This window comes from Sarcophilus harrisii, chromosome 3 (genome assembly GCF_902635505.1).
Source record: "Sarcophilus harrisii chromosome 3, mSarHar1.11, whole genome shotgun sequence".
Lineage (NCBI taxonomy): Eukaryota > Metazoa > Chordata > Mammalia > Dasyuromorphia > Dasyuridae > Sarcophilus > Sarcophilus harrisii.
Window position 1 is genome coordinate 544,023,077 of NC_045428.1, and position 109,750 is coordinate 544,132,826.

Below are 109,750 nucleotides of genomic sequence, written 5' to 3' on the forward strand. Positions count from 1 at the left end.
GATGTCCGCTGCTGAATTCCTTCACTTCCTTCAGGTGTTGCCTCCTCCTTGAAGTCCTCCCTGACCTCCACTCCAGCAGCTGAAAGGATCAAAGATCTCAGTCAAATGGCTCAAGCCACAGAAGAAGATGGCCAGCCGTTCTGTTATGGAGAGGCCATTATGGAAAGGTAGAAGAAATAACATGCCAGCCACCCAGTTTCCTGGTCACACGGTCTATCTCGGGTCCCTCAACTGTAAAATGGGGGTCATGTTTGTGCCTCCTCCCAAGCCTGTTGTGAGGATCAATAAGGCAATATCTGTAAAACACTTGAACTATAAATGCTAACTGTCATTAGGTTATATATATTCTCCTTTACCCCCAAAAAATCAGGTCCTACCAAGAAGCTATTTAATAAAGTTTGTTGAATGAAAATTTGAAGAACACAAGACGGACAGTTCTCTAGATTGTTAGTAGTAAAAGGGACCTTTGGAATTGGCTGGGACAGTAGAGCAAGTAGGACAAGAAAGGAAGTTTTGCGCTGTCCCTGTCCCCATCCCCAAATCTTCATCTCCAGCTAATGCCTAAGCATCCCTCATTGTGTTTGAAAATGTAGAAGGTTACTTCCCCATTTCTGGAAAATACTTTTCTCTTTTTACAATTTCAGGGAGTTGCTGGCTCTTACCCTGAATTCTCCAGAGGAAGAAAAAGGCCCCAGAGAAGGAAATGCCCTCTGCCAAGGTTGCCTCGTAAGCCAGTGGCAGAGGATTTCTGCTTTCTAAGGGCAACCAGGATCCCCTGGAGGCTGGAGGCAGGGAAGGGGCTTATGGGAAATACAGTTTTGAAGAGTAGAGAGCCAGAGGCAGAAGGGACGAATTGGAAGAGAGGAACAAAAGAGAAAATGAATATGGATAGAGCACTGGACCTGAATTCAAATCCAGCCTCAGACACTTACTAGTGGTGACACTGGGTAAGTCACTTGACCCCAATTGTTTCCAAAAAAATTAAAATGAGAAAATGAATGATCCAAACATTACCAAGTCTTTTCAGTTCCCATCACATCACACTCATCCCTTCTTGAGGAGAATGGTCACATGGCCACTGCCCTAGTCCACGCTTTCATCACCTTTTAATCAAGATCCTCAATTGCACCCAATTTCCAGCTGGCTAGTCTACTAGACTAGTCCATCCTCCACACAGCCACCAAACTGACATTCCTGAAATCTGGGTTCATTCCTCTATCCCTCTCTGAAGAACAGCCTCAGACATTGTCCCACCTACATTTAAGAAATGACTCTCTGCAAGACACCTTTTTAAATTTAATCTTTTTCATCAACATTTTTCTACTTTCTCAAATCTAGACAATAAACTAAACAATAAAGCAAGTTCTATTTGAACTTTGCTACTTTCAGAGATATAAATGCTCATATGGAAAATTTAACTATCAGCTGTCTGCACATCCCTGCCTGTAGAATACGATATAATCTCCCCTGTTTGATACTTAAAATTGGCTCCAGTTTATCTGTCAAGACTAACCACACATTATTCCCCTTTCACCAACTCTACTAGTTCCAGTCAAACTGGTCTGCTTGCTGCTCCCCAACATTCCAATCTCTTGCCCCTGGGCCTTTGGCCAGTGCCATGCCTGGAATGCACACTCTCCTGGCCCTTGAAACCCCTGCCTTCTCTCCCGATTCCCCCCAGTTGTGAGGGCTCTCCCTCTCCTCAGACAAGTTACTTTCTATAGGCTTTGTAAATGCTTTGTATTTACTGCTCTATGTCCTTTCACCCCTTTTACCACAGAATACTAACTATACTTGAGTTCAGAGATTGGTTTTTGGGGGAACGAGAGTTCTTTGTATTCCTGGTGCCTACACAATGTCTGGCTCCAAGTAGTAGATGCCTAAAAAATGCTTGTTGAATTTTATTGAATTGAGGGAAGATAACAACTAAGAGAAAAAAAGATCAGATGGCCTGGAATTAAAGGGCCAAATTCCATGAATGGCAGCATAAAGTTACACAGGCGCAACAGTTTCTAAGAAGTTTTACCATCATCCTCATGTTGCTGCTAGACATAGGGCCTGGAGTTGGGAAAGCCCGAGTTCAAATGTAGTCTAGTTGTGTGACCCCAGGCAACTTAACCTCTGGTTCCCTCAGTTTCCTCTTCTGTAAAATGGGGCTAAAAGGTAGCATAGATTATGTCCCAGGACTGTTATGAGGATTGGTAAAATAATATTTATAAAACACAGTAAAAGATCTGTAAAAGTGGTAATTATAGTTAATAAATGGTTGTGGGAATCAGGTATCAAATTTGGATCCTGAATCCTGCCTCAGACATTTACTAGCTGTGGAGCCTGGGCAACTCACTGAAATCCTCTCTGTACCTCAATTTCCCCATCTGTTAAGTGGATATAATAAAAGTACCTACTTCCCAGAGTTTCTGTGAGGATCAAATGAGTTATTATGTAAAATGCTTTGTAAATCATAAAAGGATGTGTAAATGCCAGCCCCCATCAGTTTCAATTTGGATGTGAGAGGCAAAAGACCAAGTCGGTAGGTCCAGTCTAGTTCTGCCATGGCTGAACAGTGAAACCTTGGGGCAAATGCCTTCTCCCTTACCCTAGGCCTCAGAAGGACAAAGAACCAAGAAAACAATAAATAATGACTACATAATGGAAATGAAAATAATGGCCAAAAAAGAAACCACTATGAGGATCCTGCCTCTAACAGTTGTGGCTTATTTGCAGGACCTTGGACAGTCAGTTTTGCCTCCCTGAGCCGCAATTTCTCTAGGTGTAAATTGAGGTTGGACTCAATAGCTGTTAAGATACCTTTCCAGCTCTGAATCTATGATTCTGTGAGCACCAAGTAGTTATAATCCTCAAATGTGACCCCAGAAAAGAAAAAAAATTGCATCTCCTTCCTTCCTTTGTAGAAATGGAGGACCCCTGGATGTGGAACACTACATACTGTCAGACTTGATTGATGATACGTTGATTGGTTTTTCTGAATTGCTTTTTCATTCTTTTAGGGGGATATATTTGGAAATGAAGGTGATTTAAAAATAAAAGATTCCATATTAAGATTTTTAAAAGAAAAATATCTCCCAGAAAGGGAAAATGGTAATTAACTACATTTTAAAAGCAAACAAACAATAAAGTGGGGAGAGTATGGAGAGTTGGCTATGAGATGGAGGAGGGCAGGGGTGAGGAGCTCCCTGTATCAGCATCCAAAGATTACAATAATAAGAGCAGCACGCATTTCTATAGTACCTACTATATACCAGGCATTGTGCTGAGAATTCTACAAACATTATCTCATTTGATCCTCACAACAACCCATCCTGTAAGAGAGGCTATTCAGTCTATCGGCTCTCTGAAGGTTAAGGTTGTGTTCATACCAAACTAATTGCCTATTTCAAATACTCATTCACCTGTTGGCCCTGAACACAAGAGATGTTGAGGTTTTGTGTATAATATTTTCAGACTTAAGACTCTCAAAATGGTAGCTCTGGCACTTAGGAGATAGCACATTAGCACTACTGGGCACTTGGAGGAGTGAAAAAATTAAACTTGTTCTCCCTTCCATGAAATATTCAGTCATTTTCCATGTCATCTTCTACCGCTATTTTCTCAATTTTCTCTCAAGCATACTTGAAGATGAAGTGATGGACCTGTATTTTACAGAAGGCTCATTAGCATTCATGTTTGCACAAAAAAACCCAAGGTAGGGATTGTGGAGAACTCAAGGAGGCTGAGACAGATTAAAGAAAAACTCTTCATTGGGAAGGCAAATGGGTGTCATAGAATTATAAAGCATGGTGTAATGGAAAGAACACTGGACTTAATGAGTTAGGAGTTCTAGGTTTAAGCCACCATTTTCTTGTTGGGTGACACTGGACAAGTCACTCTATAAATCTGAGTCATAATTTCACACTATGGTGGGAAGGAAGGAAAGAAGGAAGGAAGGGAGGGAGGGAGGGAGGGAGGGAAACAGACAGGGAGGGAAGAAGAGAGGAAAGGAGAGAGGAGGAGACAAGAAGGGAGGGAGGGAAGGAGAGAAAAAAGGGAGGGAGGGAAGGAGGGAAAAAAGGGAAGGAGGGAGGGAGGGAGGGAAGAATGGGAGGAAGAGAGGGAGGGAGGGAGGGAAGAATGGGAGGAAGCAAGGAAGGGAGGGAGGGAAGAATGAAAGGGAGGGAGGAAGGGAGGGAGGGAAGAATGAAAGGGAGGGAGGGAGGGAAGAATGAAAGGGAGGGAAAGAAGAATGAGAGGGAAGGAAGAAGAAAGGGAGGGAGGAAAGAGAGATGGAGGGGCTGTTTCAGGGCTATTGTAAAGATCAAATGAAATAACACAAAGTTATTGTCATGCTTAAACACGATCAAAATTGCAACAGGTTGATTAGAGACAAAAGTAAAAATATTTCCTACTATCATATCAGACAAATGGGTCTTCCAACCTTTATTTGAAGATCTTCAGTGATGGATAATTCATTACTGGACATCTCCATGTTGTGCTCTTCCCCCTTGAGCCTACACCAGGGTAAAGCAAGGAGAGGACTGGTTGAAAGCTCACCAGTAACAATGCTAAGGAGCTTAGAAATGATATAATCAATTAACTCTCTCTCTATCTATATATATGTATGTATATATATATATATATATATATATATGTATATGTCCCCCTTCTTTCCTTATCCCTCTCCTCCTTTTCTCTCCCTCCCTCTTTCCTCCATTTCCTTCTTCCTCTCCACCTTTCTCTTCTTTTCCCTTTCCCCCTTCCCCTCTCTCCTCTTCCTTCCCTCCTTCCTTCCTCCTCCCTCTCTCTCTCTTTCAACTGAGGTCCAAAAAAAAAAAAAAAATAGCACTTCCTCAAGATCACACAGCCCAATGCTTAACACAGTGTCTGGCACAGAGCAGGTATTTAATAAATGCCCACTGGCAAGTTCGAGGCAAAAGACAAAATTTTTATCCTTTACCTGTGATTGATCCTCTCCTAGACCCAAAAAAGCATATGTTTAAAAAAAAAAAAAAAAAGTGCCAGGTTGAAAGAAAAGATTTATGGTCTCAAACCCACACTGCTCCCAAGACCAAATTGCAGGGAAGCAAAAAGGTAAATAAAAGTCTTCCTCTGATGCTCCAAGTTAAAGGTGCCCATAGTTCAACTGTGAACATTTAAGCAGGAATGCTGAGAGCTGGGGACACCAGGCAATGTTTCACGTGACAATGCTGCCATCCAGTGACAGGCAGCGCTAAGGCAGCCAGACTTCCCCCAGAACAGTCACAGATGCACAGAAGTACCCACTCACTGTCCCAGGTGTGTCAGTGCTGGAAAGGCCCTGAAACTGAGAACGTGGACAGACATCAGAACGCAGAATGCAGAGCCAAGAGAAGCCCTTGAGAGTGGGCAGGGGCTTTATTCATGGTCTGTTATTCAAACAGTATTTGTTACAGCTTTGAAAGACTTAGAAACGCTTCAGAACTCGTGATGAAATATAGGGACACTTCCAGATGAAGAGCTCATAGACTCAGAGGAGGGAGAGGAAGAGGAGGAGAGAGAGGCAGGCAGGCAGAGAGACCATGTGGGGATTTGTTTTACTTGAATATACATATTTGTAAAGGGTTTTATGTTTTTCATGTTTTCTCAGTGTGGGATGGAGAGGTGAGAATTTAAAATGAAAATAAATTTAAGTCCTTGAAGGCAAGAACTATCTTTTTGTTTATATTTGGAGTTTTTGTTTTGTTTTTGGTTTTTTGCTGAGGCAATTGGGGTTAAGTGACTCACCCAGGGTCAAACAGCTAGGAAGTGTTAAGTGTCTGAGGGCAGATTTGAACTCTGGTCCTCCTGACTTCAGGGCTGGTGCTCTATTCACTGAGCCACCTAGCTGCCCCCTTTTTGCTTATATTTGTATATATATGTATGTGTGTGTGCTTGGCACACAGTAAGTGCATTACAAATATTTTTGTAATTCTTAAAAAAGATCACTTAAGCGCCATTGATTGATTAAGCACACATTGAGTAATATGCCAGGCATTGTGCTAGAGGTTCAAAATATAAAATAGCCCATGCTCAAGCAGCTTACAGTCTATGGAACAAGGAAAAAAAGTACCTTGAAAAAAAATAGTCAAATGTGTTGCTTTATTTTGCTTGATTACACTTATTTGTTAATATGGAGGGGTTTCTACTAGAGAGGAATTGATGGAAAGGGTAGTAAATGGGGGGGGGGGGGAGAAAGATGAAAAGAAAGAATATCAACACTTTAAAACTTATACAAGAAGAAAACAGTAAAGTTCATAAGGGGATATACAAAGAGGGCACATTGCTACTGTTGTGGTTAGTTTTAAAAACACTTTTAAAAAACTGAAACATGTTCAGCTTCTATATACATGGTTCTTTTTGGTGAATATTGAACTGTTCATTTTTGCTGTTATTTGCTAAATTCATAAGAGAAAACTTAGCTTAAAGAAAGGTAAGGCAAAGTAATTTCTGGGGAGAGGCTGCCAATAATTAGGAAGGTGAAACCAGCCTTCCTGGAGGACATAGCACTTGAGCTGAGCTTTGGAGGAAGCTAGGAAATTGTAAGGAATGGAGAGGACATAACACATAGCAGGCAGAAATTGTTGCAATGTCACACACAAGAGACAGCAGCAAGTAGGTCAATTTGGCTACAATACAGAGTAAGTAAAAGGGAAGATCAATCTGGATAGACAAGAGTGGAGCTAAATGGCAAAAGGTTTTAAAAGCCAGTGGAATAGCTATACTAGAAGCAAGAGTCATAGGACCTTCTTGAGCAAGGGAGTAATATAATCAGAAGTGGGATTTTTGCCCTTTAGTAAATTTTTAGTCATTTATAACTCTAACTCCATTTGGGGTTTTCTTGGCAGAGACGCTGGAGGGGTTTTCCTTTTCCTTCTCCAGCTCATTTTACATTAGAGGAAACTGGGGCAAACGGGGGGAAGTGACTTACCCAAGGTCACATAGCTAGGAAATGGCTGAGGTCATATTTGAATTGAGGATGAGTCCAGTGCAGTGCTCCAATCTGTATAGATTGGAAAATAGACTGGAAAAAGACCAATTAGGAGACTACTGAAATAGCTCCAGGCCAGAAGTGATAAGGACTGGTAGCTTTGTAGGTAAATGATTGAGAATCATTTAGGATTAGGTAGGATGATAGCTTTGTAAGTAAATGGAAAGAGACCACTCTAAGATATATTGCAAAGGTAGGAATAAGACGATAACCAATAGTATGTCAATGATTAGAGGCAAGAGTGGAGGGTGACTCCATGGTTTAACCTAAGGAATTAGAATAGGGGTACTCTTCTTTCCCTAAAATAAGAAAATTAGAATTGGGAGGGATAGGGAATGAGTTATTTTGAACCCTGAGCTGGAGATGTCTATAGGATATATCAGTTGAAATGTTCAATAAGTGATTGATGATGTAGACCTGGAGTTAAGAAAAGAGACTGGGCTTGGATAGAGATCTGATCTTCCACTATAGTCTCTCTTAGGTAGCTTTTAAGAATTTAATCTCTCTGAAAATGACTTCTTAGACCTACAGAACTTAGAACCCAAGCCCCACCCCCAAGTTCTAGTCCCCATTCACCAGTTGCTAAATGAACATTTTCAAACTGAATATCCCATCAATATTTCAGATTGAGCCTGCCCATAACAGAACCCATCATATTTCTCCAAAATCAATCCCAATTGTGAACTTCCATATTTCTATCAAAGGCACCTCCATCATTCCATCACCTCAGGAACATCATCTATTCTTTCTCATCCCACATATTCAGTGAAATGCCATCTGACTAGAAATGACAGTTGAATCCTTGGGAGCTGAAAAGATAACCGGGACAGTGGATAACTTAGGACCAAGTTCTGGTGTATATGAAATGCATCAAGGATGGGACAAGGATAATGATACACCTAAGGAGATTGAGGAATGGTAGACAGATAACAAGACAGCAGTCATGAACTTTAAAAAAAGAGAAAGAGAGAGAGAAAGAGAGAGAGAGAGAGAGAGAGAGAAAGAAAATGTCCAGGAGAAAGTGATCAACAGTGACTTTTAAGAGGTAGTCAAACATGACCATCACTGGTAACTTTGGAGTGAGCATTCAATTTCCAATGAATGGGGAAATGAGATGCTAGGTTGCAAAGGGTGGAAAAATGTAACTTTCAAAAAAAGGAAATAGAATGTCAACTAGACTGAGTGTTTTCCAACAGGGAGGCCATAGTATTGTTCCAAGGGGATCTGCAAATCCATATGCACACCAAATATTGTCATTTCAGTCTTTATTTAGCTCCAACAAAATATGCAGCATGATTCAATATAAGAAATAAACATACCTTCCGTAGAGTTTCACACACATATTATCACTGTCTTTCAAATGTATGTAAATGTTGTGATTAAAAATACAAACTTATTTTAAAGTGTTTCAGAATTTGTTGTAGCTTTTTGTCATATTTTCTCAATCAAATGATTAACAAGATCATTTCTGTCACTTAAGGGGGCTGTGAAATTTTTTTATGTTAGGTATACCTGGTACTTACAAAGAATTTTCTATAGTCTGGATGCTATATGCAAGGTATAAATTAGCTTAAGAGTTCTGAGGAGGGAGATGGCCCACCCAATTGGGGGAACATCAAAGGAGGCTTGGAGCAGTGTAGTAGGAGTTCTGACCTGGAAGCCAAAGAATCCAAGAGAGGGTCCCAGCAGTCATATAGTCCTTAGACATAACCGGGCTTCCCATGATCACATGTACGCCAAGTGGCTGGGCAGACTCTACCTGGATTTCCAAGGAAGAACCCTGTGCCTCCTGAGGCAGCCCATCCCATTTTGAGATTGCTCTCATCATTGGGAAGGCTCTTCCAGACACCAAGCTTCAACATGCCTCTTTGCCATTTCCATGCATTGCTCTTGGTTCTGACCTTCAGTTTTGACAGTTAACTAGCCATATGTGTGTAGAGCAGCAGGACCTAGGATCTCAGCTATAAATTGATTTTTCTCCTCCTTTTCATGACTATGAAGCCCCTCAAAAGAACTATCTCTTCTTGCTGCTTTTTTCTTGCCACCCTCTTTCTTCTCAAGCCATTAGAATAAGGCTTCTGATCCTACCACTGGACAAAAATTGGACAAAAAAGATTGCCAACAATCCTTTAGTCATTAAATCCAATGTTTTTTTTTTTCCCTCAACACTCAATTTCCTTGATCTCCCTAGTATTTAACCCAGATGAGCACTTCTGTCCCCTTCCTAGACATAATCTCTTCCTTCAGCTCCCCGATGCTGCTCTCTTGCTTCTCATCCGTGAAGATAGGAGCTCCTTTTCAGGAAGTAAGATATATTTTCCAGAGGTAGATTCATCATCCATCTCTCACTCCCTAAACATAAGTATCCCAAGGTTTTTTCCTGAAGAGTTAAGTACCACTTTCTTCTCTTATCACTCAATGCCCTCTACACCTCAGTGATCTCATCAGGTCCCATGAGTTTAATTATCATCTTTATACAAATGACTGCCAAATCAATATATCTAGCCTCATTTATCTCCTGAGCTCCAGACTCACTGGAACTACCTGATGGTTCTGAATGAGGCTCCACTTGAATGTCTCATGGGCGCCTCTACTTCAACATATTCAAAATATTATCATCAGCCCAGGTCTAAAATTTACTGTTTCTGTTGAGAGAACCATTACCCATTGAAATCACCAAGATTCAGAATCCTAGATTGTGCCTCCCCCTCATCCCCTACATTCAACCCGTTGCTAAATTGTCAATTCTGTCTCCACAACTCTCATATGCATTTCCTTCTGTCCACTCACATGATTATCTTAGGTCAAACCTCCATCACCTCTCACCTTAACTACTGTTAATAGTCTAACAATCCATTCTCCATCTCCAGTCCATTCTTCACAAAACTGTCAACATAATCTTAAAATCAAGATCTAACTAGATTGCTACACTTTCCCAGCTCAAAAGCTTTCAGTATCTCCCTGTTAATTAGAATAAACAAATCCTTCAATCTAAAGTTCAAGGGTCTTCCACAATCTGTCTCCAGCCAACCTTTTTAGCTTTATCTCATGTTACTTTCAATCCTTTTAAATTGGATTACTATATTACTATATTACTACAGATGTTCCCTCAATCTTAGCATAAGATTTCCCACCTCCAAGCATTTGTACAAGTCATTCCCCTATGGCAAGAATCAACTGGCAAATATTTATTAAGCACTATGTGCTGGAAATATAAATATAAGGAATAAAACAAACTCTATTCACAAGTAATTTGCATTGAATAAATTCAACTCAAAAAATATTAAGCACCTACTATGTGCCAGGCACTGTGCTCAAGGTCCTGGAAGATGCTCTCTATCTTAGGTTCTCTGAATTTTTAACCTTTTTCAACAGAACATGGAGACAGAATCGTAAATCTACACATATCACTAAGGACCTGAATCAGATGCTCTGAGAAGCAAGAGACGACATGACCAACTCCACAGAGAATAAGATCAAGGAGAAGGTGCCAGCTGCTCTGAGAATCCTTTCCTGATCCCTGCTGTGAATGGCTCTCTCTCTTATTCATTGGCACATATGTCATTTCCCTTCCGGGGATCTTAAGTCCCTTTTAAGTACAAGGACTATATTCTTCAGCAGCTTTGGAGCAGCTAAGTGCCATGATGGATGCAGCTTATTACTTGGAATTAGGAAGACCTGATTTTGATCCAACCTCAGACACTTACTAGTTGTGACTTTATACAAGTCACAATCTCTGTTTGCCTCACTTGCTTCATCTGTGAAATGGATATTAATAACAATAACCACCTCCCAGAGTTGTTGTGAGGATAATAAGACGTGTTTACAAACTTTAAAGCACCATACAAATGCTAGCTACTGTTGCTCTACAACTGCTATTATTATGTTTGGATTCACAGCACCTAACAATGTCTTACATTTTGTGTTTAATAAATATCTATTGAACTGATCTTCAAGAAATTTACCTCATCACTGAGTATAAAAGAAAACCCAAGCCCTGAGAAACTTAGTGGACTCATCAGATCACAGAGGTCACAAAAGCTGATCACTGACCACATCAGGATTCAAAGCCTGGTTCCCTGAGTTCAGATCAGGTAATCTTTCCACCACACTGCTATTTCTCCTCCAATTTTTACCTCTTCATCAGTACCCACCAGAATACTCTAAATCCAGAAAACGCTAATTACTTGATAAGTAAGTAGTAGGGTAAGAATTTCTTTGATAAAAGATGACTTTAAACTCCAGGAAGGAACAGGATGGGATCTGCCAAACCAAGAAGCAGTGGGAAGAAACTTCATCAGAACTTCCACACCCTCGGATGCCCATCAGTTGGGAAATGGCTGAACAAGCTGTGGTACATGAAGGTAATGGAATATTACTGTTCTATTAAAAAACGATGAACAAGCCAATTATTGAAAAGCCTGGAAAGATTTACATGCGCCGATGCTGAACGAAACAAGCAGAACCAGGAATACATTATATACAGTAACACCAAAAATATGGGATGATCAACTACAAAAGGCTTGGTTCTTCTCAGCAGTTTCAGTGATCTAAAGCAATCCCAATAAATTTTGGATAGGAAATGCCATCTGCATTCAAAAAAGGAACTAAGGAGACTTAATGTAAATCAACACATTCTATGTTCACTTCTTTTTTCTGTTGGCTTTTTTTTTTTTTTTGGTCTTCCATGGTTTTTCTCTTTTGCTCTGATTTTTCTCACCCAACATATTCATAAAGCAATGTGTATTAAAAATAAGTAAACTTACTACAAAAAAATGAAATTAAAAACTTCCACACCCTCATAAAAGTAGGCAATTTAACCAGAACCCTTGAGTCCTGGACAAGGCAAAACCCTTGAGTGCTGGACAAGGCGGCTTCACATGACAGGGCATTCTTATGAGTCATTCTCTCACAAGAGAAGTGAAACAGACCTTCTGATTACAGCTAACCTAAATTTGGTAAAAGCACAATTTCTAGGCTTTAGTTTCCTCAATTTTAGAATATTTCAGGATCTCACTAGCTCCAAATCCTCACTTGTACAAGGCATCCTCCTGTAAGATCACAACAATAGTAGTAATAAGTGGAAAGACTATGAGGCTAAAGCCAAATCCAAGAGGATCAATCCAGTATGTTACTGCAACTTCAGTCTGTGCTGCCCCCCTTTGCTATCCAAGAAGCAGAGCAAGAGGAGGTTGTGATGTCTTAAAGCCAGGGGAGAGTGGAGTCAGAGGACTGAATTTAAAACCTAACTGCCTCTGTATGACCATGGACACATCACCTATAACATAGTAATAGTTTGCAAGGATCAAACAAGATAATATATGTAAACCACTTTGTGAATATTGGAAAACCAAGTAAAGAGCAATCATTAATATTCAAGCTTAACACTTGAAACACAATACAAAGCCCCTAATTTTACTCAAAATTACTAAGATCTAAAAATTAAAGAATTTGCTTGGGATCAAAACAACAGCTTATTGTGTCTGAGGTGGGATTTGAAGCCCAATACGTTAGTTCATTGTTGATATTTATGCTTCTCTCACCAAACAACGATACCATGTCTATGTGGGTGGAGTGGTTGTTGTAAAAAGGAAATGAAAGCTGAGAATAAAGGTAGAACTGGAGAATTTTATCTAATATCTAGCTTAAACCTTACTGAAGGGATATCATCAACAAGTGGCCAGAACTACTTCTGGACGCTAACCTCAAGCCTAGCCTAGATATAGGTAATTATTTCTTCTCTTTTTCTTTTCCCAAGATGCCCCTTTTCATTCTCCTGAGATCCCCCTATCCTATGTCTGTCAATGATACAATTGGGCTCTGCTTAGATTCATAATGGCTAATTACATGGCTGTACTCTGGTCTATTCCATAAATTCTAAGACTGTAAATGAAAACTGTAAAAAAGTTAAAAACTGTATTGACAGCCAAAAATCTTACACCTACCACATCCTCCTCATTGACAATGCTCATTACTGTCAAAAAAAAAAAAAAATTTGTTTCTCTGCTCAAATTCTGAACAAATTGAAATAATGAGAAGTTATCATCCAACTATCCACAGCATCACTTACTGGCAATTTGTTCCTTTGAAACTGTGATTTAATTTAAAAGGAAGACACACATAATATAATCTGTCCAAAGTACCTTAATTTAAAAAAATAATAAATATATTAATTATTGGCCAAACTCCCTGGCAGGTAGCAGGATTATCCTATGCCTATTTCACAGATAAATACACATGAGGATTCAAGACAATTCAATGCTCAGTCCCTCCAGCTGCTCCCCTCTCCTTGAGCACATGAAGCTCTTTATTCTTATTCATGGGTTGTCCAGTCTCCTCCAGACTCTTTGACATCTTAAACCCTTTCACGGCTTCTGTTCCTTCTCTAAGATTCAAACCAAGAAGAGTTTTCTTAGAACAACTTAGGTTCCAGCAAGCCTTCGCTGCCTTCACTGGCCTTGATCTTCCTCTTTCTCTCACCTCAGAGGAATGCCAGACAATCTCTGTTTTACTAGGTCCTGACAAAGTCTCAGCCCCTTCCAGAACTGACTTCCTACTTACTCTCCAACCCCTGCTTCTCTCCTCTGGCTCCAAGCTGAAATCAAACCTCTATTATGCAGGTGACGCAGCCCTTTTAGACCTTACCCAAGTCTCTGTTCTCCAGACAAAGGAAAGCATTTCAAATATCTGGTTCCCAAAGATACTATTATTTGGCTTCAGAGAATTTTGCAATGGACTTGCAGTCATCTCCTTTACAAAAATTGGGGGGCTCCCTGGTTCTGATCATTCTCACTCACTCATACACCTATTTCTGGCAGTCCTGTTCAGTTTACCTAAAGCACATTCACTAGGCAGTGGGTCCTAATTCCCCAACATTTCTCAGGACACTCATCAGGTACAATTACCACTAGATGATCCCATATTTGCCAGTAGCTAGTGGTTTACCCTAGGAAAAGTCACTTCCCCTATTTGAGATCCCTTTCCTCTTCTATAAAATAAGTGGGGTAGATTAAATGATCTTTTAGGTCTCTTCTAGCTCTAATATTATCTCATGTTCTTAAAAGCCTTCTAGTCAGCACTGTTTTAAAAGATACCTAAGTAGCCCAAGTCTAAAAAGCCAGCTATCTGTCTCCACCTGTGTAATCAAAGAGAATCATAGTCCCACAGAACTAGAAAGAACCTTCAAGGCTAATCTCAACACATAAATCCCCCATGTAATATCTCAGGCAACTGGTCACCTCCACAGTCTCTTATCTCCTTTAAACATCAAATTTGATTAGAACTGTCCCTTTCTGTGAAGGACACAACATCCTTTCCTGAAACTGTCTGTTTCTGTAGAAGAATGATATGTTCATCAAGATGATGTCAGAGTCAATAACAATATCTTGGGTACCAGAGAAACCAGGTTGAAGAGGTAGTTATGAAAAAGAGATTTATAATAAAAAATAACAGAGGCTAATTGCTAACTGTGCTCATTTTTTTCTCATTGCTTTCTTTTCTCACAGGTACATCTTGAAAAGGATGAAGGTTCAAGGCCAAATGACTGTCATGATGGGCCCAGAGAAATCAGGCAATCTGCCACCTGTGAATGAAAGAAGCTGATACAAAATGAAACAGAAATCAAAATGTCAGGCAGGATTACTCCAATATTAAGGGCACCTTCTGGTCTTGGCTGTGTTTAGGTGAAAACTTTTAGGTCTGAACAGATACAGATTCTATCTGACAAGCACAAAAACTTATTTCACAGAAGAGTAACATACAAGGGAATCATCCCTGGGTTCCAAGAAGGAGGGTTGGGTGCAGAGCCTCCAGAACATTAGTCTAAGGTATTTGAAAAGAAACAAGGAATCGCAAGGTTCATGGTATCTTAGAAAAAGGGAAAATGGTGAGCAGACACCCCGTCTTCTTCCAACTTGTGAAATTAGAAAACCAGGTCTTGGAGTAAAGACATTTATTGATACCCATTTGATATAGTTCAGTGAAAGAATCTATAAATATAAAAGCATTTTTTCTTTTGGATATCACCATGGTCCATGTAAATACTCAACAATCAGAATCGTCTGCAGAAAGCACTCCAAGTCTCACTGTTAGGCTTACAGAACTTAATATACAGATTTAATATAACAGTGGCACTTATGTACTCAAGTGGTCCAGTGGCTTTTAAACATATAACTATTGGGCATCTGGAGGAAAACAATATGCAAATTTCAATCAACTGAAAAGATTTCAACCACCATCAAGAAAACGATCAAGAATTAATATCGTGGATAAAGAAAAGTACCACATTTGACACTTGGTGTCAGAATACTGGAGACAAAGAATGTAAACCAAACACAGGCTTGGGACCACGTGCTCTCTCTCTCCCATTCCCAAACAGACCGCAGTGAATCCAGCATGGTACAAGCTGTTGATGCCTTCTGGATCAGTCTGGCAAACAGCAGCAACTGGAAATAGAAACATCTATAATCTGAGAAAAAAAATATACATACATACATATATTTTTTTTGCTCCTATCAAGGTAGCTAGAATAAGGTTAAGGAAGGGTGAGCTAAATGTTTCCATGACATGATGAACACTTCTTTCTCAGAAGAGTGAAATATGAAATCAAGTTAAAAATATTCTCGTTACATTAAATCCTGATTGTGAAAGTGAAAATTGTGGTCATCTGTCATCTTCAGGAGAGAGAAACAAGCCATTTTGGTACCCAAAACTCAAGTGCGAAATTTCTCTATAGTCTCAAAGCTTTTTCCTCAATACTTTAAAGATGGGTAGCTATAGTTGAGCCCTGCATTCCAGTTGACAAGGGTTGGAATTTTCTTGCATTTCTTCAAGAAAGAATAGTGAAAATGTCTTTTGATGCAATCACACTGTATGTCTTCTGAGTTAGAGAGCAAGTGCATTAGTGGGTTGGTTTTCAGTGTGTGGTGTCCACCATTGGAATTGGAGAGGCAGTGTTAGCACTCAAGCAAGGCAGGGTATTTTAGACTAATCAAATGACAACTTAAGGTAAAGCTTGGGATAAGTCAATCTTCTCCATTATACTCAAATGGCAATCACTGAAACTCTCCATTGAGAGGAGTTTAACTTGCTTTTGTCTCCAAGTCTGATATACTCAAACTACTAAAGGAGGACTTAAAAGAGAAAACACACACACTCAAAAAAACTTGGAGTTTTCAATGCCTCAAATGGTTTTTTTTTTCATTTTCTGTTTTTTGCTTTTTTGTTTTTGTTTTTTAAGAAACACAGTAGCTTCAGTTGTGCAACACCAGTTGAAAGGGTTTTTATCCAAATCAGAAAATAAACCCCTCTATCCACTGGAACTGGTACCAGATTTCCACGAACCCCAGCTATTGCTGGTCCTGTCGCATACGGCATCTGACTCAAGTTTGGAGAAAGGGCCAGGGAAGAGCTCCTTAAGCACTTCCCGCTAGACAGCACTTCTTGGTGCGCCATTGTGAGTCACTGCTTTCATGGCACAGGGGTTGGCTTGATGGCTGCAGGCTCTGTGAGAGGTCACACCCACCTCAAAAACTTCATGAATTGCTTTGCGGAAACAGTGGAAGTTGTAGTCTATTAAACCTGAAAGAAGAAAAGAGAAGATTCCTCCTAAATGCCAATTGTGAAAGTGCTTGCTAAAACTTCAATCCGGAAGAGGAAAGGGTTGGAAAAAAGCAAGATGAATAAAAGCACACAAATCCAAAAGAAAAATTCTCAAAGGTTCTTTTATCTACTATTTCAAAAATGGGGGTTGGGGGAGGAGTGGTCCACTATTTTTAAAATAGAGTAAGGTAAAGCATACCAGACTCACAAAAGACAGTCACCCTTCTCATCACATGGGCCCTCAACTAGCTGTCACTCCCTCAGGCAAATCATAGGCTCAATAAAACAGGGATTCTGCTGTTTTACAATTTTAGAAAAGTGAGCTATTCTTAACAAACACTGAACACCAGAAAATCCTTTTCTATACTTGATAGCACATGGATGCTAAGCCTAGAAAAAAAAGACTACAGCAATCTAAATAGAAAGACGAAAAAAAGATCAAAAAAAACCCCACAGTGAATGCTGGGTAATTATATAAAGAACCTTGGAGAAAAGCTGAGAAAATGCACCTCCTTCCCTTTCTTTGCAGAGCTAGAGAACTATGGGTAGTTCAAATCTAGCCTCAGATACTTAATAGCTATAATTTTAAAAAATTCTTTGTATTTAAAAAAAAAAAAAAAAAAAAAAAAAAAAAAAAAGGGTATCCAGAAAAATTTTTTTTAATTCAACACAAATTGTCTTTGAAGAGCTTAACTTTTTTAGAAAGGTCATGAACAAGCCAAGGCAACACAAAAGTCCAAGCTAAATGTGACGGCCTAATGGCATGATTACATACTATAAACATGCACAGCTATACATACTAATCATCTTTTAGTCTAGCAGTTTCAGAATTAAATCATGTTGTGAAGGTTTTCCTCACAGTCAACCAAGAGACCCAATAACAAGCTAGATTCTACATTATACTTCAATCATTCACAAAAGTAACTTAAGTACAAGAATTATAAAAGAACATTAACTTTAACTCTAGTTAGATGACACTTGGGTTGATTTAATTCTGGGAAAGTAATTGCTATCATTATTATTATTTAATTATTTGATCCAGGCAAAATATCAGTGTGGCAATTAATTGTACTTGACATAAGAAGAGCAGTCAGACTAAAATTAAAAAGTTGGTCACCAGACTGGCTGAAATAAAATGGATTTTTGTGGACATAGCAATTCTCTAAGTCCCAAGTCATAGTGATCATGGGACTCAGATGCAGAAGTTGAGAAAGCTTAGCCCATGACAGCTGCCTTCAAGTATCTAAAGGGCTATCTACCATATGGAAGAGGGATCAGACTCTTTGGATCCATAGGGCAGAACAAGAGAAAATACTTTGAAGCTGCAAAGAGGAAAACTATGCTAGGAATATGGAGAAACTCTGTAAACCAAAGTCGACCAGATTAACTCAAGAGACAGCAGGTTCCCCAGGGCTAGATCTTCAAGCAAAGGCAGGATGACCCTTGCTTTATAGAGGAGATTTTTTGTTCAATTGCAGAGTGGGTTAGAAGTTTCTGTTGTCCCAATTCTGATTCTATGAAATCACTTCTTTTCTCTGAAGCCTTCTATAAAATGGGAATAACAAGATTTGCACTTATCTCCCTCCTAAGATCTCAAGAGGAAAAACCCAATTCTCTAAATTTTAATATGCTATGGAAAGTTATCTCACATGATCCCATTATATCCTTAAAGCCATATTGAGAACCTCTACTACTTTACAATAAATTCCCTCAATACCATTCCTCCCATTTTCATCACTAGTGTGGCAGATGTAATGGCAGTCAACAGAATACCTACTCTGTTTTTCAAATTCCATATCACAACTTTACTTCTAAATTCATATTTCCAAATGAACAGAAGTGTGGACAGAACCATGAAAGGAACAAAAAAAGATACTAATTGTAAAGTTTTTAACAATTTACAGTATGTAATATGTAAGTACTGGTATGTAATAAGTAAGTACTATGTAAAAGTTAGTAATTATTATTATTACTATTATTGCTGGTGGCTCTTATGAACCACTTTTTTCATTTAAAAATACATTCTTTGTTATCAGGTATGGCTGAAAAGAATCATGAGTAGTTGTATGGATGATTTAAAATTATGTTATGAAGAAAAATAACAGGAACAAATATGAAACAGTATAGGAAACCAATAGCCTCAGAACAGGATGGGAGAAGACAGAAAATCCAAAAAGAGTTCTATGCATTCCCATGCCTTACATGGTTATCTATCTATCCCCCATGCCTAGAATGTACTCTCATCCCACCTCACATCTACCTCTAACAAGGACTGTGTAGCCTTCTAAACAATGCTCAAATAATACCTTCTCCAAGAAGCCTCTTAAGCTGCTAGTGCCTTCCCCAAAAAATTTACTTTTGTGTCTGTTTTGTATCGATTATTTATATACATGCAATCAAATGTAAGCTCCTTGAAGCAGGGACTATTTCACTTTCATCCTTGTATCCCTGGCACCTAATAGCGCCTGATACATAGTAGGTATTTAACAAATGTTTGTTATGATTCATAGTTTAACCACAAGCTCAGTATTTTTTAACAGTCATAGCCAAAAAAAGCTAAGGCCACAGCAACAAGGATAATATCCAACTATATTATATATGCTGGTCATAAATAGATCATAGCCAGACTATTGTGCTCAGTTCTGAGTATGCTATTTTTTAATTGGGTTTTATTTTTTATTGATACCTTTTGGTTTCCCATCACATTCATTTCTCAGTGTCTCCTTCCCCGACCACCAATCCATCTAGACAACCTTTGTAAAGTTAATTCAGTAAAACTAACCAACCCATCAACTCTGCCTTATAGTATACACACAATTCTACATTCATAGTTCCCCACTTCTGCAATGAATGGAGAAGGGATGAGTACCTTACCTTATTTTAGGAGGGATATTAACAAATGGGAACCTATCCAGGGGAAAATGACCAGGACGATAAGGGGACCAGAAATCATGGAACACATAGAATTGAGAACTAAGTAGCATTTGAGCTACTCGGGGTGGGGGGAGGAAGAAAGAAAAAAGACTTGGGGAGCAAAGGAACCACGACTAACATCTTCAAATATATGAAGAATCATCATATAAAAGTGAATAGAACTGGCACCAACAAAGACATTGCAGCAGAAGTGATTCTGCCTCAGTCAGGATGACTTTTCCAACAATTAGAGGTATTCAATAATACAACAGATCTGTTTGTTCAATTGTCAAGAAGTGAGTTCACTCACTGTTACAAGCAAGGCAGAAACTAGATAACTATCAGATATGGCATAGAGGAAAATACAATAAGGGTCTGGATCATCCTCTAAGGCTTCATTCAATTCTGAGATCATGATATTTTTAAAATGCAATTATTAGTAACTCTCTGAAGAGAAGAGGCAACTTCCATTTTTTTACATTTGGCCGATGATCTACTCTTAGGATGCTAAGCACTTAATGCAGGTTTTTTAACAGTCCTGACATTTGGCACCTTATTTGAATCACTTCACATCCTTTCTAATCAGTTTATATGCTTAACTAATACAGACTCATTTTAGCAAATAATTTGATTAAAATAATGTTTAAAGTAAATTTAAGTTGGAGAGGGAAGAAATTTGATGAAATCCAAAGTTAATCACTCCCAGCCTTTCCAATGACATCCTCCCCCAATATATATCATTCTACCCTCACTTCTATCCCTACTCCAGTTTCCCCCTTCCATTTCAGAAACTATAATCAGTCACTGCTCCTGAAAATAATGTATTAACTTACTCACTTATGGTTCCCTTCACCATTTCTATAACTTTCCAAACCAAAGTAACCCTCTGTAATCACTATTCTCAGTTATGTGTTGCGTCCTCCATTAAAATATAACTCTTCCTTGGGGGAACAGACCATCTTCCTTTCTGTATCTGTATCCATAGTGTTTTGCAGAATGCTTTTTAATAAATGATTTTTTGATTCATTTGTTTATTCATTAGGGATTACTCATTTTTCATAATAAATCCATAACATTCCATTATTATTTTCTATGATAGTCAAAGGAAAATAAAGTAAAACAAAGAACTTTACATAAATATAGCTTTTAAAAGGCCCCATTACCTTTACGTTCAAAGCTTTCTTCCCTAAGAATGCAGACCAGTGCCAAAAATTTTGTCACTTCCTTTAAATAAAGGACAGTTGTATTATTTAGTTTGATAATTGCCATAGATTCTTTATCATATGCACTTCCACTGCCATCTTCCTTTAACCTATTTAAAAGAAAGAACTTTTTGTCACATGTTCCCAATCAGATTTCCCAATACCCAACCTTTACCTATACAGCACATAGTTAAACTGCAAATCATCACCATTATTCTACACAGAAATATATAGTATGACAAGCATTTCATCCCAATACCTTCAATGGCTTTCAATAATAATGAATATTAAATGAAAAACATTTGAGTTTGCCAGAGCATGCCAAATTTCTCGGAACTGGTTAAGTAAAGAAAGTCATTTAATGTGCTTTGGTTTTAGTAGACAATGATAGAAAAGGTTTTAATCTAGCATGAGGTTCATAAAGGCATGATCACAAAAGATTCTATATAACTCATCATTTCTAGGCTACACATTAGTTTCTAGCGGATGGCAGCAATGTTTGTGGTCCCTGAAACATTTCACCAAATAGATTTATTCTCCTATCTGCCTTAAATCGATTTCTAAACGTTTGACTCAAATGGTTACCCTCCCTCTCTTTCCCATCTCTTTCAAGTCTAGTGGAAACTAAAACCCTAAAAAACATACTACCCTGGAGAAAATTTCTATGTTCAAGGTTAAGTCCTTCTTAACATTTTCTTTTCCTCACACAGTCTTTAGAGCATCCCAAACGAAATGAAGAATATTGATTAAATGTTTTTTTTAAAAAGCCTCCTTTAAAATATGTCATTTAAAATTATTCTATTGTAGGTGATACACACATACTCTGCAACTCATTACAAAAACTCAGTGGCTGAGGAAATATGTAAGACTTGGAGATCCCTAACTTTTCACTAAAAAATGCCATTAATAACTCTCAAACTATGCCCAGTGATAGCTATTTGTTTGTCGTTGAGTTAGTTTTCAGTCATGGCCGACTCTTCATGATGCCATTTGGGGTGTTCTTGGCAAAGATACTAACGTGATTTGCCATTCCTCCTCTCCCTCGTTTTATAGATGAGAGACTGAGGTGAACAGAGTGAAGTGACTTGTCCAGGGTCACAAGCCAGTGTTTGTGGCTGAATTTGAATTCAAGTCTTCCTGACTCTAGGTTTATCACTCTATCCACTGTACCATCTAACTGCCTCATATCCAACTACCAATAGGGGAAAAAAGAAAAGGAAACTGATTTATCTTGAAATATAGAGTAGAAAATTCTCTTCCAGAGAGAGGGAAATTAACAAGAATCTATTTTATCTTCTCAGTGTTGTGTTCTCTTCTAATTTCTATGTATGAAATTAAAAAAAAGGAATTGAATATTATACAATATGATTTTTTTCAACAGGCTCAGAAAGAAGGCATTTAGAGAAGTGATCACATCAGATGAAGGATCCATAGACAGAGGTCTTGAAAAGTTACAAAAGTTTCTGATCCCAACCTTGCTGTAATGCTGAAGTCATTTACCAAATAAAATAAAGTTCTATTTGAGAACAGTTGAAGTTTAATGAGAATTGTGCTAATTTTTACTCGAGTGTTTCTTTAAAAAGCTTATTAGTAAACATCAACTTTTAAATATGATATTCATCATTTATATTTAGCCACCTTAATACAGAGTGATTTTTTTAAAAGAAAGAAACACACGCTTATTTCTCAATTTCAATCTCAAGCAAAAGCTTTACTAATTAGACTGTGTGACCAACCTGAGACACCATTTTGTGACAGTATATCCTAAATTCAGTAAAGAGAAATCACCTCTTAGGGCTAAAACTACAAACCCAAGTAACAAAGTGAGAATAAAATATTATAAGGGGGAAAGCATAAGGCTCTAGCCAGAATATTCCAGATACTCACATGCAAAACTGGCAATTTTAGTTACCTCAAATTTACTCTCCTACTACAATTTATTTGTATTGTTTTCAGGGGCAGGTAGGGGGCGCCATAGTGCAAAGAGCATCAGGTCTAAAGTCAGGAAGACATCTTCCAGAATTCTAATCTGTCTTCGAACACTAGTTGTGTGACCCTGGGAAAGACACTTAATTCTGTCGGCCTCAGTTTCTTCATCTATAAAATGAGCTAAAGGAGGAATAATAAGCCATTACACTGTCTTCGCCAAGAAAACCTCATAAGTGGTTACAAAGAGTCAGACATGATTAAAACAATTGAACAACATCAATTTATTTCAATTTGTGTTTAAATGCTGATGGAAAGTAAAGATAAAATGGGAATAAAGAGAGCCCTAATAGGTATTTATAGGCTCTTATGAGCAAAAATGTAGTACAGATACTTCAAGTGCTTTTGAAATACAGGATTTAGGGAACTTTGAATCCTATTGTGGTTTATAACCATTATTTCATCAATAGAAATACAATGTCCTCAAATAGATTTCAGCTATCACTTTCACAATAACCTGTCCTAGTCTCTGGAGGAAAAAATATCAAAGTATTAAAACCTAAACATATTTTAGCACTTCCCCAATACAAAAGCCTCTCAATATTTTCCTTTCTAAATTACTAAATATAAAATTATACAGCAAAATTTATATAGCATTTACCAAAGGAACAGGCTTAATTTCACCTATTTTATGCCACAATTTTATTATGTACCCCTATTTCTTTATTCTTAGCATACTTCATATCTTCAGGACCACCAGGTCAGCATTTGCAGGTTCTTTCACTATATTTCAAACCCCAAAACATTCTAAGGATAAATTACTTTGGGAAACACTGATAAGTAGTAGAGGACTAAGTAAAGGGGAGAAAAAAAATTAAAGAAGTAGTATCCAAATCCGTTTCATAAAGATGCTAAAAATTTCTGAAAAGTACACAACAGCCTAAGCAGGGATTAAAAAAAACTATCTCGCTTGTCAAAATCAAATGTCTCATTTATTATACTGGGTTTTGGGAGTTGTTGGGGTTTTTTGCCTTAATTAAAACAAAAATGTTGGTTATTTATTAAAATTAAGCACGAATGACCAACAAGAAGAAAAAATCAAGAGCCAAACATACATAAAGAGCAAATTAATTTAATGATCCTGTGGCCCTGTTGGTTTTATTTTTTTTCTCTGAAAGAAAACATTCTCGTGATGTCATATAAACTTTGCTGCCTAAGTTCAAAGCCAGGAGTCTTAGGCAGCATCCCCTCCCATTTTTTTCATCAATCCCACAGGGCCTGAAAGATCTATCCTGACTATTCTTCAGACTACTTCTACTTCCACTATGATTCTTCTCACCTCAATCCCCTATGCAAACACTCCCAGTTTCCCCTACCCTGCTATCTCTCAAATAAGGACCTAAGTTTCCTTTAAGTTTACTACTAGTAAATATGGGAAACATAAATAAAACAAAGTGACAAATTAAAAAAAAGAAAAGCTACAAATCTAAGTTTTTTTTACTAGAATGTGCCTGTAATTCACTGAAATCTCAAAATATCTCCTCAGCTTTCCCAAATTCACAGCATCACAAAAACTGAACAGGAAGGGATTGAAGAGGTCATTCAGTCCAACCTCTACCTGAGTCCCCTAACATATAATGATAAGAATAATAATATTCAGATAATGCTTTAAAGTTTACAAATCACTTTACAAAGATTATCTCCTTTAGTCCTCCTGGCAATCCTGAGAGCTAGGTACTATTATCCTAAATATATAGGTGAGGAAACTAAGCCAAGAGAGATTAAGTGATTTGCCCAAATGCCAGGCAGGATTCAAACTCAGGTCTTCTTAATTTCAAGTCCCATTGTGCCACCTGACTGTCTTCAATGATGGGAAACCAAAATATCTCCCAAAGTAATTTCCCTAAGAGGCAGGTAGGTGTCACAGGGGATGGCACTAGACTTGTTAGCCTAGGAAAGCCCCTCACTTACACAAGTCTATCATCAACCTCTCTAAAACAAGAAGATTGAACTCTACAGCCTAGCTTTAAGAGTATAACAATATGTTCCAGAATCCTTAGATTCTTCTAATGTTTGGGCACTTTACAACAAACTGAAACAGTTTTCCCCCTTCTGCACAGGAGAACCCCTCAGAATCTGAAACCAGCTAGCTCCAGCTCCACTTACCCAACTGTTGTATAGTCCAGACTAAATGTCTCCAGCTCCTTTCTTAGCTAACACTTTCCCTTTTTCCAGCTCATCTGTTGGTTTAGGGCACCAGAATTGTACAAAGAGGGAAGAGCTTTTCTGAGTACTGAACTTCTTATGCCAGTTTAGGTCTCACCTTGCCAGAAATCATCTTCATTGGATTGGCCTAATACATCACCCTGATGGGCTGTGACACTAGACCAAATTGTTTGGCTCCAAGTCAGGAGAGATTTCAGCTTGTCCTGTTGCTACATCTAATGGGGCATTTTGGTCCCTTCTAGAACTGGTTCCTAGTGTTCTTGCCACATATAAGACCCCTTTGGCACAATACTTCTGCTTTGTAGCTGACCTCAGCCTACTGGATCCTTTCCAGTCCCTGCCTAAGATGAAAGAAAGTACTTCTCACACCAGGCTTTCCAAGATACTAGTCTCCTGGATTTCAGGCCATTTTAAAATGGTCATTCCCCCTTTATTCATATGGGATATTTTCAACTCTTTAGCCTCTAGAATTTTTACTATCATTTCCATACATTCCTCTCAGACCTGATTCAGTTTGCCCAATGCATATTCACTAGTCACTTAGACCTACTACTTCTAATAGCTCATTCGAATACAACTTTTTAAAAATCTATCTCCATTCCCAAACAAGGAATTAAACTTTTCTAAATTTCTAGCAATTCAAATTTTAATCAGAAAAGATTTTATAAATGCAGAAATAGTAGTAGAAACATCCCAGCCCACTCTTCATAATAAGACAACTGATAAAATGGCTATTTCCTCTTGTTTCCACACATTTTTTTTTTACTTAAGCTAGAACAAAAATCTTATTCACTAACAAAAAAAAAAAAATTAAGGAATACATACAATTAGACAGATACATACACACACATCCCAGTTCTCATATTAAGAAGATGAAATAAAAACAAAAAAGAAACTGAGCAAAGTGACAGGGAAGACAAACAGCAGACAAGAGGAAGGGAATTAGGACCTAAGAATTAGGACAAAACAAATTAGGCAAAAAATGACTCCCTAGAAAGAGTTTAAAACAATCAAAACTTCTCTATGAGACTGTCACTGAATCTCCAAAAGAAGCAAAACATAATCTCCAGGCTGCATAAGATGGGTCAAACCAAACTGTAGAAAAGATTAGAGAGAGAGATCAAGGTAAGCTCAAGAACATCTGCAAAAAGGACACATGTGTGCAAAAAGGCAAATGGGGGTGGGGGTGGAGGAAGTAGAGGCAAGACAAGCCAAAGGATCAAGGAACCCATAAAGAGGGAAAGCCAGATCGGCTGACATAAGAGATGAACATGAGGAAAGACAAGGGACTAGAATAGCAAAGATGACAAAAGAGGGAACAAAGGTGGGAAAGGAAGTTTATCCAATTCTTGGGCTAGCATGATAGGGCCCAAGAAAAGACAAAGAACATGGCAGTATGAGAAGAGGCAAGCACTGTGCTTGGAGTAAGCAGAAGTGGGAGCTGCTCACATCTGCCACTCTCCTAGTTGCAGGGGGGAGAGGGCCTATAAACAAGTCCCAGAAGCTAAGCCTGAGTTTCCACATCTGTAAAATGAAGGTCAGTGCTTGTAAAAAGTACTGAAGTACTTTCCTTCATGGGTCTAACATGGAAAGCCAATGAGACAAGGGGGCTTGAAATGCTAAAGAATTACTACTTCTTGCTATTATGTAACCAATAAACTTTTCTTATGTTCCTTAATCTTAAACTCCAACAAAACAGAAGTTATTGTTCTCTAGGAAATCTATCAGCCCTCCAAAAGTTTGGAAGTCATCCTTTTGGCTATTCTGCAAACCTGTTGATCTGTTTTTACTTTCTAACTAAACTCTCACTTTAAAAATACACTCCCCAAAATCAGACAAGCTATGAAGAAGTTTGTTTTTTCAGCCTTAGGAGTGAATCTTTTCTTGCTAGACATAAAAGCTCTGACATCCAAAATTATCATGTTGCTTTTTAAAGATCAGTACCTCCTTTCTCCCCAGTGCCTGAAGTTTACATTAGGAATTACCACACAATATGTTACTCTAAACTTTTTTAGTAATGTCAGACCAGCATCGTTTAGATTCTAGTGGAAATAAAGACTACAAATAACACTCTCTTCCCGCCCCTTATCTAACAAACACATACCTACATTAAAAAAAAAAAAAAATGAATTTATCACCAATTCTAAATGGAACAAGGACTACCTAGAAAGAGTTTAAAACATTAATCAAAATTCCCAAGGCTCTTCTCTATGAGACTCATAAAATCTCCAAAAGAAAAGAAACATAACCTCTAGGTTGCATAATATGGGCCAAACCACATTTGCCTCATGGACTAGGTAGAAATTAAGAAATTAAAAGCCCAGGCTTAACTCAAGAAAGGTTTTAACCTCCCATTTCAGAGGAAGAGAGCTTCAGAAATAGGTTACTTACCCATATATACAAGACACATCAATTACAACATCAATCATGTCACAGCACAGTTCATATGACTGCATATCCACAGGGGAGCTGTCTGTTGCAATGTATATTTTACTGACAACATCGAAGAGAAAAGCTTTTTCAATACCTGAATTCTTTAAAAAAACAAAAATTAGGGAAGTGTTCAGTCATTCTTAAATACCATAATTTATAAGACTATGGAGTATTATTTTTAATAATAATAGTCTTATTTTTCAAAATATATACAAAGATAATTTTCAAAATCTACCCTTGCAAAATAATCACATTCAAATTCACTTCTGAAATGACTAACCCTTTGTAGAGACATTCTTAACATCTGAAGTAAAAAAAAAAAAAAAAAAAAAGAAATTACTTTGCTGTTTTAGATGGCCCGAATGATATCACAAAATTTCACTTTGCCTTCCTTTGCTATCACTGAAAAGTACTATTTTCCAAGAATAGTTAACATTTATATAGTGCTTACTATGAACCAATAGCTATGCCAAGTACTTTACAATTATTATCTCATTTGATTCTCACAACAACCCTTAAAGGTAGTTGCTATTACTATCCCCATTCTACAGATTAAGTAACTGAGGCAAAAAAAAGATTAAGTGACTTGCTCAAGATCACATAGCTAGTAAGTATCTTAAGACTGGATGGGGACAAGTTCAGGTCCTGCAGACTCCAAATCCAATGCTCTATCTCGTATACCATCTACCGAACCTCAAAGAGAATGCCACAAAAAAAAAAAAAAAAAAAAAAAAAAAAAAATGGACAAAAAAATTTTCCCCACTATTCCAATCACTCTGTTTTAAAATGTTCAAAATTGCTCAAATTAACCCTAACTTTCAATGTCACAGCTTCAAATTGCTGCAGAATCTGCATGTGATAATGACCATGAGATACTCAAATACTGCTTTCCTATAAATATGAAAAGAGCAGAGCTTTGCTTCCACACCAAATGAAATAAGCCACATTGAACAAAGACACACATTGGCCAATTCAAAATCACTAGGTTACCATTATGGCTTAGCTACCAATCTGACTGAGCAATTCCTTATTTACTGAACTGATTCCTCAAAATAGAAAGTAAAGTATGATATGCAATTAAGACTCCATTTTTAAATCAAGGGGAGAATGATCAGGTTTTTAGCCTGAAAATCATCAATTACATATGCCAGATATTATAAGAATACAATAAAGGGCCCTGAAAAATCATTTCATCTGGAAACATCATTTTATAGGTGTGGAAATTAATACCAGATCAGTGAAACATTACGACCGAGTTCACAGGGAAAGGCAGAACTGAGACACTAACTCAGGCCTCCCACACTCCTACCTACTATGCTTTCTACTAAAATATCAGAATCAAGACTGATGCCAGGAACTCAGAATCACCCTCTTTTTTCTTAAGCTACTACAGTTCTTTGATATTTTGAAGATATTTTCTAAACATAAGAAAATAATGTTCTAGTTGAAGCAGCTGGTAGCACAGTAGATTGACAGTTGTGCCTAGAGTTCAGGAAGACCTGAATTCAAATGTAGCTAGTAAATTATATGATCCTGGGCAAGGCATTTAACCTCTATTTACTAGCCTAAGTTTCCTCAACAGTATATGGGAATAATAACAACACCTACCCTGCAGGGTTTTTATGAGGATCAAATGAGATACTATTTGTAAAGTCCTTAGCACAGTGCCTAACATGCAAGAGGCACTATATTAAAGTTTATTCCTTTCCCCTTCCCCCATAAAAAGAATATAAAGACTCTTCTCTGCATTTCATTAATTATAAAAGCAAATAGCATTTAGGAATGGAAAAAGACCAAAAAAATACTTAGATAAATTAAACCCATTTTGAAATTGTGACAACACTAAAATAATGTTCCTACAACTAGAATAATAAGTTAAAGAGCTTACTTACAGATATAAAGATATTTAATAGGTTTTCCAAGGTCGGCAGTTGTGGAATGAGCTTCTGCACCACCTTACTAAAGGCTTCAAATATTGAATGATCATAGATACTAGTCAAATAAAAGCTGCAAAACACAACCCAATTTTATTAAATCTGAAAAACATTTTGCACATAGTGTCTTCTTAACAATAACATGTAAAATTTTAAATATCAAAATACTTAATTTCAACTTACTGGCTGGCATCTTTAAGTCTTGAGCAGAAGACTTGATTTTGTCATCCCCACTGTCCAATGTACAAGGCATGATTATAAACAATGAGACTGCTTCTCAGTCTCTTATAGAAATCAGTCTCATTCCATTACCATCATACCATGTACATTTGAAGTTGTGCCAGGGAGGATTTGAGATTGCAGATGTATGAGCATGGATCTAAGTCTTTGGAATCTGATCCAAAAGGCTCGGTTTCTCAATTACAAAACTGAGCAGAGGTCACAGATGGGAACCAAGAGCAAGCTCAATCCAGAGAAGGCATCAGTGACATCTGTTAAATAATAAATGTAATGAAAACTTGTCTTATCCTTCTTTGTGGGGAGAATGCAAGATGCAGGGACAGCACTGCAGTGAACTTTTCTTCCCTTTAATTGTTGGGATGCTTCCTAAAGAGGGGTTTCTGGGAATGTTTTTAAAGTAAAAGAAAATATATTAACTTCAAAATAAACAGCAAGATAAGAAATTTCACCTGCAACATGAAGATGGCTGAAATCTAGGGAGATTGCACAGTAGAGCAAACATTTAAATGGAAAGTCATGCTCACCTGCCTCACAAATATTCTTTAGTATAATCACAAAGCAACAGCTGCTGTTCTTTCCATTACAGATGGTTTGCAGTACTAGGTCTAAGGCCAACTAAAAGCCCCAGTGCACTTAACTCTAGAGGCTCATAAACTATCACCCACTTCAGAAAAGAACCAGGACTTTTTAGAGTCCTACATCAGGCTCAAAGGTCCGCCCTACCCCATCAAAGTTTCTCTACCAAACACTGTCTTGCTTAATTCTACCCTCTCTCCTAAGAGTGAGGATAGACTGATAGACAAATAAATAGCTTGAACTAAACGATGGCCTTGATGCAAAATGTTCTGCAAGTAATCACCTAATAAAACACCCAAATACTAAGGAGATGATTCCTTGTACTAAATTAGGCAAGATCTTTTTAGGCCAAAACAGAGAAGTCTCAAATAAGATTTTGTTTGTTTGTTTGTTTTAAGAAAATGCTAATTTAAAGGTTGAGAGAGGGGGAAGAACTACATTTAAAAAATGGCTCTGTGAGAGAGAACATCAACAAAGAAAACCATAGCATGTGTACTGACACAAATACAGGCATTTTTCCAGGGTTCTTAAAGAAAGAACACACAATTACCTAAGATGGAGTTTTTCTAGACCAGCATCTGCAAGGTCATCATTGGCCCGCTGATGAATGTCCCTCTGAGTTTCTATTTTATGATCATCAGACAAGCCATCAACTTTATGAATAAAGACTTCAAAGTTCATCTCTGGATTAACTTTGTAGGCTTTAGAAACAGTGATGTGAAGTCTTGTTAAAGCTTCCATGTAGTCATCCTATAAAACAAAAACAGAAATTGAACAACAAAAATTTATCAAATTTCCTTGACTCAAAATCTCCTTCCATTCTGTTAAGACGACATAGTCCCATATCCTAAATTATCTATAAACTTTGATAACTACACAAATTCTTTGGAAATAACACATATCCCTTCCAGTCAACCCTAAATATGTTTTCTAGTTATAAATATTCTAACAAATTTAAATGTGACATTCTCTGTGAAAATGTGCGCGCGTGGGGACATATACACACACACACACACACACACACCCAGGATTAGGCAGGACCCACATTCTTCCATCATAACCTCTATCATTTCAAACTCACCCTTAAATAGTTTCTTAAATCAGATAAATGGGAAAACATGTTCCTTCTATATTACAGGGCACAGATAAAATTGTTAATTAGTCTAAAAGTCTACTTCACCATTGTTACTAAAAGGTACTGAGTTACCTATCACTCATTAGCCAATAAAAAAGGAAACACAACAAAGATCTCAGAACTTCAGAATGCCAAATGTCCCCAACAACTAACCCTTCCATATCTAAAGATTGGCAAGTTCCTCATGTGCCACTTACTTCCTCAATTCTATCTTAGAATGCTGATAACTAATCTACTGTATAAACAACATTTGAGAAACAAAGGTCAGAGAAAGTGAATCTTTTCCTTTCTTCCCTATGCTTTTACAACCAATTTTAAAAGAAAGCAAAATCTGATTTATAACCACCTGTGCATCAATGACATATATTAATGCCCCTGTGCCCCTGAAGATCATCTCATAGTCAAAGGTTGGATCAAAAAAGTCCATTTGCCCAGGAAAGTCCCATATCTGGAAATTCACAAAGGAGCTATTGGAAATGTCATCTTTGTAAATTTTGTTGGTGCTTTCCAAAAAGAGGGTCTCGTTGGGTGACATTTTATGAAACACCACCTGTTAAAAGAAATAAAAGTTCAGTCTTATCACTGATTACAAACTTAGTACACACATCATTCAAAAACCAGCTCTAGATTGGTAAAAATTAATCATGAACCAATAAAGAAATATAAGAATAGCCTTCAAGAATAAGTTAATGGACCTAAATTATCCTTCCACAGGGTCTAATCATCATCTTTTAAATTTGCTAAAAGAGGGTCCCATCCATTAAATTACTGATTATTCATTAAAAGAATATTGGGAACTCAAAAATGTTTGCCTTATTCTCAAGTTTTATTTAAAGGTCCTGCCTTAACAAACAATTTAGCCTTTATAATGAGCTTATAGGATTTAAAGGGAGGGAGAAGAGAGACTGGAAGTGACTTTAGAGTCCATCTCCCTCTTTTAACAGACCTAGACATCAAGGCCCAAAGTCATGGAAAGGTCTTGCTTTCAAAAGTGAATATCAGACAATTGGTTGCAAAATCATGGTTAACAACAGATCTGCTAACTCCAAACATACCACACTATTATTATATCTTCACATTTTTTTTACCCCGCTTTACTCTTTACACCTACATTTATAGGAACTTTTTAATATTATATCATATGGTGAAAATTTTTAATTTTGGCCAAAGTCCACTTAGGGCTACTTAAAACAATAAAACACTGAAATTTAAGGGTCTCTGTTAAAGGAACACAAACTCTAACATATTACTATCTATTAAATCTACCTAAGCAACATCTTGAATAAATGGATTTTGTCAGATTTATTTATTTCTTTGTTTTGGAGAAAATGAAATGGGTAACAACGCTCAAGATTGAGTAAATGAACAATAACTGAAGAAATATTTAGAGCTACAGCACTCTTTCCACTGCACCACAGTGGATGCCTCAATCATTTTATACCGACTATATACAAAGCCCATTGCTCTGCACTGGGGAGCTACAAAATAAATGTCTGGTCCTATCTTCAAAGAGTTTGCAAACTAGTAGGAAAGACCTAATTTAAAATAATCATAAAACAACATAGAACATAAAAGCACAAGGAAGGCAACAAAGTAACAAGAGAATTCAGAGAAAGAGATTACTTTCTGCTAAGAGTGAAGGCATCTGAGCTTGGATCTTCAACAATTTGGAAGGTCTTATAATAGAATTTAAAATTAACAAGGGCCTTACGAGACAGAGAGCAAGGCCTTAATTTGGACTTGGCCAAGGTCACAAAGGTAGTGGATATTCTAGTCAGGATTCAAACACATATTTTCTCACATTAGTCTTCAATGAAAATCCAACTGATTTTGGAATCAGACTTCAGGACTGAATATTCTGTGTGACCTTAGGCAAGCCATTCCACCTCTCAGGGAGACTGTTTCTTTATGAGTGTAATGAAGTTGTACTAGAAGTCTCTCCCAAATCAAAAATCTTTGAGTGCAGGCTTCCTAATAAATTAGAAATCACCTCTTTTCTTCCTCACAGTCCCAACCACGGTAGAGATAACTGGCTTCACTTCTGTCTAGAAAATCCTTCCCAACACCTCAAGAAAGATCAGGAATCAAAGAAAGATAACCTTCCATTTCAGCAACCCTAAAATAGTCCCGTGACACTAACTCCTCAGAAATAAGCAACAAATTCTTTAACCAGATTTGATTTGGTTCCTAAACCTAAATCACCCCTGGAGAGGTTCAAGGCCAAAGCCGTAGGATTCAAACTAGTAGAGCTCGAATTGAGAAGTCCAGAACATCTCATTGTTTTTTTAGAAAGGAAGAAACTACACGTCAAAGAAGGAAAAGAGGCTCAGGGACTGCGGGCTTTCCAGATTATCTGGTCCGGGGCCTTCGATCCGAGGATGGGTGTGAAGGCCCACACTTACTCCGAGTCATCCAGGGATTGAGGAGCAGAGCCCGGGGACGGACCCAGAGAAGGAAGCCACCCAATAAGGGACGGAAATACATGACATCTAGGCCTCCCTGGGGGGCTCGGGGTCTCAGTTTCCCCTTCTATGAATATGATGGATGATGAGTAGGAGCGAAATGAACCCGAGCGCCTCAGCGCGAGCCCCGGGGGGCTTTCCAGACTATCCAGGCCGAACACTTAAGTTTACAGATGAGGATAATCAAGGTATGAAGATGTTAGAGGAGCAGGCGGGGAGAAGGAAGGGGGCAGAGATGGGGCTTCCTCCGACGTCTCCCGGCAGGGGCTGACCCCGGCGCCGCGGCTCTCCCTCCCCGCGACGGGCTGGGCGTGGGCAGCGAGATGCTGCCAGGGCCGCGGCCTCCGGGGGTGGGGGGACGGACTCCGGACCCGCCCCCTGCTTCGCCATCCCAAGCCGGGGTTCGAGAGGAGCTTCACGGAGACACCCGGCCTCACCTTCTGGATGGACGACTTGCCGCTGCGCCGGAGCCCCATAAGCAGGATCCGCGGCTTGGAGCTGTCGCCGCCGCCCGCGCCGCAGCCGCCACCCGCCCCCGGCCCGGCCGAGCCTCCGCCCGCCGCCGCCACCACGGCAGCCTCCTCCTCCTCCTCCTCCACGCCGTAGCCGAAGTCCTTGGGGAAAGAGTCGGCCGCACCGTAGCTACCGGAGAGCGGCGCCTCGTCCCCCCCGCCATACTGCAGCGACATCGTCCCGGAGCCGCCACCTGCGCCCCAATAGGACACGCCAGGCCAGGCCAGGCCAGGCCGCCCCTCTGCAGCTGCCTGCCAGCCGCCCCCTGCCGCTGCTGCCGCCGCCCGGACCGGCCCCGACCCTTCCCGCCCCTCGCCACGCTCATTGGGTCGACGCCCAAGCTTAGCCTTCTAATTGGTCCCTGTCGCTGCCACTCTGAAGCAGCTTGGTGGGCGGTGCCTCATCACGTGCTTTACGTCACCTGACTGGGCGCTGCGGGAGGGGGAGGAGGAGGAGGAGAAAAAGGGGGAGGAGATAAGGAGGAGGAGGAGGACAGGGTCACGAGGAGGGTACCCCTAGATGAGTTCGGAGGCCTGGTCAGGCTGACTCGGCCCCTGCCCCTCCCTTCCCTCCAGCGCTGCCTGACAGCCCTGGGCGACGGGCGCCCTCCTCCCTCCCCCTACGCCCAGCCCCGCGTTTGTGGCCGTGGCCTCTGCCCCCGCCACTGAGTGCGCGTCCCCGGCGCCCTAGCCTGGAGGGGCGCTCGCCTTTGTCTGCTGATCCCCTCTCCCCTTCTCATCCCCCCTAAAGGACGGGGAGAGCTCGAGGCCGGAGTGGAAGCGAGCGCTGGCGCGGGGCGGCCTCCCTAGGAGAGGAAGCTGCGCTGGCCGAAAGGGCCAGTCGGGCCTGAGGGTCGCCTTCCGGAGATTTCCTGCAGCCGCCCTGGACTCGGGACTTGAAGACCCACGACCGATTCCCTTCTCCACCTTCGCGAGCACTTGGTGCGGCCGGCCTCCAGCCAGGTCTGTGCTCAAAAGCCCTCCCTGCCTGGTAAGACCTGTCAAGAGTTTGGGCTCCATTGGCATAGCTTTGGAGATGCCAGGGCTACCCTCAGCAGCTTGCGGTCATTTCCTGCAGAAGCCTCCCCGACCCCCGAATCCAGCAACACCCTTCTTCCCCCCCTCACTGGAGCATAGGGCGTCCACCCTCCTCCGCACCTTGCGGCAGATTGACGGGAGGACAGGCGAGAATAGCGCGGGATGGGTGGGCGGGATGGGGCCGCGTCTGCATCCTTGCGAGAAGGTACCTACCCGCCTTGAGATCACAGCTCCGATGGGGCCTTGGAGGATGTGCGCAATCTGTAGATAGGCAGAGGGGGAGAAACGGTGGCCTGGGAGTCAGGACCCCCGGTGGAATAGTAGCTCTGTAGCTGCGGGTCTCCTGGGAACAAGACGTCCGGTCCCCGAACCTGCCCGCCTCCCAGAACATGGCGAGGAAAGTTCTGCATAAAACCTACAAGTTCCGTGTAACTGGGTAGTTGTCACTAGGGTAGTTGTGTGGATGCTAACCTTTAATCAGTCAACCCAATCCGAATGAGAAAGATTTAAGTATTTAAACCTAGGAAATAAAGGATGATTCTGGGTTGGCTATTACTTTTTACTAGGATTTCTCTTCGATAGTCTTTGGGCAGTCTATTTCCAGCCAAAAAATATAATTAAGAAAGGGAAGAAAAAAATTTTTTTAAAAAATTTTGACCGTACTCAATTTGAGGCTATTTCAGAAAAATTCCTAATTTAGTTTACTTTTTTGTTTTTTTTGTCAAAAATGGTGCCTCTTCTACCTAGCACACAATTAGAAACGAAATTAAGGAAATGATCAGATCTCTATCTGACTAGGCAGTGCTCTCCTGGTTACATTGACCACCCAGGCAAGAGACATTAACTGTGCATGTCTGTAATAAATGAAACATTCATTTGGGTTGTTGAACAGGCTTACTTCTAGCTGCTGAGTGGTGGAACCCAAGAGTTCAGCTAATCTATCTTCACACCTTCCATAACATCCTTAACAGTTAACACCTGCACTTTAATAACCTCCAAATGAGCAGGGGAAGTTCTTAAGGCACCATCTAAGGCAGCCTTTCCATTTTTTTTTGGACAGAAAAGTACACTGGATTTTGAGTCAGAAGTCTTGTGTCTGAATCTCTGGGTTAAACGGGTACCTATGAGGCAAGTAATTAATCTCAGCCTAAGGATCCCTCAACAGTTAAATAAGGGAGGGGGAGAATTAGATCTTAGTGATCATTTTTTTTCTCCTTTCCCCCAGTTAAATTTTTTTCTTGTATTGAGTAAAATTCAATTTCTCACTTGGCCAGACTGTAAATATTAGAAGACAAAAAAAAATCAATAAAAATTAATTTTCCAAAAATTGAATTATCAAGAATTCCCTCATCCCAAATCTTCAAGTAAACCAGTTCTCGTCATGTGGCATGGTTTCCATGCCCTCTGGTTACCCTTCTTTAGGATGTGTTCCTTTTAATTGTGGAAATTGTGTTCCTCTTAAAATGTAGATCTCAGAAATGAACCTAGTATTTTAGATGTGTTCTAACAAAATATACTGGGACTAATTTCTGGGGATATGCACACTAATTCTAATACAGCTGTTTTAAAAGACTCATCCTTAATTAACAGCTCTTTTATATATTCTCCCCAAATTACCTTACTGTAGGAGTATGTGTTTTATCTTAAGAGACTTGAGTCCTATACACAATCCAATCCCTTGAGGTGCTATCTGTCATTTGCAATAGATAACCTTTCACATTCAATTAGCATACCTTCTGATCTTCATCCAGTCACAGATGAAAGACACCAACAGAACTGAGCCCAATGGCATGCTACTGAAGACCTCCCCTCCAAGTTGATAGAGCCATTAAATGCACACTTTGTTAAAGTTCAACCACTTTTAATTAGCCACATGATCACCCATCCAACCCACGTTTTACCACATCATATAACAAATGTAGAGTAAATGCTGATGGTAATCCTGGGTTCTTGAAGAAGGAACTCAATGACAGACTGTGATCTCATCTGAAAACCAATCTAACTAAATTTCAAGATCAAGGCCACAGAATATTCAATTTTTCAGCCACAGCAACTCTCAAAGGCTACCTAACTACCATTACAGCAGAAATTTGTGTTGGTGGAGGCATCCATACAGAGGAAATTCATGGATCCTTGAGCTATGTATTTATGAAATTTTGTTCAAGATGTATGCCCTACATCTACCATTCTAATAAACCCATGCAAAAAGTTAATGGTTAGTTCCTGGCAGTAGCCTATCCAAATCCATCCATGGAGTAGTTTCACATTTATTTAAATTAGGTAAATGCAAATGATTTGTTTGCCCCAACCTCATCCCACTTTCCCACCAATGGTGACAGTGATGTCTCCTTCAAGTGAATTTAATACCTCATATTTCCTTCTCTTGTGACACTTTATATGGGGTCTGCTAGCGCAGTTAGTGGTAGCTTATCGCTCCTACTAGACTGATTTTATTTTTGTATATTCCACAGCACTTTATCCTTAGTGGGTGCTTTAAAAAGTTGAATTAACAGTATTGCATTTAAACCACTTCCACAGATGTAAAGAGTGGGACCAGCAAGGCACATTGGATTAACTAGATTTAGTACCATCAAGTTAGAATAGCTTTCAACAGAAGTAGTGATGTGTTATTATTAACCAAACCAGTCTTAATAGAGGAAACACTTTCATATTCCCGATGGTTATTAGACGATAATGTCCCATCTACAAGGGCACAATTTGGAAAGTAAATATAAACAATGGTATTATTTAGGACCAGAACATAGTTCAGGTCATCTAGTCAATCCCCTTCTTTATATAGGTGAGAAATTGAGGCCCCAAGAGGTGAAATAACCCCAAACTGAGTTCACACAACTACTATGTGGGCTCAGAGCAAGGCTCAATAACAACATATGGTAACCTAAGAGAGGCCTGGGGCAAAGGCAAGAAGTTCCTTCCCTACCTCAACCCTGTCTTACCTACTTCATAGGGATAATAAGGATGAAAGACTAACGAGGTAAATACTTTGGGGATGAAACACACTCTACAAATGACCATGAACTACAGATACAAAAGTTCTAGAACTGTCTCCTTTCAAGACTATCTTTGATTAGTGCTGAACATAAATAAGCAAGTTTCATGGGAAAGAAATGGGCACAAGAATTACAGAACATCAGAACTAGAAGGGACCTTGGAGACCACAGAGAGCAGCCCCTCAGTTTACAGAAGGGGAAACTGAGGCCTGGTGAGAGGAAGTGACTTACTCAAGGCTACACAGTGCATTAGTAGCAGCAGGTCTGGCTCTGTTTAAAGTTCTATGAACTTTGGCTCAGGAAGTGCCACTGTATAGCGAGCTGCAAAACAAATAAGCAAAGGCCAAGGTGCAGGAAAAACACAGGGAAGCCCACTACAAAGCACCGCACGAGCAGCACCCAGAGCACAATCACAACAGCAAAATGGAGGAGTGAGGGCTGGTGAGCGGATGAAAGCTGAGATAGCATCCACGGCACAGCATCTCAACAAAGGGCCAATAGGGGCTCCCAGGAAACTCGTGCAGGGCTGTGGCTGCCTCCCGAGCATCTCAGCTACAGGCCAAGCTCAGAGGGGAGTCTCACAACTACAACGTTGTCAGCTTTACAAAGCATAGTCCTATCTGGGCTTCCATCCTGCAATAAACTCAAGGCAGCTCCATGCTCGTTTTTGCTTGGTTAAAATGTAACAACAGTACAGTCATTTTTAATCTGAGAAAAACGACAGATAATTACATTTTAAGGTAATGAAAACAATTTAGATGGCTGTATTTAGAATTCCTCAGGATTTACTTTTGATTTTCCTGCTTTATGAGCCAAAGAAAATTATATTAAGTTTATTTATTAGTGATTCTAAGTGTTTTTATAACAATTAAATGTGATAAGTGAATTTAACATATTAGAAGAGTTCTATAGTATCTGTCCATAAAAGACTGATTATATACTATACAAACTATGCAAATCGTACAAAGCCAGTTTTCAGTGCCTGTTCAACTGAGAAGAATCCTATTCAGCACGCTTCTCCTCCTGAAGTGGTTCATACTGAGCAAGCTATGGGGCAAAGACAGAGGAGCTTTGGTGAGTTTGATTCTAAACTAGGTAAAAAGCAACTCAAAGGCAACAAAATGAGCAGCAATAACTTGATTATATTCAATCTAAATAGAAAGCAGCACACTTACATTAGTTTCAGTTCCTGCATCAAACAAGCCTCTATTTAAAAGTCACTCCAAGCTCTAAGAGTAATAGAATTAAATCCACTAGAGGCAGAATTTAGTGTTGATATTCTCAAATATTTTCATTTAACAAACTAAAAAGCATGCCCTCTCTTTTGGTAGCATTATTTCAAAGTGCATTACTCTTTGAGGATAAAAGTTTTAAGACTTTGACTACAGATTATTTTGACTCCATCAGACACTTTTGTGACATACATTGAGGCAAGTTTTCCTCTTCCCACCAAACTTGTTGTTCTAAATGATTTATCAGGAGAAATTTCCTTTAAAAAAAAAAAAATAGGAGGGGGGAAAATGTGTAGGAGGTTCTGATAAACAAACCCACCAGGATTTACCAACATTTTGAGTTGCAAAAAATTAAAAGAGCAAACTGGCATCAGAACATTAGAATCCCAGGTGGCACCTAGAATATTTTCTAGGATGAAGGATTTTCCTGTGGAAAGAATACTAGGCCAGGACTCAGAAGATCTGGGTCCTGTCAATTAGCTGTGGTATCTGAGTATGAGTTGGGAAGATAAAATAAACAATTGACAAAATGTCTAATAAGAGATAAATATTTAACATTATAAATTACATGAGTATTACAACTATAAAAAACATTACAGATTCAAGACAGAGTAAAACTTCATTGATTTGGACAACACTAATTTGAGCCTATGGAAATTAAGAGCCAAACTGAGATTTATCACTGTGCTGAGAAAATAAGATTCTGCTCAACAAAGGAGAAATCACTACTTTAGAATATAACTTTAGAAATACATTTACCTAGAAAGAATATAAATTAGTCATTCATATATTCTCTCAAGTAGGTCCCCAAAAACTTGTTCACTTCAACATTAAGTATCTGCTTTTGTGCAAGTATTTTTAACAATACTTTATTAACCTCAAATTACTCAGACTGAAAAGTGAAACCTTTATCTTTTTTTCTAACAATCTATAATTTAGACTTTTTTCCTGACTTGAGATAGCCTCTCTTCAGTACTGTCCAAAGTTGTGAGGTTTTACTAGATGACAATAAGGAATAGTGAAAATCAAAGGGGATAGGAGGAAGGTTGCTCTAAAATTCAGTATTTACCTTTGCTTTCAGTTTTTTGTTTTCTTCTACTATAGCTTCATATTTCTCTTTCATCTCTGCCAGTTCCAGGCGAAGCAACTCTATTTCTGGATTTTCTGGAGTCGCAGCTCCTAAGTGATGCTTTAGAAAACTAATAGTGAGTTAAGAATATTCTCATTTTAAAATGTTGAGGAAAGCTGTCATGAAGCACTAATAGTCATTATTAGTATAATTTTACTGTGTATTGTAAAGCAGGATTCGTGAATTTGAAATTGGTACAAATCCCCAGTCATTGACAGGATGACAAACAATTTCTGGTCTTTGGCTTCAATTTCTTCAACTATAAAGTGGGAAGAATTATATTTAATACCCTCCATTCTCCCTCACAAGACTGTTATGGGGGAAATACTTTGTAAGTCTTCAAGCGCTATGAAAGTGAACTCTTACAAAAGATTCATAAACATTACTGGCATTCTTATGCAATAACCCTTTCTCCAAAAGGAAATCAGATTACAATGTAGGAACCTTTTCTTTATTGGCAGCTAGGTGGCGCCATGGTGCATGGAGTACCAGGACTAAAGTCAGAAAGGCCCAAGTTCAAAGGCGACCTCTTGCACTAGGTAGGTGACCCTTATTTGCCTCAGCTGCAAAATAAAGATATTAACTGTACCTATTTGAGTGTCTGGCAAAGAGTAGTTTCTGGAAGGAACCTTAAGAGACAAATTCTGTCCAATATTGCTGAAAGCTTTAGACTCGGAAGTACGAAGTAGCAGTTAGTGGCTTCAAACCCACTTCTGACACCTGCTGGGCTCAGTGCTTTTTTAAAAAAATTTTTAACAAGTTGCCCTTGCTGTCATTTCCACACAAATCAACCAGATATTCAACTCAAAAACTGGAACGTACAAATTATAAAATCCTTCCCCTCAATATTTTACAATCTTTTCTATATAGAAAAAAAGCCCAAGAATGCCATGTGAGACAAAGGATACTCCAATGCACTATTGGGTTTCTCTGGTTCTTCATACAAGGCAACCAATACTGTGGATCAAAAGGCAGAAAAAGTAGCAGTTAAATTCACAAGAAGACTTACTGGCTGAGGTTTTTAGTTTTAAAAAACTTACAAGAATTATGTGAAGAAGCCTTATATTTGAAAGAACCAAGGAAGAGTCTAAGTAAAATTTCAATACAAGAAATACTAAGGAATTTTTAATTAAAAACTTAAAACAAATAACTAGTAATCAACATGCTCAGCTAGGGACAGCTCAACAAGCAGTAAATCCTTGTTGCATAGAATAAAATTTTTCCCCAGAATCTTTCCCAAAATGCTAAGTCCATAGCCCACTACCATGCTAGAGTGGATACAATAAATTGAATATGAAATTCCACATAAATGCATTATTCACAATTCTTTTGGGTATATTATTTTTATATGATAACTATCTGAATTCCTATATAATAGTCAACATGTTTTTCAAAATGTGATGCAGTGATCTCAAGGAAAAGGGAAGGTGCTTAAAAAAAAAAGTTAATAAAGCGTGCTTTCTGGCTGTCAGTGCTCACTCTGGTGTTCAGGTCTTCAGATATGATTCCATTGATAAGATGCCTATCGATGAGGCAGGAAGAGAGACTGGACTTCTTAAACTGGAATGCTACCTGTAATTCTGAAAGGTGTACAAGATAGGAATTGGCAGTTTCTTGACACGTCAAGAAAAAAAGTACCAAGTTACCATTTCATCAAATTGAACTAGCCCAAGATCACACAGCCGGTGAGTGTTAGAGCCAGGAATCTATCCTTCAAAAGAAAGTCTGGCACCTCTGACAAGACAAGAAGGGAATCATAAACTTGGACAATGTAAACTCTTTAAGGGTAAGGCTGTTCTCCTTTCTCTGTATCCCCAGCACTTTACAGATGGGAGACACTTGATATAAACACTTATGGAAGTGAATAGGATTAATGTATAAGAGATTATGAAAAGTACCCAAGTTGAATAATTTTGGCAAGATATAGATGTGCCCCTATTGGTAGGGTATGGGAACAGGTGTTTCAGTCATTTAGAAAAGGTTTGCTTATTTGGAAGGAGTTTGGAGAATTACAAAACAGAACGAAGATCTCACAGAATCTACACTGAGATCACAAACTTTATGGGCTTGTCTAACCCATAAATAATCAGAATCAACTCAACATGTCAAACAAGTAGTCATCCAGCCTTTCCTCGAAGATTTACACAGAGGGGAAAACCCACTACCTCCCATTCATACTTAGCAGCTTTCACCTATTGTTCCTAATTTTGCCCTCCAGGGGAGAAATCTAATTTTTCTCCCACAATAACCCTCCAAAAACATTATAAGACAACAGACTTTCTCCCAGTCCTGTTTTTCCCCTCCTCCAAATCCAGCGGCCCCCACCTCCCCCCCCCTTTTCCTACAGATAAATAGTGTAAAAATGTAGGGAATCTATGAAATAAAAAAGAGATAATAGGGACCAGCAAGAGTTGTGTGTAGCATATGGGCTAAAGGTAGTCATACTGGCAACTAAACTGCTGCCCAGGATAGGAACTCTTCAAACACCCAATTCTAATATCCTAAGGTTTGGTAAATCTTAATGATGCATGCATTTTCTCTGCTTTTTTAACTTTGTTCCTCTTGTTTCTCTCCCCATGGAAAATCCAAGATGCTGAAGTGACTAAATGCCTTGATCAGCTTTCCAATCTTGCCCCCTCCACCTTGCTCCCTTATCTATAAAAATTCCATCCCCTCAATACCGGGATAAGGATAAAGGGAAGGTACACTGTAGCAATAGATTTTCATTTTAATGAACTGGAAACAAAATAACAATTTTATAATTCATCACCCCATCCCCATCCCACCCCAAACTCCTTAAAACAGATTTTTCCAAGGAAGAAATTGGTGGTCTCTTCATATAAACTCCAAAAAAGTACAAAAGTGTACTCCAGCAAACTAGAAAGAACAGCTTACTGTGGGCAGCTCAACAGCCCATCTTCAATAATTTTACTTTTAAATGAAGCTTTTCCGGCCCCATTACTACTTTGTATTTAAACTTTTTATAACTGTGTAACCTTAAAAAAATTAAATTGCAAATGATTTAAGCGACATTCAACCGCATAAAAAACTAGCCTTAAATTAAGCACCTGATTGTCCAACCTGTACGATCCTCAGGTTTTCCAGGTTAAGGCGTGGAGGAATTAACACAAACTCGTGGCGGGGAAGGGGGGAGGGGATATCACACCTCTTCCCAGATCTGCCAACTATTTGATTTGCAACAACCGCAGAAAGTTAATCTTCCTCCCTCGGCCCTAAACACAGGAACAGCCGCCACTCCCTCCCAAGCCAGCAATGGGGAAGCTGAGACCAATAAAGGGGAGGATTTGGAAACAACAGGGAACGAGCGGTTGAGCCTCGCACTCCGACAAACCGGCTGTCTTCTCTTCCGCTTGCGGTTTACTCGGTAGGGCCCAGCAGCAACAGCAGCCCTGGCGCTGGTACAGATGCAGACGAACCTGGTCCGGTCCCCCCCCACTCCCTCTCCTGGGCATCCCCCAGCGGAAGCACGCCGGGGGGTGCAGAGCTGCCGGTGCTCTGAGAGGTGAGAGAGACCGGCGTGAGCGCTACAAGGGCTTTAAGTCTATGGGTACACCGCCACCCCCCGTTCTACAAAAGAGGGTTCCAAGGCCCCAAGAGGAGAAGGCAGCTTAGGGCCCCAGGCGGGCCGGGACGGGGACGCAGCTCTCCTGCGCCGGCTCGCCTCACCTTTGGTGAGCGTGTCCAGCACTCCCGACTTCTCTAGGTACCTCCGGAACTGCTCCCGCTTCGAGTCGGCGGCCTGAGAAGGAGACACTGCAGGTCAGGGTCAGGGTCAGGGGCCGGGGAGGAGGAGCCGAGGACGCCCCAGCCAGTCCCCCGGCTCCATCTGCGACTCCCTCAAGACCCGACACAGGCCCTACACGAGGCCGGGACCCCCAACTCCCGGACGTCCCGCCCCTTCTTGCCCCACGTCCCGGTCCCGTCCCCGGCGAGTCCCCTCACTTTGTAATGGGCCATAGTGACAGCGGCAGCGGGCGGCGTAGCCTGCGCGCCCCACACCGTGGCTGCCGGGTTCCTGGGGCAGGAACTGCGCGTGCGCCTGGAGGCGCGTACGCCTGCGCACTGGAGGCCCACGAGCCCAGGACGCCGGGGCGTGGCCTGTTTTCATGGTGACCGGGACGCTGTGAGTTTTTTTCCCTCGCCTCCCGCGCTTCGGTGCCTAGGGAGTCTGCGTAGACCGATAGACCCACCCCTGCCGGTCGCCGCCCGCCCTGGTGCTTAGTTTCCTCTTCCGGTCTGTACTCGGAGGCGGTTGAGAGCGGCTTCTAGGGAGGGGGGTGTCTCGACCCTAGTGCTAGATAGGCTGGTATCTTGACTAAGAGGTGAGATGAGCTTGGAAACGGGAGGTGGGTGGGGTAGGGTTGCTAGTCTAGTGCTGGGGTCTGGAGGCAACCAGGAAGTTGAAGAGTTTTTGCCGACGCGCAAAGCTGGGAAAGCTGTTGGGCTCTTGGGGATTCCATTCCTGGGAACCTAGAGCGCCAGAACTGGAAGCGACCTTCGAGGCTGGCTTAGCCCAACCCCCTCTGCTTATACGAACGGGGGAGACCGAGTCCCAGAGAATCGGGCGAGGGTCAGCGAGACTACTTATTCCGAGTGTGTGTGAAGGGCGTTAGTGAGAGAAGTGACGGGTGCTGGGCGGGCCCAAGCCAGGTGGCCGGGCCCTCACTGGGGAGAGCGGCTCACTGTATGCGTGCCTCGGTGCATACGAACCGTGGGAGCGGAGTGCTGCCGGCTTCGGTGGCGGGGAGGGGGGAGTGTGGCGATGGCCGGGGTAATGGCCAAAGGGATGTTGGAGGAAGTGAGCCGGCTTTGCAGGCCTGGAAGGTAGGAAGTAGTGACTAATGCAAGCCGAGCCTAAATTTACTGCATCCCTGTGAGGTAGATAATGCCGCTACTGTTAGCCCTTTTTGCAGAGAAAAGGTGGCGCGAGCTTTTTTCTTTTGCTGGTTAGCACGCTGCTAAGTTACAGGCGGAGCTGTGGCTTGGTCTTAGGTAAGCTTTCTCTAAAGCCTAGGAAGGTGCTAGATCTTGGTGGGGCTGCTAAAACTAGGGAAAGGGGCAGAGCCTAGAGCCAAATAATGACTTTTTCCATTTTGTTGGCTAGTAAGGAAAAGGAGGTAATTTTTTTTTTTTTTTTTTTACGAGACGACTGAACTAAAAATATATTCAGCATATCCATTCATCATTTACTGAGTCGTAAGATAATCTGACATAAAAAGACATGTTCTGGGCCCTCATGAAATTCATGTATAATCGGACTGATGAAAAACAATATGGGAAAGTACAGTGAATGGTGTACAAATTGGTATGTTATCTCGAAGGTGAGACATCACAATTCCGTATTGTCAATAAGCATTTCTTAGATTAATCTCTGTACTAGGAACTGTGCTAAATTGGGGGAGGAGGAAGAAAGGCGAAAGACACTTCTGTCCAGAAGAGGGAATTTTTCTTTTAATTTAATGAGGGAACCTAAGTAAAAACAAAATATATAAAGGATAAATAAGAGATAATCAACAGAGAAAAGGTGCCAGAATTAAAAAGCCTCCTGTAGAAGACAGAATTTTAGTTAGGACTAGAAGCCGGTAAGTAGTGATGAGGAGGGAAACTTTCACAAAATAAAAATGCACTGAATTAAGATAACACATCTTATTCCAAGAGTAACAAGTTACAGTAGCATCACTATGCTGACACCTCTTGCAGGAGATTTTAAATTTTCAGGAATTTTGCAAGCACGTTGTTAACTACAAGCATTAGTAAAAAATTAAAGTATATGGATCTACAATTAAATGAATTATGTTAATTATATTTATACAAATTATATTTAAAACGAATTATATTAAGAATAAATGTAATAATGACTCAAAATTCATTATTTCCTAATTATTTTGCTATCACCTATGCTCTTAGGGTGTTATCCATTGTGATTATATGGTAGAGATACAGTATCATAGTATACAACTTCTTATCTCTCCCCCCAAGTCCCCATTGTAGCTTGCAGTCAGCTATATTGGGAATTTATACCCCTGAAATCAGCAAACACTACAAAGTAGGGGCTGTTTTTATTTTCTTACAAATTGTCTAGATTTAATAAAATAATAAAGAAAAAGTTAATGATACAATTTAAAAGTATATCATAATCATGAAAATATATATAGAAAAATTGTACATGTTTTAACATATATTGGGGGGTAGCTAGGTGGTACAGTAGATGAGTTCCTCCTGACTTCAGGGCTAGTGCTCTGAGTTCAGAATTGGCTTCAGACACTTAACAGAGAAGCTTGCCTAATAGTTTTATTATTTATTGTGACCCTGGGCAAGTCACTTAACACCAATTGCCTCAGGAAAAAAAAATTATATTAAAAACCTATTATATTGGATTACTTGTCCTAGTAATCCAATATAATAGGTTTTTAATATAATTTTTGTCCTAGGGGAAAAGAAGGGGAAAAAATGTGGAAATCAGGGTTTTGCAAGAGTGAGTGTTGAAAATTATCCATGCATGTTTTGAAAATAATAAAAACTTTGTATAAAAAGAAAAGAAAAAGAATATTTGTAACCACTATATTGTTAATATGCACAAAAAAGTAAGGAAATATTCTTTCAGTATTCAGAAAGTTTTTATCAATTCACCAAAGAACTGAGTCACCTTATTGACAATTGAGTGAAATTCCAACATGTCTTCATTGTTTCACTTTTGTCCTCCTTATTAAATTAAGTGAACATATCAATTGACATTCCAGAACTATATTCAACAGTGAAGGAGCAACTTTTTTGCTGAATCAGTAATCAGCCATTCATGATGTGATTTTTTTTTTTTGACATTATCATAGGTAATAGAATTACAAAAACTAAGAGTACCTCTTAGAAGTAGCAAGTGACACTGAAGTGATAGGTGTAAACTGAAAAGCAAAATGAATTTTCCTAATTTGTTCCTAAATTATTTTAGTAAAATTTATATAAGGAAATCATTAACAGAAAACTTTTAATTCCTTGAATTTTATTTAACATAATACAAAATTATTTTTCAGATTCTGATCCCTGAAATGCCAAAATAAATTATCAAATTTTGTTTTTTTAATGTGGAGGTGAAAACAGATATGCTAGGAATGAAAATCATTGTGGAGCAAAGAAGTCAACAGAAGTAAATTTTGAATCTGTTGAAAAGATCATTGGGGGAAAAAAATCTTGTTTATCAAAGAAAGATAATTTGTACCTTTTTAGGTTGTTTACAAAACAGCACAAACTGCTTAAAGTAAAAGCAGTAAATTAGGTCAGCATTTAGGAATGACAGGAAAAAAGCATCTCCATGTGTCAAAGGAGTAGAGCAAATATTTAGTAACACCAATAAATAATAAAACTATTAGGCAAGCTTCTCTGTTTAGAAACATAATGCTTCCTAATTTTTCAGTGCATAAATTTAATGGACTCAATTCCATAGCACTTGTTTTGAAAATTCTAATTTATATGCAGTTGACATTAGGAAACAACTTGAATGTATCACAGATTTCATGGTTACTTATACATTATTTCATCAGCAAAAAACAAATTGTCCAACTGAACTGAATATATAATGCCAATAAACAGTTCTCAAACATCTGCCAGCAATCTTATTTCATTGAGTGTTATCCCACATCACTTTATAATAACCAATTCATTACAATCCTTCCTATACCCACTTTAACAAGCAAACCATACATCTTTTTGAAGGTTAAGTACCATATCTATTATCCACATCTCTTGGTACAGAATGAGCTGTGGGCAGAAGAGGGTTAAGCCAGCCCTAATGCTTCCTTCCCTGGGCTCTTTCCTTGAGTTGCTGTTCACAGAGGCCTCTACCCATCACCTTGGACAGCCTGGGGCCACAGCGAGAGGCCAACTGCCACTATTTTTGGTAGCATTTAGTCTTAACTAACACAAGGAAAACTGCTACTAAGTCCCTATCTTTTTTTTTTTTTATGTGAAAATGACAAAAATTAAGTTTTGTACCCCCAATCCCATTTTTCCCATAAGACAAGACCTATGGTTTTTAATGAGCAATTTTATGTAAGTATAATGATTTTTAGTAATATATATGTCTTTAGAATTGTAAAATAGCAATGCTACTCTAAAATCTTTCAATAATGTTTGCAGTTAGTAAAATTTAAGAGGCCTTTTACATGAGGTAGTAATAGAATTAATAAGAGAGAATAGGGAATTGTTTACGTAGATAATACAAAAAAATACAACATAAAAGACAAGAATATTTTAAATTTTTATATAACAGAATGCCAAGATCTACATTATAATTGAATGTAGATTTTAAAGTTTTAAAGAAAAGGATCCTAATAATTTATTTCCATTGCACAGTTCAGTCAGCTTCCATACTAGTAACATTAATTGATTGCTTTAACTTGCTATCAAACATAGTTTCATTATGTTATTGTCCACATTAAATGATTGTGGCTTTGATAATGAATTTTTGAAGACAAAGTTAATTGTATTTTTTTCTGATGATGCTAATATAATGTGGAGAAGAAAGTCTGAAATAACTACAAAGTTGGAAATTTTTTCTAAAATCATTTGTCCCTGTTTGAATCACCAGTTGTAGTTATCACTTAATAATTCAATATCTGAAATAGAACAAGTTAATATTTTAAAATATTTCTACATAAAATTTATTCTTTTTTTAACAAAAAATCAAACCAACCTTGAAATGATTAAAATTGGTAGAATACTGGGATAAGAGAGATAGTATGTAGATTGCAAACTACTACTGTTACATGACATGCAGAACCTGCATAATCTATACTTTTTTATTCTAATTCTGCTTTTGCAAAGAAATTAGCCAACATTAATTTCTTCTAAGACTATTTTAATGAATGTCATTCTTAAAGGATTTTCATTATTTTAAATTGCTGGACATCCTTTGTGTTGACATCAATTAGCATTCAAAAAACAGAAAAATAAAGAACTATGCCATATCTAAGAGTTCTGGAAAATTTAGGTTGATAGTGGAAAACATGTATTTGATTTAACAAAAAGTCAGATAAGTTTAGATTTTCCTTTTAACAAAAAGAATAAACTATTTGCCCTTATGAAGAGCTAACTTCATTGTTGAAGTCAAGTTTACAGATATTTCTTTTAGCAAAAAGAAAAAGCTACTTGGCCTTAGGAAGAACTATCTTCATTATGAATTGCTAGTAAATACATGTGGGTGTATGTGTATAATTTAAGTGAAATTTTAAAACATGAAATTGATTTGGATGATTTTTTAGTTTTTATAAATAATTTAAATCAGAAAGTGTTCCAGGTCCCATAGCTGTACAAACAGCAAAAAAAAAAAAAAGTTGGATTCAGTATGGCTGAAACTGAAAATGTTTTCAAAGCTTAATGAAAAGAATTCGTAGTAGTATTGAAAAATGGTTTAGCAATAGATTATACATCAGATTTAAGAGCAGATCAAGATACACAGCTCCTGTGTCAAATCAGGGTTGAATTGTATTCCTAGCTTAGCTATGGGTATAAGGGTTTTAAGTTAGTTTAAAAAAAAAAAAAAAGGCATTCTGTAAGAGAGTTAACTCTGGAATTTACAATAAAGTATTTGCATTTTACCTTATGTAAAAAATATGCTACACATCCTTTATATCAGTTAAATATATAATAGAGTGTGTGTGTGTGTGTGTGTGATGGTTTGTCTTTTGGTTGGTGGGGGGAGGGAGTTGTTTGTTTTTTAGACAGTTGGTTGGTAAACATTTACCAACATACTACTGGATAAAAGGGAACTTTTCATAACAGATGACATTTTGAATTGTACCTTGAAGGATGCAGAGATCAGGTAGTCAGAGCTATTGATAGTATATAAATCTAAATCATTTGGACAAGAACAAAGACATGGGGACAGTGGAAAAGTAGACCAATGTGTCTATAACATGCACAAAAGGAAGTAAGTTAGGGTCCATTTGTAAATGTTGGCTGTAGTCAAATCATGGAAATTTTTGAAGGAATTAGAAGGGAAGGGAGTAATTATAGAAAAGTAAAACGAAGATAAATTAACAGATGTAAGAGATCCTTTGAAGGGAGGTTTAAGTTGATGGGGGTGTGAATGCAAAAGGAAAGGGCAGAATGAAAAATAATTCAGGAGGCCCTGAAAGAATGATGGTAATACTAACAAAAATTAGGAAATTTAAAAAAGGAACAGATTTTGTGAGGAAGGTGAAGAGTTCAGTTTTAGAGATACTGGATTTCCATTGTGTGTGTGTGTAGTATATAGTACTATTATATACATATATACAATATATAGTATTTAGTTCCATATTAGTTGGATGTCCAGGGATATTAAACATAACATATATAAATGTAACCCTTTATTTCCAGTCTCTGCTTTTACATGCTGTAAGGTTTCCTTCCTAATCTCATACTCAGAGTCCTTCACTTCCCTTTAAGTCAGCCCAAGCACCATTTTCACAAAACCTTTCCTGATTTCTCCCTCCCCTCCAACTTCCAGTGCCTTCTCTTCCAAATTATTTTGAACTTTGTTAGTATTTATTCATTTTATATTGGGAGAGGAAGGTGCTTTATTTCCTTCATTGGGGTGTAAGCTTCTTGGATTGCTTGCTGTCTAGGGAGAGAGAAAAATTTGGAACACAATGAGTCCCAACAGTAAAGAATGATCATTTTCTGTCTTCACAGGTCCATCTTCCATATAGCTGTCAAGCAGATAATCTTAAAGCACCACCCATAAGGTTCTCCTGCTTAAAAAGCTCCAATGGCTCCCTGTTATCTCTGAGATAAAATTCAAATTCCCCTGTTTGATTTTTTTAAAGCCCTTTATGATTTGCAGCACAAATATATTAATGGGATTATTGCACAGTGCTTGTCAAACTAGTGATTTTCCTTTTCCCTTTACACATTTCATTTCCCATCTCCAAACCTTTGCATCAATGGTCTCCAGTGACTGGAAATCCCTTCTCTTTTACTTTATAAAATCCCTAGTATCTTTCTAAACTCAGTTTGTGTCACATCTACAAGAAACTTATTCTGATTTCCACCCTCTCCCAAGTTACAAGTGCCCTCCCCTAGAAATTTATCTGTTTTGAATTTTAATTTTTTAATACATATTTACCAACAATAGAATAAGTTACTTTAATGCCTGGAAATGTTTAATTTTTGCCTGTATCCCCAGTGCCTGGCATATTATAAATACTTTTTTCCCCCTTATTAAAGCTTTTTTATTTTTCAAAACATGTGTGTGGACAATTCTTCAACATTAGCCCTTGCAAATGCTTGTGTTCCAATTTTTCCTCCCCTTCCCCCACATCCTTCCATAGATGGCAAGTAGTCCAACATATGTTAAACATGGTAAAAATATGTTAAATCCAGTATATGCATACATATTTATACGATTGCCATGCAAGAAAAAACAAGTCAAATAGCAATCTAGTATTTGACAAACCTAAAGGCTCCAGCTTAAGAATTCACTATTTGACAAAAACTGCTGGAAAAATTGGAAACTAGTATGGCAGAAAGTAAGCATAGACCCACACCTAACACCATATACCAAGATAAGGTCAAAATGGGTTCATGATCTAGATGTAAAGAATGGTACAATAAACAAATTAGAAGAACATAAGATAATTTACCTCTCAGATTTGTGGAGGAAGAAGGAAATTGTGACCAACAAACAACTAGAGATGATTATTGATCACGCAGTAGATAATTTTGATTATATTAAGTTTAAAAGTTTTTGTACAAATAAAACTAGTGCAGGCAAGATTAGAAGGAAAGCAATAAACTGGGAAAACATTTTTACATCCAAAGGATCTGATAAGGCCTCATTTCTAAAATATATAGAGAATTAACTCAAATTTATAATAGTTCAAGCCATTCTCCAATTGATAAATGGTCAAAGGATATGAGCAGACAATTTAAAGATAAAGAAATAAACTATTTGTAGTCACATAAAAAGGTGCTCCAAATCACCATTGATCAGAGAAATGCAAATTAAGACATCTCTGAGATACCACTATACACCTGTCAGATTGGCTAAGATGACAGGAAAAGATAATGATGAATGTTGGACTGTGGGAAAACTGGAACACATACATTGTTGATGGAGGTGTGAATGGATCCAAATATTCTGGAGAGCACTTTGGAACTGTGCTCAAAAAGTTATCAAAATGTGCATACCCTTTGATCCAGGAGTGTTTCTACTGGGCTTATGCCCCAAAAAGATCTTAAAGAAGGGAAAGGGACCCATATGTGCAAAAATGTTTGTAGCAGCCCTTTTTGTACTGGCTAAAACCTGAAAACTGAGTGGATGCCCACCAGTTGGAGAATGGCTTAATAAGTTATGATATATGAATGCTATGGAATATTATTGTTCTATAAGATATGATCAGCAGGATAATTTTAGAGAGGTTTGGCGAGACTTACGTGAACTGCTGCAAAGTAAAGTGAACAGAACTAGGAGATCATTATACACAGCAACAAGAAGACTATATGACAATCACTTCTGATAGATGTGGCTCTCTTCAACAGTGAGAGGATTCAAATCAGTTCCACTTGTTCAGCGATGAAGAGAGCCATCTACACCCAGAGAGAGAACCATGGGAACAGAGTGTGGAACACAACATAGCATTCTCACTCGCCCTGTTATTTGCTTACATTTTGTTTTCTTTGTCAGTTTTTCTTTTCCTTCCTTCTTGATCTGATTTTTCTTGTGCAGCAAGATGACCGTATAAATATGTATACATATATTGGATCTAACATGTATTTCAACATATTTAACATTTATTGGACTACCTGCCAGCTAGAAGAGGGAGTGGGAGGAAGGAGGGGAAAATTTGGAAACAAAAGATTTTGCAAGGGTCAATGTTGGAAAAATTACCCATGCAAATGCTTTGTAAATTAATTAATTGATTAAAAAAAGAAAGAAAAATCAAGTCAAACCAGAAGAAAAAAAATAGAAGCAAAATAAAATGCAAGCAGACAATTAAAAAAAAGAGTAAAAATGTTATGTTGTGAACCACACTCAGTTCCCACAGTCCTCTCTCTGGGTGTAGATGGCTTTTTTCATCACTAAACAATTGGAACTGGTTTGAATCATCTCATTAAAGAGAGCCACATCCATCAGAACTGATCATTGTATAATCTTCTTGTTACCATCTATAATGCATATCATAAGTATTTAATAAATTAATGAACTGGGGGAGTAATTCAATGGTCTAAGTAAAACTCCTACACTACTCTTTAGGGGTATCCTTGATAAAGGGATTTAGCAAACATTTTAACCTTAAGACTAAACATCGTGAACTTTTCCCAAATCTGATTGCACTTAGATAAACCTACTTTTTACAATTTAATTTGGATAATATTGAATCATAGAATTCAAGAATTAGAAGGACCTGAGAATTCATCTAGTTTTCATTTTGATAAAAGTAATCTTCAAGTTTTAGGGATTTTTTTTTTTGCTAAAGAAACTCATATATAAATTAGTAGCAAAATAGAAATCAGCAGAAGTAGAACTAGGAGAATATCTACCAGAAAACAGTAAAGTTCTCCCATTTTGAACAAGATTAATTCAGCTCAACCAAGATAGATAGAGTCCTAGGTCTCATTCAAGAAGAAAGATCTCTGAGGTTTCTATTAATAGCAAACTTTTTTAAACTAGAAGTAGAGATATGAGGGAGAATGCCAATTCCTCTCATGTTGGCTTCTTGTCATCTCTCCCTTCTCTCCTCTCCTCTCTCCTTCCTCCCTCTCTCCACCTAAAACAAATAGCATTGATCCTACCATATTTCAGTCTATATGAAGCATCTCTACTAAAGTGAATCCTTCTCTCAACCATAACTGGGCTGGGGTCCTGAAAGTCACTCTTTGAAACTCCTTCAAAGGACATCATTGTTTCACTGCCCTGGTTTTCACATTGAAATACATTGTTGCCAAGTTGCCTTCCAGAACGCTTAAAATTTTCAAGGTCTTAGAACTTCTTAGTGTCTACCAAGGCAATTTTGCCTAAATCACCTCAGTTACAAGAATTCATTACCTGATAATGTCCCATTTTTGGACAAAATTAATTGTTAAGCTCTTCCTTAGATTTAATTGAGATCTACCTTCCTCTATAATTCCCTTCTCCAAATGCTCCTCATTCTTTCCTTAGGGACCAAGAAGAATTTATCCCTTTTCCAAATATAACCTTTCCAATATTTATAGATACCCATCATGTCCTCCTTCTAAGTCTTATATTCTCAAGGTTACCAATTTATTTAGTCATTCTTCATATTTTCAAGATCTCATAGCTTAATCTGTGCTATTCTTATAATTCAATTTGTCTTTGCCCTTCTTATATATTTTTTCCTTGAATTTTAAAGTAAGGTTTAGTTATTTTCCTTTCTGTGAGATACCTCATGTTTTATATTTTTCCAGTATTTTGACTTTGTTTTGATATTTTTTGGTGTTTTAAGAAAGAAAACATTAGTTTCTCTTTGGTCAATTCTAATTTTTAGGGGATTTGGGTTTTTTGAAGTGTAATTCTCTTTTCCTGTAGTCTGTTTTTGTAGTCTGTGTAGCTCTTTTTGTGGTGGCAAGGAATTGTAAATTGAGTGGATGCCCATCAGTTGAGAAGTGGCTGAGTAAGTTGTGGTATTTGAATGTAATCGAATGTTATTGTTCTAAGGCTGATTTCAGAAAAGTCTGGAAAGACTTATCATGAACTGATGCTGCATGATGTGAGCCAAACCAGGAAAACATTGTACATAGTAACAGCAACATTGTATGATAATCATCTATGACAGACTTATTCTTCTCAGCAATATACTGATTCAAAACAATTCCAATAAACTCTGGATGGAAAATGCCATCCATATCCAAAAGGCGAGCCATGGAGACTGAATACAGATCATAGTATACTATTCTTACCTTTTTTCTTTGTTCTTTCCCATGATTTTTCCTTCTTGTTTTGATTTTTCTTTCACAACTAACATGGAAATATATTTAAATACATTATAACCTATATGGGATTATCTGCTATTTTGGATAGGGAAAGAGAATGGAGGGAGAAAAAAAATTAGAACTCAAAATCTTACAAATGTGAATGTTGAAAACTGTAATTGAAAAAATACTATTAAGTAAATAAAGGAATTCTTGTTGGACTTTATGCTACATTTTATTTTGAGGTTTCTTCTTGATGTTCTCAAATCATTTTTTCCTGGTTTTGTGTCTCAAAACTTCTTTATTGCCATTATAATGTAATATTTTATAGCACGATTCTTTTCGATTTTTTTGTTTGTTTTGGGTTTGGTTGGTTGGTTGATTTGGAGGAGAAAGAGAAAGGAAGGTTATTCTTTCTTCCAGCCTGCTTCTTGACTCTGGATTTTAATGTTAGAGTTAGTCTCTGGATATTTCTTTTAGGGTCAGTGCCTGGCCTAAATTTCTGGCATCTATCATCATTCTGCCACTTTTACTGTTCAGGCTGAGGTCTGCAAACTTTTAGTGCTTCCAAAGTGTTGTGGTCCAGGGCAGAGTCTATTGCCTGCCCTGTTCTGAGCTCTTTAAGTTCCTAACCCAGGTTTCAGCCTGTCAATTTATCACTGGTCGGGCATTTGTGTAGACTGCTACTGGTTTCAGTCACTGTTAGCATACTGGGAAGCTTTGCAGATTTAGAGCAATTGAAATGCTGGCTCCTGTTTAGCAATCTGGGACTCCTGCCCTAGTTATTCCACCCCAAGCTTCACTGGGCTGGAGGCTAGAACTGAATTCCCTCTTTGCTCCTTGAATCAGAGGTACATAATGTCTATTTGCTTCTAGCTCAGTACACAGTGAGGGCTTATGACCACAACTGCTCCTCTTTGCCATACTTAATTACCATTCTTTTCCTCAATACACCTTTGGTCTGTGACCTGGACCTAAATAATAGGTGACAGACTGCCAGATGGTGCTTGTTCCTGCACCTTTTGCTAATTCAGGGTGCTCCTGGGAACTTTTCTTGCCTATTGCCCATTCTCTATCCTCTCTCAGTTCCTGGGTACATTCCAAGTTAAAACCCTGCTCTCTATTAGCTGCAGACCTCTCTGTCTTGCTAAACCAATCTGGGTTGCTGGAAAAGTAAAACAGTTGATTTTTTCATAGATTTTCTAATCAGAATTCAGTTGGGTATGTTTTTGAAATATGTGTAAAGTTTGGTGGGAGAGTAAGTTATACTAATTCCTCTTTCTCTTACCATCCTAACTCTACCTCAAAGCAGTTTTTGAAAATTCTATTTTATTTTCCATTCCAAATTCTTTCCCTCCCTCCTCCCCCTCTTGAACTGGTTGAGAAGACAAAAATAAAACCCATTACAAATATGTATAATAATGCAATACAAATTTCTCTATCAGTCATGTCTGTCCCACCACCACCACCATTAAAGGCAAGAAAATTAAAAAAAAATAAGCTTCAGTCTGCATTTTGAGTTCACCAGATTTCTTTATCTAGAGGTGAACATTTTTCATCATGAGTTTTTGGGAATTGGGGTTGATCATTGTGTTGATCAAAGTTATTAAGTTTTTTAAAATTGATTATACTATTGCAATTACAATATAAATTGTTCAGTTTCTACTCGTTTCATTTTGAATGATACTAGTCTTTCCAGATTTTTCTAAAATCATTCCTTTCATCAGTTCTTAGAGAATAATATTATTCCATCACATTCATCTACCATAACTTGTTCAGCCATTCTCCAATTGATGAGCATCCCCTCACTTTCCAATTTTTTGCCACCACAAAGAGTTGTTATAAATATTCTTACACATGGGTCCTTTTCTATTCTTTGATCTCTCAGAGGTATAGATGTAGCAGCCACATCACTGAGTCAAAGCATGTGCATACTTGGATAGTTTTGAGGGGCATCATTCTAAATTTCTTTCCAAAATGGCTAGACCAGTTCAAACTCTACCAACAGTGGATCAGTATACCTATTTTCTCATATCCCTTTCAACATTTATCATTTTTCCTTTTTTGTCATCATAACCAATCTGATGAGTGTGAAATGGTTGGTATCTTAAAATTGTTTGAATTTGCATTTCTCCAATTATTCATGTTTGAGCATTTTTTCATGTTTTTTGATAGCTTGTATTCTCCTGAAAACTGTTTGTTCAGATCTTTTGACCATTCATTAATTGAGGACACTGCCCACTGCTCTAATGTCACTGTTTCTTCACCCATTCTTGAACTATTATAATGTCTTGCTGGTGGGTCTGCCTGCCTCAAATTTCTCCAAAGTGATTTTGCTAAAGCACAGGGTAAACCATTTCTCTCTCTCTCTCTCTCACATATACACACACACACCCCTTCATCATCACAGGCACCTCCAACCATACCATCTCCCTGCCTTCTGAATTATCTCCTATGGACTCCCAAGATCAAATATAAAATGCTCTGTTAGGCATTCAAAGCCCTTCATAATGTAGCCCCCCTCCTACCTTTACAGTCTTCTTTCTTAGCTTCCTGTTTTAAAACTCTTTCTCTTCGAAGCCACTCTTAAACCTTTTGAAGGTTTGCAGTTGCTAGTTTTATTTAATTTAATTTTGAGATACTGTTACCTGTTCTCAATCATCATTGGGCTATTCCTGCAACAACTGTCAAAATTTGAGTGATACGTATATGAGAGACCACAAATCATACAGCCTTATAGCTCAGTGGAACACTACTAAATGCTGAAGCTGCTTGTTTTGGATGTTTGGAGGAAAGAAAAGCTTTTAAACTGTCAGAGTTCCTAATAGGTTTCATTCCAAAGCTTGACCTTCCTAAAGGATCAGGAGCATCATTGTTAGTAGGGTTGTGAAATGATCCGACAATTCTGAAGAGCAATTTGGAACTATGCCCACAGAACTATAAAACTCTACATATTCTTTGATCCAGCTCTGCTATTACTGGGTCTATATCCCAAGGAAATCACAAAGGAGGAAAAAGGATCACCCAATATTATTGTTCTATAAAAAATGATGAACAAGCTGATTTTTGAAAGACCTGGAAAGATTTACATATACTGATGCTGAGCAAAACAAGAATACATTGTACACAGTTAACAGCAAGATTGTATGACGATCAACTATGACAGATTTGGTTCTTCTGGGTGGTTCTGTGATCCAAGGCAATCCTAACAAACTTTGGATAAAAAAATGCCATCCGCATGCACAGAAAGAACTATGGATACTGAATATAATAAACTTATCAGCAAATCCCAATTTAAATTACATGCAGTGTTCACTTTTTTTCTTTTTTTCCCCCCTCTTGTGATTTTTCTTTTTTGTTCTGATTTTTCTCTCCCAACCTCATTCTAAAGAAATATATATTTTTTAAAATTATTGTACATGTATAACCAGAAAAAAAAATTTTTTTAAATCAGGAATATCCTTGAAGAATGACTTGAATTTGGTTTGTGCTCACTTGGTTTAGGATCTTATCACTGTGTTTGGGAAGAAATTCACTCTTGGACCCTTTGATTGCAAATACCCCTGAGTTCCAGTGGTTTACAGTAGAGAAAGTCATTCATCCTGCCTTTGAATTTGAATTTTCAAACTTTAATGACTCCAAGGTAGAAGTGGTTACTATTATTTTCTCATTTGCTGTTAATTTCTTTTTTCATCATTTAGTGCCATTAAGATCTGTTCCTAGCATATATCACCTGTTCCTTCATTATTATTGGAGCAAATGCATTGAAGATGATTATCTATGATGTAAATTATATCCATCTTATTGGATAACTTGGCACCTTGTTTACTATTATCATTAATCATACCATTATCATTTCCCCATAATTGTCTTGAGAAGCTTGAAATGCAAAAGATGTAATTTAAATTGGGATTTGCTGATAAGTATATTATTCTACTTGTTTGGATTTGTGACTGTACTCAGACAAACCTTTTATGGTACTAAAATTATTTTTTCAGTTACCAAAAAAAGTATCACATTCATCCTTGATTTTATATTGACCCCTCCCAAAGTCCCTATCTGATTCCTTTCAGACCCAGGTAGCCAGTCTTTAGAATATTTTAAAAGAGAAAATTGCTATGGATTGCATAAATAATATAAATAATTATCTTTTTCATTGGCTTTGATACAAAACTATCAGCTATTTAGACATGGGTATTCTATTTTATTTAAGAAGAGCATTTGGGTGAAACTCATATAAAATATTCTAGCCAATCATGAACCCCTCTGGGTGTTGGTGTTCTCTTTCTCCTCAGGTAATTACCTATAGGCTTCTCTGTTTCCCTGTGTTCTCCACCTCACCTCTCACACACACCTTCTCCCCTCAGCAAAATGTAAGCTTCTTAAAAAGCAGGGATGAGCATTTAGGAAAACTAAAGCAAAGCAAAGAAACCTTGTCTTAAGGAAGAAGTTCATTTTTCTTTTTATTCATTCCTTAAATGATAATATGATTGAAGATTTTCCAAAATGTCATTAAAAATATGCATATATTGTGTGATAATCAGCTTTGGTAGACTTAGTCTTTCTTAGCAATACAGTAGTCTAAGACAATTCCAATAGACTTGATGGAAAATGTCATCCACATCTAAAGAAAAAACTATAGACACTGAATGCAAACAAAGCATTTTCACTTTGGGAGGGTTTTCTTATAGTTTTTCCCTTTTGTTCTAATTTTTCTTTCACAACATGACTAATACAGAAATGTATATGTATAACCTATATCAGACTGCTTGCTGTCTTGCGGAGGGCATGGAATTCAAAAAAAGTTTTTAAAAAATTAACGTTAAGGGGCATCTAGGTTGCACAGTGGATAAGAGTACCAGCCTTGAAGTCAGTAGGACTCTGAGTTCAAATTTGGCCTCAGACACTTAACCTCCTAGCTGTGTGACTCTGGGCAAGTCACTTAACCCCAACTGCCTACCAAAAAAAAGTTGGACTATTTTTACAAGTAATTGGAAAAAATAAAATACTACTAAGTGAAAAAATAAAAATGCGTGTGTATTCATGTCAACTATTTTATAAATATGTTTCTCACCCTTTCTACAAGTTGAATCTCATTGCAGACTTTTTGTACTAATGGAGAAAGCCATTAAGGTGAGTGGAAAAGCAATGACTGCCCAAGACTAGAATTACTCTGTCTTAAAGTGCCACCCTTAATCTATTTCCCTAAGAAAAGTTTTTTTGTCCTTAATAACCACCTTTCCCCAGAAATCTGGAAAGGACAATGGAAGAAAATTTTTCTAAATATTTTCAGTTTTGCTGAAAAAAGAGGTTTTAAATATACATCCTCAGTGTATTTCCTGATGTGTGGCATAGGGCCTTGCACCAGTAATAATATTTATATACATATTTTCTCATTTGATCTTCATAACTCTGGAGGCAGTTGCTATTATTATTATTCCAATTTTACTGTTGAGGAAACTAAAGCATATAATGGTTAAGTGATTTGCCCAAGGTCACATGGAAAGTGTATGAATCCAGACTTTAATTCAGGTCCTGCCTAATTTCAAACCTATCACTACACCACATAGCTACCTCTAATGGGCACTTTCAATAAATGTATCTAAAGAAATGTTTCAGTGAATTTCACAGAATCTGAGTTTGAGAGTTAGAAGGAATATCAAAAAGCACCTAGTGTACTACTTTCACACAAAGTCCTGAGAAAATAAACTACTTACCTAAAGTTATAAAACTAGTGGCAAAGCCCATGCTTCTGTCTTCTGATCAAGACTCCTTTCTGTGCATCAGCTGCCTCTCAAATGGTTTTATTGATGTTAGTCTTGTTTTTGAAAAGAGATAATCCAGTATAATGAAAAAACTATCATTTCAATTGGTCACTCCTTAGGAATATTAAAAGCCTATCTTTCTTTGAAGGGTCAATTATCAGTAAAGGCTGCACCATTTGTCATCCAACTTACTATTTGCTCCTTTGGGTTTGTTTGTTTGTTTTAATTTTTTGCTGAGGCAATTGGGATTAAGTGACTTGCCCAGGGTCACACAGCTAGGAAGTATTAAGTGTCTGAGACCAGATTTGAACTCAGGACCTCCTGACTTCAGAGCTGGTACTCTATCCACTATGCCACCTAACTGCCCCCTATTTGCTCCTTTGGGGAAGCAAAATGCCTTATTAGAATATTCCATGCAACATAGAATAGTAACAACTTTACAAACTAAGGATGATAGTCAACAAAAAATCAGTTTTATTTTCTGCATCACTATCTCTTCCATATGATCATGGCCCCATATGTCCTTAGAAGGTCATCTTGACATGTGAAGCTGGAAGGGCCCTCAAAGGCTATGGAGTCCAACCTGTTTGTTTTACAAATAAACTCATGCCCTCTGAGGCATTTGTGACTTGCTCCAGCAAGGAAGGCTGAGGAGCATTTGAAATTAGGTCCTCCAACTGCAGAGATAGCAGCCCACTATTCTGCTCTCCCACACAATTTCACTACTTTAAGCAAGTCACTGAAGCTTTTTTCAAATCCAGAGATGGAAAATAACAGGAGTCATTTTGACAGTGATTTATACTATTTTGTTGCCTTTTGCCTGAGAATTAGGGTCTAAATGTGACATTCTCGGTGTTTCTTATTGTGAGGTTTGTGGTTGTAAGCACAACCCCCCAGTTCCTAGAGCTAAATGACCAATAACAATCCATTATACCTCTAATTATGACCAATTATAATCAGTTATCTCTGATATCACAGCTAAATCCTGTTCCAAAGTCCATCCATCAGGAACTATTTAATCCATCAGGAACTATTAGTGACCAGGTGGAGAGATTATAATATGTGGAATTCATAGGTATTTTAAGTCATTAGCAACATGCTTCATTCTAGTAAAAACTTAGCAGTGGCTATGGAAGATGTCTTCCATTTCCCATATCCCCTAAAACAAGTCCTATTCTTTCATATCTTAACATAAGAAATTTATCTGATAATACCCGCTTCCTAATAATGAAAAATCTCCTAAAAGGGAGTGAGTTCCCACTTTTTTGAAGTATTCAAGAAGTCTGGATGACTCCTCAGAGATTTATGTTTAAGCTACATGAACTTAAGACCTCTTTCCATGTTGAGATCCTAAGATCTCATGTTAAAAAATAAAAAGAATTATAGGGCCCTATCAGGAAGCAGCAACCGTACATAAAGAGATCCTTATACATAAGTACTATTTGTTCATTACAAAAGATGTTTTTGCCATTGTCAGAACTATGCTTCTTATTTTTATTTGACCTAAATGACCCTATTTCAGTTAGCGGCTTAAGCCCTGAATTTGAGACTTCTCAAATATAGTCATTTTGCCAGTTATCAGTCCTATATGTGGGTTCTGTGAGGGCCCAAATATTAGTATTAAAAAACCTTTCCATGAAAGAGTGGCCCAGAGCCAGGGCATGATGATAAAACAGTTTCCATTACAATTCCCAGGGAGTCAGTAGCTCCTCTGAACCACAAACCAACAACAACTAGCTACACCTTTGAACAGTACTAAATCATAAAGCATTATGAAGACTCAGATATCAGTATAAGAAACCTTTATTAAAATAGAAAAAAGGAACAAGGAAACAGTTTTTGGCCAGTACAAGACCAGATTTTTTTTTTTAAGTAATAGCTTATTTTAAAAATACATGTAAAATAGTTTTCAACATTCACCCTTGCAAAACCTTATGTTCCAAATTTTTTCCTTCTCTCCCCTACCCCCTCCACCAGACTTCAATTTAATATGTTAAACATGTGCAATTATTCTACACATATTTTCACAATTATCATGCTGCAGAAGAAAAATCTAACCAAAAAGGGAAAAAATGGGGGCAGGGGGGAGAAGCAAGCAAAAAACAAAACGGTGAAAATACTATGTTGTGATCCACATTCAGTCCCTCATAGTTCTCTGGCTTGCTCCATCCCAGGTGCACTGGAATTGGTGCACTGAATCACCTCATTATTGAAAAGAGCCACAGGACCAATTCTTAAATAAGATGTATGGGTTGATTACAACTGAAAGATCTTTGCCTTGTCTGGACGGCATAACCTAGGTCTGTAGTTAAGGGTCTCGACATCAGGTAGAGAGTGTTCAGCTTTCCAGCCACACAGGGTTAGGTTCAAACAATACAATAACGTTTTCTCCCAGATTCTATACGTGAACTTTCTCATGAGAATAGAAACTGGACCAGACCCATAATTCAAAAGGAAACTGAGCTAGCTCTAGAATTGAGTCACAACTTGGAGTCAGTGTGGTTCATTCAATTCCTATAATTTCCTCATTATCAAAGAGCTGTCAGTCTGGCATGTTGGCTTCTTCCCCCCATCCCCCAAAATTATTATTTGTACACTAACCTGGAATGATCTCTTTAGTTTCAATATATTTCAGTATTTTAGTGTTGACCCCCTTCATCTTGATGCTAAAATAGTAAGCATCAGAATCAATAAACATTAAGTGTCTCCTATGTGCCAGGCACAGTACTAAGTGCTGGGGATACAGAGGTAAGCATAAAACAGTCCCTGCTTTCAAGATGCTTACAGTCTAATGGGGAAGCCCACATATTAAAAAAAAAAAAATGTTGAAAGGAGTGAGGGGTGCCCAAACTACTTGAGGAGGTATGAGTCTAAGTTGCCTTCATCTGGTAGAATAATGTTTCTAAAGATGAAATTCAAGAAAGCAGGCAGGTGGGAAATGAAAGATGAAGGATAATACAGCCATTAGGCAAGGGGCCAAAAGAGGATCAAAAGAGGATCAAAAGGTTCTATTGACTCTGTAATATATAAGTATCTGTAGTCTCCTATTTGTTGGGGTCTCTAGAATGGGTCACCTATGAAAGGCAAGAGTCCACCTTTATATTAAGGAAATACTGTGCTGCTAACAAGAGGCATAATAAGGGTACCCAAGTTTACTCCTTTCCCTTGTTATAAAGCCTCTGTGGAGACCTTCCAAACAGGTTCTCACAATTTCAGAGCGAAGAAGAAAAAATAAACAGTTAATGAAATTCTTTTGTCTTTCAAAGATGCCTCTATGTTGTCACAGTGGTTTTGGTTTTTTGTTTGTTTTTGTTTTGTTTTGTTTTATTGGCTTATCTTAGGGGCAGTTCAGTCCACTGGTGATAAAAAGATGTTGAAAAACACAGCAAATGAAACACAAACAAAATAAGCAATGATTGCCACCCAGAACATCGGTTCTTTCAGCAACTCCTTTTCAAAGCAGCTAAACACGGTGTAACCTATGGTCATCCCGGCCAACCCACCAGCAATGTGAGCTACAATGGACACCTTGGGAAGAAAAAGAAATAAGAAATAAGTGAAGAAATTCACATCATGTGTTATTTATAGTCTTTAAGCATCTGAGAGAAATTCATTTAACTGCATGGACATAGGCCTCCCCCACGTCCTCTTGCACTCAGACTAAAGACCACAGACTAAAATATGCAGAGCAGGGTATGTCAGTTTGGTAGACTGTCCAGGGTCTTGCAGAAGACCACCCTGATACCCAATCATAAGCCACATTTTTAGTTAAGACCAACCAGGAGACCAGAACCTAACAATTTATGTGAGAGGAGTCTGTAGGACCACCACTCAGCCCTGCATTAATGAGATGCCATGTGACAGATATTTTCTAGAACTTGTCAGCCTTCCAAATAAAAATAATGTTGCTACACTATCTTTGGTGCCTCAGACGTGAGGGAAGTTGAGCCTTGTCCAAGGGCTTTTGAAGGATAAGGGGTAGACATTTTTTGCTGAAGCCGTGCTTGGAGATTGAGATGCAGGCCATCAGCCTCCTGTAGTTTCATTTGCCACCCTCCCTCCCTTTATATCCATTTCAGATCTTTTGCTTGAGGGATAAGACACAGAAGTAGAGGTCAAGACTACGCACCCGGGGCTCACTCGCAGGAGCAATGAATTTTTTGTAGAGGCCAAATCCCAGGTCAAATACAACTAGAAGGAAAAATAGAGGAAGCTGGTGAAGGCCTGATAGCCCCTATGACATTTCCCAAATAGTCCCCCAAACACTCCTTGCCCTTTCCAAAGTGTCAGCGCTGTCCCTACAAAAGCAACGGGCCACAGAATCTTTTTTTTTTTTTAAATGAGGCAATTGGGGTTAAGGGATTTGGCCAGGGGATCACACAGCTAGGAAGGGTAAGTGTCTGTCCCAGGCCACATTTGCACTCGAGTCTCTATCCACTGTGCCACCTAGCTGCCTTATTTCAAGGGTCAGGCTGTAGAGGGTCACTCTAAGTGTAAGATCACAGTGTAGAGACTCACCAAGAGACTCGCTTCAGTATTCAAAGGCTGTTTGATACTCTCACTGGCATGGGGGTGAGGGCAGAAGATCGGAGAATGCTCTCCCCAACTTTAGTGAGCGAGACCCTGAGTACAGAGCCCCGCAACAATACAGCAAAACCGTGCAGAACCACCACGGCTCTGCTACTGCCCAGTCTCCAGCCGGCCCTCCAGCGTCAGAGAATCAGAATGGGCACGGCCTAACCACCCCCGTTCCCCCCGGGCCAGGCAGTGGCTCCCATGCACCTCCTCACCCTAGCTGTGCCCGAATTAATCCAAGTCAGCCTAGCCATTCATCTTGGGGCCCGCCAAGCCATCCTCCAACCCTGTCAGCAACAGCAAGGAAACCAGGAGGAGCAGCAAGAGAAGCAGCCACCCTTCTCTCTCACTAAAGACAATGCTCTGCTGTGTCTCCCACTGGGAACAAAGACTGCCCAATGGGAGCTAGTTCTGGGTGTATGGAATGGGGGAGTGTATTTTAGCCTCAAACTCTGAGGGGATACAGAGAGGGGCAGTTATATCTCATTTCTTAAGCCAGCCTCCCCTACTCAAGTGAGAGTACTCTGACTCCTGTCATATTGAGGACAGGATGCCACAGATATGAGGCATTTTTTTCCTGAGGCAGTTGGGGTTAAGTGACTTGCCCAGGGTCACATAGCTAGGAAGTATAAAATGTCTGGGGCCAGATTTGAGCCGAGGTCCTCCTGACTTCAGGGCTGGTACTCTATCCACTGTACCATCTTGCTGCCTCCCCCTTTAAAAAAAATTTATATGCTTTAATCAGATTAGTTTTAGAGCAAATAGAATAACACATTAGAGAAAAAAGAATTACTTACAAATAGCTGTATTTATATTCCATAATTCCACAATTCCACAATTATATATACTGGTTCTTATAAACTTTGTCAAGGATGTTTTTAAAACAAATTCTTCACATTTTGTCTTGGCTATGTACTTATGGAATTTCAGGGAAATAGTTCTAAAGGGATGACATATATAAGTATGCCTTACACACCTGGGCAAGTTATAAGACCCATTAGTCCAATAAAAGGAATCCTGCTGAGTGTATCTGGTTTGGCTCTCCACTACCCCTAAGGGCATCTCTGCCTTCCTGAGAAGTCAGGGGGCATGACAATGTTGTAATTAAACCAGAGTGATACTAAAGAGGCAAGGAGACATCTGCACACAATAGCAAATTGTTTATGTGATCCCACATGCACAGTATTCTATAGTTAACACATATGCAATGTGCTATAGTTATGTAAGGATATTAGGATATATAAGGCTGAGGGAATTTTGAATAAATTCCTGATTGACCATCTTCAAGAGTTCCACTCCTTCACTCCTCACCCATGATCAGGATTTGCCAAAATCATCCAATGAGTGGTCCAGACACCAGGACACCAAGGTGAACTCTGGCAATGGCACTTGAGAATAGCTGGTAAAATGCAGTGTTAACATTTCACATCAGACTTTGTGTGTCCTATATGTGTTTTAAGGATTCCTGGTGTCCCAAAGTGTAAAAAGGTACAGGCCTGGTCTTAGAGAAAGCTCAAGGAATGTTTCATTAACCCAGATACTATGTAATTGATGCTCAATTTTAAGTGTCTTATCATTGATGCAGTCATATAATAGAAACAAAGGTCATGACACTGCTAGGATTCACATTCTTGTCATGATAATCCACCCAGATATGGAATACTAAATATTGTCTCTAGAATCTATTATGGCCACATGGTCATTCTAAGCATCCTCCTGTGTGGTCTTTCAACTAGCATTTAGAATGCAAAATACACTTGCTGATTAAACATATATAAAAGAATGACCTAGGGAAATAGGTGCTCTGGTAACTTCCTTACTGTGCCAAATTGTTTTAAAAAAAAATACCTGATTACTTTGCTACAGGACAGAATCCTTAATCCAAACTTTTTTTCAACTTTGAATATCCTGATTTGTTCAGTAACTTGACTTCAATCATTTCTTCCCTAGTTCCCTCTTGGCCATGCTTATGTATCTTTTTTTTTTTTTTTTGAATTGGATGGAAATTTTATTTTTTTATTTTTTTAATAGCCTTTTATTTACAGGTTATATGTATGGGTAGCTTTACAGCATTAACAATTGCCAAACCTCTTGTTCCAATTTTTCACCTCTTACCCCCCCACCCCCTCCCCCAGATGGCAGGATGACCAGTAGATGTTAAATACATTAAAATATAAATTAGAAACACAGTAAGTATACATGACCAAACCGTTATTTTGCTGTACAAAAAGAATCAGACTCTGAAATATTGTACAATTAGTTTGTGAAGGAAATCAAAAATGCAGGTGGGCATAAATATAGGGATTGGGAATTCAATGTAATGGTTTTTAGTCATCACCCAGAGTTCTTTCTCTGGGCATCTCTGAACCAGCTGTTCAGTTCATTACTGCTCCCTTGGAAATGATTTGGTTGATCTCGTTGCTGAGGATGGCCTGGTCCATCAGAACTGGTCATCATATAGTATTGTTGTTGAAGTATATAATGATCTCCTGGTCCTGCTCATTTCACTCAGCATCAGTTCGTGTCTCTCCAGCATGCTTATGTATCTTCAATAGCCTTTTTCTGCTCTCCTCAGAGAGCTTATTCCTGCCTCAGAAGAGACTTGGGAACGACAGCCCTTCAGCCTAGATTTTTGCTTGTAATTTATTTTCCTCCCAGATATAGGACAACATGATTTTAGCCCAAGTTTCCAATTTTTAAAACAATATCATGAAAAATTCAAGGCTCTTATTTTACAAGACTTGCCTTCATAAAGATGTTCCCCAAACAGGAATAACCTGTTATTTTTCTTGTCTTTTAGTAACCCTGAGAAAAAGTAACTTTATAACCCATTAATTACTTTTAAAATACACTCAACAATTATGCTATGTTAGGAAGAAGGGGACAGAGGATGAAGACAAAGAAATTTGATGCAGGCAGAGTCTAGCCACTATTGTACTTCAGAATTAAAATACATAACTAACTTTAACCAAGAAACCATTAAAATGTATATTCTCAAGGAAATTGAATTCAAGAGTTTTTATTCATAGTTTACCATAATGGCCTGAGTTTCTAAAGTGTTGGTGCTTCCTTTCACTTTCTAAGAGTTCTAACATGTTCAGAAATACTCAGCATAAGGGTGGTAAGGAAGGGAACAAGATCAGGTGGCCTCTCTTGAAAAGTTATGTTTTTTAACTCACTCCTTTTTACTAATCTCATAAATAGCAAAGGTGCTTTCTAAATTGAAGGATCATAGATATGAATAAAATCAGTGACCTTCCTACACTACCACTCTCTTGCAACTCCTTCCCCTACCTTGTCATGGAAAATTTGTGTTTTTTATTCTCCCTTTTTTTCCCCCCCTTTGGTGATGCTATTAGAATTCAGTGACTTGCCTAGGGTCACACAGCTAATAAGTGAGGCTGCATTTGAACTCAGGTCCTTTTTACTTCAGGGTTAGAGCTCTATCCAGTGCACCATCTAGGTACCCAAATGTTTTTTATTCTTAAAGGAAAATAATCCTATATATTACCCTAAAGTGACATCTTTTTGCAAAAAAGCTATTTGAAGATCCATTTGCAAAAAGATACAGTCCCATTTGTTCTATGGAGTTGTCAGTTCTTTGACTTCTGAATCTTCATAACTCAGATGGTTGGAAAGCTTCTAAAAGTCTAGGAATTGTCAGTCTTCCTGACACTTATTAATAATAACAAAGATTGTTGTTGAGTTGTTCCCATTGTGTCTAATTCTGTGACCCATTTGAGGCAAAGATACTGAAGTGGTTGTCATTTCCTTCAGTCCATTTTACAGATAAGAAAACAGAGGCAAGCCTCAGTGATTTGTCCAAGATCAACAGTCAGTGTCTGAGCCTTGATTTGAACATGACAGGACCAGCACTCTATCCATTATGCTACCTAGCTGCCCAATAATAATAACTAATGTTATATAGTGTTTATCATGTGCTAGGCCACTGTACTTTATAAATATGATCTCATTTGTTATCACAACAATCCTGAGAGGTAAATGCTCTCTACCCCAATTTTACAAATGAAACAGGTAAATAGCAGTTAAATGATTTGCCCAAAGCTAAGTATCTGAGACCATTTTTGAACTCAGGTTTTCCCAACTCCAGGGCCATTGCTTTTATCTGCTATACCACCTAGCTTTCCTTAACTCAGCCCTCACTACAGCCAGACTAGAGAAGGACAAGGGATGACTCCCAGTTTCTTCTCTTCCTTGCTTCCTACCAAAATTCTCCCTTTTAAATTTCTTTTTGCACAAAGAATCACATGAAAAATCCCTACGTCTACAGTTTAATCAGATAAGGAATTTTATTTCCCAAGGAAAAATCAGTGTTTTAAAAATGTCGAATTTCATTCAAAGGAATCCGTGGTTCTTAATTTCATCTGTAAACAAGATCTTTCTCTTCTGAAGAAGTTATCCTTATTCTCATAGCAATTCTCAACATCAGAAATAATTAAACCCTTGACACCAATTAACACAATCATTTTTCATTCAACATGTATTTCACAGGGAATATGGCATTCACAGGGAAATAACATCAATCCCATCAATCTCTACTCCCTTGCTATATATGGTCTGATCCTACCCAGCCATAGAATCAAAGGACTTTTTTTTTTTGTTAGAAGGGACATTAGAGATTGAGTCTGGTGCCTCCGGTTTGGCAAATAAGAAACCTGAAATCTAGAGAGTGGTTGTGTTTAACTTGCCTCCACTTTTCCTCTCCATAGTCTATCTTTCAAGGTTCTACTCTAAATCTATGAAGATACATTTTCTTGATGACTTAACACCACACTGACCTCTTATTCTCTGAACTAACACAGATTTTAACAGTCTTTCGTTTTCCTCCTTGCTTCATACATGTTGGTCACAATACCCCAATTAGGCCATAAGTTCCTAGAGGAATGGACTTATGTTATAGACTCAAAGGTTCATCATGGAAGGGGCTTCAGAATTCATTTTGTCTGGTCTCCTCCTTTTACAAAAGAAGAATCCAAAGCTCAGACTTGGGGGGACTTTCTCAAGATTACATAGATTATAAAAGTAGCAAATCTAGTGTTGGTTGGGCCTTTTTTCTGTCACTCATAATAAAGACAATCCAAACAAACATCATATGGCTTCAGAAAATCAAAAGGGAAAATTTGATCTCTAGCCCAACTTGTCACCATTCAAAACAAAAAAACAAAACAAAACAATTGAGTCTCTATTGTGTACATAAAAACTATGAATTCCAACTTTTAGGGAGGAAAATTGAAGAGAGTGGACTGAGTACAGTTCAAGCTAAGAGTCAAGAAACCCTGAGTTCTAGTTCCAGCCTTACCACTAACCTCCTGGGGCTTCCCAACTAGGTCTCTCTATTTTCTCTATTATAAAAATAAGGGTTTAGGTTATCTCTAAAGTCTGGACTGAAATGATCTGAAATTTCTGCAAAATTCCATGAGTCTCATAATGTTGAGTTATTATTACAAAAAGGGATTTAACCTTTCTCTTCCTAACTAAAATGTAGTTTAAGAAAGAAGGAAAGCAAGACCATAGTTTGAGCAGGAACAGGAAGAAGGCATTTTATCTTCAATTGTTTAGTACTTTTGATTCTGCTTTTAAAGTTAAGGAATCACGAGTAGAATTTTGCCCCTTAATTTCTTTACGTGATTCTTTTTGTTGATAACTATGTCTACAATAACAAATATAGCCTTTAAAATGTGATTCACTTTATTGTTCTATAAGTAATGATGAGCAGGCTAATTTCAGAAAAGCCTAGAGAGAGTTACATGAACTGATGCTAAGTGAAGAGAGCAGAATCGAGAGAACATTGTACACAGCAACAAGATTATGTGAGGGAGGATTCTGGGAAGATGGTGGAGTAGGTCAGTAAATTTCAAGCTCTCCAGATTTCCCCCAAAAACAGAACAAATTTTCACTTCAGGGTGAACATAGACTGGTCAAAATTCAAGAAGACTTGTGGTGGAACCGGGGCCTTCCTGGTATAACCCAAGATCAGGAGAAAGATCTCAAACCAGAATGAACTCATGTGAAGTGCAAACCCGCTCTGGGCTAGCTCTGCAAAAACATCAAGTAGGGTGCCCTGGGGCTAGCTGGGTGTGGCTGGAGCCTCCAGGATTGCCTGAGAGTGAGGGGTCTGAGTTCAGGAAGACTGAGGGAATCTTGGCTGATTAGGAACGCCAGGCCTAGCTGTGCTGTGGAGACACAGGCCTGGTCGAGAAGGAACCAGTGTAGAAATGTGGGGCAGGGATACAGCTGACTGCTGGCACTTGCAGAAGGGTGGAGCTTTTGGTTTGGGGTTCCAGATCAGAACCAAGAGCTGAAATGAAGGCAGAGGCAACATATCCTCCCTCTCTCTCCCCCTACCCCACCACGATTACAGTAATACTTCTAATTTAAAAAAAAAAAAAAAAAAAAAAAAAAAAGAACCAGCAAAGAACCCAACTCACTTACTAAGAGAATAGGGGAGACGGGAATTCATCTTCAGAGGTGTACACTGAAGTAAGAAGAACTTCTATCCCAAAGGGTAATTTTAAATAGCTCCCTCCCTAGAGAGAATTTATAGAAGAACTAAAAAGAGAATTTAAAAATCAAATGAGAGACATGGAGGAAAAACTAAAAATAAATAAGAACCAAGAAAACCAAGAAGAATATGAAAAAAAAAGTTATACAACTGGAAAAGGAAAAGCATTTTTAAAAGTAAAAATAACTTTTAGAAAATTAGAATTGGGAAAGAGGAAGTTAGTGAAGCTATAAGAAACCAAGAAATAATAAAACAATATAAAGAATGAAAAAATAGAATGTAAAACATTTTAGAAGAAAAACAACAGATCTGGAGATCAGATCAAAGATAAAATATAATAATAATTGAACTACTTGAAACCTGTGACCAAAAAAAAAGAATCTTGACATAATAATATAAGAAATAATCCCAAAAAATTGTCCTGGAATGATATAAGATGAGGAATGTAGAATGTAGAAATAGAAAATAAAAAAATCCATCTATCACCACCTCAAAGAGATCTTTTGTGAAAAACACATAAAATATCATTGCCACAAATCTGGCCTCAGATAGCTGTGTGCCCTTAGGCAAGTCACTTAACCCCAATTGCCTCAGCAAAAAAAGCAAAAAAAAAAAAAAAAATTATCCAAATTTCAAAATTCCCATTCAAATAGAAAATCTTGCAAGAAAGAAGAAAAAACAATTCAAATATTCTAGACCTACAATTAGAGTTGTACAGGACTTAGCAATTGCCACAATAAAAAGACTGCAGGTCCTGGGATTATATCTAGTGGTAATCAAAACAACTAGGCCTGTGGCTAAAAATATAATATTCAGTAAAATAATATTCAATGAAAAAAAAAATACCCAACAAACTTGCAGATTTTCAGGATTTTCGATCAACCAAACCAGATAAGAACCAATATCCAAAATTACTTTTAAGGAAATTAATGTGGATAATTTTTTTCTACATGGAAATGTATAGCATTTATAATTGACATCAGGAATTAGGCAGCTTAAAAGAAAGATTTAAACAAATGAAATGCAGAGGAAGAATAGACACAGAGGCATTAGAGAGGGAAGGAAGGCTTGTAGTTCTGAAAATCTCACATCGGGAATGGGTACTAGGTAATACTATATATATATATATCATAAAGAGTATCAAACCCTCCAAAATCTATAAAGAAATAAGGGTAGAAGGAAAAGCAGAGGGAGATGCAGGGGGCAAAAGAAGAAGATCCAATCTCAGTACACCTTTTATGTCTGTTTTGTGAATCAATTTTTTGTAATTGCTCTTGTTTTTTGATAGTAAAGGATGAAATGGTAAATAGAAAAATTGCTATCAAGGGGTCTGTTTTAGGATTGTGCTACAAGTCTGCCTTCCATTCACTCTGTGCTTGGGCCAACTGGAAAGAACTCTGGACTTGTAATAGACAATGTAGGTCCCAGCTCTCATAATCACTCACCTTCTGTGGCACCACATGACCTCTCCAAGCCTGTTTCTTTATCTGGAAAATGAGGATGTTGGACTAAATGATGTATCAAGTCTCTTCCCCCGTTAAAATCTTCTGGACCAATGCCAAATTGGACTATTCTCTGCCCTCTGAGCATAAATTGAGCTTGTTATGTCTCTAGGCTTTTAATCATACTGTTCCCTTTGCCTGCATGCCCTCTACTTCATTCTGTTAAGTTCTTTTCTATTCTTCAAATTCCAAATCAAATTACAGCTTCTTGAAGAAGGTTTCCGTGACAATTTTTCCCCTCAGTAATGTCTGAGAGTGACATAGTGCTGAGTCTGTATCTCTCTTATACATTTACAGTAATTGTAACTGGTGTTTATATAACTGCTTTACATTTGCAAAGGACTCTGCATCTGTTATTTCATTTGAAGCACATAACAACCCATTGAGGCAGGTGCCATTATTATCACTGCCATTTTGTAGATGAGGAAGCCGTGACAGAGGGAAATGAAGGGACTTGTTTGGAATCATACTGCTAACAGGTGCTCAGAGGCTGAATTTGAATCCAGGCCTTCCTGGCTAGGACTCCTAACCCTCTGTCTACTCCACTGTTTTGTGTCTTACCTTAACTAGACTGAAAAGCTTTTCTAAACCAAAAACTGGTGCTTGTTTAAATATTGTACCTTCCTCAGGATCAGCAAGTGCTTGGCATGTAAGTAGGTATTTCATATATATGGGAAGATCATGGATAATTGAAAGATAAACAAAATCAGGAACTTCTATTGGAGCCTTTTACTTTTAGCTACTAAAGCAATGTGAAAGATGCAAAATAGCAAAAAAAAAAAAAAACAACAACAACAACAAACACAATAGTGAATAGTTGAACTTTTATTCACCCCTTTTCAATTCTGGTTGCAGTGTCTTCATGCATTGACAGCAGAGATTGAGAATAGCAAGAGCAGAGGTGTCAGACATGGGGAAATGGGAATCCCTCCCTCTCTAAATCTTTTTGTTCCTATCTGAAAATTTAAAGAGAGACTATTTACTGAGTGAGTAGAAACTGGGGCTTCTATGATAAAATCAATTTAAATCTCAGATCCAAACCTGGATCTATTAGATTTGCTGAGAATGATGTATATAACATGAAGCCACTTAAGAAAGGTCTTAGAATAAATTTTTCTCACTGCCTTAATCCATAAATTCATTAAAAAAAAAAAAAAAACCTTTGGGAATTTTGACAAAAGCCTCTCTGGGGCTCAAAGTAAAAGAATTTTCATTTAAATGACAACAGGGCTTTATTTCATCTTTAAAAGTATCTTTGTACCATTTTGAAGGTCATGTTGAAACCAAACCGGTTATAACATATATCACTGATGTATGCTAGGTACTGTATATTTCACTTTATCCTCACAGAACTCTTAGTAGGAAGTACGATTATTATCTCCATTTTATAGATGAGAAAACTGAGGCAAAGAGAGACTTCCAGGATCACACAGTATCTGGGGGTATTATCTGAACTCAGGTCATCCTAACTCCAGTTTGAGCAATCCATCTATTTGTACCACCTATTTGCTTGGGTAAGGAAGGGTCTTTTACTCCAATCTAAGATTCAGGGTGGGCAACTGGGTACTACAGTGTTTAGAGCACTGGAACTGGAGTCAGGAGGATCCGACTTCAAATTTGGCCTCAAGATACTTGCTAGCTATGTGACCCTCCAGTATGTTTGCCAAGTAACACTCCAGTATGTTTGCCAGGAATATCCCTATCTGACAAGACTGAAACAACTCAACAACAAAGATTCCTAGTGAGATGATAGAGGTAATAAAATATGATATAGTGAAAATGGTGCCAAATTGTATTTTTAAGTCTTTATTTTTTTTCAAAGAATCAAAAGCTTCCTCTAAAAGAAATATTTCTTTTATTAGTGAAAGTTAATGTCTTAAAGAAATACTTATTATTTGTATTAAAATAACACCAGAAAATCATGTTAAGTTTTTCTCTTAATTAAACATTCCCACAATTTTGCTGTTTAAGAGTAAATGACCAAATGTCATCTCCTAACACAACAGAGCTAAATTACACATTCAGTTTAAGAGGTGTTTTAACTACATTGAACTTTTAAAATGAAAAATGTAAAGTAGTAACAAAGATAAAATACTTACCAGTTAACAAGATGAGAATTAGTCTGAAAAGTCCAAACAAGGGAACCATGTTTTTAAAATTCTTGCCAGGAGAAAAGGACAAAAGTATAAGATACTACATAGCATCAGAAAATATCTTAATTTGTCAGCTTTCATTCATAATCAACATAAAATTTATTAGATCAGTATATATATGTATATATTAATATTTCTCTAACATTACATGGGCACACAAAGTACTTTATAACCATTATTTCATTTACATCCATTTATTTAACATTTCATATTTATGATAATTATTTCATTCAATCCAACAAAATATGTATATATGTATTATTATTCACCTTGTCAACTGAGGAATGGGAAGTTCTACTGATTAAGGGACTGATTTGTACATAGATATAAATAGGTAGAAAGAGTAGCAACATTTGTTGCTAGCTTGCTCTTTTGCAAAAGAGCATTGTTTAAGGCACTTCAAGCATATAAACTAAAGAAAATATAGTTTCTATCCTCAAGTATTTAACCAAATTATTTCTTTCTTCCCTTTTAACTTAACCAGAACCCTGTTCCCATGGAAGATGCTATAAGAAGTACAGACTGAATTTCGTTTGTTCTAACTGATTTCCATATTTTGAAGGGATTTCATAATAATGCCATTTTATCCTCTGATTGTTTTTTTTTTTTAATGACTAATTTGTTTCTATTCAAGATATGGCCCTGTTTTAGAAACCGATATTTGACACTTGTATATTACTCCAGCTGAATATTTATGCTCAATAAATATTGGTAACAGCTATTATCTCTGAACCAAATATCAGTAAAGAAAAAAAATCTACCAATTGGATCCCCATTCCCTGAAACAGTTCTTACCATTAAAACATTCATAAAGTAGCCTCCTGTGAGAGCATAGACTCCTCCTGAAGCACCCACTAGAGCTTGGAAGGGGTCCCAGATGGAACTTCCAAGAGATCCTACAAAAATAAAAGAAATTCAGAGAATCAGAGATATCAGAAGTGAAAGCACGAAAGGAAAACTGGACTATTGCATGGCTATGACCACAGGTCTCCCCACCTCCTTCTTCCTGTTCTTTGACTTCATTCTTCTAAGTTACCAAGAAGAAACCTCTTAATGCACAGCCTTGATCTTGTTCCTCATTCAATGGCTTATTGGAATTTTCCTTATTGGATATTCAAGTACCAGGCCAAGTTCCGTTCCTTCCTTACCCCTCCTTTCAGCTTTCTCTCAGTTCTACACTCTGCATTTCTATCCTGCTCCTTGTGGTTCTTTCTACCGGTTGAACTCTTTCTCTACTTCGACACTCTAGTTTACTCTATTTCCTTACACATCCAATGCCCATCCTCTTCATATCTCCAACCATCCATTTAAGACCCAGAGCCAAGACCACTTCTCCAAGAAGTCCTCCTTTATCCCATTTATCCATAGCCCCAAATTAAGAATGATCTTTCTTTCCTGTTATATTGTGATAATAGAATCAGGAATCAACTAGTTAGTCTAGTACCCTGATTTTAAAAATGAAAAAACAAACCCAAAGAGACTAAGTGATTTGGCAGTAGTTGTCCTTGGTTCTCAAAGAGTACCAAAATGACATCATTATGTTTGGTTCAAGGACAGTTTATCCTATTATGTTTGATCAAACCAGTATGAGCTCAGAAGGTACTACCAGAGGTCAGGCACAAATAGTCTACCTGAATGTTCAGAGTGGAGATATCTCTGTATTTGTGGATCTTCTAGTAAATAGCAGAATCAGGATTTGAACTCAGGTCCTTGATTTCAAATATTTTATGTTCATTATTATCATTCCTGGAAATACGTGTCATATCCTCTTCTATTTGACTGTGAACCACTCTAGTCTTATTTTTCTTTGTTTCTCTCCTAGAACTCAACACAATGCAGGACACGCTGTACTTAATAAATAATTAATAAATTAATTAAACCAAGAGTCACACTTCTCTAGGAGAGAGTGGAAATTCAAGATGCTTTGATTATTTGCTGATATTTTAACATACCATCAAAGGCTTCCAAGTTTATTTTTTCCAATCTTGGATATGAAAAAGAAGCAGTACATATGAGAAGGACCTAATGTCTCCAAGCAGGGCTCTCCAATCCAACTAATCTCCATGGTATATTCTAAATATACTTTTATCTACATTACTCAGTTCTCTTCCTTAATCTCTACTTTTTCCCAAGGCTCCTTCTTTAATCAGACATCAGTGGCTTCCTTTGGCCTATAGCATCAAATTCAAATTTTTATAAATTTTTTTATTAAAATTTTTTAATAAATTTTTTATAAATTTAATATATTTAATATATAAATATAAAAATAAATTTAAATAAATTAAATATTTCTCAAAGGATTTAATCACAGATAGAGTAGTAATGCCATTCAAAGTGCCTTGATGCTTTTATTAAAGGGGAGCCTACTTATACAATCCAGCCTTGTCTAACCATTCACTTTTCCAGAGTGCTTTAAGGTACATGTAAAAAGCTTTCCTCACAATCATTTACCCTCATTTTATGAATAGGTAAACTGAAGTTGACAGATTGAGCAAGTTGTCCAGTATCACATACCCCCAGAGCTGCTGAATGAGGATTAGAACGCTGTATCTGGATTCTAATGCCCTTCACAGCCCCTCATACTGCTGCTTCCCAGTGCTTTCTGGCCTTGTCCCAGCATCCACTGGTGCAGGAGAACCTTACCATCTTCTCAATGTGCTTTTTTTCCATGGTCACATCTGGACACATGCCATTTTCTCCTTTCCCCTCATGGAGGCCCAGCATGGGTCCTGGCTTCTCCTATTTCTCCCAATTTCTTCCCTCAGCTACTAAGGGAATCATTCTACTACATAATTAAGCCCTTCATGGTTTTCCTAATGGCTCCAGGTACATTTATTTTATTTCCTAAACTCTCTGAGAACAGGATCATTATCTTGTCACTTCTGTATCCCTTAGAATCCCTCACACTGTGTTAGGTACATCGTCATTGATTGATAAAAGTCATATCAATGCAAATATAGACTACATACCCCAAAGACATGTTTGAAAAAAAGCAGGAGAGAAAGGGAGAGGGTGTAAACAATATATTTGCTAACGAAAGAGGGTTTTTTTCCCATTTAAGTTCAAAAAGCTTCCTTTTTAGCCATTACTGCTTTTCAATGATAGCAATGAGAAAACAAATATAGGTTGTACTTAGAGTTTTATACAAGCCAGTAATGAAGGAAAAATTTAACCTATCCCTTAGGTCAGTGTACTATCTGCTGATTGGTTACTTAACTGTATCCACCCTGGACAGAGCAGCCAAGTAAACAATACCACACTGAGCTTGTATCTGTCCCAGGAATACTGACCTGCAATCACTCCTGACAGATAGACCAGCCCCACTCGATGACCCTTATGAACCATTTCCAAGGGAAGTCCCAAAAGAAGCTGCATAAGTAGATTTCCACAAATATGTTGAACCCTGTCATTGAAAACAAGAATCTCATTATTAGCCTGTGATGGCACCAGCAACCCCTTCAGCAGCTTTCTTTGAGGGATTACATAGGCATTAAAATACTGTCTCCATTTTATAGGTATGCTTAATCCATAGGCTGCCATCAATGTTGTTGCTGGAGTTTGATAACAGTGTGGTTTGGGGTTTTTGCTTTTGTGCTAAATAGTCTATAGAAAAAAGAATTGCACCAGAATCTCAGTAGTGTTCTGGTCCAATCTGTAACCAGCCACATCCCTTGAACAGTATACCCAATATGAGCTTGTTATCTAGCCTTCCAGTTATGGAGAATCATCATCATCATCATCATCATCATCATTGCCACCACCATCCATATGGAACTTTAAAGTTTTCAAGGAACTTTATATAAATTTTCTCATTGGACAAGTCCCTTGACTTTTATGAGGCTCAGTTTCTCAATAGGTTACCTGGGAATAATAACATTTTTAGTCTCAACCCACAGATTTATTGTGAGGTTTCAATTTTGTAGGAAAAGAACTTAGCAAAAAGTTAAACCTTTTTATTAATGTCAGCTATTATTATCATCTCCTGAGGTAACCCATTCCACTTTTGGATAGTTCTCAGTGTGAAGGCAAAGAACAAAGTTCTGAAACATCTGCAAGGTTGCCATCTTATCAATGGACTTTCTCAGTGATTTTGAAAGACATAGGACTTGTGTATAACTCAACTCATTCAGATTCACTAGTTATTCTGGAGAAAGAACTATTGGGTCATTAGCTTATCTTTTTAGCTACTAGAAGCATTGTTGGCAATATCTTTAAAGACAGGATAAAATGGTGATTATATTAGATGCCCAAAGTGGTTGTTAGTAAACTGGTTCGTAAGCTCCAAAGAACTTTCAGAATGTGGCATTTTATTATTCTCCTATCGTAGACAGCTCAGCTTGGTGTAAACTGACCTGAGCATTTGAAAAAATGTTTTTAAAAATTTTCATGTTAAATTTGGAAATATGTATAAAATAATTGTACATGTTTAGCATATATTGGATTACTGCGAAAGGGAGGGAACATTGGGTTGAGGGAGGTGAGAAGGAGGGAGAAAAATTTGGAACACAAGATTTTGCAAGGGTGAATGTTGAAAACTCTCTTTGCGTGTATTTTGAAAATAGAGAGCTATTATTTTTTTTAAAAAGAAATAATTCATATATTAAGACATCAAAAGGGACTGGTCCTATATTTGAAAGGCTCAATCTTTTTTGTTTCTTTTACTATCTTTGGACATCTACAGATGCCCTTCTCAGAATCATATTTTTAAAGAAGCAAAATAAATAATATTACAAAAGAAAATAATTATATTAAGATACGATTATCAATATTTTTTTAAAAAAATAAGTCCCCCAAAACATTTTTACAGGCCTCATTTCCAAAAAATATAGAGAATTGACTCTAATTTATAAGAAATCAAGCCATTCTCCAATTGATAAATGGTCAAAGGATATGAACAGACAATTTTCAGATGAAGAAATTGAAACTATTTCTAACCATATGAAAAGATGCTCCAAGTCATTATTAATCAGAGAAATGCAAATTAAGGCAACTGTGAGATACCACTACACACCTGTCAGATTGACTAGAATGACAGGGAAAGATAATGCAGAATGTTGGAGGGGATATAGGAAAACAGGGACACTATTACATTGTTGGTGGAACCGTGAATATATCCAGCCATTCTGGATAGCGATTTGGAACTCTGCTCAAAAAGTTATCTAACTGTGCAGACCCTTTGAGCCAGTAGTGTTACTACTGGGCTTATATCTATCCCAAAGAGATCTTAAAGAAGAGAAAGGGACCTTTATGTGCAAGCATGTTTGTGGGAGCCCTGTTTGTAGTGGCCAGAAACTGGAAACTGAGTGGATGCCCATCCATTGGAGAATGGCTGAATAAATTGTGGTATATGAATGTTATGGAATATTATTGTTCTAGAAGAAATGACCAGCAGGATGATTTCAGAAAAGCCTGGAGAGACTTATATGAACTGACGCTGTGTGAAATGAGCTGAACCAGGAGATCATTATACACTTCAACACAATACTATATGATGATCAATTCTGATGGACGTGGCTCTCTTCAATAATGAGATGAACCAAATCAGTTCCATTTGTTCAATAAGGAATAGAACCAGCTATACACAGTGAAAAAATTCTGGGAAATGAGTGTGAACCACTATATAGCATTTCTAATCCCTCCGTTTTTGTCCACCTGCATTTTTTATTTCCTTCACAGGTTAAGTGTACATTATTTCAAATTCCAATTCTTCTTGTGCAGCAAAATAACTGTATGGATATATATATAGATAGATAGATAGATAGATATACATACATATATTGTAATTTAACATATACTTTAACATATTTAACATATATTGGTCTACCTGCCATCTGGAGGAGGGAATGGGGGAAGGAGGAGGAAAATTGGAACAAAAAGTTTTGCAATTGTCAATGCTGAAAAATTACCCATGCATATAATAAGCTATAACCCAAGCTATAATAAAAAAAATTTAAAAATAATAATTCCCCAGACCACCAGGTTAAAAACCCTTGCTATATTTGAATAAATTATAAAGGTACAAACTATTAGAGCTAAGAAGCATAAGATTCAAATTTTGATCGAGTTCCCCAGCTAGAAGGGATCTTTATTTTTGTGAATTCTTAGTGTCTTATTTATCAGTCTCTTAAAGAATTATCAGAGCCTATTTTGTATTAAGCTTATCTTTATGTGTATTATATCCCTTCCTACTAGACTGTAAACTCCATGAAGACACAGTGTAATCTTTGTTTGTCTCCCCTACTAAAACCATCCCACCTCTAATTCTGCCCAGTGTTTTTTGTTTGTTTTATTTTGTTTTGTTCTTAAAATCACGGTTTTATTTTTAAAACCAACAACATTATAAGATGCAAGGAGGGACAAATGTACATTCCCACCAGACTCAACCAGAACAATGTCTTGTAGAAAGTTTTGTTTCTCCTGTCAGATGTTGTGCATGTACCTGCACAGAGCCAGTTGTAAGCTGGGTGGGCCTGGACAGATCTCTGGGCTATTCTAATAACTAACAAGCTTCTTGCTCCCATCACTGCCATGGAAAGGCTGGTTTGTCCTGATTCAGGTTCCCCCCAAAGTTTCTGCTTGTTTTTCAACAGGGCCCTCATGGGACTGAACAGTACTGAAATACAGACTTAAGAGTTCAAAAGACTTTCCAATGTCCCGCTCTTACCTCCTAAACTACAACCACCAGAGCTGCTATCATCGGGAAGAAACCCTGCTCTTGCCACAATCCCATATGTGTCCACTGTTTTTTGAATGAATAAATACTCTCAAGAGCTTTTGGGAGATAAGATAAATGCAGGCTAGAAAACAGGCCCAATCACCCAGGAGCACAAAGCACCTGACATCCCCAGGGTGAGAAGGAATGTTCACTAAAAACCTTGGGGTTGGAACTAGACGAGTTGAACTAAAGCTCCAGATCTCCAATAGCTATTTGATGATAAACAAGTTATTTTATTTCTCTAGGCTCCTGATTCTTCTTGCATTAGCTAGAGAAGGAAATGACAAACTATTTCAGTATCTTTGCCAAGAAAATCCCAGATGAGTTTAAAGAGAGTTGGACAACTGAATAACAACAAAATCTTTGATCTCTGACCTTCTCTTTAATTTTGAGTTAACTCCTTGCATTTCCACAACAATATTGATTTTCATCTAATCCCTACTAGTCCTTCAGGCATCAGATGGTACAGTGAATAGAGAGTTAAATTTAGAGATAAGAATCAATCAATCAATAAACATTTATTAAATGCTGATTATGTGCCAAGCACTCTACTCGAGCAGGAAGATCTTCCATGTTGCCTCAAGTTACTTAACAGTAGTGAGTCGTTTCCCCACTTTAATCTGTGTTCTTTAAGGAGAAAAAAACCACCCTTATTTTCTTCATCTTTTGCATTTTTCACAGTATCTAAAACTTATTATTGTAAATGCTCAACAAATCTGGTTGTAGGGTTCACATAACTCAGTATACAAAATCTCAGGTCTTAATGACTAAGACCTTGAGTTGCTTAGAAAAGAGACTGGGAACTTAACAGCCTATTTCTGTCTATAGGCACTACTAGCCCAAAACTAAGAGCAAGCAAGAGTGGCCATACCTGGATTCTTGAAGATGGGATAAAGGCGTTTGTTTAAGTTTACTGCATGGTGAAGAGAACAGGATGAGTAACACAATCCAGTTCAAAGAGAAAATGCAAAAAAGAAATAGACTAACTGAGAAAAGCAAAACCTGGTTTTAAAGTTTGTAAGACTTGGGGTATATAACTGTATAAAGAGCTTTAGATGTAATCTAGTTTAACTCTTATCATTTAATAGATTTCATAGAGACAGAGAGAGAAATAACTTGACCTTAAATCATCTATGTAATTAAGTAGCAGAGTGTGGGAGTTCTGGGCAGTATCTTTCCCTGTGAATATGTTACACATATATGCATTTATATATACATCTATAAATGTATATATAAACAATATATACATATTAAATATATTTAAATAAATAATAATAATAAATTTAATATTTAATAATAAATAATACATTTGAATAAGTAAATAAATAAATAGCTTTTAGATATATATATATATATATATATACATACATACAGATAAGTAAAACATTCTTTATAACAGTCAGCATCAGTTCCCTTCTCTTATGTCTTACCCTGCGTGTACCATCATGTAAGAGATAAACCTCCAAGCTTGTTTCCTCTTGTCTGGCCGATAGATGAATGGACTTTCCCAGATGCCTATTTCCAGGGTGATCCACTGTTCCTGAGGCTTCCAGAAGGTGTAGTAAAGGAAAATAACCACCTGACAAGCAGTGACAAATAATGTTAATGATACTTCATTCAAATCCAAGTAGCGGCCCAGCTAAACCCATATTGCCTTTATTTAAAATGCAGTGGCTGCTAAACAAGTACCCTGTAATAACAGATGGTCTGGAATGGCAAGTCATGGCTGGAGTGAGCACATCCCTCTGTATCACACTTTCTCCAGATATTAATGGTCATTGAATTTAGGGCAATCCCTAGATAAAATTGTGAAATTATCCAAATATATCTTTAGTACATTCAATTTAATCTGTTTTGTACTTCTGTTTTATCCATTCCCATCTTGTTTTTCATCCACTCTAGACATTCTCTTCTGTCCCTCTCAGAATCAGTTCTTGAGAAGAAAAACCCTGTTGTTAGTCATTTAAACTTTAGTGTAATCTTGAGATATTATATTGATCTCATTTTGGTATGCTTAGTACATACTTAACTGTTGAGTTTTTTCCCATTCATTTTATCATACATATCACTGAACAGATTTGGGATGAGGGATGTTCTAGGGAAGGTTTTGCAGCATCCTTGAAATCATATTGCAAAAGCAACCTCCATAATTACTTTGCCTAAGCATCAAGGCACTTTGAATGGCATTACTACTCTATCTGTGATTAAATCCTTTGAGAAATATTTAATTTATTTAAATTTATTTTCATATTTATATATATTAAATTTATAAATTAATTTATATATTTTTATATTTTATATAATGTATATTTAAATTATTTATAAATTATATATTAAATATGTTATATATTTATATTTAACTTTTAATTTATTTAATCTCGTGGCAAATATGGGAGCAGAAACTCTTAATTGTAATAATTAATCTTGGTCCCCAAGAACATATTTTGAAACATAGCTTCTTCCTTTTAGCTGAAAGACTGTCAAAATAAAGTCACTTTAGAGGTGGTTTTTGCTTATTTTTTTTTTTTGCTGTCGTTACTGCAAAGGAAAGGGGGGGGCGTCACTGTTGGGATCCTGAGGAGGGGAATACTAGAATTGACTATGATCTAAAAATAAAAGGCATTAATTTATCTTTATGTTAAAATGGGCAGAATTGTGAGATTATCCTCACCAAAGAATTGTTGGGATAGAGAGATGAAGATAAAAGTGATGGGGAAGGACGCATTATAGTCAGAATAAGGAAAGACAGCAAGAAAGATGACAGAAAAATCTGAGAATTGAGCTGGAGAGAGGATCTGGCCAATATTTGGTAAAGATCCTGTCCCTTTTATCTTCTCTGCTCTGGGTTCATTCATCCCTTGTCCCTTGCGGATGTAGGCTGCAGAGTTTGTTTCTGTTCCCTAGGATGCTTATTTAAGAAGTACTCCTCATTGTCTTCCCTCCCCTTAAGGACATATCTACCTGGAGAATGCTGATGATGGAAATGAACAAAGGGGGCGGGAGACATCTGACTCTCTGTGGGTAGTTTCCTTGAGCATCTGGAGGAAGGATCCACTTTGAGATGGGTCTGTGAACCTTTCGACACCACATATTAAGTAAGTGTCCCTTTTTCTTCCTTGGCTTAATCCATATTTCTTTCTTCTCTTTCTTTTTCCTGTAATCCTCCTCATTCAGATGCCTCCTCCCCATCTCCACAGCATTCAGGGATCATTTCCCTTAGTTCTCCTACCACCTACCAGATCACAGGTGCATACCAGGACAAAATACATGACTGTAACTAGAGGCTTGGAGCAGGGACCAGTACCCTCACGGGCAGAATCTCTTGGTTCATTGACTAGGGTTTAGGTTCCCTGCCCCCTTCCCTCTGGGTTGAACGCTGGCAGCTTTGTGTTTCAACTAACTGATCTCCTGACACACTCTCATAATCTGTACAACCTCATCACCATGTGTATAATTGTGACAGAACACTAGGGGTATCTCCAAAGAGAGCAATGCTAGCAGGAGCCTTGCCCACTGACCCATCCGAAACATTTTAGAGCTTTGTCCTTTTGAACCTATAGCATTGGACCCTTATTTTTATATTCTGTATAGTGGGGGTGGTGGAGGGTATTAATGGATAAGCAGGAAAGGTTTCAATGTAGCTGCTATGTCTCTGAACTTTTGAGATCTTATGGCTTTAATCTACAAGCAAAGATGGTTCCTTCTAATCATGCTGTCATAAGAAACTTTGTGGATGAAAAGGTTTATAGATATCAAAATATCTATATATTTTCTATAGGAGAACCACAAGTATATTTTCTAAGACATCAGGAAAGATTAGAATAATCATCTGAAAATACCATCAAATAACAAAAATAGTATAAAACTCATCATCTAGATTTATAGTTTTCAGAACTAGGAGGGATTTTGTGGTCACCTGGTCCCATTCCTTCATTTTACAGATAAACAAAAAACCAGAGAAAGGAGTGATCCAATACATCCAGAGCTGGAAGATTACTCAGTGCAACTTTCTAGTCTTGGGAGGGAAGGTGTGGAAGGTAGGAATAAACATCTAAATAGCCCATATTATGGGTCCTGTACATAGTCCTAGGAACTGTGCTATGTAAATACTTTACAAATATCTCATTTGATCATCACAACAACCCTGGAAAATAGGTGCTATTATCCCCCATTTTACAGCTAGTTACTAGCTAATTAATTGACTGACTGTCAGTATGGAAAAATTCACTACTTTCCCTAGATAACACATAATACTTTGAGACAGCTCTAATTTTTTTAATAATAGCTTTTTATTTTTCAAAATACATGCAAAGATTGTTTTCAACATTCACCCTTGCAAAACTTTGTGTTCCATGTTTTTCTCCCTCCTTCTCTACCTCTTCCTTCCCTGATAGCAAGTTATCCAATATAGGTTAAACATGTGCAATTCTCCTATACATATTTCCATATCTATCGATGCACAAGAAAAATCGGATCAAAAATTTTTTAAAATGAGAGAAAACAAACAAACAAACAACAACAACAAAAGTTGCAAATACTATGTTGTGATCCACATTCAGTCCCTATAGTCCTTTTTCTAGATGAAGATGGCTCTCTCCATCATAAATCTATGGAATTGGACTGAATCACTTCATTGTTGGAAAGAGCCAAGTCCATCACAAGTTGATCATCACATAATCTTATTGTTGCTATGAACAACACCTGGTTCTGCTCATTTCACTCAACATCAGTTCATGTAAGTCTCTCCAGACCTCTCTGACATCATCCTACTGATTGTTTCTTATAGAACAATAATATTCCATAACATATACTATAACTTATTCAGCCATTCTCCAACTGATGGACATCCACTCAGTGTCCAGTTCCTTGCCCCTACCAAAAGGGCTGCCACAAACATTTATATATATATATATGAATCCTTTTCCCGTTTTATGATCTCTTTGGGATATAGATACAGTAGAGACACTGCTGGATCAAAGGATGCACAGTTTGATAACCTTTCAGGCATAGTTAAAAATTGGATGGCTCTAATTGTTAAATAATTTCCCTTAATTTAAGTCAAAATTTGCCTCTCTGTAACATCCCAAGTTCTGCCCTGTGACGCCAAGCAGAATCGATCTAACCCTCTCCCTACGTGATATCACATTTAAATAATGCTTTTAAATTTTTGGAAAAATGAAAGGAATTAAAGAGGACCCAACCTGAGTTCTAGCAAGGTTGGCAAGAGGACAGCTAGATAGACCTCTACTAAGAAATCAAGGTGGGCTTTGGGGTCCTGGAAGGAGCCAGGGAGGTATATATAAGCTCTCCCTCTGACCCACTAGTCTCTTCCCTGCATATCTTTCCTCAGTTAATTCTCTCAAAGTAGAAAGTTTTTGAATATACTTAATAGCCCAAAGGATACCAGATCCAGAAAAAAAATCACTTTTCCCCCCTAAACTATTATACTAATGATTTCTTCACTTTTGAATTATTTTTGTTTCTTATAAATTGGCAAAAAGGAAGAAACACTAGAATCCTTAAAACTCAGTCCAAGAACATTGTTACTAAACTAAAGAATTCATTTTCTCTGAATGTAGGAGAGGTCTTCTCTGGGATTGCATTGACCTCTGCCTTCCAGAGAAAGCTCCAGGTGTAGAAAAGAGCAGGTTAAAGTTGGCCTGCATTAGGCACTGGAGAGAAACAAGGAAAAATTCCTTTAAGCCCCCACATATGGAGCTTATCCTGATCCTATCCCAAAGTTGCAAGTGCCCTCTCCTCAACCAAAAATAAATCACTTTCTATTTAGTTGGCATATAATATAGATTATATGGATAATTATATGGATTTCTCTGTGCATTTATTTCCTCCCAATAGAGTGTAAATTCCTCGAGGGCAAGGCCTATTTTCCTTTAGTCCTTGTATTCTGATAATCTTGCACAATTCTTGGTATAGAATATGTTTTTAATAAATAGTAGTTGAAACTCTGAGGTATGATCTCAGACTAGCTAAGATGACAGGAAAAGATAATGATAAATGTTGGAGAGAATGTGGGACACTAATACATTGTTGGTGGAGTTGTGAAGTGATCCAACTATTCTGGATTTTCAACCACATTTAGAACCACATCCAAAGGGCTATCAAACTGTGCATATCCTTTAATTCAGCAGTGTCTCTGCTGGGTCTGTATCCCAAATACATTATAAAAAAAAGATTATAAAATAGATTATTAAAAAAAGGGAAAAGGACCCACCTTTGCAAAAATGTTTATAGCAGCCCTTTTTGCAATGGCAAGGAACTGGAAACTGAGTAGATGTGCATCAATTGGAGAATGGCTGAATAAGTTATAGTATATGAATGTTATGGAATATTATTGTTCTATAAGGAACGATCAACAGGATGATTTCAGAGAGGCTTAGAGAGACTTGCATGAACTGATGCTAAGTGAAATGAATAGAACCAAAAGAACATTGTACATAACACTAAGAAGATTATGTGATGATCAACTGTGATGAACTTGGCTCTTCTTAACAAGGAAGTGATTTAGGCCAGTTCCAATAGTTTTGTGATGGAGAGAGTCATCTTCATCCAGAGAAAGGACTATAGGGACTGAATGTAGATCACAACATAGTATTCCCACGTTTTGATGTTGTTGTTTGTTTGCTTTTTTTTTTCTTTTGTTTTGTTTTGTTTTTTTTACTTTTTTGATCTGATTTTTCTTATGCATCATGATAAATGTGGAAATATGAATAGAATTGCACATGTTTAACCTACATTGAATTACATATTCTCTAGGGGACAGGGTTGGGGAGAAGAAAGAGGGAAAAAAAAAAATTGCATCACAAGGTTTTGCAAAGATGAATGTTAAAAAAGTAATTTTGCATGTATTTTGAAAATAAAAGGCTATTATTAATAGGAAAAAATAGTTATTGAATGCATGAATGAAAAAATAACTAGCTAGAGACATGGAAAGGGTAATAATGAGAAGGAATAGTGGAAATAGAATCTAGTAAATTCCTTCATCATCCTGTGTCTTTAGATCCCTTTCTTCTCCTTTTCCCCACATTAGTCAGATATTCAATATGGAAATGAGGAAAATACCAAAAAGTATTCCCAATAGGGAAAGGAAAAGTGAAAAAAAAAGTTTTAATTATCTTTTCAATTAATCAATTTTCTCTCTTTACCTTTGGAAAGAGAAGGAAAGGGAAAGGAAGAGGAGGGGAAGAGAAGAAAAACCCTTGTGGCAAATATGTATAGTCAAACAAAACAAATATTCACACTGGCCATGTCTCATTCTGCTCCAGGAGGTATCATGCCAAGGAAGTAACATTAAAAAATTAGAAATTACAACCACAAGAACAATAATTAGTGCTTTAAGGTCTGCAAAGCATTATGTGATCCTCACAATTTTGAGAACTAGGTACTATTATTATTTCTATGCCACAGATGAGGAAACTGAGGCATACAGATATTCATAAAATGATTTGCCTAACATAAAGAATGAGATCATAAATAAATTAGAGGAACATAGGGTAGTTTACCTCTCAGACTTGTGGAGGAGGAAGGAATTTGTGACCAAAGAAGAACTAGAGATCATTATTGATCACAAAATAGAAAATTTTGATTACATCAAATTTAAAAGCCTTTGTACAAACAAAACTAATGCAAACAAAATTAGAAGGGAAGCAATATTTTTGGGAAAACATTTTTACAGTTAAAGGTTCTGATAAAGGCCTCATTTCCAAAATATATAGAGAATTGACTCTAATTTATAAGAAATCAAGCCTTTCTCCAATTGACAAATGGTCAGAGGATATTTACAGACAATTTTCAGATGATGAAATTGAAACTATTTCCACTCATATGAAAGAGTGTTCCAAATCATTATTGATCAGAGAAATGCAAATTAAGACATCTCTGAGATACCACTACACACCTGTCAGATTGACTAAGACGACAGGAAAAAATAATGATGAATGTTGGAGGGGATGTGGGAAAACTGGGACACTGATGCATTATTGGTTGTGAACTAATCCAGCCATTCTGGAGAGCAATCTGGAATTATGTGCAAAAAGTTACCAAACTGTGCATATCCTTTGATCCAGCAGTGTTACTACTGGGCTTATAACCCAAGGAGATACTAAAGAAGGGAAAGGGACCTGTATGTGCCAAAATGTTTGTGGGAGCCCTGTTTGTAGTGGCTAGAAGCTAGAAAATGAATGGATGCCCATCAATTGGAGAATGGTTGAGTAAATTGTGGTGTATGAATGTTATGGAATATTATTGCTCTGTAAGATATGACCAGCAGGATGAATACAGAGAAGCTTGAAGAGACTTACATGAACTGATGCAAAGTAAAATGAGCAGAACCAGGATATCATGATATACTTCAGCAATGATACTGTATGAGGATGTGTTCTGATGGAAGTGGATTTCTTCAACAAAGAGAAGATCTAACTCAGTTCCAACTGATCAATGATGGACAGAAGCAGCTACACCCAGAGAAAGAACCCTGGGAAATGAGTGTGAACTATTCGCATTTTTTGTTTTTCTTCCCAGGTTATTTTTACCTTCTGAATCCAATTCTCCCTGTGCAACAAGAGAACTGTTCGGTTCTGCACACATATATTGTATCTAGGATATATTATAACATATATAACATGTATAAAACTGCTTGCTATCTAGGGAAGGGGGTGGAGGGAGGGAAAGGAAAATTCGAACAGAAGTGAGTACAAGGGATAATGTTGTAAAAAAAAGTACCCAGGTATATGTTCTGTCAATAAAAAGTTATAATAAAAAATATATATACATATATTTTTTTAGACCTTGCCTAAGGTCACACAACTACAAGTCAATGTCTGAGGCAGGATTGGACTCAGGTCTTCCCATCACCAAATATAGTTCTCTATTCCCTATGCCAGCTAACTGCCTCCTACTCTCTGTGCCCCTTGCCAGAATCACAGACTAGAGGTTTTGACCTGACAATGGGAGGAGGAATATGGCCCTTAAGCCAAAGGTCTTAGATCTTGGTGCAAGGAGTGAATAGATCATAAAGGTCTGATAAAGGTGCTCTCGTGTCTCTGGCTACTTTGCTTAGGAGTTCTTTTCCTATGGTCCCTTGAAAGATTGCTGTGACCTTGGACTGATGGTCTCAAAGCTTCAGAAATAGTTCACAGAACTTTGAGGGCCTTAAGAATATAGTGGGAAAATACGTTGGCCTAGAAATAAGAAGATTTCTGATTGAGTCATCATTTCTGCCATCTGGTAACTCTACAAACTTGAGCAAGTCATTACATGAGCTCGAAGTTCCCTTGTAAATCTGTGACTGGGAAGGTGTAATTCCCCTTTGGGGCATGCATGTTTTGTGTGTACATACTTGTTTTTTGCATTAGAACCAAATTCTCTCTGCCAAAAAGTTATCTAATAGGTGGTAATTTGGTTTGAGGCAAAATTTCCTCTTAAAACTGGAGTTCTTAACCCAGGTTTCCATGGATAGATTCCATTGGGTCTAAAAACAAAAGGGGGTGGGGGGATGACAATATGTTCACTAATCTGTAGTTGAAATTTAGCATTTCCTTCAATTATTTAAAAATATAATTCTGAAAAAAAGGTCTTTAAAAAAAAGCCTACCAGAAAGGTCAATAAGTCAAACAAAAAAGTTAAGAACACCTGCTTTTAAAGTAATACTGATATATTTTTACCCATGTTCCATATATGTTCTTTTTTTCAAAAAGAATTTAAGTATGCTTGATTTATGAGACCCAATCTGCCAACAGGTGCAAATGCCAAGGTTGGAAGATCCCTGGGTTACAAGATTGCCTTCGAAAGAGCATTCTGGGAGCCTTCTTCAGAACAGCTTCAAAGGCCATGTGTAATAATGATGTGAAACATTTAACAATAAATTCAACTATGCCCCAAAAGTTATTAAACTGTGCATACCCTTTGATCCAGCAGTGTTTCTACTGGGCTTATACCCCAAAGAGATACTAAAGAAGGGAAAGGGACCTGTATATGCCAAAATGTTTGTGGGAGCCCTGTTTGTAGTGGCTAGAAACTGGAAAATGAATGGATGCCTATCAATTGGAGAATGGTTGAGTAAATTGTGGTATATGAATGTTATGGAATATTATCGTTCTGTAAGAAATGACCAGCAGGATGAATACAGAGAGGATTGGTGAGACTTACATGAACTGATGCAAAGTGAAATGAACAGAACCAGGAGATCATTATATACTTCAACAATGATACTGTATGAGAATGTATTCTGATGGAAGTGGGATTTCTTCAACAAAGAGATCTAACTCAGTTTCAATTGATCAAGGATGGACAGAAGCAGCTACACCCAAAGAAAGAACACTAGGAAGTGAATGTAAACTGCTTGCATTTTTGTTTTTCTTCCCAGGTTATTTATATCTTCTGAATCCAATCCTCCCTTTGCAACAAGAGAACTGTTCGGTTCTGCACACATATATTGTATCTAAGATCTACTGTAACCTATTTAACATGTATAGGACTGCTTGCCATCTGGGGGAGGGGGTGGAGAGAGGGAGGGGAAAAATCGGAGCAGAAGTGAGTACAAGGGATAATGTAAAAAAAATTACTCTGGCATGGGTTCTGGCAATAAAAAGTTATTTAAAAAAACAATAAATTCAAGAAGCAAATTTGTAATTATTTTCTTAAGGATACTATACTTTTAATATGCCCAGAATAATCATTTTGTGAATGCATAAGAGAAGCAGTTATCAGTTATCAGTTTATTGAAATTATAGGGGGTCAAAGATGCACACCCATATAATAGTTATCCCTTCCATACTCCCCTCCTCCCTATCCTGACTCCAATGACCTGGAAAATCTACATAAAATTTTCTGGTCCTCCCTTTGTACCAGAGAAGTCAGAATTATTTCTTTTTCTTTTATGGGATGTCTACAGTATATTGTAAAATTTGGATTAAGTATTTGTTCATAGGTTCTGGGTCATTCATTGGCCTTCACATGTTATTTGCAGCTTCCATAAACTCCCCCAAAATTCCCATTTAACTTCTTATGCCCATCTGTGGTATAGCAAAACCTTGATGGGGAAAGTTGAAACAGGTAAGGGATAATAACTCTATGTCATTGTTTGTTTACATCCTATAATTTCTTCAAGCAGATGGAATATGTTTAAGTGTCTCAGACTTGCAAAATGACTTTAAATTTAAAAGGGGTGGGTTTTTTGTTTTGCATATGTTATCATTTCCCAAAATGTCTAATTTTTTCTCTTCAAGGTTTCAGTATTTCCAAATGTTTTACCATCTTTGAAGCCCATGTTCACGTTCTAATAGAATGGCATCTCCTCATGGGCCAGAAGTGTTTCTTTTTCTCTGTATACCCTATGCCTATCAGAGTGCCCTGGGTTATTAGCCATGCTAGAACCTGTTACTACATCTCAGTTACAGGGTCTTGCAGCTTCATTCTGTGGTTGTGAGCTGAAAGGATTTTGTTAAGTAGGCACTTAACAAATACTTATTGGACGTCTGGCCTCTGACCTTTCTGCCAAACTCATTTCTTCTTAGTGGCAGGAGTCAGGAGGCTCATGACCAGTATCTGCTGCCTCTGAAGGCCAAGCCTGTAGGATTTGCAGCCAAAAGGACTCTGAAGACCACCTGGCCCAGTGTCTCCATTTTACAGAGGAGAAAACTGAGGTATGAGGGAGTGAAGTGAGCTCCCCATAGTGATAAAGATAAAGCCATACAGGTAAGGAGCAGATCTGGAACTTTAAGCTAGACTCCCCATTTCATGGTGCTGTGTGACCTCTTAGAGCTTCAGTTTTTTCATCTGCAAAATAGGTGGGTGCAGAAGGGGAGTAATACTACTTGTTCCATCAACTTCCCAGCATTGTCAGGAAATACCTTGTAAACTTTAAATTTTAAGGGAAGTGCATCTTTAATTTTTATTATAACCTAGGTGTTAAGGTTATTCATTTGACATACCTTCCCACCACCTCCATTAGATTGTGAGCTCTTTGAAGGCAGGTCTGTCTTTTGCCTTCCTTTTTGCGGCAGCACAGTACCTAACACATAGTAGGTTTTTTGAAAATGTTGGCTGACTAGCTGCCCACTCTAAAATGGCCCTCCCAAGGATGGAGTGGACTGCCTTCTGCCCCATGCTCTGACCCACACCCCACTCTGACCCAGTCCATTCGTCTGGATAGAAAAAAACCCTGGATTCCTGGATTCAGAGAGAATATCATCTGGATCTAGCAGTGTGAAGATGAATCTGCAGTCTATTTGCCAGGCAGAGATCATCCTAAACCTTCCCCCCTCCTTTTCCCTCAATCGCATGACAGTCCCCTAAAGGTCATGAAAAGCCAAAACAGCTCAGGTGAGCCTCAGCTACCGGGAAATTACAAACGTGCTCCTAGGAAATGATAGAATCATGAGATTGCCACGGTGGGCTGGGGGCAGGGGTCCCTTCGGAGAATCCAAAGCTCAGTTCTGTTTCTCCTCTGGTGTCCTCCAAGGAATCCTGGAATGATTAAATAATCTGGGGAGAGGCTTGTACCTGCAGAGGGCCCTGGGGCCCCTCTGACAACTGAATTCCTCTGGTTTTCCCTACCTTACCTTGTCCAGGACAACTGATACTGACACCCCCACTGCCATCTCCACCCCCGCATAATCATGCTATACTTCAGAGACTTGACCTTGATTCTCACACTTATTTTACCACCCATGATGCGCATAAACAAGACCTTTCAATCTAAAATAAAAGGAAAGATCCATTAAAAAAAAAAAAAAAACAGACCCAGCAATTCCCTTCCAGCTCCACCCTGCTGCCTCTACCAATGGAACCGTGTGGGGACTGAATTTTCACTTGATGTGGGTTTCTAGTCCAAGCAGCTGGGTGGCAGGCAATGCTTGGAGTGGTACAACTGCTGCCCAGATCAGCTTGGCCCTGGGCTCGTGGTGGTGTTGCTTAGCAGCCAGAGTAATTATACAGACTATAAATTGGGCTTCGGGGGCCAAAGAGATTAACAGTTATTTGCCATCCTAGAAACTGTTATTACATCCCAGTTTCAGGGTTTTGCAGCAATCACTCTGTGGTTGTGGGATGAAAGAATGCTTTTTTAGCTAGAGAAATGAAGAAATGGACTTTTTAATGTGATGTTTTCCCCAATATAAACTGTGTCCCTAAGAATAAATTTTGGCCTTTTGGAATGCATGTGCAAAAGATTTTAAAATCATAGATGCATTCACAAACCTCAGTTTGCACAATTTCTTGGACCTTCTTAAAGCAAAATAAAATTTCACTCTACAAAGGCAGCAGAGGTGAAGGAACATCTGGATAAGGTCTTTGGGTGGGCTTTTGGGTTTGTTTTTTTTAACTCCCTCTTCCCTTTCTGCAGAGTCAAGAAGTTTTAGCTTTCTCTGCTTCCAGGTGGTCCTTTCTTCCATTCTTTACTCTTCACTAATGTCCATTTGAAAATCCTGAAACACAGAACTTGATCTTCATTTGATGCTATTATGATTAACAATAATTATGGACCTATCATGCTATTCACTAGGCGATACCAATAAAGGCAAAAACATAATCCCTGCTCTCAAGGAGCTAATATTCTAATGGGGGCAACAACATGCAAGCAATTCTCCACATACAAGGCATCTCTAGGATAAATGGCAGGTAATTTCCAAGCTGTGGAAGCTTAAACCCCCTACTTTTTACACCTCCCAGTAACTTCTCAATCCCTTGCCATATGGCTTCTGACCTTATCACTCAAATGCAACTGCTCTCTCCATGGTTACTAACAATCTCTTCATTGCCCAATCTGTCTACCTTTTCTCAGCCGTCATCCTTCTTGACTTCTCTGCTACATTTGAAAACACCCTTTCCTCCTGAATATGCCCTCCTACCTGGATTTCCTGACATCGTTCTCCATCATATCTCCCACTTATGGGAGAAATTGTCTCTCCTTTCAGTGGCTTTGAGTACCATTGCTAACATCTTACCCTCAGCCAACTATGAATGTATCCTAGGCTTCTGTCCTCAACACTCTCTCAGTGATTTTATTAGTTCCCATGAGTTCAGTTGTCATTCCTATAATATGACTTCCATATCTAAATATCCAATTCTATCCTGAATCCCAATTCAACATCATCAATTATCTATTGTACAGTTCCAACTAGATGGGTATCCCAAATTCATTATAGAGTAGGTTACTAGATTTAAATCATACCCCAAACACTATATTAATGCCCCATAATAACTTGTTATGTTGCCCTCTCTGGGCTTCAGTCTTCCTCATCAATAAAGAGAGGACTGTCATTATCTTCCCCTTTAAAGCCATCCCTCCTCTTCAATTCCCTACTTGAGCTGAAGACAGCATCATCTTTGCAGTCATCCACATTTACTACCTCAAAGTCATCCACAAATATTCCTTCTCCCTCACCTCCCATAGCCATCAAACAGTGTGTTTTGATATCTTTATCTGTTCCTCTCTTGCAAATGACACAGCACTCATTCAGGTCCTCATCCCCTCTCACTAGCTATTGTGATAACTCCCCAACTGATCTCCAGCCTCACCCAGCTCTAGTCCACCCTCCCACAGCTGCCAAAATACTTCCAAAGCACCAGGCTGATCAGATTACTCCCTTCAAGAAACTCCAGTGACTCAGTCACCAACAGATATTTGTTAAAAGTCTTTTGTGTGAAAGAGAAGATCTAATTCAGTTCTAATTGATCAATGATGGACAGAATCAGCTACACCCAGAGAAGGAACACTGGGAAATGAGTGTGAACTGTTTGCATTTTTGTTTTTCTTCCCAGGTTATTTTTACCTTCTGAATCCAATTCTTCCTGTGCAACAAGAAAGAAGTTTTGTCCTAAAGCATCAAGCTCAGGACTTTTTGCCCAGAACAGACACCTTCTAAATGTTTATTGAATGAATGAAGAATGAAGAAGTCTTCCCTTCTATGCCTTCCTCTATCGAAAAGATATTGGGGAGACTTTGCCCAGCACTTCCTCCTCAAGTTTCAGGTTAGATGACTCAGGTCAGACTCCATGAAGTCTTCCCTGATCCTCCCACAATTATTACTGCTCTTTGCCTCCTCAAATTGCCTTCCATTATTGTTGTACATTTGTTCAATATTGTTAAGTGCCTACCTTGTGCCAAGCACTAGGGATACAAAAAAGGCAAAAGGCAGTCCCTGCCCTCAAGGAACTTACAATTGAATAAAGGAGTCAACAAGCAAACAATATATACAAAACATACTATAGTATGGATATACTATATGGATATAGTGGATAAAGAGGAAATTTATCTGTTCACAGAGGGAAGGCACTGGGATTAAGAGAGATTGGGGTAGGCTTCCTGTAGAAGTGGGACTTTAGTTGAAACTTTAAGGAAGGCAGGGAGGTCAGTAGTCACAACTAAAGAAAAAGCTGTGAGCTGGGAGGTGGAGTGCCTTATTGGTGGAACAACCAGGAAGCCAGTGATGGATGTTGGATCTAAGATTACCGTAGGGGAAGAGAGGAGGAGGTCATAAAGAGCTAGGAATGCCAAGCAGACAGTTTTGTTTTTGCACCTGGAAGCAATGGGAAACTAGTGGAATTTATTAAGTTTGGGAGGAGGGGGAAGGAGGCAGGATAACATGATCATTTTAGTTAAATCCCTTTGATAGTTGAAAGGAAAATGGATTGGAAGGGGGTGAGACTTGAGCAGACAGACCCACCAGCAAATACTGCAGGGGCATGAGGTGATGAGGGTTATTTTTACCTTATTTCTAAATCCGATTTTTCTTGTGCAGCACGATAACTATATAAATATGTATATTATATATATATATATATATATATATATATACACATTGCATTTAACATATACTTTAACATATTTAACATGTATTTAGCATGTATTAACATGCCACCTAGGGGAAAGGGTGGGGGGGAAAGGGGAAAATTTGGAACAGAAGGTTTTGCAAGGCTCAGTGCTGAAAAATTACCCATGCATATGTCTTGTAAATAAAAATCTATAATAAAAATATATAAATAAATAAATAAAAAGGAGTAATACTATAAACAAATGAGAAGAACATAGGGTAGTCTATCAAATCTGTGGATAAGGAAGGAATTTTTAAATGAAGAAAAACAAGAGTACATTATGTAATATAAAATGGATAATTTTGGTTATATTAAGTTAAAAAGGCTTTGTACAATAAAAACCAGTACAGACAAGATTAGAAGGGAAGCAATAAACCACAAGAAATAATTTTACATCCAAGGGTTCTGATAAGACCTCATTTCTAAAATATATAGAGAATTGTCTCAGATTTATAAGAATACAAGCCATTCTCCAATTGATCAATGGTCAAAGGCTATGAATAGACAATTTTTAGATCAAGAAATTAAAACCATTTCTAGTAATATGAAAAGGTGCTCTAAATCACTATTGATCAGGGAAATTCAAATTAAAATAACTAAGGTATCGCTTCACATCTCTCAGATTGGCTAAGATGACAGGAAAAAATAATGATGAATATTGGAGGGGATATGGGAAAACTGAGACACTAATACATTGTTGATGGAGTTGAGAACTGATATAACCATTTTGGAAATTTGGAACTACGTCCAAAGGACTGTCCAACTATGCATGCCCTTTGATCCAGCAATGTTTCTACTGGGCTTATATCCCAAAGAGTTCATAAAGGAGGGAAAGCCACCCACATATGCAAAAATGTTTGTGGCAGCTCTTGTAGTGGCAAGGAATTTGAAACTGAGTAGATGTCCATCAATTGGGGAATGGCTGAATAAATTATGGTATATAAATTTTATGGAATATTATTGTTCTACAAAAAATGATCAGCAAGGTGATTTTAGAAAGTGCTGGAGAGACTTACATGAACTGCTGTTAAGTGAAGTGAGTAAAACCAAGAGAATATTGTACACAGCAATAACAAGATTAGATGATGATCAATTCTGATGGATGTGTTTTTTTTCAAAAGTAAAGTGATTCAGCATTTACAATAATCTTGTGGGGGCTAAGTGTGTATTTTCAACTTTTTTGTTGGTTTGCTTGGGGTTTTTTTTCTCATTTTTTTCCCCTTTAGATCTAATTTTTCTTGTGCAGTATGATTAGGCAATCTGGAAGTGGAATGTGTGACCTCAGGAACTCAGTGTATTTACCATTACTGGAGACTTTCTGGGAGAGTTTGGATTTAGTCTGCTTTTGAATGGATTTCTGTTAAGTGATTGAGGCAGCTAGATAGTGCTGCGGATAGAATACCAGGCCTGCAATCCGGAAGCCTCATCTTCCTGAGTTCAAATCCAGCCCCATACTTGTGTGACCCTGGGCAAGTCACTTCATCCTGTTTGCCTCAGTTTCCTCATCTGTAAAGTGAGCTGGAGAAGGAAATGGGCAAACCACTCCATTATCTTTGCAAGAAAAAAAAAATCCAAATGGGTTCATAAAGAGGTAAATGGCAACTAAACATATGAAACAACTGTTCAGGGATTAATTAGATTAGATGGTCTCTGAGGTCTATTCATTCCAACTCTGATTTTTAATGAAGGCAAAGGTCACTTATTTTTACTATCCTTAGTTTCTGAAGGATTTGAAGAGTGGATAAGGGAGGAGGCACTAGCATGAAGATTCAGAACTATAAGGAAGGTGGGGGAGACACACAGAGTAAAATAGAAACCCATCCAGGGAGGAGAACACACCTAAAGCTTGAAAGGAAGGATTTCCTCCCTCTGGGTTGGACAAGTTTGGCAATCCTTCTTGGTTTTACAGTCTGTGTTTAGGCAGAGACTTCCCAAGTTACTCCAAAGCATGTCAGTTTAAGAAAGAGGGGAATATCGCTTTCTTGCCTTTTTCCTCTCTAAATATTTCTGGCCCTCTCTCTGGGTCTTGGACACTAAGAATGCTAAGACAGTGACCAAAAATTTTTCCCCTTGTTGTCAGGATAAGAAGGATGTGTCTAAATGGAGGTTGGGGTGGGCACTTCTCTCTATTGGTGGGCTACAGCTGATTCCAAAAAGTTGAGGGAAGGAGTCACTCTGACAATCTCCAATGAGTGGCAATGAAATGAATGTGAGGGACCTGGTGCTCTGAGGTTGACAGATGGGCAGGTTTGGGAGGATCATTGATTACTCTGCAGTATCTGATAGAAGGAAGACTCACTGGTGGGCTAGAGAGGATACTGATTGATGGTGGGACCCAATAACTCAAAGTTATACTTTACTTTTCTATCACCATGACTCAAGGAAAGGCCTTACCAGTAGCTCTGTGATTGTACAGTGGCAGCTGACCATGATGATAATCTCATTGATTATGAGGAAATTGTTGGGGAAATTCAGCCAATTCAATTCAATTAATATTTATTAAGTTAATTGCAGGGTCTTAATGCTTGGTACTAGGGAAAGAAAGTCAAAAAGAGAGACTCCTTGTCCTCAAGGAGCTTCTATTCTAGTCAGAAAAGATATATGTATTCCTCAATGAGTTTTGATACTTGGTTCTCAATTTTTTCTCTCCTCCCCAATGCCTAACTTCATTTTAGTGATGAGGTCTTCAATATTAGGTGTGGTTAGCAGAGGAATTGATAAAAATTAATCTCTGAGGGAAGCAGGAAGGAGGACTTTCTGTTCACCCCATTACACATGATATCTGAATGGAATAGAATATTACTGTTATTTTAAAAAATCACTATGAAGAATTCAGAGAAGCATGTGAAGGCTTCAATGAAATAATGCAGAATGGAGTAAACAGAACCAGGAACACAATATATACAACTACAGTGTTTTAAATGAAAGGAACAAATCTCAGCACCACCCTTAATCAAAACTGAGTAATTATAATAACTAATACTGGCCAGATGGCTGTGGAATGTTACATATACTGTCAGATATGACTGATACTTTGTTTTTGCTGACCTATTTTTTCTCTTTTTAAATGTTTGTATAAAAAATAGCTCATTGCGGGTAAGGGATGGTGAGATGCCATATTCAGAAACAAATGTGACATAGAAACAAAATATATCAATAAGACAATTTTTAAAAATCAAATAAGTGGATTGGACAGATGACTTCTTTCAATTCTGTTAGAGTTCTGTTCTATCATTCTACAATTATGATTTTCTTTATGAAAAAAGCCTTATCAAATCAAACATGATATAAATGAGAAGAATTAAAACTACCATCCCCAGACAGAAGTAGGGGTCAATGTAATTTCAGTCCTGATTCATTCTACTTTTCCTGATCTAGGGGATGAGGGGAGAGAAATATGAATAAGGGAACCCAGTCTGGATAAATGAAAAGCAACACATTACTAACCACTAATAGGGAAGAGGGGAAGGGAAGAGAGTAAACATTTATACAGTGCCTAGTATGTGCCAGACACTGGGTTAAGCACTGTACAAATATTTCATTTGAGCTTCACCACAACCTAAGAGGTGCTGTTAAGGTTACCATTTTACTATTGAGAGACTGAAGCAGGAAGAGGTTAAATGTCTTGCCTGGGGTCACACAGCTGGAAAGTTTCTGGGGCTACTTTTGAACTGACTCCAGGCCTAGTACTCTGTGCACTGTGGTACCCCCTAGCTGCCTCGTTGTTACTATTTACAATAATAATATTTATTATCTAGAATGCCAGGGAACTGAATGGCTTCCATCTGAATTATTTTGGGAAGATTCTGAAGATCACCTGGCAGGATAAGACACCAGACACCTTTCCTGAACTAAACTCCCAGGCATTCCAACTCTACCGCAAAGAACACAACCCTGTTGGGCTGCCCATTGAATGCCAAATGTACACTTGCCAAAAAGATTTTATGAAGAACTCACACGGGGAAGTGCTCACAAAGGGGTCAGAAAAAGCGATATAAGAACACTCTCAAGGTCTCTCTGAAGAACTTTAGAATCGATTGTATGACGCTGGCACAGGACTGCCAGCATGGAGGGGCCCCATCAGAGAAGGGGCTGTGCTCTGTGAGCAAAGCAGAACTGAATTAGCTCTGAAGAAAACATGAGATGGGCAAAGTTAGAGAAGTGACCAAATATTCATGAGCAATGTTTGTGCCTGACCCTGTGGCAGAGCATTCCAAACTCATATTGGTCTGTCACACTAATTCAGCTCTAACCTGGTGATGTCATTTTGTTCCCCTTCCAAAACAAAGGATAATGACCAACCAAGCACCTAACTGACTTTCTTATTTAGAATAATAATATCCAAGGAAATCCCAATAAACGTAGGATAGAAAATGCCATCTGTATCCAGAAAGAGAACCATGGAGATTTACATGCTATGTTCACTTTTTTTTTTCTGTTCATATTTTTCTCTCTCAACATGATTCACAAAGAAATGTGTATTTAAAAAATTAATATACCTGTAAAAAGAAAAAAAACAGAATAAAAATAGTAATGCAAAGGAAAATGTATCATATCCAACCATTCTGAAGAGCAATTTGGAACCACGCCCACAGGGCTATCAAACTGTGCATACCCTTTGATCCAGCAGTATCTTTTCTGGGGTTCTCCTGGTTCATCTAAGTCTCTCCAGGCCTTTCTGAAATCATCCTGCTGATCATTTCTTATAGAACAATAATATTCCATAACATTCATATACCATCACTTTTTCAGCCATTCTCCAACTGATGGGCATTCACTCAGCTTCCAGTTCTTTGCCACTTACATGAACCAAGAGAACATTGTACATAGTAATAACAAGATTATATGATAATCACTTCTGATGGACAAGTCTCTTTTCAGCAGCAAGGGATTCAGGCCAGTTCCAAAGGTCTTGGGATGAAAAGAGCCATCTGTACCAGAGAGAAGACTGTGGAGACTGAACATAGCATTTTCCTTTTATTGTTTGTTTGCTTGCTTTTTGTTTTCTTTCTCACTTTTCCCCTTTTTGATCTGATTTTTCTCATGTAGCATGATAATTGTGGAAATATATATAGAAGAATTGCACATCTTTAACATATATTGGATTACTTGCCATCTCGGGAGAGAGTGTAGAAAGAGAGGGAAAAATTTTTGGAACATAAGGTTTTGCAAGGATGAATGCTTAAAGTTATCTATGCATATGCTTTGAAAATAAAAGGCTTTAATTAAAAAGAGATGCATAATAGAATAAGAAAAAAGTGCTGTTTTTAGAGTCAGAAGACATGGGTTCGAATCTTGCTTGCTACCTGAGAAAATTAAATTCATTCTCTATTATTTTCTTATTGATCCTATTTGTAATTGATTGATTTTTTTTCCCCTGTAACTGCTTTCGTCATGGGTTTCTGAATCTGAACTTAGCTCAGAATTCATCCAGCCTGTATTAGCCTAAGTTTAGAAATCCATTTCTCTTGTTAATCACTGTTCTCTTCTTGCCTCAAGGAATTTAGCTAACCTCAGGGCATTCAGTTAGCCTAATATCTTTCCAGTACCAAGCTATCCTTCAAGGATGTCTGGTTTGCTGTCCAAAAAGTCTGGGCCACTATCTTGCTAGTGGACTCTAACAAAGAACATTTCTTAGTCATGGAGGAAAGAAGGGATCTTGGCTAACCTCTCATTGCCAAACTTCTAACCAATAACACTATACCCAGTGCCTCACTTATGTAGCCAATCATATTGTCCTCAGCTCCATGATATCACCTACCCTGTTCTGTTCTTTATTCTGCCCTCCCCAAAACCTATAAAAGAAGCTGTCCTGTTGCTCAGGGTCTTTGGCTAGATCCTAAGGCAGCCACTGACTTATCTTATTCTCAGGTTCATGCCATGATAACAAATTCTCTTGCTCAGAGAAATGCGCTTTGGTTTACTCTTTTATTAAACTTCACTTGCTCCATTTGAGAAATCTATAGAATTGTATTTCCATATAAGAATGAGGACTTAGAAAGGTCACATCAGCTGATAGAGTCAGTTGTACAAAACAAGATATTGAGCCACTGAACTGATAAACTGATAAAAATCACCCAAAAAACAAGAAACGGGTGAAAGGTAACTGCAAGCACTGAGTGGACTGCTTAACGAGTTAATTAATATTAACTTCTCCTCCCCAAAGGAAGAGTTTTCTACTATTTTTGAACATGGATTGTATGATGAGGGAGGGGGAAATGCAATGGGAGGATCAAGAAGTCTGTTAATTTCATCATCCCCAGCCAATTGGGGGAGGGACGTTTCATTTCAGAATATAAAAGACTCATTTTCCTATCTATAAGCACAGAATCAGCCCCTAGGTTGCCCTTAGGTGGATCTTGGGTTTCTTGCAAGAATTGTAAATACACCAACTTACTTCATGTACTGAGTCCTTTTTATCTTTGCAATATATTTCTAATACTCCATACTTGGAGTGTGGTTCAGTCATATCTGATTCTTTGTGATCCTATTTGGGATTTTCTTGGCAGAGATACTGGAGTGGTTTGCCAGTTCCTTCTCCAGCTCATTTGACAGATGAGGAAACTGAGGCAAACAGGTTTAAGTGACTTGCTCAGGGTCATGCACTTTAGTATGTGTCTGAGGCTGGATTTGAATTCAAGAAGGTGAGTCTTTTTGACTTCAAGGCCTGCACTCTAGCCACTGTGCACCCACTTATCTGTATGGCTTTGACTAAGTCCCTTTCCCTCAGATAAGTGAATAGAGGGCTGAACTTAGTGTCACAAAAACCCGAGTTCAAATCTAACCTCAAACACTTAGCTTTGTGACCTTGGGCAAAACAACCTCTGTCTCAGTTTGCACATCTGTAAAGTAGGGATAATAATAAGCACCTACCTCAAAGGTAGTTGTGAAGACCAAATTAGGTAGTATTTGAAAAGCACTTAGCACAGTACCTAGTATATAGCAAGTGTGTAATAGGTGTTTACTTCCTTTCTTCCTTCCAGCATCCCCTTCCTTGTAGACGGCCAGAACTCTGGAGAAGTATCCTTGAAACAAGGATACTTACAACAAAGTGTTAACTCAGTGGAACTGATATGTTGTTGATTCTCTACTTCACATATACTTAGTACTTAGCATGGTGACATAATGGTTCTCTAGTTCACACATAATCTGTATGCTGTAATGGTGTAATTGTAATAGGGTATTTAAGGGCTGAGAAGGACTGGAAATGAGACATTCCATCCTTGACCATCTTCCCCCTGGTGACTCTCCTGCCTCCTGCCTTCCTTCATTAAGATCAAGACTGAAATCAGACTGGCAGACTGCTGGAGGAGACTGGGTCAGACTGGGTCAGACAAAGAAGACAATAAAGTCTTTGGACTTGGTCTGCTGAGACCAAGACTCGTCTGGAAGTCCTCCAGAAAGCTAGCCCAAACATTACACTTCTGTAAAGAGATTGGAATGTGATTTGAAATCCCTTTTAGTTCTAAATCCTACCATCCTGAGTTGCAGACGGTGGTTACAATAAATATCATGCTAGAAATTGCTCTCTGTTTGTTTGCTTTCTCCCACTCTCACTACCAATAATCTTTATAATCATTTGTTCAACAAATATTCCAAACATATCTGTTTTTTCCAAAGAACTGTACTAAGGGTGTGATTAAGTGTAAAAAATGTTTAAAATGGGTTTTTGCCTCCAACAAGCTTATGATAAACACATGTATACTTAACCATAAGATGAAATGTGTGCTACATGCCATGAGTGGTATTCCCAAATATGAGCCATCAAATGTGGAAAAAATCAAAATAATAGAAAATCATGTAGATAAAAGGTACTTGTCCAAGACTTGTCCTTATAGGTATGGAACTGTTCCTTCTCCTTCTCCAAGAGATACAAAGAGTTTAAAGGAGGAAGAGGGCACTTTGAAGTAGAAGAATCCAGGAATGCTGCAGGAAGGAAGGGGCAATTGGTCCTGACCCTTAGGATTTTATGTCTTTTATAAGATTTAGAGTTAGAAAGTACCCTAAAGATCTTCTAGTACAACACCTTTTTTTTACAGATGAGGAAATTGAAGTGTGGAAAGATGATAGTATTTGACTGAGGTCACACAAGTAGTATGTATTGAGATCCTAATCTAGGCTCACTTGTCTCTATATCCAGTGCTTGCTCTATGATATCATGTCAACGGAAAGTTGGAGTAACATGAGCAGGACATAGAGGTGGGAATCTGAGGAACATTTTCACAGAAAAGTGAGCAGAGAAGTTTGATGAGAACATAAACTAGTTTAAACAAGTAATAGGAAAAAAGAATACAATGTTGGGACCAGATCAAATAAGTCTTTGAATGTCAGGCCAAAGATTTTAGACTTCAGACAAGAGGAAACCATTGGAGGTCTTTAAGTAGCAAAATAACATGAAAGTCATTCTTTGATAAGACTAATTTGAAAATGTATGCACAATAAGTTACAGGGAAGGAAATTAGAAGCAGTATTTTAGGCCAAAGCTTCTTAGCTGTGGGTTGGTAACTGAATGTGAGGACTGCAAAATGATGACTTATTATCAGTAAATGTTTGATTTGTACACTTATTTTTCTATATATGAGTAAAAATTTCTTGGTTGAAAAGGGTCGTGAGTGGAAAAAGTTTTAAGAAACCCTGGTTTAGGCAAGAGGTAGAAAGACCTGGAATAGGATGGTCTCAGTAGGTCAAGAAAAGAGAGGTCTAGATGCAAAAGATTATGATTTGGTGATTTACATGTAGTCAAGAAAAAAGGAGTCAAAGACGACAAAAAGATTTCTTTGAGCCAGGTTTTAGAAAATTATGGTAATATATATACAGTAAATATATCATTTGACTGATTGGCTGTTGGCTGAGAAGACTATGTTTGAGATTCTAAGGTACTGTAATTAAAAGGAAAAAAGAGAGAGGGAGAGAGAGATCATAATATAGTGGCTAAAGAATTGGTCCTAAAGACCAATCCCAGTCCTGCCTCAGACACAGCTGCAGTCATTAACAGAGATACTGTTTTTCTTCAAAAAAAAAAAAAACAAACTATTTTATTAAATATTTCCCAATTACATGTAAACAAATTTAACTTTCATATTTTAAAATTTTGAGTTCCAAATTATCTCTCTCTCCTCTCCAATCCTCCTTTGAGAAGGCAAGCAATATGATGTCTCTTATACATGTCAAGTCCCACAAAACATTTCCATATTATCCACTATACTCTGATCTCTCTCTCCCTCTCTCTTTTTTCCTTTTAATTACAGTACCTTAGAATCTCAAATATAGTCAGCTCAGCCAACAAACAAAGAAAATTTAAAACATAGGTTTCAATCTGCAATCAGAGTTTATCAGTGCTCTCTCTGGAGGTCAATACATTTTTCATTATTGGTCTTTTGCAATTGCATAGGATCATTGTCTTGATCAGATTGTCATGTAATCTCCAAGGGTTCTAAGCAACTCTCTAAGATTTTAAACTGCAGAAATGGTATATATCTATCTGGAAAAAGTTCCTCAGCTCTTGTGAGGAAATAAGTCAGAAGAATATAGGGAAAGGGAAGAAGAGATGATGGCCCATTCCATTTTAAAAAGGAATTGAATTTTTCCCTTTAATAGAAATGTTGATGGCCTACCACCTTTACAATGTGTTCCTGTAGAATAAAGTTTTTTTCAAGGAATACATGAAAAATTTTCTGCCTGCCATTTCCCCAAGCTGAACAAGAGCAATTCCTATTTCCTTAGGGCTTCTACCACAAAACCCCTTAAAAGGGCATGATATATTTCCAATGGAGCAGTAATGAACTGAACCAGCTACACCCAGAGAAAGAACTCTGGGAGATGACTAAAAACCATTACATTGAATTCCCAATCCCTATATTTATGCCCACCTGCATTTTTTATTTCCTTCACAAGCTAATTGTACAATATTTCAGAGTCTGATTCTTTTTGTACAGCAAAATAACGGTTTGGTCATGTATGCTTATTGTGTATCTAATTTATATTTTAATGTATTTAACATCTACTGCTCATCCTGCCATCTGGGGGAGGGGTGAGGGGTAAGAGGTGAAAAATTGGAACAAGGGGTTTGGCAATTGTTAATGCTGTAAAGTTACCCATGTTTATATCCTGTAAATAAAAGGCTATTAAATTAAAAAAAAAAAAAAAAGGGCATAATATGCCCATTTTACAAAAGAGGAAAATCTCAACGAGGTCATACCCAGATCCACAAGGCTGGTATGCTACCTTACCAAGGTCACACAAAGCTAGTAGGTGGAGCAGGGACAGAAACTCATCTATGTCTTCTAATTCTTCATAAAGCAACTTCTATCAACACAGATACGTATCCTCTTGGCTCTTTTTTCTATCCTACGTTCCCCTTTGGTTAACATTGCTCCAAGCATCTGCACCAGTTTACAATCCTTTTAGAATCATACCCACTATTTACTAAAAACGAACCCCAGATGAGAAGGCTGCAGCCAGTGAGAATTTCTGAATTTTAAGGCAGGTGGAGAAACTGTAAAAAAAATAACCAAAGCAAGAGCAAGAGGAAGTAAAAAGAGACATAACAGTGATACTTATAAGGAGAGCGCAACAAACGAGTGCTCCGTGATAACGAGAGACTTAATAACCATTTCCCCACAAAAAACGTTGTTGTTGGAACAATGAGCCGCATGAGGACCGGTTCACCTCCAGGTCCACAGAAGACAACTTGTATTGCAACAAGGGTGAATTTTGGTTGACTTCCCAAGTCAAGAGTCATGAGACACTCAAGCAGGCAACGGATCACGGCACGTGGTTCCTTAGGGTCCTTAAAGATAGGACTTAGAGGGTCTCAGTTATATGGCTGGCCCTGCTCACCCCCAAAGGGGCCAACCCAATGCCGTGCAGAGCAGCGTGCATCCACGTCGGGGACTGCCCTCGAGGAGCTTCCTTTCTGGGAGGGAAACGCTAAGCCATTGGGGGGGGGGGGGCAAGGCCTCTCCATTTGGGGTCCTTTCTACTTTCCGGCCCTCGATTTCCTTGTCTCTAAAAAGTCCTAAAATGCCCAAGCGTCCTTTGGGGGTTAAATCCCAGCAGGCTCAGCTGACCTAGGCATCGCGGCGGAGACGCGAGGTTGGAAGGGGTCGTGGAAGGGGGTGGGGGGTGGGGAGGCTCTCGGGACTTAGAGTGGGGGTCACCCATCCCCCCGGGGCAGCCACGCGGCGCCC

At 38.0% G+C, this 109,750-nt stretch overlaps 3 protein-coding genes and 2 long non-coding RNA genes across 7 annotated transcripts; 2 read left to right on the forward strand and 3 right to left on the reverse strand.

Annotated features, from left to right (window-relative positions):
- Window positions 1-14,936: 14,936 nt before the first annotated feature.
- Window positions 14,937-34,416, reverse strand: RRAGC (Ras related GTP binding C). The gene is made up of 7 exons (XM_012545901.3): window positions 34,085-34,416; window positions 31,532-31,735; window positions 30,601-30,800; window positions 29,193-29,307; window positions 27,259-27,401; window positions 20,677-20,825; window positions 14,937-16,579 (listed from the first exon to the last, which is right to left on the reverse strand). Exons 1-7 carry the CDS (start codon window positions 34,334-34,336, stop codon window positions 16,428-16,430), a joined length of 1,215 nt encoding a protein of 404 aa, XP_012401355.3. The 5' UTR covers window positions 34,337-34,416; the 3' UTR covers window positions 14,937-16,427.
- MYCBP (MYC binding protein) lies at window positions 31,647-44,677 on the reverse strand. Of its 2 annotated transcripts, XM_031962192.1 has the most exons (6): window positions 44,533-44,677; window positions 44,257-44,329; window positions 41,478-41,526; window positions 40,510-40,639; window positions 39,173-39,255; window positions 31,647-31,735 (listed from the first exon to the last, which is right to left on the reverse strand). In XM_031962192.1, the coding sequence occupies exons 1-5, from the start codon at window positions 44,545-44,547 to the stop codon at window positions 39,211-39,213; spliced, it is 312 nt and encodes a 103-aa protein (XP_031818052.1). In that variant the 5' UTR covers window positions 44,548-44,677; the 3' UTR covers window positions 31,647-31,735; window positions 39,173-39,210. The 2 variants fall into 2 exon arrangements, with proteins under 2 accessions (XP_031818052.1, XP_003765429.1); XM_003765381.3 differs by lacking the exon at window positions 31,647-31,735 and having other exon boundaries at window positions 38,942-39,255; window positions 44,533-44,674.
- LOC116422781 lies at window positions 34,444-85,829 on the forward strand. The gene is made up of 2 exons (XR_004233320.1): window positions 34,444-35,150; window positions 85,681-85,829. It is a non-coding gene; the product is annotated as an uncharacterized LOC116422781 (long non-coding RNA).
- On the reverse strand, window positions 64,514-86,132 carry RHBDL2 (rhomboid like 2). Of its 2 annotated transcripts, XM_031962190.1 has the most exons (7): window positions 85,692-86,127; window positions 84,161-84,309; window positions 79,306-79,418; window positions 76,811-76,911; window positions 75,962-76,022; window positions 65,392-65,453; window positions 64,514-64,790 (listed from the first exon to the last, which is right to left on the reverse strand). In XM_031962190.1, exons 1-7 carry the CDS (start codon window positions 85,917-85,919, stop codon window positions 64,611-64,613), a joined length of 894 nt encoding a protein of 297 aa, XP_031818050.1. In that variant the 5' UTR covers window positions 85,920-86,127; the 3' UTR covers window positions 64,514-64,610. The 2 variants fall into 2 exon arrangements, with proteins under 2 accessions (XP_031818050.1, XP_031818051.1); XM_031962191.1 differs by lacking the exon at window positions 65,392-65,453 and having other exon boundaries at window positions 85,692-86,132.
- Window positions 86,133-86,153: 21 nt separating this feature from the next.
- Window positions 86,154-92,660, forward strand: LOC116422780. Its single transcript, XR_004233319.1, has 3 exons — window positions 86,154-86,471; window positions 86,672-86,767; window positions 92,486-92,660. It is a non-coding gene; the product is annotated as an uncharacterized LOC116422780 (long non-coding RNA).
- Window positions 92,661-109,750: the final 17,090 nt, after the last annotated feature.

Excerpts from the sequence above, each read along its gene's own strand:
- RRAGC (XM_012545901.3), bottom strand. The coding sequence starts at position 34,336 with ATGTCGCTGCAGTATGGCGGGGGGGACGAGGCGCCGCTCTCCGGTAGC. Across the intron at positions 30,801-31,531 it reads TATATGTCATTGATGCACAG|GATGACTACATGGAAGCTTT; the intron begins GTGGTTATAAAT and ends TTTGTTTTATAG. Across the intron at positions 16,580-20,676 it reads AGAAAGCTTTGAACGTAAAG|GTTTAATAGACTACAACTTC; the intron begins GTAATGGGGCCT and ends TTCTTCTTTCAG.
- MYCBP (XM_031962192.1), bottom strand. Across the intron at positions 41,527-44,256 it reads GCTGGACACGCTCACCAAAG|TATTGGTTGCCTTGTATGAA; the intron begins GTGAGGCGAGCC and ends TTTGATCCACAG. Across the intron at positions 39,256-40,509 it reads ACAAAAAACTGAAAGCAAAG|CTTGCTCAGTATGAACCACT; the intron begins GTAAATACTGAA and ends TTTGCCCCATAG.
- RHBDL2 (XM_031962190.1), bottom strand. The coding sequence starts at position 85,919 with ATGGGGAGGAGGCATCTGAATGAGGAGGATTACAGGAAAAAGAAAGAG. Across the intron at positions 79,419-84,160 it reads TACATGATGGTACACGCAGG|GGTTCAACATATTTGTGGAA; the intron begins GTAAGACATAAG and ends TTTCAATGACAG. Across the intron at positions 76,023-76,810 it reads ACTTTATGAATGTTTTAATG|AATTTTAAAAACATGGTTCC; the intron begins GTAAGAACTGTT and ends TCTCCTGGCAAG.